This window comes from Felis catus, chromosome D1 (genome assembly GCF_018350175.1).
Source record: "Felis catus isolate Fca126 chromosome D1, F.catus_Fca126_mat1.0, whole genome shotgun sequence".
NCBI lineage: Eukaryota > Metazoa > Chordata > Mammalia > Carnivora > Felidae > Felis > Felis catus.
Window position 1 is genome coordinate 21,604,591 of NC_058377.1, and position 121,896 is coordinate 21,726,486.

At 41.9% G+C, this 121,896-nt stretch overlaps 5 protein-coding genes across 10 annotated transcripts; 4 read left to right on the plus strand and 1 right to left on the minus strand.

Annotated features, from left to right (window-relative positions):
* The first annotated feature begins 8,546 nt into the window (after nt 1-8,546).
* Nucleotides 8,547-10,120, plus strand: LOC101084218 (olfactory receptor 151-like). The gene has a single exon (XM_006936772.5). It carries the CDS (start codon nt 8,828-8,830, stop codon nt 9,779-9,781), a length of 954 nt encoding a protein of 317 aa, XP_006936834.3. The 5' UTR covers nt 8,547-8,827; the 3' UTR covers nt 9,782-10,120.
* Nucleotides 10,121-44,828: 34,708 nt separating this feature from the next.
* Nucleotides 44,829-51,732, plus strand: PANX3 (pannexin 3). Its single transcript, XM_011286419.4, has 4 exons — nt 44,829-45,172; nt 46,387-46,529; nt 49,173-49,387; nt 50,875-51,732. The coding sequence occupies exons 1-4, from the start codon at nt 44,992-44,994 to the stop codon at nt 51,512-51,514; spliced, it is 1,179 nt and encodes a 392-aa protein (XP_011284721.1). The 5' UTR covers nt 44,829-44,991; the 3' UTR covers nt 51,515-51,732.
* A 4,078-nt stretch (nt 51,733-55,810) lies between these two features.
* TBRG1 (transforming growth factor beta regulator 1) lies at nt 55,811-67,154 on the plus strand. 2 transcript variants are annotated; one of them, XM_003992525.5, is made up of 9 exons: nt 55,811-56,157; nt 57,850-57,920; nt 58,568-58,800; nt 59,382-59,518; nt 59,813-59,959; nt 65,171-65,268; nt 65,529-65,639; nt 66,000-66,142; nt 66,827-67,154. In XM_003992525.5, exons 1-9 carry the CDS (start codon nt 56,008-56,010, stop codon nt 66,970-66,972), a joined length of 1,236 nt encoding a protein of 411 aa, XP_003992574.1. In that variant the 5' UTR covers nt 55,811-56,007; the 3' UTR covers nt 66,973-67,154. The 2 variants fall into 2 exon arrangements, with proteins under 2 accessions (XP_003992574.1, XP_019667041.1); XM_019811482.3 differs by having other exon boundaries at nt 66,000-66,072.
* SIAE (sialic acid acetylesterase) lies at nt 63,691-109,391 on the minus strand. 5 transcript variants are annotated; one of them, XR_002145424.3, is made up of 12 exons: nt 109,236-109,381; nt 108,562-108,621; nt 105,490-105,651; nt 97,738-97,913; nt 87,352-87,490; nt 84,748-84,925; nt 83,005-83,114; nt 82,319-82,452; nt 74,079-74,233; nt 72,891-73,080; nt 70,883-71,538; nt 63,691-63,784 (listed from the first exon to the last, which is right to left on the minus strand). XR_002145424.3 is itself a non-coding variant. In XM_019811481.3 (11 exons), exons 1-11 carry the CDS (start codon nt 109,300-109,302, stop codon nt 71,287-71,289), a joined length of 1,623 nt encoding a protein of 540 aa, XP_019667040.2. In that variant the 5' UTR covers nt 109,303-109,381; the 3' UTR covers nt 70,722-71,286. The 5 variants fall into 5 exon arrangements, 3 of the variants coding, with proteins under 3 accessions (XP_019667040.2, XP_023095013.2, XP_023095016.2); XR_002145425.3 differs by lacking the exon at nt 63,691-63,784 and adding an exon at nt 68,096-68,166; XM_019811481.3 differs by lacking the exon at nt 63,691-63,784 and having other exon boundaries at nt 70,722-71,538.
* A 40-nt stretch (nt 109,392-109,431) lies between these two features.
* On the plus strand, nt 109,432-120,878 carry SPA17 (sperm autoantigenic protein 17). Its single transcript, XM_003992527.6, has 5 exons — nt 109,432-109,581; nt 110,760-110,940; nt 114,806-114,876; nt 117,394-117,480; nt 120,555-120,878. Exons 2-5 carry the CDS (start codon nt 110,787-110,789, stop codon nt 120,696-120,698), a joined length of 456 nt encoding a protein of 151 aa, XP_003992576.1. The 5' UTR covers nt 109,432-109,581; nt 110,760-110,786; the 3' UTR covers nt 120,699-120,878.
* The last annotated feature ends 1,018 nt before the right edge of the window (nt 120,879-121,896 follow it).

Here is a 121,896-nt window from a genome sequence, read left to right on the forward strand (position 1 = left end):
AAAACATAAGAGACTGTTAAAAACTGAGAACAAACTGAGGGTTGATGGGGGGTGAGAGGGTGGGGAGGGTGGGTGATGGGTATTGAGAAGGGCACCTTTTGGGATGAGCACTGGGTGTTGTATAGAAACCAATTTGACAATAAATTTCATATATTAAAAAAAAAAAAGAAAGGATGCTGTATTTTGTCAAATGTTTTCTCTGCATCTATTGAGAGGATCATGTGGCTCTTGTCCTTTCCTTTATTGAGGTGATGTATCACGTTGATTATTTTGCAGATATTGAACCAGCCCTGAATCCCAGATATAAATCCCCCTTGGTCATGGTGAATAATTCTTTTAATGTGTTGTTGGATCCAGTTGGCTAGTATCTTGTTGAGGATTTTTGCATCCATTTTCATCAGGGGAATTGGTCTGTAGTTCTCCTTTCTAGTGGGGTCTTTGTCTGGTTTTGGAATCAAGGTACTGCTGGCTTCATAGAATGAGTTTGTAAGTTTTCCTTCCATTTCTATTTTTTGGGACATCTTCAAAAGAATAGGTGTTAACTCTTCTTTAAATGTTTTGTAGAATTCCCCTGGAAAGCCATCCAGCCCTGGACTCTGTTTTTTAGGAGATTTTTGATTAGTAATTCAATTTCTTTACTGGTTGTGGGTCAGTTCAAATTTTCTATTTCTTCATGTTTCAGTTTTGGTAGATTATATGTTTCTAAGAATTTGCTCATTTCTTCCAGTTTGCCCATTTTATTGGCATATAATTTCTCATAATATTCTCTTATTATTGTTTGGATTTCTGCTGTGTTGGTTGAGATCTCTCCTCTTTCCCTCGTGATTTTTACTTATTTGGGTCCTTTCCTTTTTCTTTTTGATCAAACTGGCTAGGGGCTTATCAATTTTGTTAATTCTTTCAAAGAACCAGTTCCTGGTTTCATTGATCTGTTCTGTAGGTTTTTTGTTTGTTTTGTTTTGTTTTGTTTTGATAGCATTGATTTCTGCTCTAATCTTTATTATTTCCTGTCTTCTGTTGGTTTTGCTGTTCTTTATCCAGTTCTTTAAGGTGTAAGGTTAGGTTGTGTATCTGAGATCGTTCTTCCTTCTTTAGGAAGGCCTGGATTGCTATATACTTCCCTCTTATGACCACCTTTGTAGCGTCCCAGACGTTTTAGGCTGTGGTGTTATTATTTTCATTGGCTTCCATGTACTTTTTAATTTCCTCTTTAACTTCTTGATTAGCCCATTCATTCTTTAGTAGGATGTTCTTTAGTCTCCAAGTATTTGTTATCTTTCCAAATTTTTTCTTGTGGTTGATTTTGAGTTTCATAGCATTGTGGTCTGAAAATATGCACGGTATGATCTCAATCTTTTTATGCTTGTTGAGGACTGATTTGTGTCCCAGTGTGTGATCTATTCTGGAGAATGTTCCATGTGCACTCGAGAAGAATGTGTATTCTGCTGCTTCAGGGTGAAATGTTCTGAATATATCTGTTAAGTCCATCTGGTCCAGTGTGTCATTCAAAGCCATTGTTTCCTTCTTGATTTTCTGTTTAGATGATCTGTCCATTGCTGTAAGAGGGGTTTTGAGGTCCCCTACTGTTAAGGTATTGTTCTCAATGAGTTTCTTTATGTTTGTGATGAATTGATTTATATATTTGTGTTCTTTCATGTTCGGAGCATAAATGTTTACAATGGTTAGATCTTCTTGGTAGATAGACCTCTTAATTATGATATAATGCCCTTCTTCATCTCTTGTTACAGTTTTTATTTTAAAGTCTAAACTGTCTCATATAAGTATGGCTGCTCTGGCTTTCTTTTGGCGACCATTAGCATGATAGATGGTTCTCCATTCCCTTACTTTCAATCTGAAGATGATTTTAGATCTGAAATGGGTCTCTTGTAAACAGGATATAGATGGATATTGTTTTTTTATCCATTCTATTACCCTACGTCTTTTGATTGGAGCATTTAGTCCATTGACATTTAGAATGAGTACTGAAAGTTATGAATTTATTGCCTTTATGTTGCCCATAGAGTTGGAGTTTCGGGTGGTGTTCTCTGGTCCTTTCTACTCTTTGTTTTTTATGGTCTTTTGGGTTTTTGTTTGTTTCATTTTGTTTTCATCTTTTCTCCCCTCAGAAAGTCCCCCTTAAAAATTTTTTTAAGAGCTGGTTTAGTGGTCATGTTTCTTTAGGACTGGTTTAATTTTTGTTTGTCTGGGAAACTTTTTATCTCTCCTTCTATTTTGAATGACAGCCTTGCTGGATAAAGAATTTGTGGCTGCATATTTTTTCCAGTTCAACACATTGAATGTATCCTGCCACTCCTTTCTGGACTGCCAAGTTTCTGTGGATAGGTCTGTTGCAAACCTGATCTGTCTTCCCTTGTAGGTTAAGGACTTTTTTTCCCTTGCTGCTTTCACGATTCTTTCCTTGCCTGAGTATTTTGTGAATTTGACTATGATATGCCTTGTTGATGGTTGGTTTTTGTTGAATCTAATGGGAGTTTTCTGTGCTTCCTGGATTTTGATGTCCATGTCTTTCCCCAGGTTAGGGAAGTTTTCTGCCATGATTTGCTCACATAAACCTTCTACTACTTTTTCTCTCTCTTCATATTTTGGGACCCCTATGATTCTGACGTTATTCCTTTTTAATGAGTCACTAAGTTCTCTAATTCTTATATCGTGCTCGCCCTAGCTAGTATTCTTATTATCATGATTCTAAATTCTGGTTCAGACATCTTGCTTGTATCTGTGTTGATTAAGTCACACAGATATCTTTTCTTCCTGTTCTTTCCTTTGGGGTGAATGCCTTCATTTCCTCATTTTGAAGGAAGAAAATGAATTAATAAAGTAAAAAAATTAAAATTAAAAAATTAGAAACAATACAAAAAAATCAAATAAAGGATGTTAGGCCCTACATGTGTATTGGTCTGGTGGTTGAAAGGAGTTTGATAGATTAGAGAAAAAAAAGGGAAAGAAAAGAAAAAAGGTGGGGGGGAGGAAAACGTTTGAAAATTTGAAAAACTGACTACAGTAAAATAGAATAAAATGAAAGAATGAAAGTAAAATAGAATTTTAAAAATTTACAAAAAAGTAAAAAATATAGGAAAAATAAAGAAAACCTTTTCTAGAAAAACGGAAAATAAAAATCACTTTTTCTCTCTTTATATTCAAGAAAAAGAAAAGAAAGGAAAAATAAAAGAAAATTAACAGATGGACCAGTGAACAGAATGAAATACTAATTAAATTACATCCAGTTTCCCCTAAAAGTCAAACTATGAAGCACTTTAAAATCCGTAAACTAAGCAGACGCAGAAGAGAGACTTGTGGTGTTCCTCAAGAGCTCAGTTGGCCCAATTGGGCGGGACTTAGTGTAATGGCTCTGTTTTCCACTACATGGCACTGTTTAGTTTACATGGGGTAGATCATTGTGGCACATGTAGGCATGTACCCACATGCGCAGAAGGGGTGAAAATGGCATCACCCAGCTACCCAGTCTCTAGTATCAGAACCCTGTGCTCTCCTCGACCAGCAATGAAGTACCCCTCCTTTGTCTCTGGCTTCCATCCACTCCCCCCCTTCTACACTGTCCATGACCAAGCCATCAGGCTGCCAGGTGGCACCTCCCTCCTGAGTTTTATCTCCGATGGGGCTGTTTTTCCTAATCCCTCATTTCTGAGGGACTGTGGTTTTGACCTATTCTGGCCCTCTGGGGGAGGATCTGGTCAAATAATGGTCAGGTGCCAGCCCACCCCCTGGAATGTTCACACAACCGTGTTGCAGCAGATGCCCAGAGACTACGACCTGGTACCAGCCCACCCCAGAGAAAGTTCACTCAATCATGTAGCAGCAGCACTTCAGGGCTTATGGTAAATCACAACACACATCTGGTGCCAGGCTTCACCCTTACTGTCCTTGTTCTACACCAGGATATGTGGTTTTTCTCCAGCATCTGCTGGGACCTTTGCCTGTGGGGAGGACGCACAGTCTCAACTAAATGTCCCCACAGCAGGGAACCCACCTCTCCCCATGTGGCCTGAGGGCCCCTTGCACCTTGCTGTCTGCTCCTGGGGATTTGCCCCTCCCACCAGAGCACCACCAGGTATGGAGCTGCAGAGTGTCAGACTCTACACTCCCCCTGTTTATAGAGTCTTAATGGAATTTAAACCCCCTCCTTTCTCTTTCTCCCTTTTTTGTTCAGTCCCTATGCTGTTTCCACTCTTCCACTTCCTCTCCAGCTGCTTTCTGGTGGAGGGGGGTGCTTTTCCTATACTCTCCCCCCATCTCTGTCCTCTTTCCACAAGCAAAAACAGCTTCCTGCCCTCCACAGCTTCTCTCTCCCCCAGTTCAACAATCCACACCACATATCTGCTGAGTTCTGTGGTTCAAGTTGTTCAGATTGTTGTGTTAATCCTCAAATAAGTTTTCTTGGTGTGCAAGATGGTTTGGTGTTGATCTGGCTGCATTTCAGAGATGAGAGATGCAAAAAAAAAAAACTTTGGTGCTGTTCTGCCATCTTGGCCCCCTCCCCTCTTCCATCCATTTCTTAACACGATTATTGTTTTTTGGGTGTTGAGTTTGATAAGTTCTTTATAGATTTTGGATACTAACCCTTTATCAGATATGTCATTTGCAAATATCTTTTCCCATTCTGCCTTTTAGTTTTGTTGATTGTTTCCTTCATTGTGCAGAAGCTTTTTATCTTCATGAAACACCAAGAGTTCATTTTTGCTTTTCTTTCCCTTGCTTCCAGAGACATGTCTTGTAAGAAGTTGCTCCAGCTGAACCCAAAGAGATTGTTATGTGTTTTCTCCTCTAGGATTTTGATGGTTTCCTGTCTCACATTTAGGTCTTTCATCCATTTTGAATTTATTTTTTCTGGATAGTGTCAGAAAGTGGACGAGTTTCATTCTTCTGCATGGTGTTGTCCAGTTTTCCCAACACCAATTACTGAAAAGACTGTCTTTTTTTCCATTGGATATTCTTTCCTGCTTTGTCGAAGATGAGTTGACCATATAGTTGTGGGTCCATTTCTGAGTCCTCTATTCTGCTCCACTGAGCTGTGTATGTGTGTTTGTGCCAGTACTTTCTTTATACTGTCTTGATGATTACAGCTTTGTAATGTAGCTTGACATCTGGAATCGTGATGATTCTGGGTTTGCTTTGCTTTTTCAATATTGCTTTAGCTATTTAGGGTATTTTGTTGTTCCATAAAAACTTTAGAATTGTTTGTTCTAGCTCTGTGAAAAATGCTGGTGTTGTTTTAATAGGGATTGTGTTGAATGTGTAGATTGCTTTGGGTAGTATGGACATTTTAACAATGTTTGTTCTTCCAGTCCATAAGCATGGAATGTTTTTCCATTTCTTTGTGTCCTCTTCAATTTCTTTCATAAATGTTCTATAGTTTTCAGAGTACAGATATTTTACCTCCAAAGGTGAAGGCTTATTCCTAGCTATCTTATGGTTTTGTAAATGGATCAATTACTTGATTTCTCTTCCTGCTACTTCATTATTGGCATATAGAAATGCAACAGATTTCTGTACCTTGATTTTGTATCATGAGGCTTTGTTGAATTCATGCATCAGTTTTATCAGTTTTTTTGGTGGAGTCTTTTGGGTTTTCCACATAGAGTATCCTATCATCAGGAAAGAGCAAACGTTTGACTTCTTCCTTGATGATTTGCATGCCTTTTATTTCTTTTTGTTGTCCGTTTGCTGAGGCTATAACTTCCAGTACAATGTTGAACAACAGTGGTAAGAGTGGACATCACTGTCCTGTTCCTGATCTTAGAGGAAAAGCTCTCAGTTTTTTTTTCCCATTGAGGATGATATTAGCTATGATTCTTTTGTATATGGACTATATGGTGTTGAGGTATGTTCTTTCTATCCCTACTGTCTTGAGGGCTTTTATCAAGAAAGGATGCTGTATTTTGTCAAATGTTTTTTCTGTGTTTGTTGAGACAATCATATGGTTCTTATCCTTTCTTTTATTAATGTGGTGTAACACGTAGATTGATTTGCAGATGTTGAACCAGCCCTGCAGCCCAGGAATAAATCCTGCTTGATCATAGTGAATAATTCTTTTAATGTTCTGTTGAATTAAATTTCTTAGTATCTTGTTGAGAATTTTTGCATCAATGTTCATCAAAGAAATTGGTCTGTAATTTTCCTTTTTTCTTGGGATTTGTGTCTGCTTTTGGAATCAAGGTAATACTGGACTCATAGAATGAGTGTTGAAGTTTTCCATCCCTTTCTATTTTTTGGAACAGTTTCGAAAGAATAGGTATGAATTCTTCTTTAAATGTTTGACAGAATTCCCCTCGGAAGCCATCCGGCCCTGGACTCTTGTTTGTTCAGAGATTTTTGATTACTGAGTCAATGTCTATAGGTTATGGGTCTCCTCAAATTTTCTTTTTCTTCAGGTCATCATCTCATGGTTGTGGAATGGAGCCCAACATTGGGCTCCACCCTGAGCATGGAGCCTGCTTGGGATTCTCTCTCTCCCTCTCTTTCTGCACCTCTCCCCATTCATTCCTTTTTTTCACTCTCTCTCTCCCTCTCTCTCTCTCTCTCCAAAAATAAGTAAATAAACATTTTAAGCCTCATTGAGTATGCCTAATGAAGAATAGTAATTAGTAGTAACCATAATGGTTGTAACTAAAGATGTTGATGGTAATGACTGACATGGTGGTCATGGTGGTGGTGGTGGTGGTGGTGGTGGTGGTGATGGTGGTGATTATGGGGTGTTTGGCTGTAAAATATTTGAATGCTGGCATTAGACTCTAAGTTTCCCAAGCTGAAGATGACTCCAAATAAAAGGAAAATTAACACACCTGGGAGACAAACCATGATTCCCAGAACAGGCATAAACCAAGACTCTAATTGCTTCTTCAGCAAGGACTCCAGACTCTGAAATGACTGAATCCCAGGAGGTTCTGCCCATGTGTTATATAAACAGACCCCCAGTGACCCATTTTTCATAACCCTGCTGGCCTCTTGGAATACATTTAGGAATAGATATAAATTTGGACAGCTCCTTCATTTCTTGATGTTTATTTCCTAACTATTGGAACCAAGGCATCCCCTAAAATTTCCAGGAGACTGTGTTGTTGTTTTTTTTCTCAGCACAGTATTCAATCACAGATTTAATGCAATTATATAAAAAAATGTCTTCCATAAACTCCTGTTTCTAATTCAGGCTTTATTTCTATGCATTTGTTTACCTTCATCTCTAAGTGTTTTCTTCTTTATGTGCTGAGTTCTCATAGGCTGCAAGCCCAAGCCTCTTATGGTCTGGTAGAACTAGAGGTAATCATTGTAGTAACTGATATCAAATATATGGATCATGTTTGCCTATTTCATATCATTAGATGATTATGGGAGTAAAAAATTAAATTTAAATCACTTCTAGGATTTTCCAGTCCACACCACATTGAGTGGTATTTACTCTACACTGCTTTGTAGAACACATTGACTTCTGGTAATGGTGTATTCAAGGTGGATTTTCTATGTTTCTTACTGTTTTAAGAGGTGAAAATTGTGGGGTGCCTGGATGGAGCATCTGACTTCAGCTCAGGTCATGATCTCACAGTTCATGGGTTTGAGCCCCTTGTCAGACTCTGTGCTGACACCTCAGAGCCTGGAGCCTGCTTCAGATTCTGTGTCTCCCTCTCTCCCTCTGCCCTCCCCTGCTCATTCTCTCTCTCTCTCTCTCTCTCTCTCTCTCTCTCCCTCCCTCCCTCCCTCCCTCCCTCCTCTCTCCTCTCTCTCTCTCTCTCTTAAAAATAAACATTAAAAAAATATTTTTTAAAAAAGAGGTGAAAATTGTGTACAAGGGGAAAATGTAAGTTTTTTTAAACTATTGTTGTTATCTAGAAGAAATTTGTTTTCTCCTTAGTAATATATGGAAAAAAATTAGCTACTTCTGAGACTACTTATTGTGAAGTTAAATGCCATACCACCAATAATATAACATATGAAGTTTATAATGCAAATCAGATTTTTGTGTCTTCATAGCACATCCTAAGGATTTAAAGGCTCCTATACCTAAGAAATGGAAATAAGGTTAGTGCCAGAGTTATTATTATTATTATAGGAATCAAATGACACAATGTATTAAAATACTTTTAAAGCAGGTTACGAAACTTTTTAAAAATGGACTGAGCCTGGGTGGCTCAGTCCATTAAGCATCCAACTCTTAATTTGAGCTCAGATCATGATCTCAAGGTTCATGAGTTGAAGCTCTGTGTCGGACTCCCCACTAACAGCAAGGAGCCTGCTTGGTATTCTCTCTCTCCACTCCTCCCTCTCTCTCTGTCCCTTCTCTGCATGCACAGGTGTACTCTCTTTCACAATATCTCAAAATACATACACTTAACATATATATTAATATATATATTAATATACTATATTATTTATTATATATTATATTAATATATTAATTATATATGTGTATATATAAATATATATAAACCCAGAGTTTCTGATTTGGTAGGTCCCGGGTGGAGGCTGAGAGTTTGCATCTCTAACATGGTGCTGATGCTGCTGGTCCAACAAATGTACCCTAAGAACCATTGCTGTAGGATATTTGAGAAACATAAAAGTGGTAAAAGCCCCAGATCTTGTCCCCTTTTTCTTCCCAACCTCATGGTCTTTGAAATACCCAGAGCCTGGTCTTTCTCCCAGACAACAGCCAAAGGAAGGGAGGATTCATCAGGAAAGAGCCCAGGATCACCCAACTGAACCCAAGTGCTCAAAACCAGCTTTGCCAAGAAGTCTAAGATGTAGGCTCTCATGGGCTCTTCTTTCCCATCCCCACAGGGCTCCCAATCACAGGGGAATGGCTGCCGAAAATCACTCTACAGTGACCGAGTTTATTCTCAGGGGATTGACAAATCGGCCAGAGCTCCAGCTCCCCCTCTTCCTCCTCTTCCTTGGGATCTACTTGGTCACCATCATAGGGAACCTGGGCATGTTCACACTGATTTGTCTGAATGCTCAGCTTCACACCCCCATGTACTACTTCCTCAGCAATCTGTCCCTTGTGGATCTCTGCTACTCCTCTGTCATTACCCCGAAAATGCTGGTGAACTTTGTGTCAGAGAAGAACATCATCTCCCATGCGGGGTGCATGTCACAGCTCTACTTCTTCGTTGTGTTTGTCGTGGCAGAGTGTTACATGCTGACAGTGATGGCCTATGACCGCTATGTCGCCATCTATACCCCTTTGCTCTACAGTGTCATCATGTCTCCTCAAGTGTGTTCCCTGCTGATGGCTGCGGCCTATGCCATGGCTTTCATTGGCGCAACAATAGACACTGGCCTGATGTTAAAACTGTCCTACTGTGAGTTCCTCATCAGTCATTACTTCTGTGACATCGTGCCCCTCATGAAGCTCTCCTGCTCTAGCACCTATCATATTGAGATGACAGTGTTCTTTTTGGCTGGATTCAACATCATAGCCACCAGCTTAACAGTCCTTGTTTCCTACGTCTTCATCCTCTCCAGCATCCTCCACATCAGCACCACACAGGGAAGGTCCAAAGCCTTCAGCACCTGCAGCTCTCACCTTGCAGCTGTGGGAATGTTCTATGGATCTACAGCGTTCATGTACTTAAAACCCTCCACGGCCAGTTCTGTGGCCAAGGAGAATGTGGCCTCCGTGTTCTACACCACGGTGATCCCCATGCTGAACCCCCTGATCTACAGCTTGAGGAATAAGGAGGTAAAGGCTGCCGTGCAGAAAACACTGAGGAGAAAACTTCAGATGCAAATGCCATGTAGAAAGCACTGAGGGGAAAAAATGTTTTGAGGTAAATGTTATTCTTTTTCGATTTTAAAATTAAGTTGTGTTACAGAGGGAAGCTCTCTGAATGCTTGCCCGGCCACAATGGGAAGCATTAACTTGGGTACATAGTTGAATGAGTGCCTCCTCCCCTTCATCCTTCTTCGTTCCCTCCCTCTCTGGACTCTCATTTCTGCTTGAAACCAAATCATTTCAAGTTCATATTTTCTTTCACTTGAAATCCATTTTCTCTCCTGAACCCTTTGGTAAACATTTACTAAAAATTTTAAACTTTCAGCTTTGAGGGACACCTGGGTGGCTCAGTCAGTTAAGCGTCTGACTTTTGGTTTTGGCTCAGCTCATGATCTCACTGTTTCTTGAGTTGGAGCCCCGCATCAGGCTCTGTGCTGACAGCGTGGAGCCTGCCTGGGTTTCTCTCTCTCCCTCTCTCCCTGCCGCTCTCCACCCACATTCTCTCTGTCTCTCTCAAAAATAAATAAATAAGCTTTAAAATAAAATAAAATAAAATAAAATAAAATAAAATAAAATACTAAAATGTCAGCACTGAGTTTGAAAGTCATCCATTATTTTATTACCTTCCCTACAGAAACTATTACTCAATCCAATTCTTTTTTTGTGCCTGGGAGTATAGAAGGCAAAGAGAGGTGAATGTGAAAGTCACCAAGAAGTGATATACAGCTCCTTCCTCATCCAGACTTCCTCCCCTGCCTTCACTGCTCTCTGCTTGTTCCCGCCCCAGAACCTCTACACGACCCCTGTATGTAATTTCATAGTGACAATAAAAAAAACAAGACCCGGTCACATGTTTTGAGGCGTCTACTCTGAGCCATGCAACCCCCCTAACTGCTTTATATACATTATTACAATTACACCTCATAACATGTAGGTACTGTTGTTATCCTCATTTCACAGATATGGAAACTTGGTTTAGTAACGTGCTAAAGTCCCATCACTGGCAAACAAGCAACACTGAGATCCAAGTGTAAGTAACCCAGAGCCCACAGTCTTGGCTCTCACGCATTATCCCCAGTGCCTTAGGCCGACACTCCATTTGAACAGCCTGTTAAGCCTGACCTATTTATGCTCTTCCGATTTCAAATACCTCCAAAAAAATAATTTCTCAGATCCGCACCTTTTATCACCTGCCCTAGCTTCTTTCCCTTTATAGACAACTCCTTCAAGGTGACTTAGGAAAGGTTACACTAGAGTGACCAACTTGACCCGGTTTGCTGGGCCCTTTTCCGGTTTTAGCACTGGAAGCCCTACATCTTGGGGAATTTCCCGGTCCCAGACAAAGCAGGATGATGGGTCACCCCAGGAGACACATCGCTGCAAATCTCTTGTCCTGCTGAAATGACCGATAGCTCTACTGTCAGCCTCGCTCAGTAAATCCAGGGGCCTCGGGACAAAATTTCTCCCTGCGCCCCTTGCCTATGATAGAATTGAGGATACAAGGGTTAGGCTCAGCAGCCTGTCATTGAAAGCTATTTTGGGTATGCTATTGTATCAAGCAGCGGTTTATTATGGGAAACGGAAATAACTCGAATTTTCTCAAGCAGAAAAAGGACTATAATACAGGAAACTAGTCGCTAACAGATCTTTGAATGACTGGGGAAATGGGGAGGCCCTCAATGGACTCTGCAAGACCTGACTTAGAGGGTCCAGAAGCTCCTATTGGCCCTGCCACCATCACGACCGCCACGGTGAAGATTGCCACTCACACTCATGATGGCCTCACCTGGGAACTTGTTAGAAATGTAAATTTTCAGGCCCTGGATAGGCTCCAGACCTGTAGAATTCATGGGCAGGCTCAGCAATCTGTGCTTTAATAAACCCTCAGGTGATTCTGAGACACACCGAAGCGTGAGAACCTCATGCCACCTTTCAAATGGTAACGAATTCACATCCCAGGGCTCCAGCTACCAGGGAATTGGGTATGAAACTTTGAGTCTTTAACCTGACTAGAATGAGGGCAGAATGGATATTGAAAGAGCCGCTCCCCCAGGCACATGGGTGGCTCAGTCGGTTAAGCGTCTGACTTCAGCTTGGGTCATGAGCTCACAGCTCATGAGTTCAATCCCCGCATCAGGCTCTGTGCTGACAGCTCAGAGCCTGGAGCCTGCTTTGGATTCTGTGTCTCCCTCTCTCTCTGCCCCTGCCCTGCTTGCCCTCTGTCTCCCTCTCTCTAAAACAAACATTATAAGAAGAAGAAGAAAGAAAGAAAGAGCCATTCCCAAGTGGCTACCTACTTTTTCCTGACCTTTCTCCAAAGATGAGATCTCTACCACTATCGATCCCCTCTAGTCAGGAAAAAATGTAGGAAAATATTTGTTAGCTGAAGGTGAGAAGGCATAAGGCTAAATAAATTGGTGAATTTCATATGAATTTCACTTCCTAGGATATTTGTTCAGCAAAGGACGCAGCGGATAGAGCTAAAAGAAACAGCATGGAAGACGATATCTAACCAGCATATATTAGAAACAGGGGCAAACCAACAAGAAGAAAAACAGCAACAGAAAAAAAAATGGGCAAGGTGTATACAACAAACATTTTACAGATGAGAAAGCCTGAAGGGCCGCCAAGCATGTGAAAAGATGCTTAAACCAATTACTAATCCGAGAAGTGCAAATTAAAACAATGAGATATCTCTTTACACCCACCACTGGGTACGTAAACAGACTACAGCAGAGACTTGGCAGCAGTTAGAAGCAGAGGATTAGCTAGAAGCGATATAGCCTAGAGAGAGCTCAGTGCTGTGCAGGGTATAAAGCACAGTATTACTTATGAATACAAAATTATATTCACATGAACCAGGGGGAAAAAAAACACATTTAGACAGAAAAAAATAACATAAAATATACATTAAGTAGGTTAGAATGGCTACCCAGGGAGATAAGAGGCATGGAAATAGGGAGTGGGAAAACAGAAATAAAATTTCCTTTTTCTAGACTCACCACCCCCCACCAGATGCATACCAATCAACACGCCCAAGAAGGTCTAGATCAGAGCTGGCCACCGAACAGCTGACTGGGGGGTCAGGCAGGCCCACCCCTTAATATTTGCGAGGCCTGGAGAAAGGGCCTCTGAATATTTAGCAATTCAAAATCCAGCTAACAAAGTGTTAAATATTTTCTTCTTCCTACCTTGACAAATATACCTTCAAAACAAGCTAGAATGCCAAGTTCAAATTTAGAAATCTCAGGATGCTAAGAGTTCTGCGCCAGAAGAGTGATATTAAAGGAAGGCTCTGCCTGGCCCCCGGCCCCCTGCTCGTGGCCACAGCATGCTCTCTCCGCTTGCCACTGCTGGTGCTATCCCACTTCACAAGGGACCTCACACAGACACATCTATGGATATCCGTGTGTCCTGGCTCCGTCCATATCCCCTGCACGCAGCCATCCCTTGCTAACTCCTTTGGTCTAGGGATGAACAGCCAGCTATGTGGTCCGCTTTTAGGGGGTGGGCCTCGGGAAGAGCCTTATAAGCAGGTAAAGGGTATTTGAAATTGCATTGAAATCCTGGTATTCCCAAACTGAGAACAAGTCCAGAATGAGGTGCAGAGGCTCTGGCTGGACACATCCCCTTGGATCTGTTCAGCCATTGGGGAGGGGCACGGCCAGAGAAGGCCAAGGACTGAGCACCTCTCACAGAGTCTAAGAAGACTGCTGTGGAAGGAGGTGACCTTTGCCCATGTGTCTGCCCATAGCTGCTTCTCTCCCTGACTGGCAAGTCATACAGTTGAGCTAAGATATGTTTGTCCCTCATATTACACTTTACAAAGCACCTTTTTTTTAAAGTTTTTTTTAATGTTTACTTATTTTTGAGAGAGAGAGGGAGACAGAGCGTGAGCAGAGGAGGGGCAGAGAGAGAGGGAGACAGAATCTGAACCAGGCCCCAGGCTCTGAGCTGTCAGCACAGAGCCTGATGCAGGGCTCAAACTCACAAGCTGTAAGATCATGACCTGAGCCAAAGTCGGACACTTAACTGACTGAGCCACCCAGGCACCCCCAAAGCATCTTTTTGTTTACAGTGAATTCAAATTTATATGCAGACTATTCTTTATGAGAAAATCATATTAAGTTTGAGACTAATTTAATTTCAGCTTTCTCAGTGGTTTTTTTCCCTACATGTTATGGGTGTGGCATAGTGTTTTCTTAAAAAGAGATGAAGGTTATGTAAGTGCATAAGCTTCTTACTCATTTTTCATACTATTAGAGACAGAAGGAATATTTATACATGCAACATTCTTTCTTGCGTGTCCTCTGTCCTTTGAGCCTATACCTCAAAGTGTGTCTTCCTTTTTTGCCTATAGTTAACAATACTGTATCATATACTTAAAAATTTGCTAAGATGGTAAACCTTATGCTGTGTCCTTATCACACAAAAAAAAAATTTTTTTAACGTTTATTTGTTATGGAGAGACAGAGAGAGACAGAACATGGGCAAGGGAGGGGCAAAGAGAGAGCGAGACGCAGAATCTGAAGCAGCTCCAGGCTCTGAGCTGTTTGCACAGAGCCTGACGCAGGGCTCGAACTCACAAAACGCGAGATCACGACCTGAGCTGAAGTCGGTCGCTTAACCAACTGAGCCACTCAGGCGCCCCCCCCAAAAAATTTTTTTAAATAGGGGACAGAAGGAAGCTTGTGGAGGTGATGTGTATGTTCATGGCATTAAATGTGGTGATGGTTTCATGGATGTATACTTATCCCCAGGCTCATCAAGTTGTATACATTAAATACATACAGCATTCTGTATGTCAATCACACCTCAATAAAATGTTTTTTAGATGGCACCTTAATGTTCAGTATCAATCAATACTTACCATCTTGTGAAATCATCTTATATACTGTTTACAAATAAGAAAAATAGGGCTAAGTGGGTGGTCTAAAGTGTGGAATAAACAAAGGCCACCAAATGAGAACCAGCAAAGGCTACTTATTCAGCACTTCCCTTTGGTAGAGACTCATAAAGGGTCCAGGGAGTGAGAAGGAGGGAGATGTCTTCAGAGGGGCTCTAATTGGGGGCAGTTTGCATGGGGAAGCTGGAGACAGGCTAACTAGACACAGGGCTCCCTATGTGATTGGTTTGGGGAACATATTTGGCTTTCTGTGGTCCCAAGTTGGAACGGAGGGCAGAAATCAGCAAAGCTGGCAGTCAACAACTGAATCCTGACCATTCTGGGCTGATCATTCCAGAGGCTGTGGTTTGGCTTCGCAGGCTGGTTGCTGCAGAGATTGCAGGTAAGAAGTCTATTTTTACACATGGTCTGGCCATTATGTGTTTGTATATTCAGTTCCTCAAAAGTTACACAGCAAAAAAACAAACAAAAAAAAACTGATACTATCATCCCTGGTCTTTTGACTGCAGCTTTGAAAGCTCATGCTTTTTGTACTTTTGTATCCTCCTATGCATTCCTGAGCTTTTTAGAAGGATCTAATGTGGTAGAAACAGCTTGGAAAATGTTCCAGGGTGAGGGTATGGAAAGTATGGTCTTTAGCATCAAATGCACAGCAGTTTTGGAAGAGGAACCACAGTCCAGAGCTAAAACCTTCACTGGGAGAAAGAATAAAATGCAGGTGTAATAATCCCAGAGTCTTGGGGTTCCATTCTCATTCCAAACTGCAAAATTAGAGTCTTCGATACACTTAAGTAAATTCCACTCAACTCCCACACCAATTATGGAGGTTCGCTGGCCTGTAGCTTCCCTCTCTCCATCACCATGCTGAAAATTCCTCATTTGTGAGAGTTTAGCACAAAGCAGTGGAGCTCCACCAGCTCAGGGACAGCTCAGGGTAAGCAGTCTGGCACCAGTCCCAGCTGAAGTTGGATCCTCCTCCGGCAAAGACTCTTGCAAGGTCCAGCCTTCCTCTAATTATCAGAGGCCTGGACAGTTAGAGAAGCATCTCTTACTTCTAGCATAGATAACTGCTCAGCTACTGAAAGCTGTCCTGTCCTCACCCTGCCTATCGTGGGATCCCACCTGCTGCCTCTGCCTCCCCACCCCTCCCTACCCCTACTCTAGTGCTCAACAGTGTCTTGCTGCTTGTACACACAGCTGCAGGGCACATGCCCTTGGAAGCCCTGGTGCCCAACAGAGAGTCATGTTCATAGACTTGGGCTTCCTCCTGCCACTGATGTCCCTGGCCCAGGAGTTCCTCTCCCCTGTGTTGTTGCCACTACATAATGCGGTGGGAGAGAGTCTCTGCCACCTTATTCCTGTCTTTGCATGGAATTCAGAATAAGACCGCTCCATGGGTGAAGCATACATTGAGCAAGTTTCATTACTGTGGGTTGGGCAGAAAATAATGAAACAAGCAGATGAAGCCTGTGCTTGGGCACCAGAGAATCAGGATACCGAAAAGATTTTAGAAACCGTCTCCACAATTTTCCAATTAAAACAGGCTAGAAACTACTTTAATTTCAGAATCTATGTAATTTTTGTTTCATTTCAAATATTAAAATTATATTTTGAATTTCATGTGGATGAGGGAGAGTGGGCACCATAATTGTTTCGTGACCTAAGACCCCAATGTAATTGAAATAGGTCATTGATTGATAGACGAGTGGGTCTCAAACTGGAGCCTGCATCAGAATGACCTAGAAGGCTTAGGAAGACAAGGTGCAGGTCTGTACCCCAGAGCTTCTGATTTACTATCTCTGGGTGAGAATTGAGAACCTGCATCTCTAAAAAGTTTCCAGGTGATGCTGATGCTGCTAAGTTTGGGACCACATTTTGAGAAGCACTGTTTTAGTTAAAAGATACGTAAGCCACTTTATCAGTACGTGTAATCTTCTAGGCTTGTCAGCTTCACCAGAAAGTTCTTCAGCCTCCTTATTTAAGGTTGGGTTGGGATGGATAAGGAATGTGTCCATGAGACTGGCTGCCAACATTCTAAAAACCCAGCAGTGGAAAGAGCATCGAGGGTGTCACACCTTGGTACATAAGATATTGGTAATATTTCCATTTTACAGATAAAGTAAGCTGAGGTTAACAAAAGTGAAATAATTAGTCCCAACTTGGGGGTTAGTAAGAAGCAGAGCAAACATGCCAGTGCACATCTCAGAAGTATATCTCAAAAGATCAAGCTCTTTCTTAAGACACCATGTCCTTATCTGTGTTAAGATTGGCGATTCATCTATAAAGCCACATGGGCCCAGAGTGAAAAACGATCACCTGGATGCTCAGAGAAATGCGAACCTTGTGGTGGCATCATACGGCACCAACTGCATGGGCTTAGTTGTCAGGCTGGCCTGAGTGCAAATTCTGATGCCTTCATTTACTGTCAAAACAAGAGATGCCTTGCTAGATTCTTCTCCTACAAAGAAAAGGTGTTGCCAGGGCCGATCACATAGGAGATACGTGGATTCTCATACATGAAACCAACATTGTAAGAAGAGGGGCCTAGATGGAAAAAGGGAGAGGTCTTGACCTCCCTTCCTCAGTTTGGACTTTGAGAAGTAGACAGGTCCAAATGTGATCGTGCGTAGTGAGGGTAAAGGGTGGCCTCTGCCCTAGGAGCTGGGGTGTGGACACCTCTGTGGGACTCCCAAAGCTGATAATGATTAAATAACATCTCATAAGGTGTATTCTGTGGACATGGTTTAAGCTTATTTCCCTCTTGTCATCCCCTAGCCTTTAGGACAGTCATAGTAGAACCCTCTGGCCTCGTCTCAAGATGCACCACGGGGCAGCCAGGTTGTGGTCATTTGTCTGGTGTTGAGGAGAAGTAGAGACGCTCTGAGGCCTGCATGCTGGTGGGTGGACATCACAGAGAAGGAACAAGGAAATATCCAGGACAGAGTCTCTTGGTCCAATCACCTCTCCCCCACCCTGAGAGTCAATCTCAGTTCCAAATTTGAATGTTCTGAGTTTATTTTAGGGAAAATGGCTTTTTTAATGGAAGATTCACCAAGTACACAGAAGTGACCTAGAGGCGCATGAAAGAGAAATAAGTGAAAATAATTATTAAAGCATCCATTCATTAAATTGAAAAAACATTTACTGGAACTATAAATATTTCTGGCTATATAAGCGGGGGGGGGGGGGGGATAAACTCACTAGAGACACATAAAAATAGTGGATAGGCAATATTAAAGTGACCTGTCATTATATGGTATGATTTATGGGAAAGTAAGGAAAGTTGCTGTAAGAGCAAAGAAAAAACAAATTTAAGAAAGCAGAAATCTGGTAGTGCTGGAGCCAGTGTTGACCTCGTGGTGTCCTTGGAGGCCAAGAACCTGGATTTTCACACAGGCAGAGCAAGAGATACAGCGAGGGGCACTGGCACGATGCAGACTGGGATTCGAGACCATGTCACCTCCTACCACACTCATAAACCCATGCTCAAAGCAAATGATACTTGAGTGAATGAACTAGAAGAAAACTGCCCCACACAGGCTGAGGGCAAGGACATGAGCTGGTGTCAGTCTTGGTTCTGGATTGAACAAGGGAAAAAGGAAAACCCTCTCCCCTGAGAACCCTAACCACACCTGCAGTCCCATGTGTATGGACCTTGAGTTCATGCTAAATCGATGAGTTGTAACACCTCCCACCAAACACTTATCATAAAAAGGCCCTAGATGTTATTAGATGGAATTAGAAGTGTGGTAATGCTCCAACAGAAAGTACAGGGTTGGATGGAAGCATTAAATGGTGGAGCTGAATTGAATTTCCAAGGTCAGGGATAGCTTCTCTGAGGAAGTGAAATTTAGAGACCTGAAGGGTAGGGTGTGGTAGATATTCAGCTCTCCAGCACCAGAACCCCCTTCTCTGTCTGGAAAACTGTGCTGGTTTGAGTGTTGAAATCTCCCCAATTGGTAGTGAGTAGGGCCAGACAGTGCTTCCCAAATCTCTAAAAGGTACAGAGAGACCTCAGCCAATCAGATTCTCCCACTTAGGACTTTGCTTCCAGAGCAACCAGCTGTGATACGTAGTGGTAATGGGACCACTGGTAATGGCCAATGTCCAGTGTGACTTAAAGCAGCACATTCCTTACTTGTGGCTATAACTGATTCTAGCCACTGGGCTTCCCACGGATCCTAATTATTTCCTAAACTTGGTTCCTATGTTCTGTACAGTTTTGTGAGTTACCCCATACCTTTTCAATAAATGTCTTTCCTGCTGAAGTTCCCCAGAGTCAGACTGTTCTTCCAGCTAAGAACCATCACTGGCTATAGCAGAAGCTAACCAATTGGAACACCCAAGGGAAGGTAATGGGAAGGAGAGCATTCAGGCCCGGGAATAGCTCTCACATCCTGTAACTATTCATAAGCCCCTCCACCATTTTCCTGGTAGGGTGAAAACAGCCCTTCCCTCTTGCTTCCACACAATACTCAATGTGTATTTATACCTGTTTTTCCCTTCCAGGCTCTTTTTGTTGGTGGAGTAAAGGCAAATACATACATACATACATACATACAGGCCGGATATCAGAGATTATTATGGTTTCAGACAGTAACATCTTAGAGGAAGAGGGTAAGGGAAGTCTGTAGGCCGTTTGTCTCACAAGAGCTATATTTTAAAAAGATAAACTAATACTCTAATATAGCAAAAGAGCTCTAAACACATTTGCTTGTAACCTAGATATCTATATATGTATCTGCTCAAAATTTACTGGGAAGCTTCTTAAAATAACTTAATATATCCCCCAAATTGTTTCCAAACTCAAATAAAGCTAATGACATCATTATTGTTTACATGGTTAGCATGTGGCATAGTTAGCATTATATTTTAAGTGAGCACTGTTTATAGTAGAGGTCTTTTATGTGACACTCACATGCACGCACATGCATGTACACACACACACACACACACGCACAAACTGTTGTCTGTTGAGGAGCCTTATGTAATCAATACAAAGAGTAGCTCATTTCCTACTGTGTACAATTTATTTTATGATTTTATGTTTTCAATGATTATAGTTTGTAACATATGGCGCGCCTTCACTTTTATGACAGATAATTAACCATCCCTTTATTTTTTATACTCAATCTTCACTCAGAAATTGTGTCCTATTTCTTAACATCGTTACTATGGAAATTCATGATTAAGTTTTATGATGTGCTAAGAACTCTTTGCTTACCATTCTAAATGATAAGTAGAAAGTCACCAGCAGAGGTTGGGAGAAGGATTTTCAGGTAGAGAAAGCAACATTAAAAAAAGACATAGTTGGGGCGCCTGGGTGGCTCAGGTAGTTAATCATCCAACTTCGGCTCAGGTCATGATCTCAGGGTTCATGAGTTGGAGCCCTGCATCAGGCTTTCAGCTCTCAGCACAGAGCCCACTTCTGATCCTCTCTCCCTCTTTCCCTGCCCCCCCCCACTCGCATGCATGCTCTCTCGCTCACTGTCTCTCTCTCTCTCAAAGATAAATAAGCCTTTAAAAAAAAGACATGGGGGTACAGAAAATTCAAGTATATTTAGGGAAAGGTAGATAATATGGCTAAATCAATGAGTGTACTGAAGAATAAGAAGAGAGTTTGGGGTAAGAGTGGTGCAATCACTGATCTTATGTGTCAGCTTGGTTGTATCATTGCAGAAGTATGGCTTTGTTATTATCTTTATATGGAGATCAAGTATATGGTTCAAGGAGATGCATTTGGATGTCAAATTGACAATGGGTGGACTATGACAGCTAATTTTATATGTCAGCTTGGCTAGGCTATAGTATCCAGTGGTTTGAACTTCCTCTAGAAGTTGCTGTGGATGTGTTTTATAAATGGATTAACATTTATGATCATCTGACTCTCAGCAGGTTATCCTCCATAATGTGGGTGAGCCTCATCCAACTCGTTGAAGGCCTAAACAACAAAGAAATTTCCTGGAGAAGGAAGTTTGCCTCACGAGTTTAACCTAGAATCCTGCCTGAGTTTCCAGCCTGCTGGTCTGCCCCATGAATTTGAGATTCAAAACCACAACTTCAACTCTTACCTGAATTCCAAGTTGCCAGCTTGCCCTACAAATTGTGGACTTGTCTGCTTCCACAATCACATAAGCAACTTCCTTAAAATAAATCTGTAGATAGATAGATAGATAGATAGATAGATAGATAGATAGATAGATAGATCTTATGGATTCTGTTTCTCCAGAGAACACTGACTGATACGTGTGGTTACTGATAATTAATCCTCCTCGCCTCCACACTCTGGGCAGTGAAATGAGAAGGAAGACAAGAGCCACATAATGCAAAATAAAGATCAGCCTAAATATTGATGAAGTTGATAGGACACACCATCACTGCTAGTCAATTGGAGCACCCAAGGGAAGGGAGTGGAGAGGAGAGCATTCAGGGCCAGGGAACAGCTCACACATCCTGTGACTGGTCAGAAGCCCCTCCACCATCTTGGTAGGGTAAAAACAGCACCTCCCTCTTGCTTCCACACAATACACAATGTGTATTTATACTTGCTTTCCCCTTCTAGGTTCTTTTTGTTGGTGTATTAAAGCAAAATCAAACAAGCAAACAACCAGGCCAGATTCCAGAGATTATTATTATTTCAGAGAGTAACATCTTTGAGGAAGAGGGTGAGGGAAGTCTGTAGGCCATTTGTCTCACAAAAGCTAAACTTAAAAAGCTAAACTAAGCACTTTAGAGCTGTAGCCTTAACAGGACCCTCTAATTCCCTCCCTGCTTCCCCAGATTAACTTTACAAGCCAGCAGAGTTTGTAGTAGTAGCTCTTCCCTGCAAAAAGAGGGCACTCTGAAGAGAATTAAACTCCTGTGGACAAGTCTGTCCTAAAAAGAGAAGGCTCAGGGGGAGGGCCATGCTTCAGCTGTACTGTCTCCTAGGTTTTCTCTTGGGGATGAGTCAGGACAAAGGATGAGTCTTGGACAAAGAGAAAAGATTCCTCCCATTTTTCACCATCCTGGATCACAAAAGGAATAGGTATCCAGTTATACAGGATTCATCTACTATTGCCCAGAGCCAGTGGCCCATTCACAGATGGGGCAATCATCACAACCCACAGCAGGTTCCCTCCTTGTCACATCTTAAAGACTCCCTTATAAAGTTCCACTAAATATAGTTCAATACTGTGATACTACTGAGACATACCTTTAATTTTTAAACTACCCCCAAGAAATAATTAAGAAATCTTAAGATACGGCCTTTTTAAAAGACTATTTCCTTGTTAGCCTAGCCATTTCTCTCCACTGGTCAGAGTTTGGACCTGTTTCTGGGAACCCACTTGTAATTTTGGGTAAATACACAAAGTATGTCTTAAGTCAAGACCAACCCAAAGAACTCCCAACCCAATTTGGGAGCTCTTTTGGGAGAGGAGCTCTTTGTCAGGGAGGGGAACAGAGAGATGTGCACCTGTCCTTTTTTTAAGTTTATTTATTTATTTGAGAGAGAGAAAGCATGACTGGGGTAGGAACAGAGAAAGAGGGAGAGAGAATTCCAAGCAGACTTCATGCTGACACAGCTCAGCGCCTGATGCGGGACTCGAACCCATGAACCATGAGATCATAACCTAAGCCGAAATCAAGAGTCAGAAACTTAACCAGCTGAGCCACCCAGGTGCCTCTGTCAGTCTTAATCTTTAGCTTCCCTGTGTCCTTCCTTGTCCTGTGGGCTGGTAGGGCAGGCAAGTATACAAGACCTGAGTTCATGCATAGGATCCATAGGGCAAAGCAAATCTGATATTTGGTGAGGCAGGGAAAATAAAGAGTCCTAGCCATGGGGGAAGGAGGCATAGGAGCTAGAAAAGCAAAGGCAGGAAGGAATACTTGTAGCTAGGCCCTAATCATTTTCCTGCCTCCTGGTGATCTTTACATACATAGCAGGGCCACAAACAGTGGTTGGTGAAAAATAAAATAGTTCCCAGAGAAGGGACTAGTAAGAGACAAGGTTAGAGTCTAGGTCAAGGAAATTGAGGGCTTGCCCAGGAAACCATGACAATATCACTCAGAATCCCAGTAGAAAACAGCACACTCAAATTGGATGGTTTACCCTACACCCTAGGTCCAAGAGAATTTATGAAGAATATGAATGGTGAAGAAGTGGGGAAGGGTGAAAAGGAAAGAAGAGGAAGAGAGAGTGACCAGTTTTAAATGTAACCTGTAGGTAGTGAAACTTTGACCTGCACCCACCAGAGATGGTACCTATGAATATAAAGTGAATGAAAACGTGAGATAAAGATACTGAGTCTGACAACTACAAAGTTATTGCCCATGACTATAAAACCCACTGACCACAACACAAGACCTAATTCAGGAGAGCTGGAGGAAGGGGCTATGACATATCTGTAAGAGTTGCTGCTGTTGTCATCATAAAACTTGGTCAGTCCAGGCCTCCTGGCCGAGCCATGGCTCTAGCAAACATTGTAACAGAGGAACCAAGCATGAGCAGGAAAGAATCTCTGAGAACACAGCCTCCATAGTGACCACAAGCCACTAGTATCAAAACACAGTGGTCACCAATGACAAAGGAACAAATAAAAAGATCTAAGCCTTACAGTTCACATAGGCGATGACAATTAATAAGTGCTATTATTTGGAGTGAATTGAAAAATGAATAAAATAGATATGTGAAGGATAAGCTAAAGATAAGAAAAAGAACAAGATGAAGGGGTATTGAGTGATTCACCACAGAGTGGTAAAGCCTTGGCTTCCCAAAGATCATGAAGTGAATGGCCTGCAGGTCTGGTCTATGCGTGAACCCAGCAGGGATCCAGCAATCATGGCTGAGCCATCCTCTTCTGGGCAGTGATCTCTTGGTTTAGAACCTTATTAGAGGTAGAGCCAGTTCCTTACCTTCAGAATTAGAATTTCTATCTCTGAATCAAGAGAATGTCTAGTTTTCATGCAAAGGAAGAGGCGTGAGGTAGTATTGGCTATTCCTTTTTGTCCCTTCCCACACTTAAGTGTGCTCTCCCCTTATAAATTTATCTGCAGGTTTGAAGTGTTCACAGGTCCTCAGCCAGGCATATCTCCCGTCCATGTTGGGCTCCACTAGGCTGTGCAACAGAATCCAATACTCACAGCATCTCAGAGAGGTTGAGTAGTTGCCCATGCTACTCAGAACTTGACCTTGAACCAGATTCAAACACTGAGACCTGGGAAGATTTCCTCCCTTGATTCACTTTCCCCACCCCAGATCCAAACAAGAGGAGAGGACAGATCCAAACCAAAATCCACATCCAAAACATTCCACTGTGGGACTCTAGGTTGGGAAGGCTACAAAGAGACATGGAATTCAGCCACTCTCCCAATGGTAACATCAGAGCTGGGTCCTACAGCCCCTTCTTTCCTGCTCCTAGCAGGGAAAACGCTCAGTTAATGGAGGAGGGGACAGTCCTGAACCTAGATCCTTCTTTTCCCTATTATTCCAAGAAAAGAAGAGCCTAATCCCTTTCTTTCTATGTTATTCTGGCAGGAATTCTGAGCTAAAGACCATGATTTCTGATTAAGACTGTTCCCATAGGCTTCTCTCCAAATGAAGGAGAAAAATATCCTTTGTCTGTATCACTGTGGCCATAAAATGGCATTTTAAAGAGTTTTATTTCATATGTAGATAAATCGGAGGCCTAAGTAGTAATCAAGAGGTGGCTCCCTCAAGTACTCTCCTAGATAATATAGAAAACAGGAAATCATGGCCTTTGAGATCACACATGAAGCACACTTTAACCCCTACTATGCACAATTTCACTTCAATCCTGGCACTGCTTATACCAAGAATAATGGAGGCAGGTGCCTACTCTATCCCCTCCTTTGTTTGGTCCTGGGGCCCAGGGTGAGTGCTATGTGGGAATCCCTACGTTGGCTCTCTATGAAGATGACCAAAATCCAGTAACACAATTTATAGATCTGGAAACTGAACAGGATTGGAACATTTTTCACATGACAAACTCTAGTGCTTGCTCTTTTACTTTTTAAAAGGAATATACATATATATTATATACAAATATATGTGTACTATTTATACTGTATATATGTATATATATTCCCCCATTAAATTATATATGTGTATATAAAAATGTAAATATGTATATTTTATATAAGAATATATATATACATATTTAAATACATATTTATATACACTTTTATATTTCCATTAAAAAGAGGTAGAAAGATGGCGTTGAAAAATCAACAAAGGCCTAAACATCTTCAGTATCAGTTCAGACTGGATGACTCCTTTAGCTACTGCCACCTGGTGGCAACATGCCTAAAATTCAAGAACAGGAATCAAAGATTGTGCTCAGGAGCTCCCTCTAGCCCAAGAAGACTTGACAATTAGACAAGTTCAAAAACGGATAGAAAACCCAGATTTTGATTTACGAGTACATCTGCGCAAAAGGTGCACTGGGTAGTAGGAGAAAGGCAAGGAATAACATAACATTTAAAAAGGATCACCAGTCCTTGAATGTAGACAGAAATGGAAGGTGTAAGTATATATTACTGTTTTAAAATTTTTTACAATAAAAGAGAGGGAAAGGGTACTGGAGGAACATTTTTAGTCTCATGAAGGTGTGCTTATGCTTGTACACTGAGAAAAAGAGTTAGTAGAAAGGACAATATTAAAGGCACAAGGAAGAAAATGGAATTTTCAAGATTTGAAATACCTGAGAGGATATGATGGGGTGAGACCAAGAGCACATGAAAAAGCATTTTGCCAAATTCAATATGTTTAAATATATTGTGTTTAAATATAAAATTCACTCATTATGTTTAAATATAAAATAAATAGAAATTGATAGTTCTTTTTTTTTTCAATTTTTTTAATGTTTATTTATTTTTGAAAGAGAAAGACCATGAGCAGGGGAAGGACAGAGAGAGAGGGAGACACAGAATTTGAAGCAGGCTCCAGGCTCTGAGCCATCAGCACAGAGCCTGACACAAGGCTCAAACTCACAAACCATGAGACCATGACCTGAGCCAAAGTCATACACTTAACCAACTGAGCCGCCCAGGTGCCTGATAGATGGTTCTTAAGATGAATTGAAAACATTCTTCATGTAAAAATATTCATTGCTGTTATAAGCTGAATTGTGCCCCACATCCTCCAAGTTCATGTTGAAGCCCTAATAACACTGTATTGGAAATATGACCTTTAAATAAGTAATTAAGTTACAGTGAAGCCATTAGGATGGGCCCTAATCCAACACCTAATTCAACTGGGTGTCCTTATAAAATAAGGAAATTTAGACACCAAGTGAGACACCAGGGATATATGCACACAGTGGGAAAACCATGTGAGGATACAGGGAGAGGGCAGCCATCTGCAAGCCAAGTAGAGAGGCCTTGGGAGAAACCAAACCTGCTAACACCTTGATCTTGATTTCTAGCCTCCAATCTGTGATGAAATACATTTCTGTTATTTGTGCCACTCAGTCAATGGTATTTTGTTATGGCAACCCTAGCAAACTAATGAATTCCCATTAAAACCTAAACCAAGAAGAGAATGCCCACTACTATTTAATATTGTATACAAGGGGAAAGAAAATGGCATTAGACAAAAGAAAGGAATTAGGGGCAGAAGAATCAGAAAGGAAGAGGTAAAACCATCTATCTGTGCAGATGACTATTATATATCTGAAAACTTCAAAAGAATTAATGAAAGTTTGGGGCACCTGGCTGGCTCAGTCGGTTGGATGTCCAGCTTCGGCTCAGGTCATGATCTCCCCATTCTTGAGTTTGAGCCCCGCGTCAGGCTCTAAGCTGACAGCTCAGAGCCTGGAGCCTGCTTTGGATTCTGAGTCTCCTTCTCTCTCTGCCCCTCCCTGCTCACACTCCGTCTCTCTCTGTCTCTCAAAATAAATGTAAAAAAAATTTTTTTAAAGAATTAATGAAAGTTTACTAAAAAATAATACCAATAACATTGCAGGAGTAAAATCAGAAATCAACATAATTCATATACAAACAGTAACCCGTTGGAACTTATAGATCTCATAATAAAAGAAAAATAAAGTTTCCAGGTAAAAATCCAACAAGAACCTTACAAAACCCACATGGCTAAAGATATAAACACACTTAGGACACAAATGAGATCTAACAAATAGGAAGACATTCCATGTTCTTGGATTGGAAGACTCAACCAAAATATATCAATTCTAAGTCTGTTTATAAATGTGACATGATCTCAATAAATATAGCCTCGGTTTTTTTTCTGAAGAATACAAACTGATTATAAAGTTTATAAGAAAGAATAAATAAGCAAAAATATCATGGAAAATCCTGGGGGTGGGGAGACACACAATGTGTAAAAGCTAACCCTAACGTTATACAGAGACATTAAAAAGCTTCTATAATAGCACATAAAGAGAATGGTAAATGGATAGAAAAGAATATAAAACTTGCATATGGACTTGAGAACCAGTAGAAATTTAATATTTGATGAAGGTAGCATCTCAAGTCAGTAGGAAAAAGCTGAGTTTCCATTTTTTTAAATAGTGATGGTACAACTGGATAGCCATATGAACAATAATAAAATTAGATCCATTTCTCACACCACAAACAGTGGAAATTTCAAATGTACATATTTATATCTCAGACAAAAAGCTAAAGTCTGTAATATAAAGAGCTTCTAAAAATTGAGAATAAAAAGACCTACAACCCAAGAGAAAATGGATAAAAGACGTGAATAGAGATTTCAAAGAAAATAGAAATATTAATTGCTTTTAAGCATATGAAAAGATGCTCAACTTTTCCCATATGAGAAATGCACATTAAAAGTATACAGAAAAGATACTTTAAGACAAGATGGGGTTGCAACTTCCTCTTCCAACCATGAGGGAGTAATAGGGTTAAGACTTGCCCAATGCCTTAAATTAGGAAAATAGAATATCTGAAACAACTGCTTTCTAACATTGACAAAAAGCAGCAGAGGAATCTAGTTCCCAGAAAAGGGGGAAATAAATGTGATCACCCTCTCTTCCTAGAGGCAATTTCCAAACAGGGGTGCAGGGAAAGCAAAGCAAACAGAGCCTGGTAGTCTTACTGAACTGAGGAGACAGAGGCTGGCATCTGGGGAGCCCAAAAGAGCTAGAATCTGTGGAGCAGAATACTGGAGCAGAGGTTGCTTGCAAAGGGGAACTCCAGAAACCTGTAAAAAGGTCTACATGAGATTCCCAGAGCTCATGCAGCCTGGAATCATTCGAATTCCTGCCAGAGTGAAGGGACTTCAAAAAATACATGAGGCATACACTAGGCTACTCTAGATGTACCTAGAAAAGCTTAAAAACAAACGTTAAAAGAATTGGACTGGGGCACCTGGGTGGCTCAGTCGGTTGAGTGTCCGACTTCAGCTCAGGTCATGATCTCATGGTCTGTGAGTTTGAGCCCCGCGACAGGCTCTGTGCTGACAGCTCAGAGCCTAGAGCCTGCTTCGGATTCTGTGTCTCCCTCTCTCTCTGCCCCTCTCCCACTCATGCTCTGTCTCTCTCTGTCAAAAATAAATAAACATTAAAAATTAAAAAAAAAATATGGGGCGCCTGGGTGGCGCAGTCGGTTAAGCGTCTGACTTCAGCCAGGTCACGATCTCGCGGTCCGTGAGTTCGAGCCCCGCATCGGGCTCTGGGCTGATGGCTCAGAGCCTGGAGCCTGTTTCCAATTCTGTGTCTCCCTCTCTCTCTGACCCTCCCCCGTTCATGCTCTCTGTCCCAAAAATAAATAAACGTTAAAAAAAAAATTTTTTTTTTAATTTAAATAAATAAATAAACAAGTAAATACAATAAAATAAAAGAATTGGACTGATCCTCAAGATACTTAAAAGCCTGCCAGAAGAAAGCCCAATAAACTTTAAAGAAATACAATAAAATTTAACACTCAGCAACATAAAATCTGTCATTTTTACATCCAATCAAAAATTACTAGGTATGGAAGAAGCAGCAAAATATGATCTATAACCAAGAGGAAAATAAGTTAACAGAAACAGCCCAGAAGTGACAGAGTTGATGGAATTGGCAGATAAGGACTTTACAATTAACTATTATAAATATATCAATGCTTAATAATTTAAAGAAAAAATGAACATGATGCTAAAAGAAACTGAAGATATAATAAAAACAAATGGAACATCTAGAACCTTAAAAATACATAATATCTGAAGAAAAATCACTCAATTTTATTCACATTAGAATAGATGCTGCTGGGGGCGCCTGGGTGGCGCAGTCGGTTAAGCGTCCGACTTCAGCCAGGTCACGATCTCGCAGTCCGTGAGTTCGAGCCCCGCGTCGGGCTCTGGGCTGATGGCTCAGAGCCTGGAGCCTGTTCCCGATTCTGTGTCTCCCTCTCTCTCTGCCCCTCGCCCATTCATGCTCTGTCTCTCTCTGTCCCAAAAATAAATAAATGTTGAAAAAAAAATTTTTAATAAAAATAAATAAATAAATAAATAAAAAGAATAGATGCTGCTGAAAAATACCAATGCACTTGAAGACATAGCAATAGAAAGTCTGTATATAGAAATACAGAAAGAAAAAAGACAGACATAAAAATTAATAGAACCTCAGTAAACTTTAGAATGATAGCAAGTAGTCTAACATAGTTGTAATTTGAGTCCTAGCAAGAGAATGGGTGAGGGGTGGGGATATTTTGAAAAATAATGGCTGAAAATTTTCCAAATTAGATGAAAACTATATACCCATATATCCAAAAGGCTCAATTAATCTACAAGCAGAATAAACACAAATAAACCACACAAAGTTATACCATAATCAAATTGCTGAATATCAATCATAAAGAGAACATTTTAAAAGCAGCCAAAGGAAAAAAAAAAGCATATTATAGATCTATACAGAGGAACAAAGATAAGAATGATTACAGATTTATCATCACAAACAATGCCAGCAAGAAGATAATGGAATGACATCTTAAAAGTGCAGAAAGAAAAAAATTATCAATCTAGAATTCTGTATTCAGTGGAAATATCTTTCAAAATTAAAGGTGAAATCAAGGTTTTCATACAAACAAAAGCTTAGGGATTCTATTGTCACCTGACGGCACTAAAAGAAATGTTAGGGGAATTTCTGTAGGCAGAATTAAAAGTAATTTGGGGAGCCCCTGCAATTGTAAAAAGTAACCTTGTATATATAATATAAATATAAACTTGGAGAGCACTTAAAATTATAAATATGTGGATAAATATAAAATATCTTTTTTCTTAAATTTTTATATCCTTAAAAAATAAAGCAAGGACAAATTGCAATTTTAAGTGTGATGGTGAGGTTAGACCTCATTGTGAAGGTGATAATTGTACAAATACTTGAAAAAGACATGACTGGAGTTGTACTTGGTAATAACAGCTACTCTAACGTTCTGTTGGGTAAACATAGCTCAATGAAACATCCCTCCCAGGCAATACATTTTTATCATGCATTTTAGTAACCGTACCTTAATCCAAAGCACTGGCTTTAAGGGAGAAAATTTTAGATATAGAGTTTAGAGGAGCAAAAGACCTTTCTTGGAATGTTAAGAAATTATAAGTCATATGATGAAGGTACCTATACACACCCAATTCTCTTCTTAAACACCTAGCCCTATATGCTCTAAATTCCATTCCTTGTGTAATTGGCTTTAGGAAGGGATCTGATAAAACTCATTCTTTCAAGGACTGATAAAGTTGGTATGTGACTATCTGTACTCTACATTCCTTATTAGGTACACTTATTTTAATGAGGACAAACTTATTAGCCAAAAAATCTCAATATGAGGAAATTCAAGTCTCAGCAAGTGGGTGAGTTAGATATATTTTTGGTCACAGTTAAGGGCTGGAGTCCCCTTGGAGAAATTATATGAAATTACAACATAAACACCAAAACCCATCTTCTTCAAGGCCTGTTTATGTTGATGAGTATATGTACACACTTATCAACAATTGCTTATTTTTCTTTGTGACCCATATTCAACCAAGGTTCAGCAGTGCTGGTTGGTACTTTATCTATAGATTTTTGCTTAGAATTTTTCTACATCCTTCAGTATCATTAATAAATCCCAAGCTATCTCCTTAATCCCACTGCACAAAATTTACAAATAGCAAAAAACAATTCATTATCACAAAGTTCACATAAGCCCCATAAGGCAGACTCTCCTTGGGACTCTCGCACAAATAAGGCCTCAGGGGTTCATTAAAAGTTGAGTTTTCTCTAAGAACCTTTGAGGGCTCTTGCTTGGATGATGCAACCCCAGGGGAAGTTCTTTTGAGTTGATGCTTCGTCAGAGACTGTTGCCATGGAGGCATCATTTCAAATGCATCTCAAAGCTATTAGAGCCACCTGCTTTATTATTTTTGTTTGATGTTATTTTTACCTTTTTTGAGGTAAAATTCACCATTTAAACATTTTAAGTGGCATATACTATGGTTTGTTGTATATTTGCAACCCTAAGCGGTCACTCCCTGCTCTCACCTACCCTCAGCCCCTAATCTGCTTTCTGTCCCTATTGATTTGCCTAATTTGGTCATTTCATATAAATAGAATTGTACATATGTGGACTTATATGTCTGTCTTCTTACACTCAGTGTAATGATTTCAAGGTTCATCCGTGTTGAAGCATGTGTCAATATTTCAATCTGTTTGTGTCTGAGCAATAGTCCATTGTATGAATATACTGCATTTCATTTATCTGTGCATCAGTTGATGGTCATTTGGGTTGTTCCCACTGTACAAATAATGTTACCCGAAGGTCAGTCAGAGGTAAGAACTTAGGGTCTTCTCAGGTCTTTTCTGAGCATGTGCCCAGCCTTGGGCATGCATGTGGACTTCTAGATTCCCCAGAATGTAGGAGAGCTTTTCAAAGCCCCTATTTCCCTAAACTTCTCTTTCCCTAGTCTTTCCTCCCAAGCTTTATGGCTCATCTATTATTTGCCCCATTGTTTTCCCTTGCCCCAGGGGTCAGTGACTAATGACTTTGCCTTTAAACATTTTCCACACTTGTCCTCCTCCCCCCTATAGCCACCTCAGCCCTGGGAGAATTCCAGGTTAAGTGAAACAGAGGTAAAGGCTTTGAGCTGGCCTTTCAGAGAACCACCAGAGAGGTCAAAACAAAGAACCACAATTCTTGGAGAATAAAATCTGTTCTCCTGCCTCTAGTACTGGTACTTATACCAGGCAGGCTGTTGTCTTCAAGGCCAACACCCAGCTGGGAGCAGGAGATGCATCCAGGATAAATTAAAATGCCACAAAACTCTCTTACTGAGATTCGGCTTTTTCCCCTTAATTGTGTGCCCCTCGTTGCTACAAACTTGTGACTAATATCCACAGTTCCAAGAAAGTTAATTTCAAAAGACTTCCGTGAGTTTATTTATTGCTTTTGTGTATGAAAGGACTTGGGAGTCCCCTACCCTGCCATTTCTGGTGGCATCACTCTAGAATCGTAACCTTTCACTCTCAGACATACCCCAGCTGCATGATAAATTACATGGCCCTGCTAATTATTCAGAGCATACACTTTGCAATCAGTCTGTTCTCACTACAAATCCTGCCTCTGCCACCTCTTTGCTGAATGACCATGGCAAAGTTGCTTAATCTCTCTCTGAATTCCAAATCCTTTAACTTAAGATGGGGTAATAAACACAACTCAAAGAGTTATATTTATGAACAAATGGTGCCACTTCTGGCACTATAATTTAAGGTATAAAGTTTATGGTACAACGTGGGTTTCCCTGTCTTTACTACTGAAATCTGAAACCTCAAGGGACATGGTTAAGGCAGGTATTGTTAATGGAAGGGGAAGGAGGTGGGAATCATATGAAATCGTGTATTTTAAAATTCAACATAAAAGAGTAAGTTATAGGGGCGCCTGGGTGGCTCAGTCGGTTAAGCGTCCAACTTCAGCTCAGGTCACGATCTCGCGGTCTGTGAGTTCGAGCCCCGCGTGGGGCTCTGGGCTGATGGCTCAGAGACTGGAGCCTGCTTCCGATTCTGTGTCTGTCTCTCTCTCTGCCCCTCCCCCGTTCATGCTCTGTCTCTCTCTGTCTCAAAAATAAAAATAAAACATCAAAAAATATAAAAAAAAAAAAAGTAAGTTATAGGGGCACTTGGGTGGCTCAGTCAGTTGAGCGTCAGACTTCAGCTCAGGTCATGATCTCACAGTTCTTGAGTTCAAGCACCGCATCAGGATCAGTGCTGATAGCTCAGAACCTGGAGCCTGCTTCAGATTCTGTGTCTCCTTCTCTTTCTGCCCTCCCCCACTAACACTGTCTCTCTCTCTCTCTCTCTCTCTCTCTCTCTCAAACAATAAACATTAAAAAAAAACCTTTTTTTTAAGTAAGTTATAAACAGTGTATGTAATATGGTCTCATTTCAAGGAAAAAAAGGCATACATATCCACACAAAAGTATCTGGAAGGATAGGCATTAAGTAATTAAGAAGGGTCATCATTAGACAGAGGAAATATGGTGTTCATAGCTTCTCATTTTTCTTAGCTACTTATATTTTCTCATTTTTATGTACATTTATTGCTTTTGAAATTTTTAAAAATGCTTATGAAATATAGTAATAAGATCCCTCTCCTATTTATCTCCAGAAACCCAGTAAATCAATTTTACTTTAAGAAATAAAGTCCTGTGCAAAAGTCAGTTATAGCAAAACAGCATGTTATAGGATGGGCTGGTGTCCAGAAGTCCTGGGTCCTAGTTCTGTCTTGCACTAGCTACCTGGTAACTTGAGTACCTTTTTGAGCTTCAGTTTCCTAGAAGATGAAAACTATCATAATAATACAGCATTCCACTTTTTCCCTATGCTGTGCCAATAGCAAGACATCAAGAAGAAAAGTGCCAGAGAGACACAGACGTACATATTTGAAAGGCTACACCCTTAGAACCCTGGCTCTCAAATGTTCATGTACATCAGAATCGCCTAGAAAAGTTAAGACTCAGACTGCAGGCCTCATCTCAAGAATTTTGATAGGGGTGCCTGGGTGGCTCAGTCGGGTAAGCATCTGACTTCGGCTCAGGTCATGATCTTGCACTCCGTGAGTTCGAGCCCCGCATCGGGTTCTGTGCTGACAGTTCAGAGCCTGGAGCCCGCTTCAGATTCCGTGTCTCCCTCTCTCTGACCCTCCCCCGTTCATGCTCTCTGTCTCAAAAATAAATAAACATTAAAAAAAAATTTTTTTTTAAAAGGAATTTTGATAGATCTGGGTGGAGTCCAAGATTTATTTACAAATTCCCAGAGGGTGCTGATGATGCTGGTCTGGGAACCACATGTTAAGAACCACTGAACTAGAGGCAAAGGGGAAAAAAGTTCTTTAGGTTCAAGTTCCAAGTCCTCTCCCTTACTTCTGTGACCTTGGGCAAATCTCTTAATCTATCTGCTCTTGAGTTTCTTTACCAAGAAAAAGCATATTATAATTCCTGCTAATAAGTACCATCTGCCCCCAAGATTTTTATGAGGATTCAATGATTTAAATGCGTGAAAGGAATACATAAACTCTACTGAATTATGCAAATGGCGTCAATTATATAAGTAAGGCAACTAAAGTAACTAGAATTTAAATTATTTTTATTTTAGGAAATACATCTTAGACACAGATGTCTGTCAGTTTAGATTCCCAACAATGAAGTTGCATGCTTCTAGAAAGCATGTCTAAGATTTGAGTACTTTGCCACTGTTGGAGATAACAGGGTCTTGGTTAAATACCATGACGTGAGCGTGTAAATAATAATAATAAACCACATCAGAGTTAAAACTTATTGAACACTTGCTAGTTACCAGGCACTGAGGTAATTTAAATCTCACGATCCTATGAAGTAGCTGCTATAATAATTCCCAAGTGTAGCTAAGGAAGTTTAGGCTTCAAATGGTCAAATAACTTGCTCAGGGCCACATAGTCAAGATCAGAAGGAGTTTCTAAATAATACAGTTACAATGCTATTTGTTTATTCACTTAATTTAGACATTATTCATTAATTCAGTGCCCAGAATAGTCTAACTCAATGTAGTTATTACGAGTTATTTGCTAAGGGATTACTCCCGATTAGATTTGATTTGGATTTAGAGCTCTTATACTCGCCGAACCCCCAATTCTCCTCTCCCCCCCAACATAGGTGCATCACAATTTTAATTTCTCAATACTTAATGTTTACTGTACTATGATTATGCTTCTCTACTTGTTCTATTTTATTTTTTCCAGAGTGAATGCAGTCCCCGTGACTTTCTACATGCATCTTCTTAATATTTCTGCATAGTTCACTTTCAGGGATGGAGTGCAACATGAGACAAGAATCTAAGGAAAGACAGATTTCTTGGGACCCCAATATAAAAGATACAAGAGAAGGGGGATCTAGTTCCCCACTCAAACCATTTTTCTCTGTTAAAATATTATGTTCTATTTCTAGTTTCACCTACTTCTAACCCTGACCTAACCTGAATTTTACAGAAAGACCAATAAATCTCATTTATCTTTAGTTCCCTTATTTTATTCAATACAAACTACATTCCAAGCCTAATCTAGCCAATTTTTTTAAGTAGACTCCACACTGGGCATGGAACCCACCATGGGGCTTGAACTCACGGCCCTGAGATCAAGACCTGAGCTGAGATCAAGAGTTGGAAACTTAACTGACTGAGCCACCCAAGCACCCCCAATTTTTAAGCTATAAAATTATGCTGATTCCTGAACCTTTCAACCTACAAAACTCTCAGTTGATACATCTAATCTTTCTTTAATAGAACACTGTATAGAGTCCTTGATGCTGACTTTCCAGCATCATAGGAGTTAAATCCAACTACCAATACACGTGCTAAGAAAACCTAGTTACTGGCATAAATACACAAAGTACTATATCCTACTTCTTTTTTGCTTTTTAAAAATTTTTGATACATATACTCAAAGTATATATAATTTTTCACTTAACCAACTGAGCCACCCAGGCGCCTCACTAATGTATATATAATTTTTTGTAAATAAATAACTAATAACATACATCTTTTTTAATGGATGTATACAATCCCTTGTCTTTTATTTCTCTCCTTTATCTTTGGCTACATCATGTATATGCCACATGCAGGCACCTAAAACAGTTTCTTCATGTTCTTCTAAATTTTACATCTGTGTGCATTAAAATTCAGTGAGTCGAGAGGCACCTGGCTGACTCAGTCGGTAGAGCATGTGACTCTTGATCTCTGGGTCATGAGTTCAAGCCCCACATTGAGCATAGAGTCTACTTAAAAGAAACAAATAAATAACAAAATTCAATGAGTCAAGCTCCATTAACACTGATATGCATGGCCTGTCAGAGTGCAGACTGTACCCCTTTCTGAAAGGTTTCTCAGGAGAGACCACAGGGTGCTGTCACCTGAATTACTGCCCTCTGATTTAGCTGGTAATTAACTTCTCCAAATATCTGCTGTATTGGATCATAGAGCTTCAGGACCAGGGAAAATCTAAGACCAATTTCCAGATGCCTGATGGCAACTCATATTTCTATAGCAACTGAACATTTGAAAAAAAAAAATTCCATATGCATTATCCCATTTTGGGTTTACAGAACACCTTAAGAGTTGATATTTTGACTTCTCACTTTGCAGATAAGGACTTGTCATTCAGTACATGGTATAACTTTAACCACACCACGCTGTACTCTCTGGATTTGGGATAATGTCAGCTTTACATTATCATGTTCTGGTGAATATTTTGGGATTGCCTATATCAAAAAGGAGATTAAATTTCTGAAGCAAAATACATGTCCAGACCCAAGAAATGTAACACAAAAATTTTGATCTCTAAATGTATGAAAAGGTTGTAAGCAGTAAAAAGTCCAGGCCTTGACCATTTCCTCTAACCACCCTGATCTCTAAAACACTGTCCAACTCATCTGACTCCTAACAAACCTTGGTAGTAGTGAGATGAGTAAAACACAGGAAACAGTTCAGTGGGGGCAGCTGCTCCCACCTGGCTTCCCACCTGGAGGAGAATTGATGCAGAAAATCCCTCTACGGTGACAGAGTTAATCCTCGGGGACTCCACAAGGCAGCCAAGGCTCCAGCCCACCTCTCCTAGGGTGCACCGTGTGGGGAGGTTGGTCTGGATTGCTCTCATATTTCTTACTTCTCAGCTTCACACTCCCATTTGCCGCTTCATCAGACGTTTCTCATTGGTGGATCTTGGCAACTGCTCTATTATTACCCCTAAGATACTGATGAACTTTGTGTCAGAGAAAAACACCATTTGTGGACAGCATGTCACAGCTTTCTCCCTTGCTTGTGTTCGTCATGGCTGACGGGGACATGCTGACCATGACACTTTGTCATCGCCATCAAGGCAGTTCCCTGTTGGTAGTTGTAGGATTTGTAATGGGACTGAATGGCGCACAAACAGACCCTATGCCTTGTATGAAGATTGTCCTTTTGTGAGCTATTCATCAGTCATGACTTCTCTCATATACTAGCATGTATGATATTGATATGACAATTTTCCTTTTGGCTTAATTCAACACCAGAGTCACTAGGGTGACAATCTCTGTGTCCTAGGCCTTTTCTCTCCAGCATCCTCCACATCAGCTCCACAGAGAGCAAGTCCAAAGCCTTCAGCAAAAGCTCTGAGATTTTTCTATGGCCCTGATGCATTCTTGCATCTCCCTTTTCACTCTCAGGTCACTTGCCATAGGAGAAGCCAGCTCCTATGTAGTGAGAACACTCAGTCGGCCCTATGGGGAGTCATGTGGTGAGGAAGTGAAGCTGCCTGACACAGCGAGGCTTTCTCCCAACAGCCACGTGAGTGAGCCATCTGGAATGCAAATCATCCAACCCCACTCAAACCTTCATAGGACCAGAGCCCCAGCCAATCTGTTGACTTTAACCTTGTGAGAACCAGACCAGCCCAACTAAGCTGCTACCAAACCCTAGACCTACAGAAACTAAGGGATAATAAACCTTTGTTTGTTACACAGAAATAATTAATGCACATATGAAAAGATACTCAACTTGTTCATGGATCAAAAGAAATGCAAATTGATGTAATGAGATATCACTTTATAGCACCAGCTCATTTTAATCTCAATTTGCACTCATAAAAAATATCAAGGACCCAAAGAGCTTTTGTACATGTGAGTTATATCAATTGATATTTACCATGTTAGAAACGAAAATGGGAAATCTTTATTTTATTCATGTATTTTAAAATAAAATCATAAATCCATCCCATATTAACACAAATACTTTTGTGAAAAATAAGTATATTTTCCAAAATAAAATAAAAACTTAGTGAGAAAAGTGACCCTGTTTTACAATTTTGCAAATCTCTGAATATCTGGTTTGGTAGAAGATAGAAGGAATCTCATATCTGCCTTGGCAATCAGTCCATTGAAATATCACATATTATGCAGCCTCTGGAAAATACTACTACACTCTCATGCAAGAATGGGAGTTCAAAGACCAAATAGTGTCTTGATATTAGTACAGAAATAGTTTTGACCTTGTGGACCCCTTAAAAGCTCCTCAAGTACTCTCAGGGGTTCCTGGACCACACTTTGAGAACCTCTACTTTACATTCAACAGATTGACCCAAAAATATTTTTTTATGTTTATTTATTTATTCTGAGAGTGAGAGAGAGAGAGTGCAAGTGCATGAGTGGGGGGAAGGGCAGAAAGAGAGGGAAGGAAAGAATCCCAAGCAGGTTCACACTGTCAGCGCAGAGTCTGACGCGCGGCTCAATCTCACAACCCTGGGATTACGCGCTGAGCTGAAATCAAGAGTCAGATGCTTAAGGGGCACCTGGGTGGCTAGTCAGTTAACATCTGGCTTTGGCTCAGGTTATGATGTCAAGGTTTGTGAGTTCAAGCCCTGTGTCAGGCTCAGAGCCTGGAGCCTGCTTCAGATTCTGTGTCTCCCTCTCTCTCTGCCCCTCCTCTCTCTCTCTCTCTCTCTCTCTCTCTCTCTCTCTCTCTCAAAAATAAATAAACATTAAAAATTTTTAATAAAATAAAAATAAAAGAATCGGATGCTTAACCAACTGAGCCACCCAGGCACCCCCAGACTGACAAAAATTTTAAAGTTGAATGGTACTAACTGTCGGTGAAGATGTGGGAATATAAGAAACTTTATGCACCACAGCCATTCTAGAGAGCAATACGAAACTGCTTAAGACAAGGTAACTATATGCTGCCCTATGACCTAAAATTCCAAGGTCCTGGTTACATACACCAATTGAATTGTCTTAAAGGACCACAAGGGGAAATGTACATTTTCTATGGAACAGGAGGGCAAGCAAAATGAGTGTTCATCAACAGAAAATGAGGTAAAATGAAGTATTCTGCTGCAGCAGAAACAACAGATTAGCTGTGAACATAGCAATATGTATCAACTTTAGAGGTACAGGGCTCAGTCAAAATAAAAAGAAACAATGAGATTTAAACTCAGGGCGCCTGGGTGGCTCAGTTGGTTGGGCATCAGACTTCAGCTCAGGTTATGATCTCACTGTTTGGGTTCAAGCCCTGTGTTGGGCTCTGTGTTAACGGCTCAGAGCCTGGAGCCTGCTTAGGATTCTGTGTCTCCCTCTGTCTCTGCCCCTCGCCTGCTGTTTCTCTCTCTCAAAAATAAATAAACATTAAAAAAAAACATTTTTTTTAAAAAAATGAGATTTAAAACAAAATCACTTATGAATATTTATAGTACATAGGTTTTTGGGTAAAGCTCAGTCATGTCATGTCATGTCATGGCAGGGAAATGTTTCTGCAAGCAACAGAAAAGGCTATATTAATTACAAAACATTATGTTTTGTTATCAGGATATCAGGAAGCTATGCAGAAAATGAGGACACGATGAATTAAACTTCAAGAGGGGACAGAACCATTTCAAGGTAAGAGTACAATCTCTAGGAATTTTCTGTTTCCGGATGCCAGCTCACCATTGGTTTTGGTCTAGGCGAAGGGCCTATGTTGGGGTTAAAATGAACCGTCAGGGCTGTTGTTATGAGGGTGGAACAACAATTGGAAATTTGAGGGACTTAAACCCATTCCTAGTCTTCCCCACAGGACATTTACTGAGTATTGGTGGACTAGACCAAAAGTGAAATCTCCCCCGCTAGCGATAATTAGGAAACAAAGACACTGCACAGGGAGTGAGCCTGCATTGAACTCACTGATACAAATTTACCGAATCAGTCTCTCCTTCAAAACATGTGCCAGATTGTGAGACTAACATACAGTGAGAGGTTAAATAATTAAACTGAAATCCCCTAAAGAGGATAATAGAACCTCTCACAATCCTTCAGAGATTAAGAGGACCCAACAAACTCTCAATCAAAAACCTGGAAAGATCAGGCTTTCAGAACAAAAAAAAAAAAAAAAAAAAAAAAAACTGACTGCAGAATGAATCTTACTAAAACTCCAGCACAGACCTAACTCGCCTCAGTCCCAGATGAAATTCAATGATCAACGTCTGGCCCTGTGTGTCTGATGAAAGAAAAAGGAAGCATCTCTGGCAAAAGATAGCCTTACCTAGCATCTCTGGTTCTTACAGTTCTTTTATCTACAATGTTCAGCATATAGTGCAAAATTGCAAGGAGATAAAATCATATGCAAAAAGGAGACAGTAGAAGCAGGTCTACAGATCACCCCAGTTCTGGAGTTAGTAACAAGGATTTTAAAATAACTCTGATTAATAGGCTCAAGAAAATCAAGAAGGGATGAATTAAAGTGTGGAGATTTTCACCAGAAAACTAGGATCCTTAAAAAAAAAAATGAAATGGAATTTTCTGGAGTGACGATAACATTCTAATCTTGAGTGGGTGTGGATTACACTGGTGTATGCATTTGTCAAACTCTGTATGCAGGCTTAAGCTTTGTGCATCAATGTATCAATTTTATCTTGAAAGAAACAAGCTGCCTGTGTCTTCCCCTCTCTCTGCCCCTCCCCCACTTCCTCTCTCTCTCTCTCTCTCTCTCTCTCTCTCTCAGACATTAAAAAAAAAAAACCCTAAAAAAAAAAAAAAAAGGGCAGGGGTGCACCTAGGTGGCTCACTCTGTTAAGTGTCAGACTTCTGCTCAGGTCATGACTCATACACGGTTCTTGAGTTCGAGCCCCATGTCGGGCTCTGTGCTGACAGCTCAGAGCCTGGAGCCTGCTTAGCATTCTGTGTCTCCCCCTCTCTCTGCCCCTCCCCTGCTGGCCCTCTGTCTCTCTCTCTCAAGAATAAACATTAAATATATACATATATTTATATATAATAAAAAAAGAAAGAAACAAGCTGCAAATTTTGAAGTATAATTAACGATGTGCATGCTGAAGTATTTAGGGACAAGTATGTGAATATTTGCCATTTGCTTTGACATGTACCCAGAAAAATAACACAGATTGAAGGGTAGATAGAGGGATGAATAGATAGACGTGTAAAAAATCAAGCAGAGTAAAATATGCTAATGGTAGAAGCATCACAGATATTCACTGTATATTCTTTTCAACCTTGATTTATATTTAAATGCTTTCATAATAAAATATCGATGCAATTTAATAAGAAGATATTATAAATATCGGTACGTGAAATAAAGTTGACAGTTTGGATGAAAGATGGACAATTTCCTCGAAAATTTAACTAATCCCTTATAGTGTTTTAAAATATTCCACAATTTTTTTTTGACACTCCTTTCAAAATGTGGAGCCTAATTTCCTTGAATATGGGCTGGATTTCATGGCTTCCTTCTACTGAATACAAAAAAAATAGAAACAGCCAATGTGACTTCAGAGGTGAGATCACAAAAGGCAGCACAGCTTCCTATTTGCTCTCTCTTGGAACATCTGCTCTGCGAAAACCAGCCGCCATGTTGCCCTGTAGAGAGGCCCACATGGTAAGAAACTAAGGCCTCTGCCAACACCTAACAAGGAACTGAGACTCCAGCCAGTAATCACTGGGTGAGCTTGGATTTGGATCCTCTAGTCCCACTGAAGGCTTTGGTTGCCTGCAACCCTGACATCTTGACTATAACCTCATGAGAGACTTTGAATCAGAACAACCCAGCTAGGCTGCTCTTAAATTTCTGATCTACAGAATCTTTGAGATGAACTTCGGGCAACAAAGCCTTTCTAGAGAGCAGTATGATACCACTTAAGACAAGTTAAGTATATGCTGTCCTGAGACTTAAAGATTCTAAAAGCAAAGTGAGTGGTCATCAACAGGCAAATGAGGAGATAAAATGAAATAATATGCTTGCTGTTTTAAGCCTTCACTTTTAGTATAGTTTTATTGCAGCAATAGAAAAGTAGTGCATTTAAGCTAGTAGAAGAGAGAACCGAAAATCCGAATAGTCAAATATTTATCAAGGAAACTGAGTCCATTAACTAAAACTTCACCACAAAGAAAACCCCAAGCCTACATGGCTTCACTAATAAATGCTTCCGAATATTTAGTGGAGAGAACTGACATCAATCTTGCACAAACGTTCCCAGATAACAGATAAAGAAACACTTTCTAATTCGTTTAGTGAGGCCAGCATAATGTGCCAAAGCCCTCACAAGAAAGAAAAATTAAATCAAGCTTGCTCTTTTTCGTAAATATAAATGCAAAATCTTTAACAAAAGTTCAGCAAACTGAAACCACCCCAAAATTGAGGATATGATGTAGAGCAAAAGAAGCCAGACACACTGGGTGTTGTGTGTAAGTGATAAATCATGGGAATCTAACCCCAAAACCAAGAGCACCCTGTATACACTCTATGTTAGCCAACTCGACAATAAATTGTATTTAAAAAAAAAAAGAAGAAGCCAGACACAAAAGAATATATACTTATGATTCCACTTCTAGAAAGTATAAAGAAGACAAAACTAATTTATACCATTAGAAGTAGGGGCGCCTGGGTGGCTCATTTAAGCGACCGACTTCAGCTCAGGTCATGATCTCACGGTTTGCGGGTTCGAGCCCCACATCGAGCTCTGTGCGGACAGCTAGGAGCTTGGAGCCTGCTTCGGATTCTGTGTCTCCCTCTCTGCCCCTCCCCCGCTCATGCTCTGTCTCTCTCTCTCTCTCTCTCTCTCTCTCTCTCTCTCTTTCAAAAATAAACAAAAAATTTTTTAAAAAAGAAGTTAGCATAACGATTACCCTTTGGGAAATGATACTTAGGAAGCACTTCTGGTGGGGGGTGCACCTGGGTGGCTCAGTCGGTTAAGAGTCTGACTTCAGCTCAGGTCACTATCTCGTGCTTCATGGGTTCGAGCCCCACGTCGAGATCTGTGCTAACAGCTCAGAGCCTGGAGCCTGCTTCCGATTCTGTGCCTCCTTCTCTCTCTGCCCCTCCCCCGCTTGTGCTGTGTGTCTCGCTGTCTCTCAAAAATGAATAAACATTATTTTTTAAAAAAAGGAAGCATTTCTGGGGGTGTTAGTAAGGTTCTATTTTTTGATCAGAAGAAAGTTTATTGAACGTTATGCTTATGATACATGCATATTAATGTATGTATATTATACTTCTCCAAAATGTAAACTGATTTAGGCAAAAGAAAATACACGCACACAAACCAATAATAAACATTGGCAAAAACACACATTATGAAAAGATTCAGAAATGGGAGTGTGGAAATACTAATGGGGAATAGGAAAGGATCTTTTCTCCTGTTCCCACGCCTGTCTCATTCCATTCAGCAAACACAGGGCAGCTCTAAATCAGATTTGGCCTCTAACCTGGAGATGGAGACAGAGGCAGGCCCAGTCTAAACATTTGTGAGCCCAGGAAAAACAGTTTAAATAGAAGGCCACATACCATATACCTATACATTTTAAAGTTATAGATCAAGCTAACAAACTGTTAAATAAAATATGTTCTGTCTGTCTGCCTTCACACACACACACACACACACACACACACACACACACACCCTTCATAATGATCAGGAATGCCAGTTTTGAATTTAGAATCCCCAGACTCCTCAGATCCCTTCTTCCCAAACCAGCTAAGTCCCACATTGCAAGAAGTCTCACGATTGCATGTGTGGGCATCCCACGACTTCTAAATTCTATCCAAATCCCCACAACAAGCCATTTTTTAGGCCCAGGAGTGCACACCACCAGCATGATCTACCTTTGGGAGGATGCACCTGAGGAAAAGACCTGTACAGGCCCTGGAAGCAGGACGGGGCCACCTGGAGGGGGAATCACAGTGTCTCAGGCACTAGAAGAGTGGTCTAGAGCAGGTGCATGTGCTCTGAAAGGTCACAGCTCCTTAGCCCCATGGACACTTAGCCTGTGAGAAGGATTCAGCCAGAGGCAGCCAGTGTGAAGACCAAGGTCAGGGCCTCTCTTTGCCAAGTCTAGAAGTAGCACCAGAGACAAGAGTAAGTACCCTGTGCTATTCCACCCACCCAACTCCACCAAACTGAAATAGAGTTGACATTTGCGCTACACTTTATACTTTGCAAAGCACCTTCGCGTACAATACTCTTAGTCAATCCTCATAAGCTTGTAAGATTACAATGTAAAATCATTTGATAGAGGAGAACACTGAGCCAAAAGTGACTTGCCTGAAGTCAAGCAATAAAAAAATGGGTACTGCTAGGTCTCCAGTGGGAGACTTTTCCCTGCAAATTTTAAAAGTCCTATCCTTTCCACTATTCAATACTGCCACCCATCTCCCAGCTTCCTAGAGATTCAAAGGGGGCTAAAATATACCAAAACAAACAAACAAACAAAAATGTAAATATGCATAAATTGTAAATATGTGGCTGAAACATTGTAGGAAAAGACCAGAGGCCGGGAAGGAAATTCAACAGCAAATATAGAGTAGTTTCTGGGAAAGATCCTGGGCCCAAAGCAAAAATCACCAGCAAGACAAAGAATACTATGTAAGAGCACCAATCCTAGTTGGGTGTTGGGGGCTCCTCTCCCACGCAGACCACAAAATGAGGGCCTTCACCACATTTAAGCAATCTCCACCCAAATTCCACACCAATTACATGGGGGGGGGGGGCCTGGCTCCACAACTCTCCTTCTCTCCACCACCCCACCAAAAATACTTTATTAATGAAAGGGCAGCATAAAGCCACGGGACTCCATGTGCTCAGGGACAACCCAGAGAGAGCGGCCTGGCACCAGCCCCAGCTGAAGCCCGACCCTCCTCCAGTGAGGACCCACTAAGCTATGCCTCCCTCTAATTACCAGATGCCTGGCTCAGGGCCTGGCCAGTTATTTAGAGAACCAGTGCCTGCTCCTAGCACAGATCTCCGTGAGGCTGGGGCCGCAGGCACTGTCTGCTCAAAGCCAGCTGCCTGAAGCTGCCATCTCCCCACACCACGGTCCTGGGACCCTTCCTGCGGCCTCTGCACCCCAAAGGTCAGCGGCACCATGTCACTCGCACACACAGCTGCAGAGTACATGCTATCAGATGCCCTGCTGCCCGACCGTAGGGGACCCCGCCTCAAAGGACTGCACCTGGAACTTCCCCTGGACCGCATGGTCAAGTTCATAGCTGTGGGCTTCCCCTTGTTGCTGATGTCCCTAGCATTTGCCCAGGAGTTCTCTTCCGGTAAGTAGCCTCCAAGACCCAGTGTATGAGAGACCCCACTTTGTTTCACTCTTTGCATGGACTCCGAAGTGGCTCCCATATTGTCCAGGTGTCATGACTTTGGCCTGGGCATTACCCAAAAAGCAGTCTATGCATGAATTTAGGGCACCAGCAGAGCAGAGGCACCAAAAATTTTGAAAACCATTTCCGAACTTTTGTAGTAAAAATATTTAGCTTTAATTTTGGTATTAATATATTTTATGTCACTGCAATAATTAAACTTTTATTTTGATTTTCATATGGATCTAGAGAGATCAGGGCTCCATAATCTTTTCAGGACCTAGGACTGCTAAAGGTCTTAGTTGGCCATGCTTTAGATGAGTCTCTTACTGTCTCAGAGCCTCCTGCCTACTCTCCACCTCCAGGGTTTCTGATTTAAGGACATATGTTAAAAGACTGACATATCATAGGTGCTAAATAAATCCATTCCTTCTTTCCCACAGCCCGTGGCCACACACACACACACACACACACACACACACACACACATTAACAAACACACAGACCTGGTGTTCTAGGCACTAGATTAACTCAGCAAATTTCCTACCTCTATTAAAGAAAAGGTGGACTTCCTGAGGATTGGGATTTCTGGCTTTCTTTTCTGGCTATACGATTAGCTTACTATGTTTCCCAAAGAGGTATGTCAACCTCCCACTGCCTCTTCGTTCCCCCACAAGATGGAGAGAACCATTGGTTCCCCCTTCCACCTCTCTCTGGAGAATCATGGAAAAACAAAACTCTCCCTCTGAGCCCCTTCCCTTTCAGGACCTCCTGCTCACCCTTGATTGGGCTCAGAAACAGGCCATTAATCCTCTAAATTTTAGAACCTAAAAGATGCCAGTTCTCTCAGGAAGGAGAAGTCACCACCAAACCACAGGAGTGTGGGGCGCCCCTGCTGCCCGCGTGTCTGGGACTCCAAGGGAAGCTTTGAGAGGGAAGAACCCACGTCAAAGGGGAGCCAGTGCATTGAGGGAGCTGAGCCAAACAGGCCTATGGTGACGCTGCAGTGCACAACCTGAAACTGGGGCCTGGGAATCAGAAAGTGCCTGCCAGATAAAAAAAAACTGGCGGAGCTCTGGAGGCATCCCCTGGAAGGCTCTCAGCTGATAGTCCTCTGGGTCCTCATTCCTCCACTCCCAACTCCAGGCTGCCTCCAAGCTGTGTTCTTATTCCAGGACCCCCCATCCGATGCTTCTCTCCCAGTAACTTCAGCATCCGGCAGGCCGCCTACGTGGACGGTTCCTGCTGGGACTCACTTATTCACCACGAACAGGATGAGCTTGGCCAGAACAAGATGAAATCCCTGTGGCCTCACAAGGTAAAGTAAGCTGGGCTCCATCAGGCTGCTTCGTGGCAGGGTGGAGCAGGCTAGAACCACATCATTATCTTCTCTCTTGCCTCTTTGCCACCCCACCCCATGTTTTTTTTTTTTTTCTTTTGTCATTGACTCTCATGTTTCTTCAAATGTCTGGTGATCTTTGGTTGCCCACTTTTATCTGATTGGAAGCTTTGTGCCTATGGGTGAGGCTGGCTGACCAGCAGCCTTCTGTTTACAGTGAACCCTTCAGGCCATTTCACTGGGAAAACCTCAAATATCGGTATCTGTAATCCTTTCTCTTGGGCTGATTCCCAAAAAGCATCACTGGATCGTTAATTGCGTGGATCCAGGGTGGCAGTTGGTATTAAACTCGGTTACCAACACTCTAGGGACTCAACTGTGGGTCTCAGCACTCAGTATTCACTCAACTAACATGGTTCTCAAGTTTGTTCCCCTGCCTTCAAAGGACCCAAGTGCAGAAACTCTTTGGTTTAATGTTTCCAAAGAGCAAACCACAGGCGGATTGATTCTGCCCGCGGATGGAAAGGGCAGTCGCTTGACAAGTGCATCATATTATAGGGAAGATCTGTGGGCCTGTTTTTTCAATATTCCTGTTTGCAACCCCACCTGTACCCCCATTTTCAGACACACCTCATATCTGCAACTCTTGAGTCTTTCTAGTTCTGTGCTGCAAAAACAGCTTGCTTGGCCTGCCTCAACTCCCATCTCCCTACCCACCCCCCCACACACAGGCTGCTATTTTCTAGCAGACGACTGCTTTCCAGTTTGCAACATTTTCTTGCTCTTGTCTCCCGTTTTCCTTGTCCTTGGAGAATTATGTCTTTTTTATCCCTTTGGTGCCATGCTAGTGGGGCTTCGTGAGGGAACAGAAGTCACGTGTGTATCCAATTCACAATGTTGAATTGGAAGTCACTGGTGACATTTTTAAGTTATGACAATTTACAAGGCCTCAAAAGGCCACACAGGTCCGGGACCCAGGCAAAACTACAGACTTAATGGAAAGAGTTCATGGGGTGTCTGTCAGTGGAAGTGTTCAAACAGCATCCAGATGGCAACAAGGGCAAGATACTGCAGAGGGGATTCAAATGTGAAAAGAGTCAAACTGTCTGACCGCCAGGATTGCCTGAGAGCTCTTTAAACCCAGATTCTCTGGTTCCACTTCAAACCTACTGGAACAGAATCTCTGGGGGTGATGCTTATCTTCAAGAAATGCCATGTCTTAGAACAGGAATGAAAAGGTTCTAATTTTTCTCATGGATTAGTATAGTTTTCCTAACATGTCTCTCGTGTTTAGTTCAGAAACACACACACACGCACACACACACTTTCTTCCATCTAGCTGAAACCAAATATGCATCCTCCCTCTTTTTCTTCAAATTCTCCTCCAAAATAAAAGCCAACCGTTGTTCAGGAGAAGCTATAGTCAAGTAGTTCTAATGAGCTCCTAAATCAGACTGCCTAGTTCCTGATCCTGCTCAGCCATCCACGAGATGTATAACCCTGTACAGCTTACTTAACCTTTTCATGCCTCAATTTTCTTACCTGTAAAATAGAGATACTAATAGGACCTACCTGATAGCATCTTTGTGAAGAGTAAATGAAATAATGCATGTCAAGCACCTGGCACAAATGAGCTTAAAAAGCCTTTAACAAGTTGAGTTTTATGGGGCGCCTGGGTGGCTCAGTCGGTTAAGCGTCTGACTTCAGCTCAGGTCACGATCTCACGGTCCGTGAGTTCGAGCCCCGCGTCGGGCTCTGGGCTGATGGCTCAGAGCCTGGAGCCTGCTTCCAATTCTGTGTCTCCCTCTCTCTCTGCCCCTCCCCCATTCATGCTCTGTCTCTCTCTGTCTCAAAAATAAAAATGTTAAAAAAAACAAAAAAAAAACCAAGTTGAGTTTCTACTATGGGTAAAATAGCGGCCCAGCCCCTGTTGGTGTGGTAGGGAAAAGTCCCTTACCTCAGGTGGTAAATTGTGTAGTTGAGGACACAAGACTCACCCATTCGTCAACGTCAGCTTGTATACATACAGAACAGGAATAGCCCCAAAGTCTTCCAAGACAGTCTCTGGAGGGTCTAAGCCAAAGTCAGCCATGTTGAGGCCCCTGACTGGACTTTGAAAGCTAACAGACTCTGGGTGTCTGGCGATAAGAACTTGGAGGAGTCAAAGAAAGAGAGGTGGAAGATTAAGAAGGCGGACACTCTCCCCTAGGATGTGATGCCATGACCACTGCTGGCCATGGTCTCTGCTTAGCGACCCAGGCTAACATGCATGGGGAATGGAGGGACTCTCATGGTTCTCTGTCGCTCTCCCCCACCTTCTGTCTCCCTCTTTCCCTCCTTATATCCCTCTCCCTCCCCTTGTCCTCCCTGGGCTCCTACATACCTACACAGACCCCAGATCTGAGGAGTGCAGCTGGGGAACATGGAGATTCAGCAAACCTTCTCCTCTGGGCTTCAACATACTCAGCCAGGTCGGTAGACAGCCTTACGTCCTGGGCCTGTGGTGGCTCATTCCCCCCACCGCCTTCCTTCCCTGACACAGGAAGCAGGGAATGAGAGCCCCTCTCTCAGAGCTCTCTCTACACACTGGGGCCCCCTCCTCAGCTCACTCTCACCCCACAGGCCCTGCCCTACTCCCTGCTGGCCTTGGCTGTGGTCATGTACCTGCCTGTTCTGCTGTGGCAGTATGCAGCCCAGCCGGCCCTCAGCTCGGATCTGCTCTTCATCATCAGCGAACTGGACAAATCCTACAATCGTTCCATCCGCCTGGTGCAGCACATGTTGAAGATCCGGCAGAAAAGCTCAGACCCCCATGTTTTCTGGGATGAGCTGGAGAAGTGAGTTGTCTCTCCCACCCATTTCTGAAGGCCTCAGTTGAGCGTTAACATGGCGTGCAGGGTCATCGTCAAACTATCCTCTGTACCGTCCTTCTCATGAACCCAAAGAGTTTAACACGCCATCTCACTAACTTTCCATCATTTCTGTACAGGGAGGACAGAAAGGACTCTTCCTTAGTTTATAGATGAACATCCTGTGTCACAAGGGGGTTAATCTCTCTAATATACCACTTTTGTATACCATTCCCCTGCTCAGAACCTCCCCCCATGCCTGCAGGAAAAAACCCAAACTCTCCCACATATTTTCCCAAGGCCCTCTACTTTTTCACACCTCTGACCACCAAGTGACAGAAACCTCCCACTTTGCCCAGGCAGTCTCCTCCTCTTCTCCTGATTAGCCATTCATGCCTAATTTGCTGTGGCCCCGGCACTGTTCTGGGTGCTCCAGACCCATCGGTGTGCCTTGTGTGTGTCAGAGGCAGGGGTGGGGAGGGGACAAAGGTATACCTACCCATATAGGGACTCACATTCTACGGAGGGGAAAGAGACAACAAATAAACACAACACAGAGCAAATCATATGGCAGAAGATAAGTGGTATGGGAGCGGGGGAGCAAAGCCAAGTATGGGGGTCAGGAAAGCTGGAAGGTTGTGGAGTGGTGCCATTTTAAATAGGGCAGCCGAGGTAGGCTCCACCAACAGGAGCGTTGAACTGAGCTTTGGAAGCATATTCTGTCTTGTGTGTGTGCACATTCTCTATCCTCTGAAAAACGTTCCTCTCCTGTGTGTCTTTCTGAACTCCATCCACCTCTCCATCCAGCTCCAAGACAATATTCTCCATAAAGGTTTCTGAACACTCCAGCCCGTGCTGGTACCTCTCTCCTAACTTATACAACACCGTGGTTTGTATCCACCAGTTTAGCAACAAATCAAGCACTACTATTATTTCCTATTGGCGTACCTTATCCGCCCCTTCCCCACAAGGCGGCCTGCAAGCTCCTTCAGAGCAGAGACTGGCTTACATGTGCCTGAACACCACAGCTCTCAGCAAATATTTGTTAGCATGTTTATTTTCATAAAATGGGTGGGTTGGCCTAAAAATCATACACACAGTATACAGACCAAGCACCAGAACGTGGTTATTTAGACTCCCCGTCCAGTGCTAATTTAATACGCTTATTGCTTCCTAAGGATCCTGTTTCGGCTTACAGGTTTAGTCTGCTCTGCTGGGCAGAAATCCAGTGTGGCCATTTGTTATCCACTGATCATTCCCTGGGTTGACCACACTGCACTCATCAGCTGGAAAATTAAGACATACTCACACGTCTCCTTAGGGAGAGGGGTGGTTATGCTCCAGGAAGGCAGACTTTCATGTGAGCCAAGAATGCCACGTGGCATACACAGATTCCATTACTGCCCCACGTGGCTCTCTCAGATATGGTTCCAAATGGTCTCTCCTCACCCTGCCTCCTTTCTTCCCCTGCCCAGGGCTCGGAAAGAACGATACTTTGAATTCCCCTTGCTAGAGCGGTACCTGGCCTGTAAGCAGCGCTCACATTCCCTGGTGGCCACCTACCTCCTGAGGAACTCCCTCCTGCTCCTCTTCACCTCAGCCATCTACCTGTACCTTGGCCACTTCCACCTGGATGTCTTCTTCCAAGAGGAATTCAGCTGTTCCATCAAGACAGGCCTCCTAAGTGATGAGACCCACGTGCCCCATCTGATCACATGCAGGCTGACCTCTCTGTCCATTTTGCAAATTGTTAGTCTCTCCAGTTTAACAATATACACCCTATTGGTTCCGGTGATAATATACAACCTCACACGACTATGTCGGTGGGACAAACGGCTCCTATCCATCTATGAGATGCTGCCAGCTTTCGATCTCCTCAGCAGAAAGATGCTGGGATGCCCCATCAATGATCTCAATGTGATCCTCCTTTTCCTCCGAGCCAACATCTCTGAACTCAACTCTTTTAGTTGGTTGAGTGTCTTATGTGTTTTGAAGGACACGACCACCCAGAAGCACAACATTGACACAGTGGTCGATTTCATGACATTATTGGCTGGCTTAGAACCCACAAAACCTAAACATCTCACCCAAAGGGTGTGTGATGAAAACCCCTAGTTAAAAAACCGTGGAGCAAGAAATTTTATGGAAAGTGAAAATCTCTCTCCTTCTTCACAAGCCTCACACACTAAGGTACAAAAATACCCGCTTTAGAAATGCTAAGTGTGGATTCAGCTGAATCACATCCTGTATCATGTTTTCCTAAAGGTGAGAAGATAAAATCAACGCATGAAAACAAATCTGAAAGTTAGAGCTGAAGAGTCAAAGAACTAAAAAATTAGATCTAGAGCATTCTATGAGGATAGGGGGGAAAAAAACACCTAAAACTCAGCTGAAGTCTAGACATTCTATAAGGAAAGAAGGTGCTAAAGGCTATTTATGGAGGCAGGTTCTTTTCAGTATATGCACTCCATTGCCCTTCTGGAACGCACGCTCAGCTCAACCCAAAGAGCAAAGGGGCAATCTGTTAAGTGAATAAAAATGTGAAATGCTTCAGGTGTGGTCTGAAATCCTAGGAACTTTGCCAGCTTGCTTTGTGGAAGTCATTGACCTTGCCCAAGTCCTGTGTGGCCTGCAGAGTGGGATAGAAGACAATGATGGCAGGACCTTTTTATCTGCTTTTGGGGGTTAGGCCAGCCTAGAACGAGGCTGGGGCCGTGCATCAGCTAGGGGTGGAGCTCTGGGTTTTCTTCATCATCTAAACCAGTGGACCACTTCCCCAAGGGCTGGGATTATGGGCTTCTTCACAACTCTTGAGGGGCCCAGGCGTGCTTCGAATACTCCAGGAGATGCCACGCCTCCTCCACTTACAGCCAGTCACTGAATAGTGACCATTAGAACTAAATGGGAAAGACAGGAAAGTGCTGTTGGGCCCTTTCTCTCTCTTCTTTATTACCCCCTCTTAGCTTCTAACTTCCATTCCTACATCTGAATTTAATGGAACCTTGATCTGACTTCCGAGGCCCTGCCCAGCCCACGATACCATGCTGTCTCTCATTTGATATTTCATTTATAGAGCTGCATATTTCTTCAGAGAATTTTTGTATGCACCATTTAGACCCTTCTCCATATAGGTAAGCAGAAAAATTACATTGCTCCCATGCTTCTCACAACGCTGAGCCTTTGAATATGCTGTTTCACTGCCCAAGATGCCCTCCCCCGTTCTTCACTGGCTGTCCACCAGCTCTCCTTCTGAGTCTGCCCAGACATATTTCCTGCAAGAAGGCTTCCCTATCTTCTCCCCTCTTCCCTAATTATGTGCTGCCATATCATTCAATACCTACCTCTGAGATAAAAATTCTTACACTGTATGAATATTGCCCACTCATTTGCCTTTTCCTCTTTAACAAGTTTCCTAAAGGTTGTATCATAGTGGGCACTAAATAAGTATTAATCTGAATAAGTAAGTGACTGAATTTTGCTCAACCATGTTACATTGTTTGGAGCACACAGACCCAGCCCCTAAATAATCTTGTATAAAAAAATCTTTGTGGGGCAAGTGGCTGGCTCAGTCGACTGAGTGTCTGACTTCAGCTCAGGTCATGATCTCGCAGTTTGTGAGTTCAAGCTCCGCATCAGGCTCCATGCTGACAGCTCAGAGCCTGGAGCCTGCTTCGGATTCTGTGTCTCTCGCTCTCTGCCCCTCCCCCACTCGCACTCTGTACCTCTCTCTCAAAAATAAACATTAATAAAAACTTTGTGCACAGAAACGCACTCCACAGCAATTGCTGAGCAAAAAGCCAAACAACATGGAAGTAATCATGTAAAATTATTATGCCGTAACTGGAATATTAAGCATTCATTTAAAATTATGTTTATGCTCCCGCTCTGTCTCTGTCTCTCAAAAAAAGAATAAACATTAATAAAAAAAGTTGTAATTATGCTTATAAAGAAATCATAATAACACCACAAAATGATAATAAAGGTCAGTGAACAAAAACATTATCTAACATATATGAAAATGCATGAAGGTATTAAACACATACAAACGTTAAAAGTGGCTCACCTTCACTGGGTGTTGTACGGAAACCAATTTGACAATAAATTTCATATACTGAAAAAAATTAAAATAAAAAAATAAAATAAAAGTGGCTCACCTTATGTGGCAACATTATGGATTTTTTTAAAAGCTTCTTTGTACTATATTTTCTAAATTTCTAAAACTTGCCCAAAATGCTTTATAAATTGCAAGGAAACGTTTCTACTGAAGAAAAAGTCATATTGTAATGCAAATTCCACTGAAATCCATTGAAAACTAAAGGAATGAACACACTTTCCCTCCCACTAGGTATGAAACCTGTATACGAAGAGGAACAATGAAAATAAAGTCAGATCACAAAGCCTGCAAAGACAAAATACAGATGAACAGCAAATAAATCACGCAGTTGGCAAATAGGTTTTTTTTTTAATTTTTTAAATGTTTATTTATTTTTGAGAGAGAGAGAGCGTAAACGGGGGAGGGGCAGAGACAAAGAATCTGAAGCAGGCTGTAGGCTCCAAGCTCTGAGCTGTCAGCACATAGCCGGATGCAGGGCTCTAACGATGCAGGGTGAGATCATGACCTGAGCCCAAGTCAGAGGCTTAACCAACCAAGCGCCTATTTGCAGGCGTCCCTGCAAATAGGTTTAAAAAAAAAAAAAAAATCTCTTCCTGTCACTCAATTATCTTTTCTCAGGTTCCAAGAGCCAACCTACACTAGCAAAGACATGATTGTGGATATTTGACTGTGGATATTTTGTGGGCAGAAAATATTCCTGGCAGTTTCCAAAAATGTATCTATTATGGCTGCCTTGAGTATGGCTGTGAAAGCACACTGGCATCCTGAAGAGTCGCTCTGTTAAAACTCAGCCACATGCAACAAGGGCAGCTTTCATTATGGAAGGATGTGAAAGAACTTTCATAAGACTTCTGTGTGAAAACCATTTTGTCTTGACCCTGTCACTATTTTTACAATAATCAGAAATGAAATAGCTGGGTCATCAATTTGAAACCTTTTTTTGAACTCTGATTGTTACTTACACACATTAGTGTTACATTTTCTCCAGTAATTCACTGAATTTGTTTTAACTATGTACATACTTTAATTTCCATATACAACTCCAGCAGTCCACATTTTGACTGTCTAACGGTAATTATATTTTACACCAGTTTAGAACCCTCACTAGCCTCCCTTATTCTAAATAGTATATTCAGTTTTCAACGGAAAAACCTGTGACACACAGGCTTATTCAGCTAGTTAGTGGCATTGCTGGAATAAGAATACAACAAGCCTTTTGAGCATCCAACTCCTGACTTTGGCTCAGGCCGTGATCTCACCGTTCATGAATTGGAGCCCAACTTCGGGCTCCGTGCTGACAGTGCTGACTGAGCCTGCTTGGGATTCTGTCTCCCTTCTCTCTCTGCCTCTCTCTCAAAAGTAAACTTAAAAAAAAAAAAAAATACAAGTGTTTTGTCTTCCAGACCTGAGCATTTACCAGCACTGCCTCCTAAAAATTGCCTACCCTCCTTATTTGAGGATTTTATTTTTTTTTAATTTTTTTTTTCAACGTTTTTTATTTTTGGGACAGAGAGAGACAGAGTATGAACGGGGGAGGGGCAGAGAGAGAGGGAGACACAGAATCGGAAACAGGCTCCAGGCTCCGAGCCATCAGCCCAGAGCCTGACGCGGGGCTCGAACTCACGGACCGCGAGATCGTGACCTGGCTGAAGTCGGACGCTTAACCGACTGCGCCACCCAGGCGCCCCAAGGATTTTAGATAGACCTTGGTTACAAAGTTAGCGCTAAGTTAATATAGGTAGAGGTCCAGAAACATACTTTTGGTTTCATCAGGGAAACATTTACTGAGTGCCTACTTAGTGCTAGCTCGTTATTAAAACTCTTCTCTTCCCTATTAGAGCCTAACTTGAAGGGGCAGAAGCCTTTTTTCTAGTCACCAGTGTTGTCCCAGATCCTAGTTAAATCTCGGCCTCATAGGCTTTCGGGAAACCTTTATGCGAGCTGTATACTGGAAAGCCGCAGTCCCAACACAGGCTTTCAAGTGCGTCCCACATTTCGGGAAGACCCGTTAGGGAGTGTGGAAAACCGGAGCTGAAACGCGGTGGGCTGGGGGAGCGTGTGGGAGATTCGCGCCGGCAAGATTTCGGGGCTTTTGGCCGTTAGCTCCACAGTAATACTCCTCAGCTAAGGACACAGCAGCGAGACACCGAGTCGGCTCTTCGGTCGCCTGCACCCGCCCCTCTCTGCTCCCGACCGCAGATCCGCACATCCCAGACCACCCCAGCCTCAGAGCCCCGGAAGTTACTCGCGGCCGGCGCCGTTACGTAACTTCCGGGCGGGGCTTACTTCCGAGGCAGACGCGGAAGTGCTGGGAGGCCCGGTGGCCGAGGTCGGTTGCCGGACTTCTGGCCCGGCCTTTCGCCTTGGGAAAGTTCTGGAGGGGTAGATTCCTAAGAAGCCGGCTTCCGGCAACCCAGACGAGACGAAGCCGGCGCTCCTCGGCCTGGGAGCCGATGCCGGCCGCGCCCTGGAGGCCCCGTAGCGGGGCCGGACGATGAGCCTGCTGGGCGGCCCGGCCTCCTCGCCGCGGGCCCCGCTGCAGTCCAGCAAGGCCAGGATGAAAAAGCTCCCGAAGAAGAGCCAGAACGAGAAGTACCGGCTCAAGTACCTGCGGCTGCGCAAAGCGGCCAAAGCCACCGTGTTTGTGAGTCAGAGTGTCGCTCGGCCCTTCTCCGCCTCGACACTCCTAATTCGCGAAATCTTTCCCCACACCGTTCCCCTCCCAGAGTGGCCGAATCAGTAGTGTTAGCTTTTGCAGTACACGTTACTTCTCGTTAGCCTTGTGGCCTTGGGCACCTTAGCTAATTTCTGTACTCTTCTGTTTCCTGAAGAGAGCTAACTGCCTTTCAGAGTCGTGAAGATTTAATTGAGGAAAGTAAAGTGCTTGACATCTGGAAGATGTGCCAGTCGGTTTCAGTCATCGTTCTTACCACGAAACTCTTGGAAAGGCGTTTGATTCTCAAGAGAACCCTAGAGTGAGGCACTGTTTTTAAAAATGGCATCACCGAAACCCCAAGAGATGACTTGTGCAAGGGCGCTGTGTCCCAGCCCTGATTCCTGGTCCTAGTGTCTTCAGTACTTCGACTACACAGCCTTATTTCCCAAGCACCCCAAATCCGCATAACAGATCTCTGCCCTAAACAGGCTCACACAACTTTCAATAATTCCCCCCACCCCCGCCCCCTTCTAACCTCTCTAGTCTCTCAAATATTTCTGCTGTTCTTTTATTGTAGAGGCACTGAATTCATTGAATAAGTGAACTGACCTGCCAGCCACAACTTTGTGTTCTGGCATTCTGGCTTGCTCGAGCTTGCCTCAGTGCTGGGAAACAGGGAATGGAGTCCTCACTTTTCACGTGTGCCTCCGTGTCTGAATCACCACCTTAAACTCTTCTTTCTACCACAAGTTTGCACATATCTCCGCTTTTTTAGAAGCATAAGGAAAGGTTTGGAAAATAGAACATTCATTCCCAAAGCATTTATTTAGCACTGGCTGTGTGCACTGGAGAGACATGAAAAAAGTAGAATTAAGAGGACTTGATACTTAATTGACCGCCCATTTTCTTTTATGCTCTACATGTCGGATATCCCTAAAGTCTATGTTCTTAAGATGTTGATTCCATTCAAGTACTTGAAATAGGCTTTCTGAAGAAAAGGGATATCGCTTTGAACATTCAGATTTTGAGCTCTCACTTGAGGAATGTCCAGATGAGAATATTTCCTTTACAACTGATGCTTGGGAAATAGCTTGAGTCAGAGAGTCAGATGATACTTGAATACACATAAGTAGATTATGAAGTTTTAAGAATTTTGCATACCAGAGTTGATTTTATTTTGTCCAGTTGTCCTTTTAGGGTTCATATTGCATGGGTGTTTTGGGGTTAGCAAAGCTTGGTTTTGTTATCTCCCCAAGAGTCAAGGCACTTGGGAATGGACATTTCTCATATTTGTAAGGTTTAAATTGAAGCCTATATGGATTTCAGCAGGATGCCCTTTTCTCTGCCAAAGTCTACCCTAACTAGGGTGATCATACATCTTGGTTTGCCTAGGGCAATCCTAGTCTACCATACTATTCTGGAATAATAATTAATAGCACCCCTTTTTCACTCTTAGGTGCCCCAGTTTCAATAAATTATGTAATGACCTTGCCCATAATGGAATTTGACTCTACCTTTACCTATAGGTTTTCTTAATAGTTGGTCTGCAGGGTAGATTAACTTGTTCCTCTCACCCAGCAACACAGACTTCTTGGTTTGAAACATAGCTTCTCTTCCCAGTGTAATACTTTGATCTTTTATTCTCTATATGTGATTATATCCAAAAATTTTTTCTTAAAGGAAAATGCTGCTATTTGTGATGAAATTGCTCGTCTTGAGGAAAAATTTCTTAAAGCAAAAGAAGAAAGACGGTGAGCTGCCTTCGTGTTGTGTTCAGAATCCCATTTTCAGTGATTGATATGGTGTTACTGCTCTGGGGATTTTTCTCCAGTGGAATTTTTATGTATTACACAGCCCATTGGCTCTGATCAATACAGAGAAACTCACAACCTCCGGTTTTGGTTCCCATTTACCCAAGTCGTGTTGGACCGTGGTGACGAGACAGCACCTCTCTTCACCTTTCTGACACGGCCCTCTTGCCACATCTCATAAGCTATCTTCTTATAACTGCCCAGTTACAAAAGACAAGGGATAAAAGAAACTACCTCTCATTCCACAGATATTTATTCAGTATGTACTATATTCTGTGCAAAGCACAGTGGGTATGTATAATTCATACCTAAGGAGATCGTGGTACGTTCCCTTCAGAAGCATAATACCTTTCAACATCAAGGTAGAGGAACCCTCCAGATGCAAGAGAGATAAACTACAGTCCTTATCTTTGGCTTCTTGAGGAAGTGTCCTCTGGAGCCTCTTATTCCCTGGGTCCAAGAAGAACCTTATTTTTATGAGTGTAATAATCTTTATATAATTCTGGCTTTTCCACTACTTAAGTAAAATACTGAATTGAGATAAAATAGAAGTTCATACCTCTGCTCCCTTTCCTTCCCAACCTCAGGTATTTGCTAAAGAAGCTCCTCCAGCTTCAGGCTCTAACTGAAAGCGAGGTACAGGCTGCAGCGCCTTCCCACAGCTCCAGTGTGCCCCTAACTTACGGCGTGGCCGGCTCTGTGGGAGCCATACAGGGAGCTGGGCCCATCTCTGGGCCCAGCGCTGGGGCTGAGGAACCGTTTGGGAAGAAATCCAAGAAGGAGAAAAAAGAAAAAGGCAAAGAGAACAACAAACTGGAAGGTACCTTGGGGAGACGATAGTTGTCCCGGTGGCTACACGACTAATGACAAAGACCTGGTACTAACTGGTAGACACACACAGCCACAGATATACTTAAACCCTCATTTGGTCCCTTAGCTGCCCTAATAGCCCTTGGAAAGAAAGTGTATTAGAGCCACATTGGGTGGAGGAATTCTAGTCAGACCTGGTTAAATGGAAGGGAGCAGGCTAAGGCCTCCCCCTTCTCCCACACCCCCAACTCTCTGGGTTGCCTTCAGTTCAGTGTTTCCTAGAGGCAGGGAAATGGGCTAGGTGGCCTTTTGAGCACACGGATGGCGTGGGAAATTTCTGATCTGATAAATGAAGAGGCCTTAAAAACTGCAAGCCTTTTAGGTCCTCAGCATTGATACTAAAATTAGCCATTGCCAGGTGGGTGGGTTAAAAAGATACTCCGGGCTTTGGGGAAAAAGTCCCATGTGCCCATTCAGCGAGTGCACAGAACCAGGATTGGCGTATTGTTCTTAGCATTCACGTGTAAATTTTTCCCTTCCCCTCAGCATTGGGAGGGGCTTAAAGTGGGTGACCCCAGATTTGCGTTTCAGTTCTGAAGAAAACATCCAAGAAAAAGAAAATGGAGGGAGGTGCTCGCAAGCTGGTTCAGCCCATTGCCCTGGATCCCTCAGGACGGCCTGTGTTCCCCATCGGACTGGGGGGTCTAACAGTATATAGCCTGGGGGAGGTGAGTGAGACCAGCGATATATAGAGAGGAGAATCAGAAATATGGGAATGGGGTTGAGCCTTCCCTCCCTGTTCCCATCAGCAGCAGCCCCTTGCTGATCCAGACCAACCCCAGAAAATCTCCAGTCCCTAGGAAACCAGGTCAGTTTTGTCTGCTGTGCAGCTGACACACTTTCTCTCTGTGATTCGAGTCACTCTTTGCGGCCCCAAAGTGGTTTTAAAGGCTACCACGGTACACTGGACTTCTGAATTCTCTAGTGACGTCAGTCGCAGAGTGGGGGAATCTTTTTTATAGATCATCACCGACCGACCTGGCTTCCATGATGAGAGTGCCATCTACCCTGTTGGCTACTGCAGTACTCGGATATATGCCAGCATGAAGTGCCCAGACCAGAAGTGTCTGTATACCTGTCAGATCAAGGATGGTGGCATGCAACCCCAGGTACCCACTCGATTAACAGCTACTGGGTTTTGTTTTGTTTTTTGAGACCCTTCTCTGTGACAGCCACTTACTAGATATCACCCGTTCTGACACTCCCAGTACATGCTGTATAATAACCATTTGGGTAATGCCAAGATGCAGAAACGCGATTGGCCCCAAGTGAAACCTTTGTTAATAAGTGCTTGAGCTGGGATTTGAGTCTATCTGTCCGACTCTCATACTGAGGCCCTTCCCTTTGAACCCTGCTCCTTGTACTGTTGCTATGGTGACTGTGGGAGGCTGAGCAAGCATGCTTATTTGTGAAGTGCAGGCCTATATACAAGAAAGATTAATTTGATATTCTGCCATTTCAAGTAGGACAACAATGGAGGTAGCCAAGAAACTGCATATTGGCTTCTGGTCGCATACACTCTTAAGGACCTGGGAGATGTGAACCTTAGTCTTTTTAAAACAATTTTTTTTAACGTTTATTTATTTCTGAGACAGAGAGACAGAGTGTGAGCGGGGAGGGGCAGAGAAAGAGGGAGACACAGAATCCGAAACAGGCTTCAGGCTCTGAGTTGTCAGCACAGAGCCCAACGCAGGCCTTGAACTCATTAACCATGAGGTCAGGACCTGAGCCGAAGTTGGACGCTCAACCAACTGAGCCACCCAGGCGCCCCGAACCTTAGTCTTATCAAATACTTTTGTTCATCCTTCTCGCTGCTGTGATGCAAGGGAGTTCATTTTCCCCACCCGTCACCTCTGGTCATTGGGAAAAAAATAAACCAGTTTCAAAGTTCCAGACTTCTCTGTCTGATGTTACAGATCACTAGAAAGTTGGGTGGAAGGAAGTAGACACAGGGAAGGGAACCTCTAAGCAGAAGCTGAGAGCCTGCTGCCACATGTGGATAATACTGCATCGCTCCTCTCCTGGTTAGAGTGCTGTTAGATGCATCTGAGTGTTCAGATGACCTGGCCATGCAGGAGTTCTGTTTAGAAAGTACTGTAACAGGGGGCGCCTGAGCAGCTCAGTCAGTTCAGCATCTGACTTTGGCTCAGATCACAGTCTGAGGGTTCGTGGGTTCGAGCCCCATGTCGGGCTCTGTGCTGACAGCTCAGAGCCTGGAGCCTGCTTCAGATTCTGTGCTTCCCTCTCTCTCTGCCCCTCCTCTGCTCATGCTCTGTCTCTCTCCCCAAAAAAAATTAAAAAAGTAATAATAAAGTAAAAATAAAGTACTGTAACAGACTCCTATGGTAGTAGTATACCATATTTATTTATGACAAATTTATAAATTCAGTACAAATCTAATAAAAATTCTAATTGAATTGTCATGGATATTGACAAACTGGTTCTTAATTTCCTTGAAGACAAATTGCTAAAATATTTGTGAAAAGAAGAGTTTGTGTGGGTTTTAGGTGTTTTGCTTTGCTTTGTTTTTTAGCTGATTAATCCTTCTGGACATTATTTTCAGGTATATTGTGAGCCTTAATTTTTTTCCAACTAACATCAAGTGTTATCTCTAGTATATACTAAAAGTATGTAGACAATTCTTTTTCATCTCTTTGTCTATAAATGCTAATATGAACTTTAATTTCTTTAGCTTTATAGAATGTTTCATACTATATCTTAAAATATGGAAGAATATTTTTATAATCTTAGAGTGAGGTGAAAGCTTTTCTTGAGTGAGGCATGAAATGTGGACACTATGAAGGAGAATAGATTGGACTGTTAAAGACTTAATGAACAACAAAAGATACATAATCCAAGTTAAAACTCAAGCAAAAAAAAAAGGAACAAACTATGTAGCAGTGGATTAATATCCAGATAAAGTGTTCCTCTGGTCAAATACAAAAAGCAATCAAATACAACAGGTATCAGTTGAAACTGTGCAGATCGTTGGTAAGAACGGACCTCATTAGCAATTAGAGAAATGGAGATAAAACGATTTTGCTCATAGGCAAACAGCAGAGACATTGATAATATTGAGTGTTGGCCAGAGTGTAGGAAAACAAGTAAGCATTAGCTTGAGTGAAAACTTGCAGTCTTTTGGAAGGCAACTTGGCAATATCAACAAGTTTGGTATGTGTATCCTTGACCCAGGATACTGCTAGGTGTTGAAGTATTTCCTAGAGAGATGTGCAAATGTGAACAAAAGAGTTACATGTAACAATCTACATTATGGTATTGTTTGTAATGGCAAGAAATTAGAAATCGTTGAAATGCCCATCAGGAGGAGAATGGTTAAAAATTAAGATTTATCCACCTTATGTCATATTATGTAGCAGTTAGAAGAATGAAGTACAGTTACACATACTAACAGGGAAAGCTCTGCGAGACCAAAATATGAGATTTTGGCCTTTTAATTGCTCTTTGTGCAAAATAGAATAGTGTGCACACAGTATAAAAGATTGGAATTTGGGGTGTCTGGGGAACTCAGTCAGTTAAGCATGGGACTGACTCGATTTCAGCTCAAGTCATGATCTCATGGTTTGTGAGATCAGGCTCTGTGCTGACAGTGAGCCTGCTTGGGATTCTCTGTCTCCCTCTCTGTCTGCCCCTCCCCCACTCACTGTCTACTCTCTTTCAAACTAAATTAAAAAAAAAAAAAAAAAAAAGATTGGAATTGACATGACCAGTACCAAAAAGAGAGCAGTCCTGGAATATTTGAAGATAATTGCTCACAGTTTTTTCCATAAATTAGCTGAGAAATAAATATAAATCCTCAGTATCTTAAATTTGCAACATATGTCATTAGTTGAAGTAACAAAACCACTGACTAAAACTACAAGATAATTATTATTGACAAAAATAAAAGAGCTCTAAAATTTGATACAGTAAAATTGAAGTAATAACTTCAGAAGAAAACTAACAGCAGGAGAAGCCATACTCAGTAAAGTATATTTTGGATTCTAAAAAATGATTAATCACATTATTCTTTGAAAGTATACAGAAAATAAGTAAATCCTGTTTGGGATAATTTTATTAAGGTACATTGAAAAACGGGATACTGTTTTGGTTTTTAAGTTTTTATTTAAATTCTAGTTAGCTAACACACAGTGTACTATTGGTTTCAGGAGTAGAATTTAGTGATTCCATCACATGCATATAACACCCGGTGCTCATCACAAGTGCCCTCCTAAATACCCATCCTGCATTTAACCCATCTCCCACCCATGTTCCCTCTAGCAACCCTCAATTTTTTAGAATTAAGAGTCTGTTTTATGGTTTGCCTCTCTTTTTCTTTCCCCTATGTTCATCTGTTTTGTTTCTTAAATTCCACACATTAGTGAAATCATATGGTATTTGTCTTTCTCTGATGGACTTACTTCACTTAGCAAAATACACTGTAGCTCCGTGTTGCAAATGGCAAGATTTCATTCTTTCGATGGCTGAGTAGTATTCCACGGTGTGTATCTACCACATCTTCTTTATCCATTCATCAGCCAATGGACGACATTTGTCTCTTCCCAGAAGCATCGGGGTGCATGTGCCTCTTCAAATCAGTATTTTTGTATCCTTTGGATAAATACCTCGTAGTGCAGTTGCTGGGTTGTAGGGTAGTTCTATTTTTAATTTTTTGAGGAACCTCCATACCGTTTTCCAGAGTGGCTGCATCAGTGTGCATTCCCACCAGCAGTGTTAAGGTTTCCCTTTCTCCACATCCTCACCAACACCTGTTGTTTCCTGTGTTGTTAAATTTGGCCATTCTTACAGATGTGAGGTGATAGCTCACTGTAGTTTTGATTTGTATTTCCCTGATGATGAGTGATGTTGAGCATCTTTTCTTGCGTCTGTTGGCCATCTTAGGTCTTCTTTGGAAAAATGGATACTGTTTAACTGAACTTTAATGAAAAGAACACTAGTCAGGGAATTTAATTGGCTAAGTATTTTCTATGCAAAAATTCATTGAACTTAGAGAAAACTGGTCAAGGAATTAAGTTGGCTAGATAGTATTTATTACAAAAATACTTTCTTGGCAAAAATTCTTCAGTATTAGTAGACTTTCGAGTTGAGGGTTATTTTTTATGTATATAGTCAAGATATTTTACAATTTAAAAAATGGGGCCTGGAGTCAGAATGGCCTTATTCCTCCTAGATATTACAAAGTAAATATAAGATTAAATTATCTTATTTGATCTCATGTATTTTTGTTTATTTATTTTTTAAATATAATTTACTATCAAAATGACTAACATACAGTGTGTAAAGTGTGTTCTTGGTTTTGGGGGTAGATTCCCGTGGTTCATTGCTTACATACAACACCCAGTGCTCATCCCAACAAGTGCCCTCCTCATTGCCCATCACCCATTTTCCCCTCTTCCCCCCCCCCCCCGCCCCCACATCAACCCTCAGTTCGTTCTCTGTACTTAAGAGTCTCTTATGGTTTGCCTCCCTCCCTCTCTGTTTGTAACTATTTTCCCCCCTTCCCTTCCTCTATGGTCTTCTGTTAGTTTTCTCAAGATCTACATATGAGTGAAAACATGGTATCTGTCTTTCTCTGACTGGCTTATTTCACTCAGCATAATACTTTCCAGTTCCATCCACATTGCTACAAATGGCAGGATTGCATTGTTTCTCATTGTCAAGTAGTATTCCATTTTATATATAAACCACATCTTTATCCATTCATCAGTTGATGAACGTTTAAGCTCTTTCCATAATTTGTATATTGTTCATGTTATTTTTTCTTTTAATTTTGCTAAAAATTTTTTATTCATTTTTGAGAGAGAGAAAGCATGAGCAGGGAAGGGGCAGAGAGAGAGGGAGACACAGAATCTTAAGCAGGCACCAGGTTCTGAGCTGTCAGCACAGGGCCTGATGCGGGGCTCAAACCCACGGACCATGAGATCATAACCTGAGCTAAAGTTGGACGCTTAACCGACTGAGCCACCCAGGCACCCCCTATTGTTCATGTATTTTTAAAGTACCATTTGTATTTGTACTTATAGATGTAAGTAAGTGGATAGGAAAGGTGTGTAACAAATTAAGTGTGGACTTGTGGAGAGCAGTCACAAGGTGTTTAGAACTGAAACAGTTAAAGGACTCTCTGTGTTTTCTTGGATTTGTTTCAATTTGTAACGGCACTCTAGGAAATTGGACCCACCTTCTAATATCATATACATCAGCTTCAAGTGCTAGAGTGAAGAAATAGTTATAGAAGTAGTGTGGCTTTCTCTCTACTATTCCCTCTTTCAAAGTTGATCTCATTGCTCCTTTATCTTTCTCAGTTTGAAATTGTTCCTGAAGATGACCCCCAGAATGCCATTGTCACCTCTTCTGCAGATGCCTGTCATGCAGAACTGCTCAAGACCATAAGTATTACTATGTAAGTTGAAGCTTGAAGACCGTCTAAATAGGTCACTTGTGGTACAATGAGATTTTCCTTGCTTTTAATGTATGGAGATCCCTAATTTTATAGAAAGGTATCCTGCATCGTTTAGATTTTTTACCAGAAATCCAATGGATTTCTCCAGAGTATCCAAGTCAAGAAAGTTTGTTCTCTGCATTCATACCCACGTTCCATTCCTAAAGCCATTCTCATCTCCCTCTAAACTTTGAAACTACCATCCTCCCTCTCCTATTTAGGGGGAAACTAATGCCCAACCTGCTTCCATCTGGAGCTGACTTTTTTGGGTTTTCTCACCCAACTATTCACAACCTGATCCAGAGTTGTCCAGGAGCTCGAAAATGTATCAAGTAAGTTACTGCTTTGCTCGTTGTTACGCTGTGTTCTGCTTCTGTCTTCAAAGCAGGCTTGCTCCTTTGTGTGCCTCAGTATTGGTCCTCCTAGCCCTCTGGACAAGGGGCAGAAGGCAGTACCCCACTGCACTAGAATTACCATTTTCTGTGTGTACCATGACAGCAAAAGGGTTGGGAAATCCTGCAGGATAACGTGTCACTAAATGTGCCTATCTTCTTTTAGTGTTTTCATTAATGTGATTCTTAGATACATATGGGAAAGATTACAGAAAAAACATATCTGATCTCTTTGGAAGTAAGAATGGGTTATTGTGGCTAACAGACAGCTCTTGATAACGATGCCCTTTGATCCTGCAGTTACCAGTGGGTGAAGTTTGATATATGGAAACCTGGAGATGGGCAGCCGCCCCAGGGACCGCCAGAGGATGATGCAAGTATAAGCTTTGAAGCCTTTCAGAGACAGGCCTTTGATGAAGATCGTACTGATCCCATTCTGCAAGGTAGCTTAGTTTTCCCTTCCCGGTTTGAAAATTGACTATTTTTAGACTGCTGTCTGCTCCTCATGGGTAGCGGAGTACTCCAGAGAGCTGGGCAGTAAGTGATAGAAACTTACGCTGCCGGGACCACGGAGACTCCCAAGTATGAGGATGGGCCGCCCTGCGGGGCTCTCCAGCAGCACTTGCAGGGGTGACAGGGAGCGGCTGCCGTCACAGTGAGGCAGGGCCCACAGGGAAACCAGGCTTTCTCGTTTTCCCACCTAAAACAGACCTAAGCGGAACTGCAGGGGAAAGTTGACTGCTCAGGACAAGAATTTCATGTGAAGTGAAGGGGAGCAGATGATGGCCTTGGTCCTGCCTGTTTTGGGTGGGTTCCCTCCCACAGATGGGTGGAGCTCTCAGGGGATCTGGCGTTGGGTCACATAGGCAGAGCTCTGGACTAGAAATCATAGAATTAAAATCCTCACTTTTTGTCTGTATACTATATAACCCTAGACAAAACACTTAATCTATTTTGGCCACAGTTTTCTTTGTCGTAAAAGTCAATTTCTGTCCTATCTTACCAAGCAAGGGCAAAATTAGGCTGACAGGGGCAAGAGTGTTAGGTACTGAAAGGACATTCACGTGTGGGATCAGTCCCTTGAGACTCCCAGGCAGCAATGGAACTGAAGGAATTTTCTTCTCCAGGATCCTTGGACCTTCCAGAGCTTCAGCCCACGGCCTTCGTGTCTTCTTATCAACCCATGTTCCTGACGCATGAACCCCTGGTAGACACTCACCTACAGCACCTGAAGTCTCTGTCCCCGTGTAGCCCAACTCAGTCTTCAGATTAATCAGGAAGGGGTCAGATGCCACATCATTTAACTTAAAGTAAAACTTAGAATATGGAAGAAGGCAGCAGTTCAGGAACGAAGGAGATACACATTTTGTTACAGAGGTTCCTGTGGTGACAGTGTTCCCTTGGAAAAATTGCAGCTGCTTTATTTTTAGCAATAAATTTCTCTTTACAAATCTGCTTATTTTCATCTCATTGTGATCAGGATTTTTTTTTTCTTTCTTTCTTTCTTTTTTTTTTTTTTTTTTTTTTTTTTTGCTTAGCTCTACCCGAAGTGGTAGAGCAAACCTAAGTGTTCTATAAGCCGGAATAAGAACAGAATGCAGACTCAGGAGGGAGAGGTGGGAGGAGTCCCAGCCTTCCACCTGGATTCTGATCCTAGCTCCAGGAATGAAGGCCCAGCCCCTGCTACCCCAGCAGCTGCTTCATTTCCATGTCTGGACGATCACAGTCCAGTCTGCTTCTCCCCAAGCCAGAGAGGCTGGCCCAAGGCACGCCGTTCATCTTTTTCTTCACACTTCATATCCTTCAAGGGAAAAAAAAGGTCCTCTGTAATCCTTCCTACCGGCTCTTTGCCGTTCCTTACCCGAGAATGTGCTTGTAGCTGAATACGTTGAATCCACATGATGGCACAGATACAACATGCCGGGAGGGCAGGGGCGCTCCCACCCTCCCTCACAGGCTCACCCAGTCACTTCACTAGCTCTGTAATAACTTGACTCCGTATTTTGTGCAACCGAATGTGTTGGACCCTGCCCGTGGCACTAAGGTACAGGTTTACCGCGTCACCCCATCTGGACCCCAGCAGTACCGCATGGGAGGCCGTGCTGTCCGTCCAACCAGGGACCGGGACAGCTGGAAGGAAGCAACAGAAGGACCCCAGAAGGAGGAGAACGAGGAAGGAGTGTCAGTTGTCACTGTGCTGCAGTTCGTAGCTGCTGACCAGGGACAACACGAAGGGGTTTGTTTCCTAGGAACAGATGGGCAGCAGAAGTATCAGAAACGAAAGTTAACTGCTAGTAATTGTGTGGCTCTTAACTCTGGTCTCTGTAAGTTTGTGCAGCTTTTACAGTACAAAAAAATAAAATTAGGATAACACCAAACCTGGGGTAAAAGGGGGATTACTCAAAGCTGTTCATGCTTTAATGTCTTTCTTTCTTCACTGCACACGTTGGCTGGACATAGTGCACTCCTACAGAAATGATATATGCTGCTTTTACCATAGAGCAAATATCTTTCCATTGTATTACATTCTGAGTAAAACACATACAAGAGAACCTCATTTTAAGAAAGATTATTTAAGATTTTTTTAAGTTATTGCGCTGCTTGCTTTAGTAAGAGTATTTACTTTGTAGCTTTCCTAGAAGAGTAATTTTCAAAGTACAGATCTCAACCCATCAGTTGTTCCTAAACTTAGGGAGGTAAGACCTACACCTGTTAAAATTAAATAAAACAATTATAACAATAGAATGCATCACATGTCAAAAATTGAAATTTGGGTTTCAACTGTAGAATATATATATGTATATAAAAATCACATGTACACACATGAAGGGAGTACATGGAATAAAGGTAAAATGTTTTACTACAGATCATCCTTTTTAAAAACTTGAGCCTCGGGGCACCTGGGTGGCTCAGTCGGTTGAGCGCCCCACTTCAGCTCAGGTCACGATCTCACGGTCCGTGAGTTCGAGCCCCATGTTGGGCTCTGGGCTGATGGCTCAGAGCCTGGAGCCTGCTTCCGATTCTGTGTCTTCCTTTCTCTCTGCCCCTCCCCCGTTCATGCTGTCTCTCTCTGTCTCAAAAATAAATAAACGTTAAAAAAAAAATTCTTTAAAAAAAAAAAACGAGCCTCCCTCCACCCCAGTCTACTTAAAACGTCTTTTCATCTATTGGTTAAGAGAGTGAAATCTGACCCTATCCAGTGTCAGTGGGAGAGCGTAAATGGCACTGTGCCTTGGTGCGAATGTAAACTGTTGGACCCTTCAGGAGAGTTAAGCTGCAGGTATCAAACTTTTAAACATGTTTAATCCTTAAAATTGTTATTTCACATTAAGGATCCTAAGGAAGAAAGCACAGTATGATGTTTGCATGTAACATTCATCACTGTATTCGTTTTAACGGAAAAATTGGGAAAAAAAATCTGTGTCCACTAATGGAAAATAAATAAAGTATGGGGCTCCCACAAACTAAAACACTATATTCAATTTACATAGGAAAGTTATTTTACTAGAATAAGCCAAAAACAGATTACAAAACAGTATGACATGTAGTGTATAAAATATAACCCAAGCAAATCAACTGAATGTTTACCAAAATATTAAATGTTTTTTGCCAAATGGTGGATTTTGGGGTGATTTTTACTTGTTTATTCTTTTTGTTTGTGTCCAAATCTACAATAGTTATAGATTTCATTTTACAAATACTAAAAAATTATTTTCACTTGGGAAATTAACCGAATTTCCACAGAATGTTTAAAAGCATTCAGCCATTAAAAATAAAGTTTCACAGGGTGCCTGGGTGGCTTAGTCGGTCTGGTGTCCGACTTCAGCTCAGGTTATGATCTCGCAGTTCGTGAGTTCGAGCCCCACAAGGTCATGATCTCACAGTTCGTGAGTTCGAGCCCCACATCAGGCTCTGTGCTGACAGCTCAGAGCCTGGAGCCTGCTTCAGATTCTGTGTCTCCCCATCTCTCTGCCTCTCCCCTGCTCGCGCTGTCTCTGTCTCTCAAAAATAAATGAACATTAAAAAAAATTTTAAAGTTTCACATGACTTTTCATTAGTATATCCACTACCTAAACCTATTATCTCCCACTGTGTGCACTAGGAAAGGAGCCTGGGTATGGGGTTCCTGACCATGTCCAGCTGCCTACAAGTTAGGACAGCCCATGAGTGAATGTGTGTTGGCACAGGGGAGGGGTGCACCCGGAGATTTATTTCTCAGGAGTCTGTTCCCAGGTCCCTCGTTCCCCTTAGGCCAGAGGCATATGAGGTCAAAGTATGGGTGTTAGGAGTTAATTGTACACTAGGAAGTCCTCAGAGGAGCCAAATTTCTTTGTATACTGCATAGTTGTTTTGTTTTCTTACTAAAATAAATCCTGACACTGACAGCTATTCCTGCTGTTCAGCGCTACACCAGGACCCCTTGGGGTCAGGTGCTTATTACTTTAGTTCTTATTTTTCCCATTAAGGGAGTGGAAGCTACTCAAATAAATCTTCCTCCTTCCTCATGCTTCAAAGCACATTTACTGTTCCTAACCCAGTTTTGGTGGGCTATAAATGTTTACACGTCACTAATGATTGTACTTTTATTTCCAAATTCTAATAGAGGACACAATTACCAAGTGCCATTAGCTGTTTTTAAACCAATAAGCAGTAGTGTTATGTTTTTTGGTTTTTTTCTTTTTGCATTAGGATTCTTAACAGTCACAGAAGCCCACTTTCACATTTGTCCCATCTGGATTATTTTTCTAAATGCTTATTGTGTAGCTTTATTTTCAGCCTCTTTTTTCTTCCATCTGGGTTATCCTTTTTAGAGGTAAACCTCTTACCTTAGAAAGCTTGAGATTTGTATTTAACCTGTTTGCCTGTCCGTGACCTCTACTGCCATGTTTTCCTGAGCCCGTGTTTCCCCCACCCGTCACTGACTGCCTGAGTGCCTTCCTGGGCCGCCGCCACCTCACCCTTTCTCCTCATTCCTTAAAGCAGCCCCTTCGCACCTCCCCAGATGCACGCACACAGTTCCTGTTGGTTTCAAACATTCACGTTATTGTTATTAGACTGAAAGGAACAGAACTGGCTTTGGCTTAAGACAGAACACAAACAGGCCTAGAAAGAGTTCATCTCCACATAAGAAAAAACTGTTGGGAAGTTTAGAAACTTTATACAGAGATTCAGTAACCACTTACCAGATTTTGTAAAGAAGACATAAATAGGAGCTGGCCCACATGGCCTTCAAATCCTTTCCAGCCACGAGTTTCCACAGTTCTGGATATAAGTAGACAAAAGTGTTAGACACTGCACTCTCCACAGGGAAGTGAAGGACACTGAAGTTCCATTTGTAGTTGGGAATTAGTCCGGCAAGACACCTAGGCTGACTGGGGGACAAGAGGCAAGCATCTCATTAGCCTGCCAGCACTGCTCATCGCCTATTCAGAACACGGACACAGCCATGTGCTAGCTGGGAGCTGTCCAATGCGGCTTTTCTATTAGTTGCCTTTAAAAGCTATAGCTGTCATCACTTCAACAGCTAAATGCCCACATCGAAAGGACGCACACTTATGTCCAAGGTAATGATCGCAATGCCGCTAAATCATTTAGCAAGCTTGCTGAGATCTCCAGGGATCTGGTCTATCATGAAAGCAATGAAGGGAGGAGCCGGCAGGGTGCTGCTGGGGTGGTACAGGGGGCACCGCTTATATTCACAAGGCCACGTGGTCCAGGCATAGCGAACAGCAGCAGGAGTGCCGCGACAGGAACTGACGTTCAGGGCCAGGGTCTGGGCTGAGAAAGTGCCCATGGGAGCTGGGAGCCACTTGCACTGACGGTCACTGCAACATGAGATCTAGTAAGAGAATCAGAAAAATAGGAATGGTTAGGTCAGTTAGGATACTCCAAGAGACCACAAGGGACAGAAGGAGCCACTCTTGGCCCAGGATCCATTTCCTACAATAACCAGAACAAACCCAAACCCAGGTTGGTGTGATAATGAATGTTCCTGTGACAAAATAAATCAATTTTTAAACAAATATTAAATTACTGAGGGAGACAAGGAAACATAATCACATAGAGCATTTAGAGAGGGCTCCCCTGAACCTCCTTGCTGTGAGCCTTCCGGCCAGACAGCATAGCAGGCAGGAAGTGAGGGAGCGGGGCAGTCCAGCTGCTGCTACAACTCCAGCACTCCCGAAGGGGCCGGGGGGATGAACAAGGGGCACAAAGGAACCTTGGACAGAGAGCCTTTCTCAAACCAGAAAGCAATCCAAGGAAGGGGACATGAAGTTTTCAGTACCCCAGGTTAAATTCTGTCCTGCTCCCCACTATGATTCTGGGTCCAGGTGACAGGCCGTTCTGCCATGGGAGAACTGAAGTCAGAACACAGACGTCCGGGGAGCCAGAACTACCTAAAACCCAGTGTCCAAAGAAGCTCAGTGGGGCAAGAGCTGCCCTGAGGCCTGTGAATGTTGTGGTTAGGACTCTAGAGGAGGAGCAAGGATAAACCCGTGTAATTAAAGTCTGTCTTTAATATTCGTTCATTCCCTCCAGTGCCCTCTTTTCATACAGCAACCCCCTCCAACCAGCCTAATGGCCTCCTGGTTCCCAAAGAAGCTCATTTGCATGTTCCAATAGGAATGCCTCACCCCCACCCCCCAACTAGGGAAGAAAGACTACATAAGCTCTTTAATTATTAGCCCTAGTTCCACAGTGGAATGATCCTCGCTACGTGCTAGAAGAAAGTAGTTTCATTACATTAATTTACAATGAGCTACAAATTCCCAAGCTAAGCCTCTCAAAGGAAACACTAAACTCAAAAGACTATCAGAATTTGCAATAGTGTGACATAAAAAGACATCCAAGATGAGGGAAACACTCTGGAATAAGGAATCTTCCAAAGGTAACCTACAAATAAAGCTGCAGGCCCTTGCCAGAGCAAAGATGGATGCTCTGGGAGCGAAAAAACAAAAGGAATATTTTAATGTAGATTCATTTTCCTTCCCTTGATTGTCCTATCAAAATTGCCCCTAAGTTAAAGAATTAATAGCTACTTAGTTACCCCTCTGAGATAAACTCAGCCCCGCCAAAAACCAAGATCCCCTTCACAGAAATGTTACAATTAAAGAGATGATGGGCCTCAGTGTGGAGAAATCCTGACTCCCAACCCAGGATGAACCCCTATTAAATTCTGGCTATTCTCACCTCAAATATTTTGTCCTGCTTCTTCACCTGGATTTGCTGTGAATATGTGAGGTTTAGCAGCCCCCTGTCAGCCAGGAGTTCCATCTTCTCAGGCAGTGGTCCTTGAAAGATCAGTTTCTCACCATAGGCCACAGCCCGGGCCCCCAGGTGCAGCCTGTAGGCCACAGTCTGTTTATCTCGAGGGTGGATGCTACGGATAAAGAACAGGCAGAGAACTTTGGGTTTTCACTGAACAATAACCACATTTAAAAACGGGGGGGTGGGAAGGGGTGGGGAAGGATTATACAAAGCACCCTTTAGGAAGGTAAGAACAAAGTTGACTGAATCTAACAGGTCAAGGGCTCGTCAGCTTAAGAGACAGGGTGAACGGTAGCCATAATGGGGCTCTGGGCATCCTATGCGTTAGAAACCTTGAAATAGCAGATGACTTGGAAGGAAGGAATACAGGTCCCCGAGGGACGGAGGAAAGGCACTGGAACTAACCTAGGAGAGCTAACTTAAACTTACTCCAACCACTGGCAGTCCTGCGTTTCATCTGAATCAGGTGTTCACATGCTCAATGAATAAAACCCTCCAGGTTCAGATAGGACAATCAATAAATATTCATTGGTCCAAAAATAAATATTCATTTAAGTTCTCACTATAAACCAGACACTGTGTGGGCCCCATTTCATATTTCAAATCCCCTTGTATCCCCCAGCTAGCGTGTGGTAGTCATTGGAGCCGTTCACAGATATCCCTTTATTCCTCCTCTGAGTTGATGGAAGAATTCCGTGCCTGCTCTTGCTGAAGCCAGGCATGGCCATATTACCTGCTCTGAGCCAATGCAATGTGAGTAGAAGTAACATGCGTTACTTTCATTGCCAGTGTGAGACTTTAAGGTGACCGGGAGCCCAGATCAACTTGGAACCTCCATCACTCTAGATCTGTGAATGACTATAACGAGCAAAGCCTCTCTGTTGACCTTCTTTGGACATGTATTGTGAACAGGAAGTAAAATGTTGTCTCATCAGGGCGCTGAGATGTTGAGTTACTGCAGCACATCCCCAGTGTAAATGATTGATAAGGCTCCAAAGGTCCAATCCTCATAACACCCACTCTCTGCCCCTCACAAGTGAACATCAGAATGAAGGCCACAGACAAAGAACATAGATTATTGTTCAAGCAAAGCCCAAGAAGCACCCATACCTGCCATAAGGGGACGTCCTATCACAGAGATCCATTGCTACTGCCATGAAAGTGTTGGGCATCCTCACGTTGGGGACATAGCCAAAGTCTGCTGTTTGATGCCAACGGATCTGGGGAAATTTATCATCTGAGGTTGCAGACAAATATGAAGATAACTGGAAAGTAGAGAATGTTGCATCAGAATTTTACTGCATCAGAATCCTACACCAGAGTCTTTTTTTCATATATAGACTCTGCTTCTGCTTCATTAATCTGTTCAAATACCCATTCAACAAATATTTACTGAGTGTCTTACTGTTGTGGCTCAATTCCCCTCACCCCACACAGCGTATCTGTGCCCTGCTCTCATCAAGAGGTGGCATCTATTTCTCCTCTTACTGAATCTGGGAGAAGCCTGTGCTTTTCTCTGACCAACAGGATGCAGGGGAAGTGATGTGCAGCTTCTGAGTCATTGCCTCAATGGCCCTTGGCTTCTGGTTTCATTCTCTTGGAACTTGGAGATGGCCATGTAAAAAGAGTCCAGCTACCCTGGAGAAATTACATGGAGAAGGGGACCCTGGAAACAGGAAGACCCTTAGAGGAGAAAGGGGTTATTGTCCCAGCAGTCCCAGCCAAGAGGCCAGTCATGTGAATGCTAGAGGCTCCAGTTCAAATTAAAGCCACATGAGCAAGACTGGCTGGCATCTCCTAGAGCAGAGATGAACCATCCCAGTTGAGCTCTGCCTGGCTGACGCATGGAATCATGAGCATCATGAGCAAATACAATGGCTGATGTTTTACAACCACTAAGTTTGGGGGAAGTTTGTTACAAAGCAACAGGTAACTGATACATCTGTATTTAACATGGTCAAGTGCTGTAGGGAAGCAGAGAGGAATCTGCCGAGAACATGTGGTAAATTGCATCAAAGACCCCAATTCTTCACATTTTCCTATATCCACAGCCTCTTTCCATATGGTTTTGTGGTTTCTCCCACTAAGAAAACGAGTATAGGGGCACCTGACTGGCTCAGTCGGTGAAGCATCTGACTCTCGATTTCAGCTCAGGTCATGAGTTCACGGTTCGTGAGTTTAAGCTCCACTTCGGGCTCCATGCTGACAGTAGGGAGCCTGCTTGGGATTCTCTCTCTCTCCCTCTCTCTCTGCCCCTCCCCTGCTTGCTCTGTCTCTCAAAATAAATAAACTTAAAAAAAACAAAGTGTATTTCCCTACCACTTTCTGAGCTCAGTCATATGGTTCGCTTTGGTCAACAGATTGAAACACAAGTTATGGTGTGTCAGTTCTTAGCCTAGGGCCCAAGAGACCTGAGTGGTCCCATTGGCTCCTTCACATTTCTGCTGTCACCATGACAAGGACATGCCTAGGCTAGCCTATGGCTCTCTGGAGAAGGAGGAGAGCTGTGTAACAGAGCTGCCTCTTCTGACCCATGCCAACCATGCCCAGGAGAAAGCAGAGCCCCCACCCCACTCGGCCCCATCCCTGCCACCGACCCACAGAGATATGAAAGAGTTCAGTGGAGCTCAGCCAAGATCAACCAAACCCCAGCTATCCACACATGTGAGCTATAATAATAGTTATCTTAAGCCATGGAGTTTTGAGGAGATCTGTTACACAGCAGTAGCTAACCAGCACAAGTACTTCACAGCTTTGTTGGTGGAACAGACCTAGACATAAGAAATGTTAATAAACAAGGGGTGCCTGGGTGGCTCAGTCGGTTGAGCATCGACTCTTGATTTTGGCTCAGGTCATGGTCTCACAGTTCATGGGATGGAGCCCTGCATCGGGCTCTGTGCTGACAGCACAGAGTCTGCTTGGGATTCTCTCACTCTCCCTCTCTCTGCCTCTCCCCTACTCACACACACTCTGTCTCTCTAAAAATAAATAAACATTTTTAAAAATGCTTTAAAGAGAAGTTAATAAACAATAGTATAAAATAGCATGGATTGAATGGTATATTGGAGCCAAAGACAGCAAGTACTCTGCATAAGAACAAAGTTTATTATTATAAGAAAACACGGCCTCAAAATATGTAAAAAAAGAAAAAGAAAAAGCAAAGAAAAAGAGAAAAAGAAAGAGAAAAGAGAAAGAAAAGAAAAGAAAAGAAAAGAAAAGAAAAGAAAAGAAAAGAAAAGAAAAGAAAAGAAAAGAAAAGAAAAGAAAAGAAAAGAGAGAAGAAAAGAAAAGAAAAAATGGATGGGCCCAGAAAATATAAGCAACCACTACAAACAGGACATGTTAGAATCTTATAATGTAAAAAGGTAGGAAGTAAAAGGGCAATTTTGAGAGCAAGAGAGAGTAACTGAGCTGAACTTGAGGGTTTATGTAGGAAAGACAACGTTGGAAAGATAGTGAGGCAAGAGTTTGGATAGAATTCATACTTTACCTATAAGCAACAGGGAATCACTGTAGAGGTGACAGCTGGAGGACACTGTGAATGTACTAAATGCTGCTGAACTGAATACTTTAAAATGGTTAATTTTACATTATATGAATTTCACCTCAATTCAGAAATTAGAGAGCCGGGGTGCCTGGGTGGCTCAGTCGGTTGAGCGTCCGACTTCGGCTCAGGTCATGATCTCGCGGTCCGTGAGTTCAAGTCCCATGTCAGGCTCTGTGCTGACAGCTTGGAGCCTGGAGCCTGCTTCAGATTCCGTGTCTCCCTCTCTCTCTGCCCCTCCCCCACTCATGCGCTCGCGCTCTCTCTCTCTCTCTCTCTCTCTCTCTCTGTCAAAAATAAACATTTAAAAAAAAAAGAAATTAGAGAGCCACTGAAATTATTGGCATGAAAGAAGGACTATTTCAAAGGATTAATCTAGTGATCATGCAAATGACCCTGTGAAGAGCCTGAAAACAGAGAGACTGATTGGTTCAGAAGCTACTAGAACATTCTAGACACATAAGAGAAAGGCCTGACCTAGGATAGCAGTAGGAATGGGATGGGCAGGAATAAGATAACCTAAAAGACAAACTGACAGAAGCAGGCAATCACCTTGGATACGGGATGGAATACAGGGAAAAGACAGTATCCATCCTTCAGAATCTGTAACACCTAATTATCTGCTTGGGATTCTGCAGATGTAGGTAAAGTCCTCTATCAGCTGACTTCAAAGAAACCAAAAGAAGAGTATGTGGAGCGCCCAACTCAGATAAGCCTTTAAAATGGGGCACATAAGTCAGAGACTCCTTCTGGCCTTCAAGAAGTCAGCTGCCATGAGTTCTATAGCTTCAAGGAAATGAATTCTACCAATAGCCACCTGAGCTTGGAAGAAAACCCAAGCCTCAGATGAGACCCCAGCTCTGTCCGACACCTTCACTGCAGCCCCAAGCAGAGGACTCAGCTAAGCCATGCATGCCTTGACTCCTCACCCATAAAACCGTAAGATAATAAATGTATGTAACATTATTCTAAGCGGCTAAACACGCAGTGATTTTTTACGCTACAATAGAAAACTAATATACTTGTGAAAAAACTTTCCAGGCAGAAGGAAAGGAAAATGGCAGACTCTAGGGCAGAGTAAGCCTAGTGTGCTTAAAGACAGTAAGGCAGCCGGCATAGCTGAAGTGGAGTGAGCAAGGCAAAGAAAAGTAGGGGCAGATCACACATCATTTGTTGACTTCACTCATATGGAGGAACCACTGGAGCCTTCTGATATGGCGTGCATTTCAAAGGATCACTTTAACTGAAATGTTGAGAATATCCTAAAGGGGGCGGAAAGGTAGAAGCAGGAAGCCCAGTAAGGAGGCAATGTTTCAAGGAAGAGATGATGGCGCCTTACACTAGTGCAGGAGCAGTAGTCTGACTCTGCAACATACTGAGTAAACACTTTCATCTAAACTTGAAATTGATAGACTCCTGGAATGCCTGGGTGGCTCAGTCCATTGAGCATATGATTCTCGATTTTGGCTCAGGTCATGATGCCAGAGTCGTGGGATTGAGTCTGGTGTTGGGCTCCGCATTGAGCACAGAGTGTGCTTAGGATTCAATTTCTCTCTCTCTCTCTCTCTCTCTCTCTCTCTCTCTCTCTCTCTCTCTCCCTCCCTCCCTCCCTCCCTCCCTTCCTCCTTCCCTCTACCTTTGTCTCTCCCTCTCTCTCAAAGAAAAAAAATTTAATTTTTAAAAACTGATAGACTCCTACTCCTGCAAAGGACAGAGACTCCCAGAAAAATTCTCCAATACTACTATGACGCATGTGGTCCCACTCTTTCTTCCTTCCTCAATTCTCTGATATTTATATCACCATGTTCTCTGATGTAGACTGCAACTTATTCTTAGCCACAGTCCAGGCAATGAGAGGCATCAACCTATTATCCCTCTTTTACAAACCATGATCTAACAGTAAGTCAAACCACAAGCTGGCAAACATCCTGGGCGAGCAACCACTGTCTTTGGGCCCCGTTTGAAATCTTCTGTCCCCATCGGGGGAGCTACACGATGAAGAGAGTGCTCCCCACAGCCTTCTCACTCCCATGGCCAGCAAATACCTGAGATCATCCTGGACAAACGTGGCCAAATGAAGGCTTGAAAACAGGAAGTTTTCTGCTTCTTGACCTGTTCCAGAAAGACTAGAAAATCATCAGGAGAACACTGGTGAGGTTGCGACAGCAGCAGAAGGGATGTGATCTGGAACTAAGGGGACATTTCCAGTTCTCTGATCTCTCGGCAAATCTGCTTTCACATATGAAATGATAAAAGGTGCTGAAGCTTCACAATGGAATTTCACGAGAAGACCCAGTGAGCAACACTGCTTCTTCCCACACAACACCCAACAGACCGAAAGTGGAATCATGCTCGGCAGCCAGTGCCATGAGGAGGATCACAGCAGCAGAGCCACCAGAAAGAGTCTAGGGTAAGTACGAGGCTGAGGCCCAACACCGAGAGATGCTTACACAGCCGCTCAAGCCAAGGACGTGGTCTCCAAATGGCCGTTTGTGGAGAATTCCTGCAGCAATTCTCCAGTTTCACCACACACTCGCACTTGACAGGTGCACTTGACTCGCTTGCACTATGACACAGTGGCCACAAGGAGGCACCAGCACACTCCAGACCCAAATGAAATTCTTGTTTCCCCTACTCTGAGATCCGCTAGGGTGCCGTTCAGTCTCCCACAGCGATTAGTAGAAATACCACCGCTAATGAAGGCATATAATAGCCAAAGAATATAAAAGGGGCCCCATTCAGAAGACTTTACAATAGCATACTGTATGTACTTTGCACTTCACTCCCGTTGCTCCACACCCGCTGTACAAAAGCATCTCCTCAGGACTTCCTAGCCTCCTGGTCTTCTTTCCCTCCCATGCTTCCGGTCACCTCACTACTAACAACTCTCAGATACGTGTGTCCGGCCCGGGGCATTCTGCTGAGCTTGAGTCCTGCGTCTCTAACCGTGCTTTAGTTATTGCAACCATCATTTCAAATTCAACACCTCTACAAAGCCAATTCATCTTTTCTTGCAGACCAACTGTCCCCCCCCCCCCCAATTTTCTGACTTTTCTCACTGATGAACATTATCTGGCATGTGCCAGGCTTTACATGAGTTAGCTCATTCAATACTTAAAATAATAATCTCCCTATTTAATATCTGGCTCAAAATCACAGAGCCGAAGGAGCGTCAGGACTGAGATGTGAATCCACGCAGACCAGCTGCAGATCCATGCGCTGAACCATTATTTTGCCATATGTGGTATTTCTCTTCAAAGGTATATGTTTGTGCTCCCAGTTTTCCACAAGTAACCAACATATTTTTGTCGATGGTGATCAGTTAAAGCCCCGAGTCTGAGGGACTCCTGCCAAACAGTAAGGCCTAAGGGCAATGACCAGGTCTCTCTGATTCGCACTGTATCTCTAGCACCTCACACAGTTCACGGCATATAAGCAGCATACGACACACGGTCTGAATTGGCTGGAGTCACATTCAAATCACCATCTACACGGCAAAGATGAAAAAGAACCTCAGAAGTCCAGATGTAGTTTCCACCACCAGAAATACAGATCTGCTGACAGGGCTGGCTATTTTGACAATAATGAGTAGAATAATCTGGTTTCGAAGTCAAAACAAAGGTAAGAAGGAAGAAAGAAAATGGTTGTAAAGTCAGTAAAAGTGGAAAGGAGGTCCATAAAAGTCCTCATCCAAGAAAAGGCGTGGTGCAATAAGACAAGGTAGAAGACACGTGAGGACGGTGAGCAGAAGGTATCTGCGGGACATGCAGAGGCAGACATCTGGAAGCACGTGTCCAATTCAAATCTGAAAGCCTGTTCCATTAGTATGTTGTGAGCTGGGCCCCGCTTTTCTAACACCTTACTTGTTTCATTTCCTGTATTTCAGAAGAGTCGCCGCTTACCACCCTGCTAAAGAGTGTAGGTCTTGGAGGAGTCATGTGAACAGGTAAGGCAAAGCCATCATCAACTTGGTTAAATACGTTCATTCCTTTTAGGCGAGGACGAGAGCAGAATCCTTGTATCTAGTTGCCACTAATTAAAAGTGTGATTTCTCTTGATATACTTTTTCATTTATGTGTTAGACCATATTTAATAACTGCTGACCAGTTAGGTCCCGAGATACAAGTGTGACGCAGGAAAACATGATGCCGTGTGCGACTGACATGCAAGGAAAATGGGGGAAGGAGAGGGTGCTAAGAAATTACCCATCGGGGGAAAGGAGGTGGTGCGCCCCAGATGCTGGACAGTCACAGAAGGCTTCCTAACTGATGTCCAGGCTGAGAGCTAAAGGACGAAGTTGGTCAGGAGAGTGCAGGAGAGAAAGGTGCTCCAGGCAAAGAGCAGGGACAGTGGGCTGGGAGTGAGAGACCAAGGTTCACTACAGGGGCTGGAAAGGACAGCACCAAGTTAGGGAGGGCACGGCCAAGTACACACATAGCTGCTAAGAGTACACACTGAACACAAATTCATAAATTTCTACAGAGAAACCTGAGGACACGTTCAAATTAATGTTCAATTTAATGCAGCAATTTCATTTCTGGGAATTTATCTTATGGAAAGAATTAACCACGCATGCAGTGATTTAGCTAGAAGGACAATCAACGCACCACTGCTTACAAAAGCAACGTGTTTAAAGCAACCGAAGGGTCCATTTCTTGAGAACTAGTTAAATAAACTGCAATACAACCATATTTCAAAGTATTCTGCAAACATTATAAATTGTGCTCAAGATTAATATTCATTGGCATGAGGGGCGTCTGGGTGGCTCAGTCGGTTGAGCACCCAACTCTTGGTTTTGGATCAGGTTGTGATCTCATGGTTTGTGGGTTTGAGCCCCACATCGGGCTTCGTGCCGACACAGCAGAGCCTGCTTGGGATTCTCTCTCTCCCTCTCTCTCTGCCCCTCCCTGCATGCTCTCCCTCTCTCTCTCTCTCCCTCTCTCTCCAAATAAATAAATAAACTTAAAAATATATTTATTGGCATGAAAAAATGTTTGCAATACATATGAAGAGAAGAAGCAAGGGGCACCTGGGTGGCTCAGTGGGTTAAGCACCCGACTCTTGATTTCAGCTCAGGTCATGATCTCACAGTTCATATGTTTGAGCCCCGCATGGGACTCTGTGCTGATAGCATGCAGCCTGCTTGGGATTCTCTGTCCCTCTCTCTCTGACCCTCCCCTACTTGCTTTTTATCTCTTTCAAAATAAATTAACATTAAAAAGAGAGAGAGAGAGAAGCAGCAAGATATGGTACAGTATTATGGTATGGATCCTCCTGCGAAAATACATGAACAGATTCTGGATTGTGCAATTGGAAATGTTTTAGCTTTTTTTTTGCTTATCTTTTAAATATCTTTAATGAACATGTATGTATTCATTTTTTAATAAGAAATATTACTGGGGCGCCTAGGTGGCTTAGTTGGTTAAGCGTCCAACTTCCACTCAGGTCATGATCTCATGGTTCATGAGTTCAAGCCCTGTGTCCGGCTCTGTGCTAGAAGCTAGGAGCCTGGAGCCTGCTTCAGATTCTGTGTCTCCCTCTCTCCCTGCCCCTCCCCTACTTGTGCTCTGTCACTCTCAAAATAAATGAACATTAAAAAAATAATGTTAAATAAAAGAAATATTACTTATTAACTTTTTTTGAAGATGTAATTGTCCCATCAGTGAACTGAGATGAATTAAGTCTTACAGTTAGTTCTTGACCAGCAGACTATGAGGGCAAAAAAAGGAATATGGATTCCAGGAAAGAGACCTCCATAGGACACCCCCACCCCAATACCCAAAACCTGCTTCCTCTCAGCGCATACCTGGACAAATCCAAATGGGAAGAAACGCTCTGTCTGCCCCTGGGAGCCACGGTGGAAGGCTTGACGCCAGTCTTCAATGAGGGCAGGGAATGTGCAATTGTACAGGTCCCTGTTAACATTTATATTGGACTCCCCTAAAAACAGTCCAGATTATGAGAGGGGGTTGGGGTAGATGCAAACATGGCCACACGTTACTCCCCAACCTCTACCCATGCCCTTAGGGAATGAGTCTTCCTGCAGTCTCTCTGGACTGGCCTTGTCACTTGCTCTGGTCAAGGAGGCATCAGCAAACATGATGCAAGCAGAGGTTTGAAGAGCTCTGGGGTTTGTTCTCTCTTGATATACTTGCAACCCTGAGGCTGCTGTGTAAATGATAAAGAATCTGAACTAATTTGCTAAAGGATAAGGGACCACTTGCGTACCAGGGTGCTCTAGCAGTCAACAGACAGGAGGGAGAGGCCATCCGAGGCCATCCAGCCACCAGACACCTGCCGGGTGGCCAAAGACACATAAAAGATCCCGAAAGAAATTAACCAAAGTAGTCGATACAGGAAAACTACCCCAATAACCCACCAAATGGGGAGCCAAATAAAACTATTATTGTTTTAAGTCCCTAAATCCTGGGCTGGTTTGTTACACAGCAAAAGCTAACTAATACAATGGAGAAACAACAAATTAACACTCACCCTGGTACCATATCATCCCTTTCAGAGTCATATTATGTAGTGGATGGATCATGGCATTCCAGAGAACAGAGTTCTTACTGGGACCGGTTACAGAATCAGACTGAGTGAACCTAAAATTGATAAGAAGCACAAGTATCATGAGAGAGCTAGTGACCAATCACATCATGGTCCCTAAACTGAGTGTCTATCCAACTTTCATCTGGGGTAAACGTCTGATGATAGCAACACAAGATTAGACCGAACCACTCTGTTTCCCATGAAAACATGTTGAATAGCCTCCAACTTTCATATCTATCCAGGTTCTTCCCAGGATAAATGTATCAGTCAGTACAAGTTCAGAGGGGGCCATCCCAGTTTCCAGATAAGGTCACTAAAACCAGAGAAGAGGAGTATTTTATTGTGAGTGTCTCATGCAGACAATAAATTTACTCAACTAGTACTCAGTTGATGCACACTTGGATTTTTTTAAGCTTTTTGCTTATCTTCCTCATAGCTAAAATCATTGCATATAGGCTTATTTCCTTAAGATAAGTGCCCAGAAATGACATTGCTGGGTCAAAGGGCACATTTTTTTCAAAGCTTTAAACGTGTTCCTAAACTTCTCTGTAAAATACGTATATGAATTTATACTCATGGGAGGTGTGGATGAGAATGCCCACTTCCCCACACCCTTGATGGCATCCCTTCACGTCCCCAGAGACCTGGGAAGCCTGGCTCTACCTAGATCCCTCCCACTCTACCTAGGCCATTCTGTCAGTCCCAAAGTGGAAGGTCTTCCCTCCCCGACAGGCATGACTTTACCTAAGCTATACCAAGAGCTGAAGTTCAGCCTCTCTCCAGGGCCCTTCCCAAATTTAATGACATAATATTTATGAAAACAGTTCACAGACTATTAATCTCTGTGTTAATATTAGTGTCAGGATTTTAATAACTATTCCTTTCTTCTCCACCCCATGTGTTCTTCCTGATCCAGCTTTTCCTGATCGTGCTTTCATAATCAATATACTAATACATCTCTTTGATTACATGAATATTTGTTCTTCATGTTACAGTGTTTATTCTCATGGACAATAGAGCACAGTGGTTAAGAGCACAGACATTGAAGCCAGACTTTGCCACTTACCAGCTGTAGCCATGAGCAAGTTACTAAACCCCTCTGAGACTTAAGCTTAGTAGCTTAGTATCTTAACAGTATCTATACTTGTAGAGGTTGTTGGGAGTATTAAGTGAAGTCATACATATAAAGTGATAACAGTATCCAACAAAGAGAAAGCTTTCAGTAAGTATTAGCTATCACTATTATTAAGGAAAAGGATCATAATTGCTTCCTGACATATTCTCAGATGATCGTGGTGCTGATGACAATAAAAATAATACCTTACGGTGGCACCTGGGTGGCTCAGTTGGTAAAGGGTCTGACTCTTGGTTTCAGCTCAGGTCATGATCTCACAGTTTGTGAGTAAAAAGCCCACATCAGGCCCTGTGCTGACAGCTCAGGACCTGCTTGGGATTCTCTCCCTGCCCCTCCCCAACTCATTCACACGCTCTCTCACGCTCTTTCTCTCTCAAAAATAAATAAACTTTAAAAAAAAAAGAATACCATACATGTTCACAGAATAAGTTACATACACTCAATACATATTTGGACATTCAACACAGATTTGGCTCCCCAAAGGAAACCATGATCCTTCTCTCTTACATAATTTCCAAGGCTTTCTCCCAGACTTCAGGATGATTTCTTACCCTCGTGTAGGAACACCACAGGTTTTCAGTGACCTTCCAGTAGACCAGGCTTCAATGGGTGTCCCACCCCACGAGGAGGAGATCAGCCCAATGGGATAATGCAATGTGTCATACAGGTTACGCCCAAAGAGCCAGCACACTGCTGACATGTACTTGAAAACTCCATGGCCTAAGTTTTCTGGTCAGAAAAAGTTAAAGAAAAAATGACAGAAACATAGTAGTTTATATATAAGTTACCGGGTTGGCACTGCAAAAGATCCAAACTCTCTACAATGCGGGCACTCAAAAAGTTGACAGTGTAATACTGGGAATTCAAATAAATTTCAAATGAACTGTGAAACTGAGTGAGCGCCTTCTAGGTGCCAGGCACTTCTAGATGGCTGGGATACAGTGAATAAAGAGATATGGAGAGACATGGAGCCTCTCCTCATAGCTCTTACATTCTACAGAATAAGACATTCAGCTGAATAAAATAGACGACCCAATATGGTTAAGTGCCTCAGGAGGTACAAACAGGTGGTAAGGGGTTTTAACAGCAAAAGAAAGAATATCAAATGAAAGGCAGATCACAAAAAGTCTAAGAATGACCCCCTCTCCTGTGCTTCCATTAATCTTCTAAGCACAGTGTTTTAAACCTTACCCCCACTTAACTATTAGCTACTCGAAGGCAGGGCCCTTATCTTCTTCACTTCTGGATCCCCGATGTCTAGTACCTAATGCAGAGTCAGTAAATTCACTGGCTGGTGCCGGGTGGCTGTGGGTAGCTGGTATAAAGGTGAGTCCACTGACAGTTAGGTATGAGGAAAAGGTAAATAAGAAGGAAGGGAAAGGAAATGCAGGGCTGGCATTCTATCCAGAGGAAACAATATATTAAAAAAGGACACAGAGTAGGAAAAATGTTGAAAAGTATGTGACTGGAGCCTAGACCACAAAAGGGGACGAGTGGAAGATAAGACAGGAGGGGAATCACATCTTGGAGGAGAGAAAACAGAAAGCCACCGAAAAGGCTTGGGAATGAGAATGTGTGGAAGGCAGAACAGCCTTCCAAAGATGTTCACACCCTGATGCCTGCAACCTATGGGTGTGTGACCCGAAGTGGCCAAGGGGACTTTGTAGAGGTGACTGGGGTTGAGGACATTGAGACGGGAGGAGTACCATGATTAGATCAGAGGCGGCTCCTTCATACCGGCCAACCTTCCCCGCTGCAGTCAGAGAGACGTGACATGACAACAGCAGAGGAGGTGGCAGAGATTTGGAATATGACAGCGACTTGACCTACTGTGTTCCTCCCCAGACACCTGCTTGCCTCGCCTCTGCCAGCTGATCACCGAAACGTCGCCTTTCTCAACTGAGACCCCCATGGCCACCCTCAACGAGAAACCACGACCCCATCCCAGCCCCCAACAGTCCTACTGCACCCCCTCCCCTGATGTATTTTATTTATATAGTTCTGTCTCATTAGCTTACACCCCCATCCACCCTATCCCTTGATCCCCAAAAATGTATTCGGTCTCAGAGTTCAGAGAGTAAAAGGGGGATAATAGGAAGGTATAATATATTATCCAAACCTAACTGATTCCTGAGTTTGGGATACCATGTAAGGAGAGTTCATAGACCAAGAGATTTATCCAAAAATTTACCCAAATCTCTTCAGTTCCTGAGTTCTCATAGGGAGAATTCAGATAGTGTAATACTGAGGACCAGACACTTTGTATAGAATTTACTAATTGTATTAAGCATTTCCTGTATTCCTCCGCACTGGAATACAAGCTCCATGAGAACAGGTGTCCTTCAGCAGGGTCAAGGGCTAGAGTGTTCCAGAGTGTATAAATGGAAGAACAGCAGCAGCCTTGAGGTGAACAAGTTGTTGAGGTGGAAGGAGAAGACAAATTACCAAGAGTGAACATAGAAAAGGCAGTGAAAAGAATGAGGACAGAAAATACTCTAGAAAAGTTTAACAGAGCAAAGGAGAGTGGTGAGACACCATGAGAAGGGGGGTTGTCATGTTTGTGTGTGTGTTTTGTTTTGTTTTGTTTTGTCTGCTTAGAGTAAAAGAAAGGCAGAATTTGAGAGCAGAGCCTGTGTCTGTCCTGCTCACTGCTGTGTCCTTGGGGCCCAGCACAAAGCCTGACACAGAACAGGCAGGAAATAAAGATTTTGTGCTGAATGGACATGGGGGTGAAAGACCAGAGCTCGAGGGGTAGAAGGCCCTGGAAGGGGAAGCACCCACATCACAGGTAGCCCTGAAAGGACAGCACTCAGCTGTGTTCGGACACAGAAACAAAGGAAGGAAGAGAAAAAGAGAAGAGCATTGAGGCAGTGTTGAGAGATGCTGGCAGAGCTCATGTGAGTGGCCTCAGTCTGTTCAGTGAAGCTGAAGGAAGTGTCATCTGCTCATAGCAGGGGGGAATCTTGGGAAGAAATGCTAACCCTAACCCTAACCCTAACCCTAACCCCCAGAACTCAGGTGGAGAGTCAACGAGAAATGAGTATAAGGGTGGCTGAATCCTAATAAATAGATCAGAACCAAATTCAGGGTTCCAGAGTCCTCCTAGGGCACTGACCCAGTACGCAAGAGATGGCACACGTTCCACAGTCACTCACCTGAGGTGGGCTTAGACCACTGCAAGTCAACCTTGGCCAGGTCCTCCAGTTCCTGCTCTGCCTCAGTGAGCGACACAGAGAAGATGCGGACAGACTGATAGGCCGCAGTGTTAGACAGCTCTCTTGTCGCATTGAATATCTAGGAAAACAGACAGGAATGTCATTTCTTACATCAACCTAGTGGGCGGCCAACTAGCCTACCACCTCTTAGTAAACACTACCCAACCTCTGAGCTCTTCTGAGCCTTCATAAACCAAGATCAAATAAATAACCCAAACCAGTGATGGGCTGCTCTGAATCACCTTGATACACCTTGACAAACACAGACCATGGTGAATCCTGTTCCCAAAGAAGGCAGGAATACCCTGAAATCTGAGATCTCAAGGAGCAAGTCTGAATTGGATGAGGTTTAGGCTAAAGATCAACTGTCAACTAGACCCACTGTAGTATCTTGAAACTAAAATGCTTCTAGTCAGAAAAAGTAACTGGTAACACAAAACCATGGCATTCACGTCTCTCCAAAATGGAGCTCAAAAGGCCAGGGGGAGGTAGGTGTGTGTAATCCATAACACAGAAGAGAGGTGTCTTCAAAAGGAACACACCTGAGAGATGATTGTTCGAAGTACTAAGACATACTGAAATATCTCAAATGTTTATATTCTCATCTCATCCTGCCCAATCACTCAAGAAAGGCACAGAAGACAGGGCAGTCTGAAAGGTGATGTTCAGCATGGCTGCAGACAAAGAAAAGTGTCCGCCCAAAGACCCCACTTCTTCCCAGATCCCTTCACAAAACCCCACCAGTTGCCAAGAGTATGACAGGAATGGCTTGGAGCTTTTCTGGACGAGACTGCATTATACTGAGTAGTTTCTTTGTTAGTCATTCCTCTGTGAGCTTATACAAAAGTGCCAGTTCCTTCCATCCTGATTTTTGAGTTATGCTTTTCTTTTCTTTTACAAAGAATATAGATTGTAAATGTATTGATTTGTTTTGTAATTTGGGTGCCTTTTCTTGTCTTCTCTATCCCCCCACCCCACCCTGGACTAGTCTGGTTTTCCCAAAACAAAGGGCTAACAGGCGCATCGGGAAGCCCAGTTATCATTGGCCTCAGGGAACAAGAGCTCCAGCTGACGGGACTGCCACAGCGAGAGCGCAGGAGGCTGGGATGCTTTCCATTGGCCGCTAGCCACCGAGTGTGCAGCTGGCGCCCCTTTCCTCCCACCCACCACACAGAATACAGCTGGCCCTCCAGTCCACAGTGTAAGAGAAACCCTGGAGCAGCCAGAGTGCCCCCACAGGGCATTTCAATGAAACAGACTGCCCCCTTGCATCGCCTTTTGACTTGCCACTGAGCCTGCTGTGGCCAATAAGACGGCCAGATGCAAGTGAAATGTCTCTCGGATCACTACGGGAGCCACAGCCTTGAAGTGCCCCCTGGGTAACAGCAGCTCTAGCCGGTGGGGGTCGCTGGTCTTCATGCTATCAGGACAGAGACTACATACGTTCTCGGGAAAATTCCATAGGAAATCCAGACACGTTTGTGCAAAATCTTGCCCGGCAAGCGAAATGTAAAGTAAACAGTCAAGAGTGAAAACAGGCTAAAGCACTCACAGTCTATTCTGGCAAGAAAATTATTTTTCGGCAGCAAGTACCTGTAAAAAGTCACCTCCCTTGAAACCAGCTCCTCTCTGAGCACTAAGGATGGTATGCTGCTTCCATGGAAACCGTGGATGAAACCGCTTTCCTTCTCTCCTCCCACACTAGCTTCCGCACTGCCTGGGAACTCAAGTGCCGCATCGCAGTGAGATGCCAGCTTGGGGAGGCGGGTACGGGTGAACACGCTACTTGTCTCATAGGCCCGTTGCTAGCGCGGTGGACTATTCAAGGCCGACAGGGTTGCGGTGTTTGGCACTCTCCCGTGTCACCAGCACACAGATCTGGATCCAAAACGCTGGCCGGGAAAAACTTGCATTTTCAAATTCACATTTGTGTATTATCTCAAGCCCAAACCTGAAAGCCACAGCAAGCGTTTAAAAAAACGCTTGGGGGTGGGGGAAAATTCTTGCTGTACCTGATGACAATTACTTCTGAAATTGGTATCCTTTCCCAATCTCACCAAGCCTTCTTGATGGAAGCATTTCCTCGGGGATATGGGCAGCAAATTTAGGAATAAAGAGATTTCAGGAAGATTTTCATTTAAATGACACTTGGTTTCCCCCGCTGATGAAAGGGGAAGCCTTACTCCATCTGCTGAGATCAAATTTCATCTCATCAAACACCTCAGTGTAATTATTTTCCTACCAAGTATTTAAATGAGGATGTAAATGAATACCAAGGTATTTGAAGTCATTAAGGCTGCTGCGGTGGAAAGAGTGTACCACTGCCTCCCTGGGGACAGGCCGTTCACCATCAAAGCAGCTGCTCGCCTGTGTTCATTTTGTAACCTTTATGCCACATTCTTGAATTAATGAAGAAACGTCAAGAATCTATTTCCTCAGAGAATCTTGGCATGGGGTCTGCGTGAGGGAGCAGGGCCCTTGTGTGAGAGTATGTGAGGCTGTGCGCACGCGCGGGGAATCCATACCAAAGAACACAGGGGAGCTTCACTTAATAAAGAATTTAGGTTTTCTAAGTTAGAGTCCCTTCTACTACAGTAGAATATAGCAGCTTTAAAGTTGAGGCAATAACTATAAATAAGCCAGCCACCATACCTCCCATGAATCTTTTATTGTAATACAGTATGAGCCCTTTGCTTCTGGATTTTGACTTCTCTACTTGTAAAGCAACAATGTCAGGATTGCCAAGATATTGAAAACTGGGCTTCCTTGTCTAACACTGGCCATCTTCTTCTGAGCCTAACTAGAAATATCCAAGTCTTAAGACCTACCCTGAGTTAGGAGGCGACAGATGAACATTTAGACTTTTCTCCATTTATACACATCTCACTCAGTGTTATAAATAACACTCAATCTTAAAATTCCACTTTACCCTAACAACAAGATGGGCATACAATCTGCCATTTCCTTCATTTGAATGTGAAGAGTGGTAGGTTATAGTAGAAATCTTACCTCCTCAGAAAAGTCACACGGAGGAGGGCAAAGAGAAGAGACAGATACCGTGTCTGGGTACATGTGTGTGCATATGTACATGTACATGTGTACGTGTGTGTGTGCGTGCATGTCTGTGTTGGGCGTCTTTAGAGGAAAAAGGAGCAAAAGGAATAAAGGAAGAATCATATAAAGCATGCTTTCGATCAAAAAATAAAGTTCTATAGAATGTTAAGAGACTAGAAAACTTGGCTTTTGACACCATCAGCACCTAAAATGCTGTCTTGCAAACTAAGCGCATGATTTAAAACAAAAAAAATAAAAAATTAACATGTGGCTGTGTCAGATGGAATTCTTTTTCTATCTCCCTGTATCTCAGAGCTTATAGCCTTAATCTAATGCAGAAGATGCTGAAGAGTAAATTCTAGGCAGAAAGAATGTGTTTACTCTTAACAATCAAAATCTGATTTAGCTTGACAGAAAATGAGATGAGATCCCCTGGCACAGCCTGCTATTGAGAACCTGACTGTATAGATACAAATACATCTGGTCCCTGCCTTTCTGTGCAAACAGGGAACTATAATCAAAGCATTCAAGAAAGGACTGTTTTCCTTAGTGAGTTAACAGCAATCCCACTTCTAAACAAAACCATGCTTTCTCTCAAGATATAAAACTTCAGTTTTGCTTCCAGCCACTTGGGCTGAAAGGGAGCCCGGTTAAAGTTCAGTTCCATAAACATTTAAATTCAAAAGTTCCCACATATTTAAGTAGGGCAGGAAGCAAGAGTAAATAAGATACTGGTTGTGAAGACATAAATGCAAGAATTTAGATTCTGAATTAGAAAACTAATACAAAAATGGAGTAGGTATGTCCAGAGTAGGATCTTTTTAGTAGCATTATTTAGTAATTAGTTAACAAAAGAAAAAGAAAAAAAAAAAGCAATCTGGGGTAGAAGCAATAAAAGCAAAATAAACCACAAAGTATGTGAAAGGACTCAATTTTATATATTTAAAAAAAAATAAATGAATTGGGGTGCCTGGGGGCTCAGTCGGTTAAGCTTCTGACTTCAGCTTAGGTTACGATCTTGGCAGTTCGTGAATTCGAGCCCCGCATGGAGCTGTCTGCTGTCAGCACAGAGCCTGCTTTGGATCCTCTGTCTCCCTCTCTCTCTTCCCCTGCCCTGCTCATGTGCTCTCTCTTCTCTCCAAAATAAATAAACATTTTTTTAAAATGAAATAAAATAAATAAATTTTTTTTTCAAAAATGAGTTGAGATCATAGTATAGTCATAGAGATTTTTAAACCTCAAATTTAAGTATTCCTCAAAACTGGAGAAGCATAATGAAAGAAAGGCAAGAAAATAAATATCAACTTGAGGAGAAACTAAGTTTCAGGGGAAGAGCCAGGAAGACAATAATCTTTTCAAGTTCTTAACTTATTAAAGGAAACAAATCAAAGTACGCAGAACATATTTGTGCCAACCCATAATGCAAACAAAACCATTTATTCCTAAGATTCTTGTTTATTTAATGGGACTCTTCATTGCAAACTGAGCCTTTGATAAATCTTTAAGGGATGAGGCAAGTGCATATCACTTTCTTGTTTTTATAACTTTCTTTTAAAAATTATAGTTAGTTCATGCTCATTATAGCAAAATCAGAACATACAGACAAGGAAAGAAAATCAATCCCAGTTTCAAATGTGCCAAAGAACTTAACTCAGACTACTTTCTCTGAAGTTCTGATACTGCATAAAAAACTTTACCCTTCTGTCAGCAATATTTCAAGCTAATATAGTTTCAATTATGTCTGTGAACTTGCTAATATGTTGTCCAACCCTGATTTTAATTTAAAAGAAATAACAATGATCTCCCTTACTTTCCTTTTTAAATCAGACAGCTTCCACTAAACAAACGAAGAGGGGACAATTCTGAGGCCCAAAGCTCTAACACCATCACACCCTATCCAGAAATCCACCCTCTTCATTCTAGACAGTTTTTGTGTCTAATTAGAAAGTAGAGCTGATCTTGAAAATAAATCTGAATGCCAAAGACATACAGCACCAAGGCTTTTGTTCTACCTCTGCTGCCTTGCTAGAATACCAAACTACTAAGAACTTTCCTTCCCTTGGCAACTTTTTCAGTGTCCTTTTTTTTTTTAATTTTTTTTTAACGTTTATTTATTTTTGAGACAGAGAGAGACAGAGCTTGATCAGGGGAAGGGCAGAGAGAGAGAGGGAGACACAGAATCTGAAACAGGCTCCAGGCTCTGAGCTGTTAGCACAGAGCCCGACGCGGGGCTCGAACTCACAGACCGTGAAATCATGACCTGGGCTGAAGTCGGACACATAACCGACCAAGCAACCCAGGCGCCCCTTCAGTGTCCTTTTTACCCAGCTTTACTTAAGATACCTCACTCATAGTCCGTCAGGGCAGCCCTATTCTCTCAGAGCAACGAACACCGGAACCCTTCAAAGTGAATTTCGTCACTGACCAACAGATGGCAAGTCAGTATTCCCTGGTTCCATCCCACATGACTCCATGCACCCTGTGTGTCCCGTCCCTACTTGGGAGCCTGTGTAGTGCCTTTCCTCCCAACAATTCTAGCAGAGTAAATAGAGCCTAGTGAAGCCTCTATACAGTTATCATAAAGGAGAAAATATGCTAGGTCTCAAAATTTAAGAACGTCTTCAAAGGCTGTGAGTGAAACAGAGAAAAATGAATTGATGCTAACAAAAGAAATCCTAGGCTATGAAAAAGTTGAGCAAAAAAAAATCATCACTGGCCTTCTTTCTGTTAAAAAAAAATATGTATATATACATATATGTTCTTTCTGTGTAAAAAAATATATACAAATATATGTTTATATTTATATATATATCACAGCCTTTGAAGATTAACTGTTCTTAAATTTTGAGACCTAGCATATTTTCTATTATGTATACATATATGTACATATAAATCAACATATTAATTTTATACATGAGTATGTATCAATTTGACATATGACACCTAACTGAAATATCAAGATATACAGCTTACATTGAGATAATTCACACACACACACACACACAAACAGATAAACCACATAAGGCAAAATATTACCAACTGTCAATCTAGGTGGTGGGTATATAGGTGTTTGCAAGTCTCTTAACTTTTTTGTGTGCTTAAAACTTTTTATAATAAAAAATTTGAAAAAATAGCAACACCTTATATTTTGACAGCTATTTTCAATTTATAAAGACCTTTTACAAACAAACAAAATAATTTAATCTTTTTAATGGCTCAGTAAATTAGGTCAGACACAATCACTACTGCAGTATAGTCGTGAAAACTAAGTCTCAGACTTAGTTTAACAAAATGCAACATACTTTCATGGTAAAAACTCTCAGACAACTAGGAATAGAGGGATCATTCCTCAACATGATAAAAGGCATTTATGAAAAACCCACAAGTAACATCACACTCAGTGGTGAAAGAGTGAGAGTTTTCCTACTAAAACCAGGACAAGAGAAGGATGTCTGTTTTCACCACTACTATTCAACATTGTACAGGAAGCTCTAGCCAGAGTTATTAGACAAAAAAAAAAAAAAAAAGAAAGAAAGAAAAGGCATCCAAAGAGGTAAAACTATCTCTATCCATAGATGATATGCTCCTATATTAGAAAACCCAAAAAAAAAATCACAAGAAAGCTATCAAAACTAATAAACAAATTCAGCAAAGTGTCAGGGTACAAGACCAACATGCAAATATCATTTGTTTCTATACACCAGCAATGAACAGTCTTAAGAGGCAATTAAGAAAGAAATTTCATGTACAATAGCATCTAAAGGAATTAAATACTGAGGAATAAATCTAGCAAAGGAGGTAAGAGACTTGTATACTGAAAACTGCAAAACATTACTGAAAAAAATTAAAGATCTAAATTAATGGAAAAACATCCCTTCATAGCAGGAAGGCTTAAAATCATTAAAATGTCACTATCACCCAAAGCAATCTACAGATTCAACACAATATCTATCAAAATTCCAAAAGCCTTTCTTGCAGAAATGGAAAAGCATATCCTCACATTCATATGGAATTGCAAGACAATTCCATATGAATAGCCATGAATAGCCAAAACAATCTTGAAAAAGAAGAATAAAGTTGGAAGACTCATACTTCCCAACTTTGAAACTTACTACAAAGCTACAGTAATCAAAACAGTATGGTACTGGCATAAGGAGACACATATAGACCAATGGAATAAAATAGTAAGCCCAGAAAGAAACCCTCACATATATGGTCAATTGGAGTTCCAAGAGTTCAATATGGAAAGGACAGTCTTCAACAAATGCTGCTGCAAGACCTGCATATCCACTTGCAAAAGAATGAAGTTAGATCTTCAACTTACACTATATATAAAAATTGAGTCAAAAAGGATCAAAGACCTAAGAGTATAAAATTCTTAGAAGACAACATGGGGGGGGGAACCTTCTTAACACTGGATTTGGCAACAATTTCATGTATGTGACATCAAAAGCATAGAAAACAAAAAATAAATAAACTAGACTTTGCTGAAATTAAGAACTTTTATGTATCAAAGGACACTCTCAAGAAAGTGAAATGACAACCTACAGAATGGGGAAAATATTTGCAAATCATACATATGAAAAGTGGTTAATATCTAGAACATACAAATAATTCCTACAATTCAACAACAAACAACCCAATTCAAAAATAGGCAAAGAACTTAGACATTTTTCCAAAGAAGATATACAAATGACCAATATCATTAGTCATTAGGGAAATGCAAATCAAAACTACGATGATCCTCAAAAAACTAAAATTGGGACTATCCTACAATCCAGCAGCAATTGCACTACTAGGTATTTACTCCAAGGATACAAAAATACAGATTTGAAGGGCTACATATCCCTAATGTTTATAGCCGCATTACTGACAATAGCCAAACTATGGAGAGAGCCCAAATGTCCATTGACTGATGAATGGATAAAGAAAATGTGGTATATATACAAACACACATATATATACATACATACAATGTAATATTACTCAACCATCAAAAAGAATGAAATCTTGCCATTTGCAATGACATGGAGGGAGCTAGAATGTATTATACTAAGTGAAATAAGTCAATCAGAGAAAGACAAATAACATAGGACTTCACTCATATGTGGAATTAAAGAAACAAAACAGATAAACATATGAGAAGGGAGGAGGAAGAGGAGAGAAGGAAACAAACCCTAAGAGACTCTTAAGGATAGACAACAAACTGAAGGTTGATGGAGGGAGGTGGGTGGGGAATGGGCTAGACAGATTATGGGTATTAAAGAGGGCACTTGTTGTGATGAGCCCTGGATGGTATCATGTAAGTGCTGAATCACTAAATTTTACTCACGAAACCAATATTGCACTGCATGTTAGCTGAAATTAATTTTTTTTATTTTTTTACAGTTATTTATTTTTGAGAGACAGAGAAACAGAGCACACGTGGGGAGGGGCAGAAAGAGAAGGAGACAGAATCCAAAGCAGGCTCCAGCCTCTGAGCTGTCAGCACAGAGCCTGACGTGGGGCTCGAACTCACAACTGAGCCACCCAGGCGCCCTTTTTTTTTTTAGCTAAAATTTAAATAAAAAGCTAAAAAAAAGTTTAAACATAATGAGATACCACTTCCTAAGTATTAGCAAGGCTATAATAAAAAAAATTAATTAAAAAAAAAAAACAGAAAATAACACATTAGAGAAATTGAACCTTTGCAGATTGCTGGTAGGAATGTAAAACAGTACGGCCACTGTAGAAATGTTTTGGTGGTTTCCCAGAAGTTAAACACAAAACTAATAGATGATCCAGCAATTGCACTCAAAGGTATATATCCAAAAGAATTGAAAGCAGGGGTTTGAACAGGTATCTGTACGCATTCACAATAGCCAAAAGACAGAAACCGCCCAAGTGTCCATCAACAGAAGAATGGATAAACAAAATGTGGCATACACAATGGAATACAATTCAGCCATAAAAAGGGGCAAAATTTTGATATAAGCTACAACACGGATAGACCTTGAAAACATTATGCTTAGTAAAATAAGTCAGACACAGGACAAAGACTGTATGATTCCATTTGGAATAGCATTTAAAAGAATTAAATATTTAGGACTAAATCTAGCTAAGGATGGAAGAGACTTGTATACTGAAAACTGAGGTACCTAGAATAGGCAAATTCATAGAGAGAAAGCAGAATAGAGGTTACCACGGGCTGGAAGAAGGCAAAAAGAGGGGGGCAGTTATTGTTTAATGGGTACAGAGGGATGCTGGGGATGATGAAAATTTTTTGAGTACAAATAGTGCTGACAGGTACACAGAGGGTTGTGAACAAATTTAATGCCACTAAGTTGTACAATTACCAATGGTTAAAATGATAAATATGGTAAATAAAATTCATTTATCAAATATAATAAACAAAAACTCATTTTAACCACAATTTTTTTAAAGCAGGGTTTGGGGGGGGCAGTTGAGAGAGAGAGAGAGAGAGAGCACACAGGTGCAGAGGAGAGGGGCAGAAGAAGAAGGAGAGAGAATCGTAAGCAGGATCCATGCTCAGCACAGAGCCCAACACGGGGCTTGATCCCATGACCTGGGATCATGACCTGAGCCTAAATCAAGAGTCAGATGCTCAACCAACTGAGCCACCCAGGTGCTCCTAAAAAGCAGGTTTTGAAAACAAAGTCTCAGAAATACGAAGTGATTTTCTCCAAGTCATGTAACTGGTAAAAGGCAAAGCCAACATTCAGTCTCGATTTTTTAAATCTCCATGACAACAAAAGACATATATTAGACGCACAGCTTGAAACAAATTCTAATTGTTTTGATTTCCCAGGCTCTCTCCAGAAGCTCATCAAGACCAATCAAAAAGAAGAGTAATCTACTTTGTCTTCAATTTGATATGAAATCTTCCTTGCCGTCAGATACTCTAGCTCCTGCCCTTAGCTCAGGAAGGCCAGGAAATGGTGCCCTGCACACGTACAGAGCACTAGCTGTGATTAAGAAAGGAGGCTCTGGAGTCGCATTACCTGCTCCTATTCTGGCTGCACTATTAACTGTGTGACCTTAAGCTGGTAATTTAACCTCAGTGGGCCAGTTTCCTCATCTGTGAGATGAATAACCATACTTACCTCATAAAGTTGTTAAATCGAATTAACTAACACATGGCAAACACTGAGAACAGATCTTGGCACGTGGCAGAAAAAGGTTTCTACCTCCTTCTACTTGTCCCTTTCCTCTACCTTCTATTTTTTCTTCTTCATCATCATTATTTATTAACACTGAGACTCTGTAAATTACCTGTGAAACCGTCATCTGCATGTTACTCTGCCCACTGCAAAGCCAGACATCTCCAAATAAGACATCATGAACTCTCAGGGTGAAGTTTGTTCTCCCAAAAGTCTGTTGTGCCATCACCTCATAAGGTCCACCAGGCTTCATAGGATCCAGTACCACCATCCAGCTGTTAGAATGTGCTGAAATCATAAAAGACTCCAAGGAATTAATCAATCAATTAAAACAAAATTAAAGCGCAATCCTGTCATGCATCATATTCATTTGTGGCTATTCCCAACCACTGTGATTAACTGAATTCAAAGATATGAAAATTAGGGCACCTGGGGGCTCAGCTGGTTAACAGGCTGACTCTTGATCTCAGCTCAGGTCATGATCTTGCAGTTCGTGAGATCAAGCCCCATGTCGGGCTCTGCACTGACAGTGTGGAGCCTGCTAGGGATTCTCTCTTCTCTCTCCCTCTCTCTCTGCCCCTACACTTTTCTCTCTTTCTCGCTCGCTTGCTCTCTCGCTCTCACCCTCACTCTCCCGCTCTCTCAAAACAAACTTTAAAAAGATATGAAAATTAGCCAAATTTCAGACAAGCAAAAGAAATAACAAAAGCAGTAGCATTTCTATCCTTAATCTGTACCAATCCCTCCTTCCTTGTAACTGAAGCATTTACAGGAAAAATTAATCACCCAGTTATAATCCTAAATGAGAACAGACAAAAATATACTGAGATTAAAATCCAAGGGAGTTTAATTTTAAAAAAACAAACATAAAATATGGACTCCTGGGTGGTTCAGTCGGTTGAGTGTCCGACTTCAGCTCAGGTCATGCTCTCACAGCTCATTAGTTCAAGCCCCACGTCGGATTCTGTGCTGACAGCTTGAAGCCTGGAACCTGCTTCGGATTCTGTGTCACCCTCTCTCTCTCTGCCCCTAACCCACTCGCATTCTGTCTCTGTCTCTCTCCAAAATAAATAAACACGAAAAAAAAACTTAATTAAAAAAAACCATAAAATAGAAATTCATATTATACTATCCAAATGTCAGTATTAATATAATCATGATCTAATAGATTTATGCAGTGCCCCAAATTAATTTGTAATTATCTAATCAAATGTGAACACAGATTAGAGAAAATAATTTACAATCTGGAACTTCCCTTAAGGTGAACAGAGAAACTGACACAGGACAAAGGAGTAGGAGCATACATAGTACCAATTTAAGATTAATCACAAATTGATCTCTCTGTGAAGAAGATATTTAGACATGCCCAATTAATTATTTTCACAGAGTTACTTACCAGACTTAAGGTTTTCGGACTCAATTAGGAAGATGAAAAGCTATCCAAGACCCTGTTTCAGAAATTCATAGCACATTCCTTAGGAACCACCCCCCTACCACCTTCCTACCTCTCACCCACTCATACCACCACCACTGCCAACATCATATTCAGAAACTTAGGGAAAATATCTTCAAAATGGCAAAATGATGCCTGGGAGAACCAAACAACATGAACAAAGTTGAAAAAAGGAGAGTGAGAAGAGAATAAAGAAAATAGAGAAATGATCATTTTAAAATAAATATTCTTGGCATCATGCCAAAGGCTACAAAATAATTTCTAATTTGTGCCCATCAGATTAATGTTAATTCAGAGGGAAAGAATAGTGAGAAGTGGAAATGGAGCACCCTAAAGTTATAGCAGCCAGCAAAAATTATAATTATAAAAAAAGTATCCAAGTGCCTACTAAGTGCTAAATGCTACACTAAGTTCTTCCCAATCAGCAAAAGCTAAGCAGAAGCATGAGAAGTCCGGATGCATGACAGGAGATTAGGAAAAGCTCAAACCACACATATTGTTCAGAGTCTTGGGGAAAATGTCCAAAAGCCTGAAGGCATCAGCGAAAGGGTGCATGCTTGCCCCTCTTGAAAGTACAACCCACTGAGACTGCTACTCCCATCCCTTAGAGGTCAAGTAAGCTCAGGACCAAATGCTCACTATTGTTTTTATACCACCAATAGCCAGACATCAACATATTAAATGTATAATTCACCTAAAGCAGAAAAATCACTGTTTTGGAAACAGTGGGCAGCTAGTACAGATTGTGTCGCACAGGTGTGATGTGCTCCATATGGCTCACGCTTCTGAACAGGCAGACACTCCAATCTGTCCCCACTACAGTCTTGCCAAGGTCTTTCCAGGCTTCTTGCACTCACATATCTTACTAAGTCTCTGTCCTTCTGCCACAAACATTACTCATTTATGATGAGGAGGTCAAAAAACCTAGGGCAGAATTTCTTTAGCTTTGTACTACTGTGCAATCTATTTCTAGTCACTGTTAATTAGATATTTACACTTAGCCTCAATCCACGCAATATGGCCGGTGAAGAAAGTTACCTTCACCAGAGTTTCTGAAAAGTTTCACTGCCCAGCAACTGAAGGACAAATAGGGAGGGGGGAGATGTTTGGGCAAAAGATAGCAATGCCATCCTACTAGAGCCAGAGAATGAGCTCCCTCTAGTACCTAAATAGTCTGAAGAGAACTAGGGATCCACACCAAGAACTGCCCTCTTGAGGAAAACTCTCAACTCCCTCAAAGACCTTAGAGAACTTCCTTCTTGTCTAATACTTGAGCTCTTTTTGATTCAAGCTGTTTTCCTCTCCCACTTGATAAAACTGACACAATAATGAGGGTTAAGTGAAGTTACCTGCCAGGGAATGCAGGGGAAACCAGGTCCACTGCAGAGAGCTTACTAATGGTTAAACCAACCTAGAAACAATTTGGTTAAGACACTGAGGATTGACTCCCATGTAAGTATACACAAAGGAGAGCAAGCTCTGTGAAGGCTGCTTCTTAGACCAAAGGCAAGGATGGGATTACAAAAGTAGAAATCACCACATTTCACAAGAGAAGTGGTTAGTCCTTGGCCATCGAGTTGAGGACTGGCTGGTTAAAGTGGAGCTCACCACAGGATGATGAAATCCAGTTACAGTCTTTAGAAACTTTGTTGACCACCCCCCCACCAAGTCCACTAGGTTGAATCTCAATAATAAAACTGAGTCACCAACTACGAAGAGTCGGAAGTTCACCATCCAGCTGAATTTCTGCTCATCCTGATGGACTTTCTGAGCAACAGCTGTTCTGGTTCCTTCTTCTGGACCTTAATCACATGCAAATCTTGTGACCTTGCTTACCAATCCAGGCCTGGATTTCTGTAAATTCTCATGTTTTTTGCATTCAAATCTCTGCTTCCTCGCATTCTTTCATCTCCCATGTAGGAAGATTCATGTCCTTCCTTTATTACACGGTTACTTTGAGTGCTTACTGTGTGCGAGGCATTCAGTGAACAGCAGAGAGTAAACCTCAGTCCTGAGTTATACCACCAAGAAAGCCATGCAAACTACTAATCAGGCTTTGTGTTTCTGTGTCCAATGGTTAGCATATCTGGGGGCCTATTTCTTCCTGTCCCTCTTCTCTTCATGTTCCAGCCAACAACTGAAGTAAAGAACTCTCTTCCTTTTCTTCTCTCCATCTCCCTGACCACCCGCCACCTCAAAATCAGAAGAACAAATAATCAAAGGGAAAAAAATTACAAGAATTTGTCTAAAGACATGATTAGTCATAAGGTGCATTCATGCTTTTTTCTCTTTGCTATTCACATCAGATGTTAATTATTTTTCAGATTATTGTGCCAAATCTCAGATGCCAAGAAGAGAAAAAAGGAAATTATCCATGACCTTTCCCTCCTCAAGAGGAAAAGCCTAGAATTGGAAGAAGTTCTTCTCCCACAAAACCCTGGCACTTCACCAGCTGCAAATCAGTTTAGTGATCTAGAGAAGTGACTTGGAGGTAAAGAAGGTCTTACTGCCCAAACTGCCCCTTTGCAACCTTCATTTATTCTGTATAAAGTTCATCACCACCACCAAATATGAATATAAAAAGCAAAAAAAGAGCTTGAACATTTTTCCATCAATAAAACTATTTATGCAAATTATTTAAAGTATAGCATGCTATGGCATATAACACCCTAAGGTGACCCCCCCCAATAAGTCACACCCGTACAAAATCCCCTCCCCTCAAATTCAGGCAGAATCTGTGATTTGCTTCCAACCATCAGAAAATGGCATGGGAGAGGAGATGTCATTCTTGTGATTTGGGTTACGTTATATGGAAAAGATAAAGGAGTTTTGCAGATGTAATTAAAGTTCCAAATCAGTTGACACTAAGTTAATAAAAAGGAAGATTACCCTGGGTGGGCTTGACCTAATAAGGTAAGCCCTTTAAAATAAGGTCTAGGAGCTCCTGGGTGGCTCAGTCGGTTAAGCGTTTGACTTCAGCTCAGGTCATGATCTCAGGGCTTGTGAGCTGAAGCCCTGTGTCGGGCTCTGTGCTGACAGCTCAGAGCCTGGAGCCAGCTTCCAATTCTGTGTCTCCCTCTCTCTCTCTCTGTTCCTCCCCTGCTCACACTCTGTCTCTCTCTCTCTCAAAAATAAATAAAAGATTTTTAAAAATTAAAAAAAAAACAGAAGAAGGTCTAGAGGTCAGAGATTTGAAGCAGTAGAGATGTTTCCATGAATTCTATAGGCATAAGGAAGGAAATCTGCCAGCAGCCTACATGAGCTTGTAGTGGATCATTCCCTAGTCAAGCCTCCAGATGAGAACACAGCCCAGCCAACACTTGATTTCGGTCTTGTGAGACCCTGAACAGAAAACCCAGCTAAGCAATGGCCCAGGCTTCAGATCTATAGAAACTGTGCCATAATAAAAGTGTGTTGTTCTAAGCACCTAAATTTGTGGTAATTTATTGTATAGCACAGAAAACTAGTGTGCATGCTAACATTGCAACCAGGAGCTTTTTACTTTTCTAAGGGGTTTAGGCTTTTTGTAATTTTCTAAGTTAAAGTAAATATCCCTACTTACCTCAGGTCATGATGATGAATCCAGACACACTCTCATTTTATCCCCCATGTATGTCAAAGTGAAAAGATATACCCTCCCCTCCCCAATTTTATTCCTTGTGTCTGAAAAACTCATCATGCATCATTTGATGATATGGTTTGACTAGGCCCAGTACCTGACCCATATTCCCAATCATCCCTCAAGTTTTAATTGAACCATCCCAAAGCTTAAGTGTCAGTCTGCTGGACAAAAATCTTCATGCTGTTAATTCCATTTTGTTGTGGGCACCCAGGGGATTGATTATAGGTAATAAGTTAAATATTAACAGAGACAGAATGACAAACTGAGGTAGTCTAGCTGAAAATCCCAGAGTCCTCATCAAATTTAAAGAGAAGTCAACCTTTCAATATACCCTGTAGTGTTTCCTTTGAGAAACATTTTTTTTGCCCTATAAAATTTCCTACATGTCTACCTCCTTTATTCCAAATAACACTTTATTCATTTTGCTTCATGTACAGAACACAATATGTCCCTATAAGTAGGTTTATGGATCTAAAAAAAATAAATATTTTATTTTTTATCTCCTACCAAGCAAATGTAGAGAGCCTAACAAATATAAAGTATACGTATACTCTTTTGCATCTATCACTATAGTACTATGTAGTCTCTGTCTCCTAAATATTTATTGGTAATGTTAATTATTAGCCAAGGAAACCCTATTTTTTATTTTTAAACTACAGCAGCTCTTTGGATTTCTAAATCAACTGTGATCACCAGTATTTATACTCTATGCTGTTAATTTCTAAGATAGACACAACACAAAAATTGTCTCTTGAATTCATTTTCAGCACATCCCACAGGTCACCAGTAGCATTTAAATCTAACAGAGAACAACTTCTCAATCAGATTAAGCTTCCCCTTTCAAGTCTCTTAGTGTCACCCGAAAACATTCTTACCTTAAACAGTCTTACAATCCAAGAACTAGAAGCACTCACCTCGCATCTATGCCTGGCACATAGTATTTTTAAATGTTTGTTGGGGCACCTATATGGCTCAGTCGGTTGAGCATCCAGCTCTTGATTTCAGCTCAGGGAATGATGTCACGGTTCGTGGATTTGAGCCCCCTGTTGGGCTCTGCACGGACAGTATGGTGTGTGTGTGTGTGTGCACGCGCGCATTCTCTGTCTCTCAAAATAAATAAACTTAAAAAAATGTTTTTTGTATGGAAATGAATTATAAAGAGGCTGCACCAGGGTCCGGTTCACTCTGGACTGGATATTGACAAAACTAATCAGGAAACCCTTGTTTTCAAGGCCCAATAAAACTCCCACAAGCTTCCCTGTCATATGTATCTTCAAGTCACTGCTCAAACTACCACCTCCCACATGAACACCCCTGCTCCCCAAAGCAGCCTTGTTACCCGTCTGACTCTCACCTTCAACATTTCATGGCTATATCACTACCTCTAACCAAGATCTGATCCTGTCTCCACTTGACCTAGCCGTGACTGTGGCCTCCAATATGCAGTTAACTTCTAGCTATGCTCTTTCACATGCCAACTTACACAACTCTACCCCTTCTAGACAAAGACTCCTTTGTAGGACCTGTCTGCTCACAGAAGCTTCTAGTTCTCACCTTCTTGAATATCCTTACAACCACTACCTTGGGTGGTGCCATGGGTCAGGTGGGTCAGGCCTTTGTCATCTATTGCCTAAATATCACAGGCTAACGGTTCCCACCACCTCTATTCTTACTGACCTCCACTCTCCTCTCCATGGTGCTGCCAGAGTTATCTTCTTAAAATACAAATCTGATTATTTGGCCACTTAAAATCCATCGATTTGTATAGTCCACAACAGAGTATACAGTCCTTAGCAGTGACAAACAAGCCTTCCTACATTTCCAACCTTCTCTCCTGTCATCTGCCACCAGTTGCAGACTCCAGTGCTTAGACAAACCAACCTGCTTGCCATTTCTCCAATGACCCATGCTCCCTCATGCCTCCATGGCTCCAGGCTATTGCCCTACCTGGCTTGCCCTACTCATTTTTCAAGATACATCTTAGACTAAGTTAATTATCTCTCCTAAGCACTCCCATAGCACACTGTGCTTCCATACTGAGGCACCTAACTTACCTGTAACTGCTTATTCTTTTTCTGCCTCCTCCCTCATCTGTCAGCTTCATTAGGAGACAGACCACATCTATCTTGCTAATCACTGTATTACCAGTACCTAGCACAATATATGGCACATAGGCACTCAATAAATATTTGAGTGACTCTCTAAATATTATAATAACAATAATAATAATGGCAGCTAACACACATGTTTACATGTGCTAATTCATTTAATCCTTACAATTACCCTAAATATCATTATTATCTCCACTTTACAAATAAGGAAATTATGACACAGAGATGTTATATAACATGCCTGAGGTTATAGCATCAGAACCTGAGCTCAGTGAGTCCACAGCCTGGGTTCTTAAGCACTCCTCCATACTGCCTCTCCTTTATGTATAATTCAGTTCAAATGTCACCTTCGGGGGAAACTGTTTCTTACCATCCAATCTGAGTTAGGCGCTTCTCTTCTGTATCCCACAACAGCCTATATACACCTTCATCATAGCATTTATCACACTGCACTTTATGACTTGGTGTCTATTCCCATTATGCCATGAGATCCTGGAGGGCAGGAACTTTGACTCTGTCTTAATTTTCTTTGTGTCCTCGGTGCCTAACACATGATAAATACTCAAACTTAAATGGATGGGTGTGACAACCTGAGTTCCAGCACCAGGGTTCGTTTTTCAGATTATCCAGCAGGTGGCAGAAGAGGACAAAAGCTGAACAGAGGATGAGCAGCCTTACCTTTCACACTCGTCACCTTCTCCATGATGGTTTCTTTATCTTGGCACAAAGTCACTGTCACTGTGGCTCCGAATATGCCATAGCCCCAGATCACTGCCCCTGCGGGCTCCTTCTGCAGCACCATGTAATTATTGATGTATGAAGCAAAGCGAAAACGGACATCTAAAAATGTTAACCAACACTTAGAAAAGCATCATTGGGGGATTCATCACCAATTGAATCTGGTTAAACAGCAAGAAACCATAAAGCTTTTATACAGGACAATTTGAATATACCCAGACCCTTTAATCTTCTAAAACTACATCTTATTCGTCCTAATTAGGTAAGCAACATAACAAGAGCAGTTGCCAATAATATGCATCATAGTACAAGATGACCAATAAGGAAAACTCAAAGAGCCTACGGCAACCAATGTGCCACAAGCCTCCTCCGCTTCAGAGCTCTTGATCATCCTTTGCTCTCAAGCTTGGCCCTGACGCTCTGCGCTCTCCCTCCAAATTGTTAAAATGCTCCTTTTATGCACCCCACAGATGGTATTTATGAGAAAAATAAACCACTTCCTTCCCCTACTTTCCATTACCATGCCCACTCCTTGTTGCTGGGAATAAAGAAACCTGCCTCTCTCCAACACAGCCTCCCCTAATCTCTCCCCCATTCTTTATCTCCCCCTTTCCTTCCCACCAGTGTCGACTCCTGCAAATAATTCCCCTTATTGTGTTTTTTTTTTGACAACCCACTAAAAATTTTAAATAAGCATTTATGAATATCTGTGACATCTGCTTCCTTCTAAGGTAAATTCAAATAAATTAAGATGATAAAATAAGGTCGGCGAGAAATAGAGGGTCAAAATGTCAGAACAAAGGTCTTTGGTCTCAATTTTACCCATTTCACAAGCTAAGTTATATAAAAAGAACAAGAGGAAGAGCACTTGAAACTGTAGATTCTATTCTAGAGTCACTAACAAGACTGAATAAGAACTTACTTTAACGAGATCATTCCTATTTTTAACATGCAGCCTATATTGAAGTATTTTATTAATAACAAGCATCTATCCAAATTATCTCAGTGAGTTCCTCATCAAAACTTAACAAGGGGGGGGGGAATCTTCTTAAGTTATGTCCCAATTTGTCTGAACAAAACAGACTAAAATCCCTACAAGAAAATAATTAACAAAGTTAAGATTTTTTTTAAGCATTTTAAACAAAAATGATAGGCAGGAAAGAGAATGAGAACTAACCAGGTTTCTTCCCTGAAAGCTACAAATGATGATGGCCCCTGAGGCTATACTTAACAGGGCAGCAAAGCTAACAGGGTCTCCCATACAGACTCGGTGGCCTATTTGCTTCAAATAACAGCCCAGTCGCTAAACATCCTCAGCGCTCTCTCATGAGTTAGTTCCATCATAAAACCTAAATGACAACCAACAATCATCCAGAAGGCTGGATAATGGGCTGGAGATGCACAGCTACCACAAGCAAAATGCTCTAAGAAGAGACTCTTACATCCCAGAATTGCATAAGCACCTTGGCAGCCTGCTGGAGGGAAGGGGAGAGGCACACGTGTGGGAGGGCCTAGTCTTGGGTAGGTGCTTCATATGGAACAAGAACTGAAAACCAAAGGGCTAAGAGCTAAGCAGAAAGAGGGTGAGGGTAGGGGAACAGAGTGTAGAAAACTGGCTGTCGCTTGCACATGAGCCTATACAAAGAAGGGCTAAGAGTGCAGCCATTGTCTCATTGTGCTGGGGACACATCTTTCCAAGTCAGTCTGTTTTCGCCAACACACACTTACTGGTCCTCATTGTGCCTGGCTCTATTCTGAGTTAAAGAATTTTAAGGATAGAAAGGATCTTTCACACCCCAAGGTACAATCATATTATTTATGGATCAACAGACCGATACCCAGGTAGATTAGGTAATTTTACCTAATAGCTTGCATATTAATGAATTAATTCAACAAATTTTTTATTAATGCCTACTGTGTGCCAGGCACCATTTTAAGCATTGAGGATAGAACAGTAAGAAAAAGAAAGAAGAAAACAATAAAGGGAAAACAAAACACAGACAAAAAGCCTCACCAGCAGCAGGAAGCTTACATTCTACCGGGGAGCTTATTTGTGGCAGGCACAGTGCTATCCACACTGCACATATTAAACTCCTTTGACCTTAAATCGCACAGGTAGTTTACAAAAGGAATAGAAACCAAGTCACCTGATTCCAGAGTTATTATTGCAATTTCCAGTCTGCTGCAGATATTGGTGGTAAATTTAAAAAAAAAAGTCATATTCCCTGCCCTTATAAAGCTCACATTCCAAGCTGATAAGAGTAGACAGTGGAACATTACCAGGGAATTGAGCAATGGACAAAATAGGAGAACGAGAAAGGAGGCAGGGCTGGTCATTCTTTTTGTCAAGCACAAGACACTTAGCATTTGAATCTTTTTTCCTTAGGTCTTCAATTTTTCCTTCATTTGGATGTTGGAGTAGAAAACAAGAATTAGTGTTCTGTTAGTGAGTGATGAAATTAATCCAGTGGGTAGGTTACCTCTGGCGAGGAACTCCTGGATGCCCTGGGAGGAACATCCTGGGAGTCTCAATAAAACTGGCAATATTCTAGTTCTTAAGTTGGGTGCAGCACCTTTGGGTGTTCATTTTATTGTTTCATTGCTCATATACTTTTGTACATTTCAAATATTAGATAGTAACCATGGGCATATGACCCAAGGTGAAGACAGAATATTGCACCGGCATTAAAAATAACAGCCTTTAACAGAAAAGTTAATAAAATAATGGCCCTACTCGCCTATCATATGCTGGACTCAAAGGTCATTGAGTGAGGGTGAGAGGCAAAAAATGATATGCAGAGAATGCTGCTGGTTTACACTTTGTTAAAGCCTGAAAAACTACGGCGGCAGTTGGTCTGTCTGGGTACTTCTGGGTGCTCAGGTAGAGCACGAGCCATTTTTCTGCACCCTGTCCCTATTCTCACCTCAACTTTTATTTCTTAGCAGGGAACTTTGGGGTCCACAATTCGAATGGTTTAAAGAAAAAAAACAAGGCCAGCATTATCACTTTACTTTGCTTTAGCACGCAGATGCCGTCTTCTGGTTCTCCACGGTTGTGACTCAGGGTCCAGCCTGGGGTATTCAAATGACAGGATCTGACCTGGACAGTAGTCAAAGTGAGTCACCCTCCTCCCCAGTGTCACGCATATTATCCCTGTAAGCTGCGCCAGCAATCAAAGCTAAGCCTTAAATATTCTTAGCTAGTGAGGGGGTTGTATTTCTTAGTCCTAATCACCACTTAAACTAGTAAAATTTAATTCCCCCAAGGAACCAAGCCTGCAGCAAACCCTCCCCAAGGGTACTACTGTGGGGGCAGAAGTGAAATGTTTTGGATGACTCAGTTACCTGTTTCCAAATACTATCGAACTAGCTTCGCCCCCTTCCCTTCGAGTTCCCTTGAAGTTATTCAAAGACCCCGAGGGCCTCGGTCTAGCACATTTGGGCCTCCCCAATCAGATACACCCAACCCTCCCTCGGCCCCACACGCTGCAACGTGACGACGTTGAAATGACGGGGAAGAAGCTGACCAGCCGGAACTCCCGCCCAGCAGACACCTGCGGCCTAGGCCTGGGTCGGGTCGGAGGACCGGCTCCAGGTTCGCGGTTCGCGGGTCCTGCAGAGGACGAGAGACCTCCGAGCCCGCGCAGGCTGACCGGCACAGGTTGGGCCAAGCCGGGCCGCCTCACCTTTACTTGTGTCGGCCGGCAGGATTAAAGGCAGCACCAGCCCAAATATAAATCCCGGCGCTACCATGTTTGGGAGGATCCGCCAGCCCCGCGCCGGACTCGAGACGCGGACTCCACGCCGGGGCGGGGCCGTGGGCGGGACCTGCGGGGGGCGGGGATGCCTGAGACTCCACCCATCCAGGGCCATTCTGTCGCGGAACCCGTACCGGCAGCCGGGCGAAGCCTTGCCTCTCCCCTTCCCGGCCGCCGTAGTTGGAGTTACAAAAAAAAAAAAAAAAAAAACCGTTACCCAGCAACGAGAAATAACAACTGGAACCAACGGCACCAGCTCTGAGAGAACCAAGAGGTGAGGCGGTTTACCCCACTTCCTCTCCAAAACTAAGACCTCGCCTTTTCCCTTTTCCTCTCGTATTTTCTCAGGATCCCCGACAAATTCCGGGATCGCTAGGAGAGATTGGGCGCCGAGGCAGCCCATTCTGCGAGAGTCTGAAATCCCAGCTCCTCGACGTCTCGCCCCCGACTAGACCAGCGTTCCCCCTCCGACCGCCCTCCAGTCCCCAGTTTGGTTCAGGGTCTCACCAGTACTTTTCACAACCCTACAACGATTCGACACCTCATCTCCTGTTCCGTCAAAAAAAAAAAAAAAGAAAGAAAGAAAAACATCCTCCACAGATGGGGCCTCATTCAACCGTCGAGTCCCTCACCTAGACCCCTACCACGGCTTGCGGGCTTTTGTGACATTGACACCTTCACCAAAAAGCCAGGTCCCTGAGTGTCGTTTGCTTAACGCAGCAGCCCAACCCGCTGCTTGGCTGCTATCCTTAATCTAGTCCTTGTATTCCAAGACAGGAAGATAAGACCTGGTCAAGACAAAACCAGAAAATGGAAGAATCCCAAAATTTTGGACGCTAGGACTGCAAAGTCTTAACCTTGCGGCCGCCACCCACCCTCCCTCCCCACTGCCCCTGCTTCCCCCCTTCAGAGTATATAGGTGCTTCGAGGCCTTGTAGGTCATGCTTCAGAAGTGGAAACTAGGACAAGACTAAGTATTAAACTTCTTCATGCAACACATTAGAGTAATTTCTAGAACCAACATTAGTTCTTCATTTTTTTTTTAAATTTTAGATCCCAAACAGCGTCTTCTCCGCGATTTATGATAAATTGTTAACAATCATTTTCTTTGAATTCCTGTGGGATAGCAGAAATTACCCTCACCTTTTAAAGACAAAAAAAGGGGTCAGAGAGAAAAAGTATTTAGTGCTATAGTGGAAAATGTGTGATTTTTTTAATTTAAAAAAATGATTTGGCCTGTTAAATGGGTGTGTATTTATAATATTCTAATTAATAATGGAAAGTTCAAAATTCTTTGGAAGAAATGATGGATTGGGGTTGTGTGGACGGGGTGGGGGGGGGGGAAGAATTCAAGTCCAGAAAATTTGGGTCTCAGAAATAATTTGACATAGTTGTGATTATAGAAGTAAAATCAGACAATTTTAAAGACTGTGCCCTTTGATGAATCTCTAGGTACGATAGGCATTTCCTTCCAAGGAGATGTCGATTCCATTCTCCAACACCCACTACCGAATTCCACAAGGATTTGGGAATCTTCTTGAAGGGCTGACACGCGAGATTCTGAGGGAGCAACCAGAAAACATACCAGCTTTTGCAGCAGCATATTTTGAAAATCTTCTAGAGAAACGAGAGAGTAAGCTTTTTAAAACAGGCATATTTTTCTTTAAGTAAGAGACTAAGCATTTGGTTATCATGAAACTTGCTTAAGACCATCCCTATGCCATAGAAGGGTTTATGAAGCAGGGGTCTTCAAATAACAGTTCTTGCTATTGAAAACATGTGCCTTTGTGGCAGGTTCTCTTAAAATCACATTATGTCACTTTATTGAAGATTACCAGTTTATTTCCCAGACCTCCTTCACTGTGTTTTTCATGGACACACTGGGTGGAAGGGAACCTCAAGAGATCATCCAGTCTAGCTCTGCTTTTTCCAACAGGCTGTTCCTATGCATCCCAGGCAGTTGACTGTTCTTCCTGGGAGGAGAGTTTGTGACTTTCTATACATTTCCACCCTTCTTACTTGAAAGAATCGTGAGTGCTGCAAAATATAATTCTGTGCTCCTTAAATAGTGAATGAAGGCACGGAGAAAAACAGCTTTTAAAAAGTAAAATTCCCGGGCACCTGAGTGGCTCAGTTGGTTGAGCATCCCGCTCCGGTTCAGGTCATGATCTCGCACTCCATGAGTTCGAGCCCCACCTCGGGCTCTGTGCTGACAGCTCAGAGCCTGAAGCCTGCTTTAGATTCTGTGTTTCCCTCTCTGCTCCTCCCCTGCTTGTGCTATGTCTCTCTCTGTCTCAGACATTTAAAAAAAATTTTTTTTAATTTAAATAAATAAATAAATAAATAAATAAATGTGAAATTCCAGCTTGGGAAGGTAGTTTATATTCTTTCTCTATTCTCCCAAGGTCCTGTCCTGCCCAGAGACTAAAATTCATGCTAATATGACAGGTGGAGAGCCAAAGCAGCTTCTTTACTTCCAGAAACAAAATTTCCACAAAGTCCCGGCCTTGAAGGCTCATAACTATCAAGTTACAACTTGGTTTCTGACTAATCCAGTAGGATTAGTTACAGCTATACATTGTTACAGCTATACATTTCTATTGAAAAACCCTATTCTTGATTAGAACACCCATTTTGTGTAAGTCGTTACCATCATTACTTTTGACTACAGCATTCCAAGAGAGTGGTAAAGGGGACTAGAAATAACTACAGGTAAGTAAGCATTCCATTTCAAATCATCTTCCAGAAGAAGGAAACCTACCACAAGGCTTGAATTAAAACCACTCCCATACACACGGCACAGCTCCACCATCTTGTCTTATCTCAACCCAGGCAGAGCTCAGAACCTCTGCCAATTTCCTGAATGTCGCTGGTCTTTTCCATATCCAGTCAGTATGACTATCTGTTGCACAACTTGAAACTTAAGTGCCACTAAAAAGCTATCAAGCGAAATCTTTTAGGGTAAGAGGTGAATTACAATGAACGTTCATTTAATTTTGTTATTATAGCATTAATTTTACAAATTCATGAGTAAAATGTCTTTAGTCATTGATTTAATTTTAGATCTCAGAAATGTCCCGTTACAAAAACATTTGAGTCATTGCTACTGGACCATGGTAATTAAAGCAATTGGTGATTCAGACTGATGGTCTCAGAATACTAGCTCTCTAACTGATAAAAACTGTATAAAACTATTTGAAAACATTTGAAGCATGACAACCATTTTCACTCATGTAAACCGAAGGTGAGTTATCCAACTGATACAAGTATCAGAATTTAGTCTCTCCAAAAGGGAAGAAAAATTCCTCTAGCCCAGTCTCTCACACAAGGCAAGAATTCCCTTGCCAGCATTCTTCATAGCTAATTATTGGTCTTAATTTTTATTTTTCTGACAGGAAACATGTTAGCATTTGATGTAAGTGATATCACAAATCCCTAAGAAAAAGGTGGGCATTTGGTTATGATAAAACTCGCTCAAGACCATCCCTATGCCATAGAAAGGCTTTATAAAGCAGGTGTCTTCAAGTAACAGTTCTTGCTATTGAAAACATGTGCTTTTGTGGCAGGTTCTCTTAAAATCACATTATGTCACTTTATTGAAGATTACCAGTTTATTACCCAGACCTTCTTCACTGTGTTTTTCATGGACACACTGGGTGGAAGGGAACCTCAAGAGATCATCTACTCTAGAGTTGTTCCCAATGGACTCAGGAGCATCTGAGCATGCAAATAAGCTCCAACTGGCCAATTTTGGACAATTAAAGCATCAGGAAGAATAAAAAATGCAATGGATTGAAGTTTATCCAATTTCTTAAATATTCATTAGTTCATAATGATAAAAACAAACAAAACCTTTTTGAGAGGATCCTAAGAAACCAACTGATTATTCTGAAAACTGGCCGATAAAGGGAATCAAACCTTCAACCTGCCTTTTCTGGATGAACCTTACGTCAGGGTAACCAAATAGTTGATACAGGAAAGTTTTTCTTTACTGATTGCTCCAGAAAACAAGAAGTAATGATCTAATAAGAGCATTGCCATTTTGCAATCCCTAAAGAAATTATCTAAGCAATCATCATCAATGGGCCCTCAAAGAAAAGAAACAATCCCCTTAAAAAGAGAAACAACTACATATTATGTATATCCTGACAGAATTACACGCACTATCTATAAAGTATTCTTGCTAAATAACATAAATAAATAAATAAATAAATAAATAAATAAATAAATAAATAAAACCTGAATCAGCTACAGAAAATTCGAAAGCAAAGGAACTTATTAAAAGTCATAGGAATGGAATCAGAAATATCTAAACTGTGGGAAACTCCAAAGGAAAAATGACCCAATTTCCTCAATAAAAAAATTACAAGGAAAAAATATGGGCTGGGAGATAGGTGAAAAAAATCTTTCAATTAAAAGATATTCAAAAGACAGAACAAAAGTCTGTATGTGTCCATTGTTTGGGTTCTGACTTGAACAAATCAACAGTAAAAAATAAAAAATATATAAGACAATGGAGAAAATTTGGATAGCTGGTACTAAGGAATTAGTGTTTTTAGATGTGATAGTGATATTGTGGTTTCTTTATATCTTAGAGATTCATACTGAAATAAATATTTGTAGATAACACAATAGGAATCCTGGAATTGGCTTGAAAATAATCAGAAGAAAGGATGGGAAGTTGAGTGAAGTTACAGATAAGATAAATCATGAGTTTATAATTGTTGAATCTGAATAATGTGCAAATGGGAATTTGTTATTCTACTTTCTAAGTTTGAAATTGTTCATAATGAAAAGTTAAAGAAAAATTCTGCTTAAATATAAATACTTCTTCCTGTTTGTATCTACTGACTATATATAATATGCCTCACTTTTTAAAAAACCTCTCCAGGGGCACCTGGGTGGCTCAATCCGTTAAGCATCTGACTTCAGCACAGGTTATGATCTCCCAGTTGGTGGTTTTGAGCCCCCACATGAGGCTCTGTGCTGACAGCTCAGAGCCTTGAGCCTTTTCAGATTCTGTGTCTCCCTCTCTCTCCATCCCTCCCCCACTCACTCTCTGTCTCTCTCAAAAATAAACATTAAAAAAATTGTTTTTAATTTAAAAAAGGGGCACCTAGGTGGCTCAGTCTGTTAAGCCTCCAGCTGCGGCACAAGTCATGATCTCCCAGTTCATGAGTTCAAGCCCTGCATCAGGCTCTGTGTTGACAGCTTGGAGCCTGGAGCCTGTTTCAGATTCTGTGTTTCCCTCTGTCTCTGCCCCTCCCCTGCTTGCGCGCTCTCTCTCTCAAAAATAAATAAACATTAAAAATTTTTTAATAAAATTTTTTAAAAGTAAAATAAAAAATAAATAAAAATTAAAAAATAATAAGATTTTCAGCTGGCAGTAAAGAACCTGTGATTTGAAAAAGAAAACTTGTTTTGTGTTACTATTCTGGATTTACTTTAATGAACCCAAAATAAGTCTGAAATTATTGTATATATATTTTTCAATTTAGAAACCAACTTTGATCCAGCAGAATGGGGGACTAAGGTAGATGACCGCTTCTATAACAACCATGCATTCAAGGTATGGTCCTATGAAACTCGTGGATTGGGTTATTTATTCTCCCTATCTCCAAAGCAGAGATCATCGGGATCTCCCCAGAATCATGAACATCATGAGAGGCATCACAAATATCTGCCTAAACCTTTTTAAGTGTGTTGTTCTTTCTGAGGAGAAATTTTTTTCCCAAGTATCTAAATCGTGGTCGGATACTTAGCTGAAATTGAAAGACGATCAAGAGGAAGAATGTATTGAAAGTTACAGAATGATTACCCTCATTTATTCTTCAAATTTCATTGAGTATCACAGTGCTTAGCAATAGCAGATCCTCAGTTAATATATGTTGAATTAATGAATGACATTTCATAAAATAAAGCACCATTTATCCCGTTGTTTCATCATCATTGACATCTTACAAATTGCTGATTAGAATTAATGTTTGTAATGGTGTTTTTTCTATAAAGCTAATCTATTCAGACACTGAACCTGTCTTCTCTTTAGCAGCATTCCTACAACCAGCTTTTCTCAACCAAGGTTCCTCAAAATAATTAAGCCCTAAGCCAAAGGCACTCATTACATGTAGGGAATCATTCTCTCCTTTGTGTCTAGAATGATTCTACTTATCTACTATCCTTGGGAGAATTGAGAGAATAGTTGAACAGAAACACTGTGTTCTGTGGTCCAGAAGAGGAGCACTGGTTGAGAAGGGCTGTGTGTGATCCAACATCACTGGCATCAGCTGGGAACTTTGTGGAACTTCTGTTTCAGGCCCTACTCCAGATCTACAAATCAGAAGCTGAATTTTAACAAGCTCCCAAAATGATTTGTAGGTACCTTGAAGTCTGAGAAGCACTCTGCTAGACAACTGAGATAATGCATTAGCCACAAAGCACCATCAGATATTAGAATTAAGAAGAATATGGGGCCCCTAGGTGGCTCAGTCAGTTAAGCGTCCAACTCGATTCCAGCTCAGATCAGGCCATAATCTCACTGTTTGTGAGATCCAGCCCCACATCAGGCTCTGCATTGACAGCAGGGAGCCTGCTTGGAATTCTCTCTCTCTCTCTCTCTCTCTCTCTCTCTCTCTCTCTCTCTCTCATTCTGTCTCTCTCTGCACCCCCCCCACACACACACGCATGCTCTCCCTCTTTCTCTCTCTCAAAATAAACTTAAAAAAGAAGAATTAAAAGGAATTAGCCAAGTTCAAGTTTTGATGGTGTTCCCAATAGATTTGGGGAATTTCCTGGGGAAATACCTGTCACTTATTCTATAAGTTCAAACGTGAAGTTCCATCCATTTGTGCCTGCCAGATGTGGGGGTGTTGAGTTTGTTTCCGTTTAACTAGATTCTCTGTATTCATGTTTTACTGCAATCAAAGGAATTATGTCGAAAAGTTTTAAATCTTTGTGTCACATAGCAATTTCAGGGTGTTTTTTTTTTCATATCTTTTGAATTCTGAAGACTTTACTTGATTAGCTTATATGTCTTCAGATTTCTGTTTTACAGATGAAAGAAACTCTTCCCATAGGTTGTGAATTAGCAATGCCTCTATTTTGGTGGAAATTTTCAATAACCATGTCAAAATAGGCAGAACTGATTCCCCTCCCCCTCCCTTTTTTGTTTAAATTGTTCCCCACAGTAGAACTTAATTATTTGACATCATTTTTAATCTACAAACTTCATTAAAAAGTCAACTTGAGGGGTGCCTGAGTGGCTCAGTCAGTTCAGCTTCCGACTCTTGATTTTGGCTCAGGTTATGATCCCACGGCCTGTGAGTTCGAGCCCCACATCAGGCTCTGTGGTGACAGTGCAGAGCCTGCTTAGGATTCTCTCTCTCTCCCTCTCTCTCAAAAAGAAATAAAGTTTAAAAAAAAAAAGTCAACCTGACTTCACATATGAGACACAATGGCATATATTTTGTTCTTATTTTAAAAATTATCAGCACTTCTTTTTTATATTTTGTTCAAGATCATTACAGCATGAGGGCTCCTGGGTGGCTCAGTTTGGGTTAAGCATCCAACTCTTGGCTTCAGCTCAGGTCATGATCCCATAGTTCATGAGTTCTAGCCCTTCATTTAGCTCTGCTCTGATGGTGCAGAAACTGCTTGAGATTCTCTCTCTCTCTCTCTCTCTCTCTCTCTCTCTCTGCCCCTCCCTCAGTCTCTCTCTCTCTCTCTCTCTCTCTCTCTCTCTCTCTCTCTCCCAAAAATAAACATTAAAAAAAAAGATTAATTACAGCATATTATCAACTTTTAGTATAAGACAATGGCTTGTTTTTAATATAAAACCAACCATGTTACATTCCAAAAGCAAAAAATCAAACATTTTCTATGAGTTCCTTGGTCATATTTGTTTATACATATTCCCTTGAGAGTTTTCATTTATTTATTTTTTTCCAACCTACTGGAAAAAAAAACAGTATGTATTTAATCCCCACTTCTTCTCAATAACATAAAGCAATATTTAATTACCTTTAAGCAGTTTGACCCAAGACTTTACTGTTTTAGAATATTGCCTCTGATCCTCTCACCCCTCTTCCAGGAGCACGAATCAACTGAGAATTGTGAGTCGGAAAAAGAAAAGTCTCACACATCTGTGAAAGAAGATGAGACACCAGTCACAGCCTTAGTAAGTTGTTTTCTGTATACTATTAGATTCCTACAAAGAAAGATATCACTTAACTTAAAATTGTACCCCAGGGGCTCCTGGGTAGCTCAGTCGGTTGAGCATCTGACTTTTGATTTTGGCTCAGGTCATGTTCTCATGGTCTAGTTTGGTTTGAGAGTTCGAGCCCCACAGAGGCACTGGGAGGGGCTGAGATTCTCAATCTCTGTCTCTTTCTGCCCTTCCCCGGCATGCTTGTGTGCTCGCTCTCTCTCTCTCTCTCTCAAAATAAATAAATAAACTTTAAAATCGTATTTCCAATATGAATCTAGTCTGTTATCCATATTGCTAAAATTAATGATTTTACTTTCTAGATAAGTAGCATCAGTGATAAACTAGCTAGTGGATCATGTTTAGCTGTGCCTATTATAAAGGAAAACTCATTCTTCCCTTTAAAAATAAAACCTTATTTTCCATGATTGTCATCAGGTGGGGAAATCTCCCCAAGAAGAACAGACAGAACTCACTGCCCCAGTCTTGATGCTTCAGATTCATTTTCCCCTTTGGGAGGCTTTCACTAATTGATGCTCTCATTACCACACAGTGGCAAAGGTTCAGAGATAACAAAAGGAAACTCACAGAGAATTACGTGCCACCAAATAAAGTGGCCTTACACAGTGTGTCTTATTCACCTTCCATGCACTACTGCCTAAATGGCTTCCTGCCTGACAGCCCACATCTAAGCAACAAAGACCTGAGCAGGGTCCACCTTCAAAGATACCTATTTTCACTAGTGTGCTAGGGCCAGCTCTCCAGAGACAACTGTGCACATGTGTATAAACCCATGTTCAGTAATGTCTATTTAGTAGCTTGAAATCAGCCACAGTAGGAGTATTAAGATTGTGGCCAATACTGCAAATCAGCCTTTTTTTTTTTTTCTGGAGAGTCCGTATATAAACATTTGCCAGCATATCACTGTCTATATTCTTCATAGTCCAGACTCAAGAGGACCAACCCTAGTGAGAAAGAATTCACTCTCTACAGCATTGAAGACCAAACCTCCGAGTTCCTTTTCATATCTTGATGTCCCAGTTAGTCACCCAGTAATTGACACCCTAAGTAGGCCTCCCCTCCAAGGAAACCTCACCTCCTACCCAGTGGGGGGCAGAACTTTTCCCCATAACCTTTATAAATTATTCCAGAATTATATCAGTACAACCCAATCAGCTTAACATTGCCATAAGGTGCAATGGGAGGTGAGGGAAGACGAAAGGGAGTTTCATTTCCTTACATCTTTAGTAATTGCCCTTACACAGAATTTCAAAAGTTTGAGTTGAGATCTCATTGATTTCCAACTTCGCTATAATTATTTGCCCATATTGGGGTATATCTCAGAGGTTTTAATACCATTCTGTTTGCATTTAAAAGTTTAAGAGCTAGGGGTGCTTGGGTGGCTCAGTCGGTTGAGCGTCCAACTTCAGCTCAGGCCATGATCTCCCGGCTTATGGATTTGAGCCCCGTGTTGGGCTCTGTGCTGACAGCTCAGAGCCTGGAGCTGCTTTGATTCTGTGTCTCCCTGTCTCTCTACCCCTCCCTCACTCTCACTCTGTCTCTCCCTCTGTCTCAAATAAACTTTAAAAAAACAAACTTTAAAAAATATTTTTTAATTTTTTAAAAAAAGTTTAAGAGCTAGAATTGCCTCATTGTATTTTTATAATGTTTGTTTATTTATTTTGAGGGGGTGAGAGGAGCAGAGAGAGAGAGAGAGAGAGAGAGAGAGAGATTCCCAAGCAGGCTCAGTGCTGTTAGCACATAGAAATCCAGAGTCAGATGCTTAACCAACCGAGCCACCCTGGCGCCCCTGTGCCTCATTGCTTTTTTAATGGAGTGAGGGGTATAAACACCCGAGGGTCCATCAACAGGAGACTGAGTAAATAAATCAAGTTCCATTAGTACAATGTAATACAATGGTGTTATTAAAAAAAAAAAAAAAAAAAAAAAAAAAAGAATGGGCAGAGTTATATACATTGAAAAGAGAACCAAGATAGATAGTTACAAAAAAGTAGTTGTGAACATTGTAATTAGCATGATCTCATTTTTTTTTTAATTTTTTTTTCAACATTTATTTATTTTTGGGACAGAGAGAGACAGAGCATGAGCGGGGGAGGGGCAGAGAGAGAGGGAGACACAGAATTGGAAACAGGCTCCAGGCTCTGAGCCATCAGCCCAGAGCCCGACGCGGGGCTCGAACTCACGGACCGCGAGATCGTGACCTGGCTGAAGTCAGACGCTTAACCGACTGCGCCACCCAGGCGCCCCCATGATCTCATTTTTTAAATAAAAAGGCATGTATATACCCATATGAATACTTTGTATACAGAAAGCGTTTTGAGGGATATATATACTCAACCCATAATAATGGATACATCTTAGGAGTATGATTTGGAAAGGGGGAGAAATCTTTCACTACCAGTGACATTTAAGTTTTTAAATGTATATGTATCACTGTTATAATTTAAAATTATATATTAAAAACTATGTAGCTATTGAACTAGACCCTTAAAATCTCTGTGTTCCACTGTTGACAATTTAGGTAAATTATACCTCAATTTTAAAAAAAGGAGCTATATACAGAAGCTCAGCCCACCACCTTAAAACTGACATTATTGCTTTAAATGTATGATTTTGATTAGATAACCATTGAGAAATTAAGAAATTAATTTCATGTAATCATGATTATTTAGAAACAGGACACTTACTATTCTTCTTGACATTTTTACCAAGCTTTAAGGATTCTTACTTATTTAAAAAAAAATGTTATTGGGAACTGTTAAATAGGAACTATTTGGTGGGGCCTGGGGGAGTGGGCAATGATCATTTACTGCAGAGACATATTAAAGAATGACAAAACAAAATGTCTGCCATTTTGGCACTCACCATTTGGTACATATACGATGTGACAAGTATGTAAAATTCTGTTAGGAAGCAACAGATCTCAGTTGTTACGACCGTCAATGGATTCAATGTATGCACTATTCTTATGGCATCAAAATATTGGATATTTAAGAAGTCTCTTACTTTTTATCCATCCCATGAAGGAATCTTCTGAAGAAGAAAAAGAAAAACAGGAGAATGCTGCTGTCAAAATCCAAGCAGCCTTCCGGGGACATTTAGTCAGAGAGGAGGTGAAGAAAATGAAACCAGGTAATGCTCAAGAAAAGGAAACAGAGGAAAAGGAGTGAGGAGACTGGTTTTACTCCCCCGCTCCCCAGAAAAATGTGAACAAATAATCCAAACCCATCAACCTTGCTATGATTGTTTTTTTTTCTTAGCAAGGGAGATGTGATGTAGTGAAATAACATTTGTTGCTGTTGTGAAAATCTGTCATGAGCATTTGTTTAATAAACATGCCATTGAACACATGCCTCTTCAAGATTTCCCTGAGATCATGAGTCTTATTTATACTTCTCCCAAGTCTATGTGTAAAGATGAAGAGCCTTGGATTTAAAGTTACAGAACTGGTGTATCTGAGTTTTCAGAGACCTCAGAGGTTACGTGGTCTCACCATCATCTAATGAAGAAATCCTGTATCACATCGCTGCAAAACAGTCCTTTGGCTCCTGCTTCACTCCTGGTGATAGAGAATTTCACTGCCTTTCGAGAATAGTCCATTTAGTTTTTTTTAATAACTCAGATTATGAAAAAGATAAGCTGAGTCAAAAATCTGCCTCCCTGTAAGTTTCACCCATATGTTTTCATTTGTCACGCATGCATGCAGTCATTTAGTGAAAAATGTATTGAGCCCAATACACGTGCGATGATTTAGTAATGACTATCTGTCCCTCCACCCATGCAGCTGACAGTTTTTTATTTTTTTGCTCTCCAGAACCACACAAAATAAGGCGAATACATATTTAAGAAAAACAAAAGTCATCATAACATCTTAAATACCCTTCCTCAACTAAAACTTCCCAAGTTTTCCCCAAAGCACAAATAGTAATACGTGTATCATAAACTCAGAGGCTTTATGCCTTTTTTTCCCCCAGCGAATCATTCAAGCCCCCCACCCAGTACCTTATTTTTGGCAAGTTCAGTCTCTCCTTTTTGAGACCTCCTCACCCTTGAATACCTAAGAAACTGTGGGGTTCATGTCTTAGACCAAAAGATGCAGTACTCTTCTCGAAACAAAATACAGAAAAAAAAATGGAGTCTTGTTTAACTAATGCTGTTACCTTCTACCACAATAATATAGCATTGTGGTAATGTCCTGGCTGGTTCAGATTCCAGTCTGCACACATTGGATGTTCCAAGCTTTGGTTCTAGGATTACACCTCTCTCAGTTCATAGTCACACAACCATTGTTCCCCAAAGCTCAAAAACATGACTGGCTCTATCTCGAGGAGCTTCTAAAGCCAGCCACATGTTGTGCATAACAAGTGT

Excerpts from the sequence above, each read along its gene's own strand:
- LOC101084218 (XM_006936772.5), top strand. The coding sequence starts at position 8,828 with ATGGCTGCCGAAAATCACTCTACAGTGACCGAGTTTATTCTCAGGGGA.
- PANX3 (XM_011286419.4), top strand. The coding sequence starts at position 44,992 with ATGTCACTCGCACACACAGCTGCAGAGTACATGCTATCAGATGCCCTG. Across the intron at positions 45,173-46,386 it reads TGCCCAGGAGTTCTCTTCCG|GACCCCCCATCCGATGCTTC; the intron begins GTAAGTAGCCTC and ends TTCTTATTCCAG. Across the intron at positions 49,388-50,874 it reads TTCTGGGATGAGCTGGAGAA|GGCTCGGAAAGAACGATACT; the intron begins GTGAGTTGTCTC and ends TCCCCTGCCCAG.
- TBRG1 (XM_003992525.5), top strand. The coding sequence starts at position 56,008 with ATGAGCCTGCTGGGCGGCCCGGCCTCCTCGCCGCGGGCCCCGCTGCAG. Across the intron at positions 56,158-57,849 it reads CGGCCAAAGCCACCGTGTTT|GAAAATGCTGCTATTTGTGA; the intron begins GTGAGTCAGAGT and ends TTTTTCTTAAAG. Across the intron at positions 59,960-65,170 it reads ATGGTGGCATGCAACCCCAG|TTTGAAATTGTTCCTGAAGA; the intron begins GTACCCACTCGA and ends TATCTTTCTCAG.
- SIAE (XM_019811481.3), bottom strand. The coding sequence starts at position 109,302 with ATGGTAGCGCCGGGATTTATATTTGGGCTGGTGCTGCCTTTAATCCTG. Across the intron at positions 108,622-109,235 it reads GCCGGCCGACACAAGTAAAG|GCTGGACCCTGAGTCACAAC; the intron begins GTGAGGCGGCCC and ends TGAATACCCCAG. Across the intron at positions 74,234-82,318 it reads TCCCATTTGGATTTGTCCAG|TTATCTTCATATTTGTCTGC; the intron begins GTATGCGCTGAG and ends TCTACTTTCCAG.
- SPA17 (XM_003992527.6), top strand. The coding sequence starts at position 110,787 with ATGTCGATTCCATTCTCCAACACCCACTACCGAATTCCACAAGGATTT. Across the intron at positions 110,941-114,805 it reads TCTTCTAGAGAAACGAGAGA|AAACCAACTTTGATCCAGCA; the intron begins GTAAGCTTTTTA and ends TTTTCAATTTAG. Across the intron at positions 114,877-117,393 it reads ATAACAACCATGCATTCAAG|GAGCACGAATCAACTGAGAA; the intron begins GTATGGTCCTAT and ends CCCCTCTTCCAG.